We start from the raw sequence: 135990 nt of genomic DNA, 5'->3' as shown, positions 1-135990 counted from the left end.
TGGGAATACCTTCGTTGGTGGGCTTGTTTGGTTGATATAGCTGGGATTGGAGGCTGGAAAGGTTGGTTGGATGGGGAAGAGAAAAAGTAGAAGAAGGGTGGAAGAAATCCGGGTAGGAGGGTAGGAGGGTAGGGAATTCAGTGTGTCCCTTCGTCCATAATAGGTCAACCGAGGGCGGTCAGAATATTTCTGGTATTTCACAACTGATCCTGAGGAAGCAGCGACTCATCAATATAAAGAGGGCTCTTTCCGCGAGGGCTTTCTCCGATAATCGACAGGATCATTGTTCCGGTGAGCAAAGTTCAACACCCCGAGAGCACCACAGGTTCTGCGCTCTGGAAACAAGTCAAATAGACGAACCGTTTTACTGGACGATTCGCCTGATCCTCATGTTTGGAATTGTGTTCCGCCGTTGTTTGGTCCTACCTTACCAACACCAAAAGATGAAGAATTCCAGTCTTAAGATCTGGCCCAGACATTCGTCGGTGTATGAGGTGACTGGCATCGTCAAATCTAGAGACAACAACCGGAAGAGAGCATATAAAGACCGCACACATAACTGCAGTGATATAGAGAATTCTCGTCATTTCGGAAACTCGGAGGACATCAACTGCAACATCGGGAGTCTGTCGTCGACAATTCGAGATTACGCGGGGCCGGAGCGAGGTGAATTACGGCCCCACTACGGGAAGCCAAGAACGGCGCTAAATCTTAGCGACGGGTGCCCCAGGGCACAGGGGTAGGTACCTTTCACCTGGCACCTAGAAACTTCTCTTCACATGGAAGCTCCTTCCCAAGCTCCCTTCGGACCTTTGCTGTCGGGTCCGTGGGAGCAAGTCAAACATTGACTGCGTGCGAGCCTCGTCACAATTCTCTCTCGCAAACTTGGCGTCACCGAAACAGAGCCGCAAACGTCATTCTCTGGACCATCCCGATGGACCAGACGTCGCAGCAGGACAGCCCTCTGTCCATCGCGGCCAATGTCGCCGGAATCCTCACATTTGTTGTTGCTATTGTCGCAGCAGTGTACGTTAGAATCACATATCTGCGCAACAGCGACGACGAGTATTTCCGGGTCAAGGCCTCGCTTTCATGGTTCAAAACGGAATCCACGTGGCTATCAGATCTTGTTCGCACAGCCGGTGAAAGATCGGGAGGTCCCCATTCTCGCCAACCTGAATATCAGATGTACGCCTTTGTGATGGACGATTTGATTAAGCTGGAGAAACGGATCCTGGAACTGCTAGCCGAGGCCGAGACTAAGGCTGCGGGCCAAGACGCAGAGAACCAGGGTAAATGGACTCTCGTGCCCAAGAGTTGGAGCTTCACGACCAATGTTGCCATGGCTTGGCTGCCGGTCCGGACCAAAACGTTGGAGCTGGTCCGCCAGAGAGAAGCATTGACGGCAAGAGTGCAGTTCACGCAAATGAGCATGATTTCTTCGTAAGATACTTTTGCTGACGAGTTGTTGGTCGCTATTACTGATCATTTGTCGCAGTCGGATTCGAGATTTGGAATCGAGGACGACGTGGACGGAAGCCAAGGCTGAAGAGAGCTTTATTCGTATGGAGAATCAAATATCTGAGCAGAGAGCCCAGATCCATCAGCTGGAGGACCTCGTCTATCGTCTGCTGCATCGGAGTCGACTCAGCCACGGTCCAGATTCACCGTTGGCCGATCCCGTTAGGTCGCGCCGATTATCCAGTCCCTCGCAACAGCTTCCAAGCGAGTTGACGAATCGAGGACACCACCGGCGGGCCAGTTCGCAGTCTACCCAGCGGTCGAGGTCCAAATAACGAGTCGTGAACCGCCTATTTAATGGAATACCCTCCTTGCAGCAAATAAGCACCTGCCACCGCCAGGCTGGCGACCGCCACGGGAAGGTCAAGCTCCAAGACCGACCAAATCCATACACATCCCAGAGTTGGCGCCTGTTTCATGATATACAGATAACTGAACTTGTTGGTGATGTAAATCAGATGGCATCCAGCCCACACACCGGCCACGAAGAAGATGGCCTGTCGAATGGCATGCTGGTAACGAGCCGGCAGTCCCGGGATAAGGTTTGGGCTGGATGGGAAAGCATGGAGATTATAGAAAAGAAAGAAGAGCACTACCGCCCACCGTCGTCATCAGCAAAGGAGCAGAATGAAGGGGGCCGACTTGAAACTCACCCATCAACGCAATGAGGGTACGGCTGAAGACATTGGGCCATTCGATCTCCTTGGCATACTGATTCTGGACGAGTACGTCGAGGGTGCCGTGTACCATGGCAAGACTTACAGTCCAGAGCAGTGTGTCCATGATGCGCTCCATCAAGGGAGACAACAAGGCCTCTTCGTCGTCCTCATCATCGTCACTATCCTCGCTACCCGGCCTGTCAATTCGGACAGCACCCTTGGGTAAATTCTTATTCCGCGGGTCCTTGTCGGCCTGCTTGAAAAGACCACGGTCTTGAGCCATCTGCAGCAAAGTGGCTTCGCTGGGAGCTGACCGATCAGGCTGGGCAAGGGGGATGCCTTTAGGATCCTTCACCCTCTTTTCCTTGGTCCCCTTTTTGGCCATGTTTGAGGTTGCGAGTGAACACTCGATGAGCCGTGGTTGAGACTTTTCCCTCGCCGTCCTTTGCCAATCCGCTCAGAACACCTCAAGCTTCGGCGATGCCAATACAGAGGTCTCTCCGTCTGTGAGATGCAGCCAAGTGGCAGCTGCAAGGTATGTTGTCGTCGGATGTCTTCGTCTGGTCGCGTGCTGAGCTGCTTAGGTTGGCTGACAAAGACAAAGTTTACAGTTTGACAGTTCCTTGTCCCGCCGTCAGCCCATAAGGTATAGTAGCTGGAGCTCACCAGCTGTCAGGGAAGTCCTGCACCTGGAAAATAAAAGGTAGAAAGCTCCCCTGGCCCCTGCTGCAGGACATCGGTCCAGTGACCAAACGAACCCATGCGGCCATGCCCTGTCGCCTGACACATTGCTCCGGAGGGCCAATTGCCAGGCGTCGCTCGCCCCTCAGGGCGGATTTAGTGTTGTCAGGGCCCCGTTCCGCGAGGATCTGTCACCGCCTGCATTTTCGGGAAGGGAACGGGTGCGACCACACACCGACGGCGCAGATGGCGCGCCAGTTGCGACAGAATGACCGAACTGAGGTGGTGACGGGAGGCAGCGTGAGTGAGCGAGGCACCGAATCGTCCGGGCCCCAGCTCATCCAATTTCCCAGCCGATCGTCTCCCGCTATTTGCGACCACCCACACCACCATTGACAGCCACCACCACCACCACCACCCGTTGTCGCTAAGAAGCTCCTCCGAGATTAGACCAGGGTCCCCCAAAATCGCAAGGTGGCATCTCACGCTTCAGCTCTTCTTTCCCGCGCGATGCTGCTTGCCTCGTGACCTCCATCGCGTATCTAGTGCTGCTTTGCGACTCTCTTGGGTTTCTCTGAGAACTCTTCCTTCTCAGCATACACCTTTTGCGACCTCTTCGGACCCGTCATCTTTCTGCGCGAGGCTGCGACTCGCCGACACACGCCACACCGCATCCTCGAAATACTCCTCCCGAAAATAACCCCACCTTGGGGAACTCGAAACCTCCTCACCGACGAAACGATATCGTATACCAGAGCGGCCCGGTGTTGGAATTTGCGACAATTGTAGTTGACAATGGGCTGGATAATGCTCCTCGGCGCCTTGCTGGTGGCTGTTGCGCCTGCATTGTATATATACCTGGTCCCGCTGATCACGCCGAGACTCCCAACCCTGGAGAACAAACGCATCTGTCTCTTGATTGCACACCCGGATGATGAAGCCATGTTCTTTGCGCCAACAGTTTTGGCCCTCACCAAACCGGATACAGGCAATCACGTCAAGATTCTGTGTTTGAGTTCAGGTCAGCAAACTTCTTGGGGATATTGTTGCAGGGGCAAAAGGACGCCATGGCTGACAAGAGGGGCAACTGTATAGGCAACGCCGACGGCTTGGGCGAGACTCGCAAGAAGGAGCTGATCAAGAGCGGCATGAAGCTCGGTCTGCAGCAAGAACACGACGTCTTCGTCATTGACAGCCCGTGAGCAATTCCCCCTCCTAACCCACTGCCCCTCAACTCCACTCCAGACCCTGGACGAGCTAATCTGACCGCCTCCCGGCACCTCCAGCGACTTTCAAGACTCCATGACAAACGTTTGGGACAAGACCAAGATCTCTACCCTCCTCGGCCGCGCCTTTGCGCCGCAGCTCGCCCGCCAGCGAGCCGCTGGCGAGGAACCCGACGCCAACATTGACGTCCTCATCACCTTTGACTCGACCGGCGTCTCTTCCCACCCGAACCACATCTCACTATACCACGGTGCCCGCGCCTTTATCGCTGCCCTTTCTACCAACCCGCGCTGGCCCTCCCCCGTCGATCTCTACACCCTGACCTCGGTCCCCTTTGCGCGCAAGTACACCAACTTCCTCGACGCCATCCCCACGCTCTTCTCCTGGGCAACCACGGCCGGCAGCAACCCCCCGAAACCGCCCAAGAAGCCAAAGAAGGAGGACGACGAAAGCGATGACGAGGACGAGGAAGACGACAACTACCACCCGACGGCGCTCGTGTTCCTCAGCGAGCTGGGCGCAAAGGGCGGTTGGGCCACGGCGTGGAGCGCAATGACCACGGCGCACAAGAGCCAGATGGTCTGGTTCCGCTATGGATGGATCTCATTGAGCAGGTACATGGTCCTCAACGACTTGCGGCTGGAAAAGGTCGAGGCCGAAGAGGAGACCAAGGCGTAAGTAAGCTGCGCAAAAGTATGGGATATCTTAGTCACGAGAGTGAGAAGAAAAAAGAGGGGGAGGAGCAAAGAGAAGTTGATGGTAAAGCATGGATTGAAAAAGAAAACAAGGCATATCCTATCCTACCTAGCATCTCATATTCCCCCATCCACCACCCCCTTGATCATGAGCAGGCGTTTTTGCATGGACTCCACGTGTTTTGGGTAGATACCAACGTATATCGCCAGAGGTACAAAAATCATCAGCGTTGCAGTTACAGAATGAAGACGAGGTACACCAGATGATGGGAACAGATTACATCTCCAATTAGTCATCGGTATCCAATTGATAGAAGTATTGCAGTAGCAACGCATCAGAACACAAATCTTTTCCATGACATTGGAATTCAATTCATTGAATCATCTATCGGAGTCCATCTACCAGACAGGGTCCTCTCGACATGTCTTCCAGATTCCTCTTGCCAAATGGATCGCCTTCTGCCATCTACCACACCAAGGCCTTTAAGACCTCCTTTCGGAACAGGGGACCGGTCTGTGGTAACCGTTGCGAATTCAGAGCTTCAACCGTGCTAATCGCCTCACCTTCATTCACAACCCCCCGACTTGCCGACTTACCAAGCTCAAATCGTAGACGATTCTCTTGCTCTCCAAATCTGACCTCCCTTCGTTGGCGGACCATCCTTCGAGTTGATCGTCTGAGGGTAATCGTCATGCTCTCATACACTGGGTCGCCCGCCTCGGTGACAATGGGTATAGCTTCCGCATCCTCTGCAGCCCCGTCTTGTTTAGAAACCTTTGGCCGGCTTGGATCGGGAGCCAGTCTCCGAGTTGGCTCAGAGCGAACAATCTGCTTTACCCATTTGGTTTTGGGTGCGGCGATGTCTTGGTTCAGGATCCTAACAGTGCCTCCATACGTCGAGTACGTAATCGGATCAGGGAGAAAACGGCGAAAATCGTTGACAAAGTCAGGGATAATCTGGGATCCCAGCGCGGGCTCGCGGCGTAAGCGTACGCTGGCCTGTCGCAACCATTGCTGGCACGAGCGTTGGATGGAGTACCATGACATGTGTTGCTGTGCTTTTAGTCGATGGTGACGAGATATTGAAGCTGGCGGTGGCGATGGGAAAAGGGTCTCAAACAGAGCTGCCTCTACATCCTTGCAAAGTGAGTCGTACTCGGCGCATGTATGTCTGATGGAGTCCCAAGCCTCATCCAGCTTACCAGAAGCAACCAGCGACCTAGTGTAAATGTCAAGGTCACGGAAGCCGGGCTTTCCCAGATGGGGATTGGCCGTCATGGCGTCCCATACAGCCAACACGTCGTTGGACCGAACGACCCTGTTTTTGTCGCTCATAGTCTTGTACTCTCGGGTGACCGGTTTAGAAGATACTAGGTAGGTCCACTCCAGGAGCGACGACCAGGTATCTGGCGGTATAGAGATGCCCCATTCTGCAGAGATATACTCGATTAATTTTCTGGCTAGAATGACGTGACCAGTGCAACCGAAAGACTGCATGATGGCGTTGATCAGAGGCTGTGTTGGCGTCGGTGTTCGCCTGTTACTGTCCGCCCTGTTGGCCTTGACAATCGTTGCTGCTCGATGATCTCTGTCGGTGATGAGGATGCCCCATACTTTATAAAGAATTCGAGTCATCTCCCTGACCGAGCCAGCGCGTGCGCAGGCTACTAGGTACGCGCAGTAGTACTCTTCGTCCACCACTTTGTGCTTTTTGCGGATGAATGCATTCAGTCGTCCGATAGGGGCGGGCAAGCTGAGGAGGCGATGTAAGTCGTGAGTCGGTTCCCAACTAGCACGGCCGTAGGTGAACCTCCTGTTGGCAACAAGGCTAAGTCTCAGTCTCTCGAGGGGCCACAAGATCCGGGTGTCTTTAATGTTCTTCCTACGGCCATGTAAATCACGGAGTCGCACTCGCAGCCTGGCCTTATCGTTGTGCGAGTAGGCTGGGTCTGTGAGAAATCGAGTCTTGAAGTATTCGGTATAGTCCTGGCCATTCCTATGGTGGCTATCTTCCTCCCCCTTCGTCACATCCCAAATTTCCTTGGCAGCCTGGACATCGGATGCGGCACCGGCGCATCTTAAGAGAACGACGTAGTCGAGTCGAGAAGGCTCGCTGCCATGGTAGGATCGTAGACCGAATAGCGTACGCAATGACTGAAAGGTGCTTTTGTAGATTTTGGGAACACCGAACCGATCAGCGACCGAGGCAAGAGAGCTGTACTGGCCAAGTCCATTCTCGATACGCAAATCGTGGGTTGCATTGCTGCGAGGGCCGACGCGAGAGGGGTCTAGGGAGCGCACGATTTCCGAAAATGTAGTCGGCGGCAGCCTTTGCAACGCGTCTGCCGCCTCAATGGCTCGTGGGTGACATGCTAGGCCTTTGACGCTCTTCACTATTTGGGTTGTATCCTGTGATTGAACCGCTCGTAGCAAATCTGCGAGATGCGCGTCGGCAGATTGATCTGAGCGCGACTCGATCGCAGGGGCCGAGGTGTCGAAGCTGAGCTTATGCGACTGGGACATGCATCTCGTGGATATGTCCAGGCCGTTTCGTGGAAATATGATTCTGGCGGGAGCTGTTGATATGGGAAAAGGGGGCAGATGCCCGTAGCATCTTCGTAATCGGGTAGCCAAGATTTTCGAGGGCGTGCCGCGAGGGGGACCTTGATGCCGCAGCAGCTGTCGAAGGCCTTTGGCCTCAATAGTTGGTATCATAATGGAAGGCTGCGAGGTCTGTATCGAATCATGTCTTATGCTTCGAAGCCAATGGCACGGCCAAACGGAAGTTGTGTTTGTTCAAAGATGTGGCTGAACGACCGTTTTGCTCGCGTGAGGGGAGGTTGCCGAGTGAAAAGGACAAACAAAAAGCTGTCCCCTCACTGCGAAGGGGGACGTACCGTACCACATCGGCAAGCCATGGAGGAAGGCACAGCTCCCCCAAGCACAGCTTACGCAGGTCGATGCGTTTTCCCCGAAAGCCCAGCTTCCCCAACTTTGCTTCTTCCGCTGCCGCCGCCGCCGTTGCTTGCCGCCGCCTCCTCCTCCTCATCCATCGGCCATCCTCCTTGTCTTTGTGGCCCGCCAGTGCCTGTTTACCCGCTCAAAGTTGCAATAGAAGTGCTGCAAGTGCCTGCTTTAGTGCCCTGCTCCCTTCCCCTCTAACCGTGCCATCCCGGACAAGGGACGGGAAGCTCCACGCAGACCTGGGGCAAGACCCATTCCTGGCCCACCTTCCGGTGTGCCGTGGCACGGTTCAATCTCATTGTGGGCTGAGCAGCCGGACTATCTCTCTGCCGACTCCGAGAGGGCTTGACCAATGATGTGCAGCTAAGCTTTGCCCGCGCAAAATGCACAATTCCTCCTGTACCCGGCCCCACCCATCGTCTCTCGGCCATCCCAGTTGAATCGCTGTGTCTTCATATCAAGGAACCGCACCGATCCATCTCATCACAGAGCCCCCTGCTCCCTTCTCTTCGACCCGAACTTCACTCTTCAAATCACCATGGCGGACGCCGGCGAAGACACCACGCACGTCCAGGAGCCTCTTGACCTCGTCAAGCTCCTGCTCGACGAAATGGTTTTCGTCAAGCTGAGAGGTGACCGTGAGCTTAAGGGCAGACTTCATGTGAGTTGGGATGCGTGTCTTGGAGCTGTATGAGGCATACTAACTCGTATCGAAGGCATACGACAGTCATTGCAACCTTGTTCTGGGTGAGGTCGAGGAGACCATCTATGTGGTGGATGAGGATGAAGAAGATGAGGAAGTGAAGGTGAGAAGGCTCTATGAGTTTGATGTCTCTTCAAATGCTGACAGCATACCGCAGACCATCAGCAGAAAGTCGGAAATGCTCTTTGTTCGTGGTAAGTTGCAGCACATCCTCGGAACTAGTCAAAAGTCTAACAAGTTCGCAGGTGATAGCGTGGTTCTCATCTCGCCTCAAACGTCCTCATAACCATTGGGGGATCACGCATCAACCATCGCCGCGAAGGGGCTTTGGTTTTGAGTCAACACCAAGTACACCCGAGCCGACGACAACATCTCACCGCTCACAACGCGTTTTGACGTCTCTTGTCGCGACACCGGAGAGGAAAAGATGTAACTCTTCATACGAATATCATCAATGCGGTCTCTCTCCATATACCCTCATCCCGAGACCACATTAGCACCCCTGGGCCTGTTGCAGAATCTACTCCACTACAGCCTGGGACAACTTGCGTATTGGTACGATGGTGCAGCCAGGGCCACTAGGACGCTTCATTATCATGGCTGAGGAACAGCTGGGCAGACTTACCCATTATAACCATACACTCAATCTCGTCGTTTGCAGTTCAAATAGACATTCCTAGCAATGGAGCACGCTTTAGCGCACCCTGCTTTATGTTTCTCTATTCCATTCAATTGGATCTTCGAAAGCTCTACTATTCCGAACACTTTGATGACTCTTTCTTGCTCCTGGTTGGCAGCAGTTGATCAGGTCCGGCAAGAGGCGCAGCAAACAGGGTACAGCCGCAAATCAACTCACAGGCAAGCAATTAAGTGCCTGAGTCACACAAACTTCCACTTCCGTTTGCCGCGACCTTTGTGGTGAGTGTATCCAGCCATGCGGGTCGCCATGGCTGAAGATTGATAGAACCGCCATTCTGTGCTTAGGTATCTTACGGATACTTCAGTCAAGACACAATCCGGGGCTCCGCATTCTGCAATGACCTTACCTTAGTAGGTAAATCCACCACCATCCAGGCGTCACCACAGCATAAGGTAGGAAGGTTGGTGTTGGCCCGTGCCAAAGCTCTTATCGATAAGCCCCGCCGAGTTACTCATGAGGTCAACGCTGCTTTAGACTCACCCATCTCTGAATTCCAACCACGCCTACCATGCCTTAATGCTCTATGTATCTGTAAAAGTCTGGGTATGATAATGTATTTTGGGCGAGGCCAAACCAAGTGATTCAGCTCAATTCTCAGCAGGTCAGAACTTGTCCTGATTCGGGATCCTCGTACGAAAGGCGCTAGTTGCGAGGGCTGTTGCATATAACATAGATACATTTCAGGAAACCGGCAGGGGATAATTGGCCCCAGAATAAGCGGCCTAAAAGTAAAGCAGCGGGGCATTCTGTCACCCGGGCGTGGTGTGGAGGTGGAAGTGGCCTCGACTGTCACTGCGGCACTGCCTGCCGTTAGACTTCGCCGCTCCGAGTCAATCGATGACTCCTTTCACTGTCCCGTCGCGACGCCAACTTTGTCGGAACTAAAATTCGCCCCTCCCTCTATATAGCCTTGACACGCTGCATTGCACTCCCGTCGATCAATTCCATCAGATATCTTTCACAACCCCATCGTACTGCTTTTGACACGTATCAATGATCCTTAGGATACGGATATAGCTGCTCCCATCACCCCACCATGACGAGCAAGAACATAAAGTCATTACCGCATGAGAAGCGTAAGGGCGAAGCTGTATGGAGATCTCAAAGAGTTCGAATCCCTCTTCGCCCTGATCGTCGCTGACCACTCTACTCTAGGCTCTTAGCGACTTTGCCGAGTACGTCGAGAAGCAGCAGGCGTTACGATACCCAAGCGCCAAATCAACCGACACTTCCAAGGTTACTGAAGTCCCTGAACATCAGCATGCCGAACTCGACGAGCTCTTTGACAACCTCGACCTAGCCGAGCCTACTCCTAGTGCCCGGCTGAAAGACCTCCTTCTGGGCACCGATGACGACACACTTCAGAAGTTGGAGGGAGTGCTCCAGGAAAGGATAGCTGAGGGCCACGGGGAGGCCGTGTTCGAGCTTGGTTTCGAGAACAACGGCGAGTCGATGGCATTGTCAATAGAGCAATGGAACGCTGCATACACCAGATTAAAGGAGGCGGCCAAGAGGATACGAGCCGACTGCCAGACGCTCATCACCAAGAACGTCGGTGGCGATGTCGAGGCCCCGAGCGCTCAGTCTGGCAAAGACAGCCATTGCAGCGGCAAAATCATGATTCGCCAGACGCCAGCAACAGTAGAGGATGTTATTGAGACCCGAATAGCCGTGGTTGGCAACGGTATGTGCCCTCTGCGTCTGCCCATGATCTACTTGGTGGGCGAGCTGGTCTCTTCGCAGCATCAAAACAGCAGTGAAAACAGGCTAACACGCACACCATAGTCGACGCTGGAAAGAGTTCTCTTCTGGGAGTCCTGGTCAAGGGTGACCTCGACGATGGCAGAGGACGCGCACGAGTGAACCTCTTCCGCCATAAGCACGAGATTGAGACGGGCAGAACCAGCTCCGTCGGCATGGAGATCCTAGGCTTCGACACTGTTGGAGAGGTTGTTGTCTCTGATACTCCTGGGAGTAGGCACCTCTCTATCTTCTGTCGTCAGAATGACTCACTAACGATCACCAGGAAAACTGTCGTGGGAAGAGATTGGAAAACGCAGCGCCAAGGTCATTACCTTCACTGACTTGGCAGGTCACGAAAAGTACTTGCGAACGACCGTGTTTGGTCTGTTGTCGAGCAGCCCCAACTACTGCTTGCTGATGGTTGCGGCCAACAACGGCCTGGTTGGCATGAGCAAAGAGCACTTGGGCATTGCTCTGGCACTCAACGTCCCGGTGATGGTCGTAATTACCAAGATTGATATTTGCCCACCTCAGATTCTCGAGCAGACCATCAGCCAGATTACCAAGATTCTGAAGAGTCCAGGAGCGCGAAAGATTCCCATCTTCATCAAGGACCGCGAGGAGTGCATAAACACGGCCACCCAGTTCATCAGCCAGAGGATATGCCCCGTCTTCCAGGTTTCCAATGTCACGGGTGAGAACCTCGACTTGGTCCGAACATTCCTCAACATCTTGCCGCATCACGGACGCTATGATTCCGAGGCGCCCTTTGAATTCCACATCAACGACACATTTTCGGTTCCATTCGTCGGCACAGTTGTCTCCGGAATCATCAAGGCCGGTGTGATCCACGCCGGTGACAACGTGCTCATCGGTCCCGACTCCTTAGGGCAGTTCACGTCCACCAGTATTCGTTCCATCGAACGCAAGCGATTGGGGGTTCCAGCTGCTTCTGCGGGGCAGTCGGCGTCTTTCGCCTTGAAGAAAGTCCGGCGTAAGGATGTCAGGAAAGGCATGGTTGTTTTGCCCAAGCTCGAGGGACAGCCAGCTCCCAAGGTTCACAGAGAATTCATAGCAGAAGGTGAGTCACATCGAACAAGTATACAATCCGGTGCTCAAGCTGATATGTCTTTAGTCTTGATTCTCTCTCACGCGACCACCATCAAGACAAAGTATCAGGCCATGCTCCATGTTGGACCAGTCTCGCAGACGTGCGCGATAATTGATGTTGACCGCCCGTACATTCGAACTGGCGACAGAGCAACGGTGGCGTTCCGGTTCGTCCAGCGACCCGAGTACCTCGCCCCTGGTGATCGGTTATTGTTCCGAGAGGGCAGGACCAAAGGCTTGGGGATAGTCAAGTCTGTTGGCTACGACCCCAGCAAGCCGCTATATCCGCACGGCGACTCTGCTGCGGGCGAAGATGGCGCAGCGAAAGCCAAAGATGAGGAGAACGGCGAGAAGACCGCTAACAGCCAGGAAGTCAAGGTCGGCGCGTAAGGAACTTGCACTTGGTATTTGTGTAATTGGGCGTTGAGCGGCGATATGATTTTTCTGGTCAATTAGCATTGGGTTTGAGCGATACCAAGATGTACACTTCCCAGGAGGCACGCTTTTGCGCGTGTCTTGTTCATTCATTCAATCATCATTTATATTTACTTGTCCAACCAGCCTCAACTCTCAGTGTTTCCAAGTTTTAGTTCACCGCTCTAGTGAAATGACCATCCTCACTCATCTCAACTCACAGCCCAAGATGCTTCACCAACATGACGGGACATCACAACAACCCGCACTGATCCGCCATCATCCTCGGAAAGGCAACAAGCCTCACCTCCCACCTCCCCCGCCATCTCGCCTCCAAATACTCGCAAATTGCCCTCGTCTCCAGCACGGCGCGCTTCCACATCCACCAGTGCTTTCGATCACACACCCGCGCGAACCAGTACGCCAGCAGCAGCATCGCCCGCTCGTCTTTCTCCTCGAGCAGCCGCCGGAACCGCGGGTCCAGCTTGCTGATGAAGCCCATGAAAGGCTTGATCAGCTCGATCGAGTCCGGGTCCGCTGTCACCGCCGGGGGCACGCGCCAGCAGGCGACGAGGGAGGCGGCGGCCGTGAAGTACGGGTTCGCGTGGGTTGGGTCCTGGATGAGGTCGAAGAGGTCTGCGAAACCTTCTGGGAGGGGAGGACTCCATGCATCCGTCGTCTTCCCTTTTTCCTCGGGTCCACCGTTGACGCTGCGACACGGTGCCTCGACGGGCTTCATCAAGTGAGCATACAACTCGCTCGCCGCATCCGCAAACACACCCCTCGGCGCGCGTATCGTATCTGTCATCTTCCACACCTGCTTCTTCCCGTCGCCCAGCTTGAGCCAGTCAAGGTCCGAGGGGCACCCCTGCCTCAGCGGCCAGGCGTCGCGGGGCGCGGCGAGGGAGGCGACGTTTGCAAAGGCGGCGACGCTGATGAAGGCCGCCGCGAGCCAGAGGGCGTCGCGCTCGCTGGGAAGGATGGGGTTGGAGAGCTTGCGGTGGAGGAGGGAGACGCCGCGGTACCAGTGGTAGGCTAGGGCTGTTTGGGTTGCCTGGGAGGGCGGGGTGTTGGAGGGGGTGAGGAGCGTTAGGTCGTGGAGGTGGGTCATTGCTATTACTGTGTGCATTACGACGGGGTGCTTGGGTGTTTGTTAGTCTACGATGTATTCGGAAGAGTGTTGGGTGAAGGGAGGGTCCAAGGGCTTACGCAGAATGCGATGGGGAGGGTCTTTTTCTCATAGATTGTTCTACTCTTTGCCGAGCCGAGACTCAGGACCGTCCTCTTCTGGAAGCGTTCGAGAAGGCGGACGTCTGTGGGGGTCAACAGGTACGCCGCGTCTGGGCTTTCCATGGATCCGGTTTGTGGTAACGGCGGAGGGACGTAACGGGGCGGGAAGGGGGCCTGAGCAGGCGGAGCGGCTCCCATCGATGGAGGAGCGGGACCAGCTCTCGTTTGAGGAGGTGTGGGAGTAGTTGAAGCAGACGAGAGATCAACACTAAACGCCACTTCCACAGAGAGGGCCGTCGCCGCGGACGCGGGGGCGTAGGAGCATATCACGCCGTACGAGACGCATTTCACGCATCGGGGTTTAGTCTCGTCGCACTATGTCTATTGTTAGACACTATAAACCGGAAACAGAAAGCCAAAGATGGATAGTCATCCCAGTTAGAGTCCCTTGTAAAGACCTATCTCCAGGGTCCCTATGAGGGGTGGTTGCACGAATAATGATAGGGGTAGACTCGCTGACATGAACAGGAGTGCGCAAGATGAATGCTCAAGATGGACTCAATCCTTAGATATGATACGTACTTTCACCCGCCGCAACTTGCAGTTTCCGCACCCCTTTCTGGACTTCTTATGAGCCCTGCGCTTGCGCACGTCATCGCCCGGAGATGTTTCCGAGGCAGACATATCGATAGCCCGGCAAGCCTAGCTGAGGTGACTTGTAATGATCTGATCCTGTACACGGATTGGACTGGCTCGATCGGCGCCCTGCAGGTCCACGATACTCAAGGGACCGGACACGGCTTAGATGGTCTAAAGAGGTCGAGGCAGGTTCACCATGGAGATAGGCGGCGATGCTCGGCTGACAGCAGATACGAAAGGAGGAAACAGAGCCGCAGGGACGAAAACAAAACATGCGTCAGCAAGAGCGCGCCCTTTTTGATCCTCCCGGAGTTTACGAGGCCCACTCCTCCGGAAACCCCCTCCGGCCATGAGGCGCTCATTCAACCCGCGATCGACGTCGAGCTACCCCGGTCGCCTCCGGACAGGATCCATAGGCTTATGCTGTCTTGAGTGTATCTGATTGGATAATCTCCGACACAGGTGGGTTCCAAGAATGAGTCTAACCTCTGCTCGTATTTGGGGAACACTGCGCTAACCTCGCGTCGTATCAAGAGAAGTCCCCGCATCAGGAGGATGATGGACGTGGAAGTCGGAACAGAGAGTAGTTATTGAAAAGTATACAACTTGATGTTTAACTTAAGTGGCTCAGTATCACAGAGCCTGAGTCCAGCTATCGTTCAAGGTATGTTTGACTGGATCGAAATCCGCGAAAAGGGAGAGTGCTCGCGGAGGCAGGGTGATGATGATGGAATGCGTTGCTTCGAGCTTGGTGTTCATCGTTGGGAAGTCTTCGACAACTCTGAATCTCAAGATATTGCCATTAATTGAAGTGGTTTGATGGATCCAATTCGTTTCATTATAGGGGTGGTCAAAGTGTTATACGATCGATTATCATTTCGTTCATTGCTTCATAGAGCACGGGTATATATGTTCGAAGACAAATCCGCTTCCTTGCATCCATCCACGGATGAGAATCATGATCACGCCTTCTCCTCCTCAACATCAATTCCGAACCTATCAACACCTCCATCCCGCCACCACCCAATCCCAAACCTCATAGCACCACCAAACACCCCAGCCCGACCGAGCTCCCCGTCGCCCCTCCACTCCGCCCCCTCCGGAACGACCCTCCTCGTCGCCATCTCGCTCCCGGCAAGCATCGTCCCCGTCCCAGCGATCGAGCATGGATCGTGAGGCAGCACCCCGTTGACGTCGATCAGCAACCTCGACACGACGATACACAGCGCCATGACGCCCAGCATCGCCTGTAGAGCAATCTTGGGCCCGGCGTTCTGGTGCAGTCGTCGCGCGCTCTGAGATACCAGGAGGCCTTGGTACGTGGGCAGCCGGTTTGATCCCGTGCTGCTCGTCGCGTTGCGCATGTTGGCCGCGATGGCTTGCGCAATGTACGTCTTGTATAGGCCGTTCGAGGCCTCGATCAGATTTTGCGAGTTCTTCTCGCCGGCTAGCTCCTCGATTGGCCGCCCGTTCCTACCCGTGACGAGCGCTCGCGTGAAAGGATCGATGAGAGACTCGAAACCAGTCATGTTGTTGCCGTTTGGTCCTTGAATCGTCACGTTCCGGGCCGAGGTCGAAAAGTCCAGAAAGAATTTGTTGAGGGAGAACTCAAAGGACGTCGTGTCTGACTTTGGGGCACGTAGGAGCTCAATCGTTGACTCGTCTACCACCGGCGGCGACGTCCTGCTGAGTGTCATATCCGGAGCGTTGAACGTGACGTTGGCTTCGATCTCCTGAATATTCTGATGGCACACGATTGTCGCCAGGTCGCTCTCAACGTCAAAGTTGGTCCTCGTTGTGTTCCTATACTTTTCCTTCCGGGGGGTGGCCCTCGCGGTGCCAAATGTGACGGCTACCGTAGGACAGCCCATACCTCCGATATCATAGTCTGTCGTCGGCCAGCCATTTCCAGCTGATGGGCTCGTATCAATTGCACCGTCACCATAGACGAGACTCGAGTTTCCCAAACTCCAAATCATGATGGAAGTTTTTCCAAGATATACCGGAGACCCCGAGCTTGGGATCTGAAAGTATTGCATCCACGTCTTCGAGGTCGTGTTTGATGGCCTGCGTCCGCACATCCAGGGAAGGGTGGTATTTATGGCAAGTAGGGCAGTCTGATTGTTGACGCTCACCGAACTCGCCATGCCGCCGAGACGAACCTCCATGGTACTTCTGTCGAACAGTACCGGCTGAACTTCGCGTTGCTCGGCAGGTATGACGGAGCAATTCAAGTTGCCGCGGATTCCCGTCATCTTGGCCGACAGCGGAACCTGGCCATTGGCGATGGCCTGATTGCTAAGACCCATGGGTTTGATCTCGTTGAAAACCAAATCACCAGACGTCCATTTTGGATCTGGCAGGTTGACGTACTCTATCAACGATGTGATTGCGGTCGCTTGGTTATCTTCGGCCCAGAGAGTAGTCTGGTCAAGCCGGAATGCGTCCATCTGCTGCAGGGCAACACCTTCAACCTGCTGCACGGCCAAGACGCTGTAAAGACCCGAAACAACAATGGTGAGGAATCCAGCCATGATGTTAGCCATAAGAATGACAGTGACGCCGAAATGCCGTGAGCGAATAGAGTCCCATATGGCGTGAGGAGCCATCCTGCCGACGAGATTCATAAATACGGAGCGGCTGGCAATGGCGTTCCGCTTCTTGAGCGCGGCAAATGGCGCAAATATGGCAGCCATAGCCTCGAAGCTCGAGTACATACCAGCCAAGGAGATGGCCACGGCGGCAGGTATGTATGTCGCCAAGACGGTCGAAGTCTTCGTGCCCACCTCCATGAACCCATCTCGGTTGTCTGAAATGCGCTGTATGATTTCCAACGCTGCAATAGCCGCCAGAGGTAAAAAGACACTGACTACCGGGAACCACGGAGCACCAGCCAAAGGGCGCCACCAAGAAATCGACTGGTGTTCCCTCGGCACTGCGCTACGCGAGGGTTCCATTTGACCATGGCTAGGCTCAATGGTGTATGTGGTCTCTGGCCCAGGTCGGAGAGACCCTTTGAACAGAAACCCAGATAGCGTTTCTCGGATGAGACTTCTGCGTGATGAACCCAGGCCAGTTAACAGCTTGTTCAAGTCCGGACTCGCCGCCAGTATTGTGACACTCGCCGCGATCGATCCTGGCTCTCTCGGTGCGACGTTTTGAGGCCGGAGGAAGATCATAGCAATGCTTATGAGAGTCAGAACTCCCAAAAAGGAACACATCAAGGCTGTCGAAAGGCCCTTGACATGCAGGCGGTTCTCCAGGTATGTGATGGAACCCTGCGTCGTCGTATTGGAAGGCTTTAGGGACGTCTGAGACAAAACCTGAGCGCCTATTCCCTTGAAGACCTCAGATGCCGTGGAAATTAGAAGGTCCGTGTCCATGAAAGATCCTATCGTGGACAAACCACGCTTCATTTTCATCATGAGGAAGAAGGTCGGGACGGATGTCGATAAGACAAAGTCCACGCCTCCATCGCCAATCTTGGTCTGTTCCGCAGAATTACTGACAGCGAGACCCAAATACCCGTTCGGGAAGCCAGCGATACTGCCATTGACATTCGTGTTTTGAATGGCGCTCTGCAGAGCAACCTCTGACTTGGCTCCGGCAAGGGTAGTCGATTTGACTTCGTAGTTGCTCATGGTGTAATCATACTTGCACATGACTGCCACAATCTTTTCCATGTAGATGTACGCGGGGCCGTTCCGCCTCGTGTCCATGGGAGAAAACCTCATGTCCGCTACGGTAAAAAGCATGCGATGCGGAAGGCTGGTATTGGTTAGCTGTTCGGTGGTGTACTTGGTCAGAGGAGGGTTCAGCGGTGCGCTCCAGTCCACACCGTTATTGCAAGTGTAGTCCTGGTACCATGCTTGGTAGTTCTGCGTGGCGTTTCGCTTTGCGTAGATGTTATGGTCCGGGCCGGCGGCAACGATGGCGCGGGTAATGTTGCACTCCGGCGTGGTGATGTTGGCGACCCAGAAGGCCCCGTTGATGCTGAACCAAGGCAGCGAGGTCTTGGTCGCGTTCTGTATGGGCAGCGTCTCGCAGCTGAACCCAATCTTGGCACCTGGTGTTGTGGCGGTAAAGTTGGCATCGGGACGACCAGTCCCCATCGCATTGAGCTGGGGAATGACCATATCTTCCGATGTACCGGACGGGTAAGGCAAATTTTGGAAGTTGATGGCGTAGTACACCTGTGCAGGACCCGGCCCCATGTCTAGAATATCGAATCCACCAGCGTCGAAGCTGGTCGTCATCACAATATCGACGTTATCGCTTGTAACTTCCGTTGGCTCGAGAATGAGTAGACCGGTGGAGAAGACGGTCTATTAGCGTTAGTTCTCGCCCTTGCGTCTTTCCCGTTGTCTCCAGTTGGCTTCTTACAGTGAGGAGGATCAGGGCCCAGCCAGCGATGCTGCCAACGACAGCCCAATGGCGATTCTTGATTGCTTTCCAGAAACTGGTCGTCACCAGTGGTGAGACGTAGTCTAGAAGAAGTGTCTTATGCACATCAGAAGGACCACTACGTAGTTCCTTCCACGGCATCAGGATCTTGTTGGCGTAATCTACCTGTCGCCACAAAGCAGCCACGATGACGAGAACTTGGCAACGATGTCATGTCAGTGTTTGATGCAACTTGGTTGTCTTTAGACCTCAATACTAACCAGCTGTAGGTCCATACTTCCAGCCATAATGATTGACTTCTTGCTGTGTGCTCAATCCATGATTCTGTACGGAGAAGTGGTAGAGTAGAGCCGTCGTGAGAAGCATGGCGACAAAACACACCGCAAACGTGATGAGAACCGTCTTTCTCAGCCACAGAGGGTTCCACATGCGAGGCCGGGACTCCTCGGACCATTGCGATGGCGTTGGGCTCTTGCTATAGCCAAACTCGGATACGTGAGGGCTGTTTTTGTTCTGCGAAATCACAGACGCCAGACCATGTTCCGGAGATAAGTAGTGATCGCCATCGTGCCTGTGGTGATTGCTGAAATCGACAGGCTCATCCAAAAACGCTCTGTTCTCGTCCAAGGCCGGGTGTTCGCGGTGTCGCACACTGTTATCGTGACCCCGGAGCCCTCTGTCCTGCTCATCATCATCATCCTGCACCCCAACAACTTCGTACTGCGCCGAAGCAACGGGTTTTCGGTGGATGCTCCTCGGCTGGGCTACAAAGAGGTCGCGGGTCGACGCGATGGGGCCAGGCATGATGGGCGACGACGCTGGCCAGCGTTCAAAGGCATGGTAGCTTCAAGAACGGTGAAATACGTGAGTCCACAGAAGGAGGAGGCATGTAGTCTGACTTATTGAATTAAGGTAGTGTAGGGTAGGAATAGGAGGCTGACAGCAACTCCAGGATCAAGGATGTCGGGCTCGGGTAGGCAACGAGATCCAACTCAAAAAACCATCAATCAGAGTTGGATTGGTCCAACGGTGGCGGTCGAGGAGTGCCAGGGCTGCTGCTTGGGCTAGCGCCATTCCCGTCGAGAGCTCGACAAGCCATGTCCACAGGGGGATTGCTTATGTGGCACCGAACCAATGGCAGCTCGCGCCAGTGTGATCATTGCAGGTCGAGGTCGATCTAATTAAAGGCAGCTCGTCTTACTTTTCTATTTGAGCCCGTTAGATTTGGCGATAAAGCACTAGTACACTGTTTAACTCTATCGTTTTGCATTACTAGAGGATTGCTATAGTATATATAAACGCTACCCTGCCCTCGAATTCCGTACTATTTAACTTTAACCCTTTTTATAAGTTACCTATCCTTTTCTCTATTTTACCCTCTCTCTCGTTAAGAAATCGTTAGAATTATAATTTTAATAGCTTATTAATAAGCTAGTATTATTATTTAGAAATAGGTAATTTATTTTTATATATAAGCGCCGGGAGTTTTATTATTATAGAAATAGTAATAAATATATTAAAATATTTAAAAGAGCTTTTTAATAGATTTTTAATACTATTTAAAGCGATTATCCTTAAGTTATAAAAAGAAACCGAGGCGCTATATTAATACGGCCCTATTTATTTTATTAATATTAATAATACCTTTTTTAGTATAGGATATATTAATAATACTCTATAGTTACGTTACTACGTTTTATAAATTATACTTAATATTAGTAAAGATTTTAGCGTTATTTACTAAGTATTTTATTAAGGTCGTTATTATAGGTATTACGGCTAGCTAGTCATAGTAAGTATATTAACAAAAGTTAAGGCTACGAGTACTAAGTAAATAGTATCGTAATTATAAATAGCTTCTCTAAAACTATATTTATAAGTCGTAAAGTAAGTAAAGCTTTAGTAATTAATCGTAGTCTTATTAAAAAGGATTCTTAGTAAAAATAGCTAAAAGCAATTATAAAATCTAATATTAAATTAATTACTAAAAAAGCTATAAGAAGTCTATCCTTAAGCTTAGCTTAAGTTTATACTATATATAAGTCTACCTATAAACATATCCTTTATTAATAATTACTCTTATTTATTAAATAATCGCTTAGTAAATACTAATAAGCGATTATTTAAAGTAATTATAATAATTACTTTATTATATAATTACTACTTCTTATCTATATATAACTTATCTATAGTTCTTTTATTCTATAAGAGTCGCCCTATATTCCTATATTCTTATATATATAATATACCGTAGCCGCTATAAGCCTGCGGGGCGGGCCCTAGTCTTAGTTATATATATTAAGTTATAATATTAAGTCTCTTTTTTAAAAGTCTTATTTTTATAAACCTATAAGTAAGTCGTTATAGCCTAGGTTAGGGCTCGTTAAGTAATTCTTTTAAAAATACTAAGATATCCGCTAAATCTTTAATATATTATTAACTAAAGCTTACCCTTAAAATTAAAAAGCGAGGATTTGAAATCGTAATACCTTACTTATTTTATCGTTCGTCGGGGTAAAAATATAAAATACTAAAAAGTAAATTAAAGTATTATAAATATATATATCGTAATCGTTCTTATAATATAACTACTAGTACTATATACAATCATAAATTTCTTTCTTTTTATATTAGTTTTTTTTATATTAATTATATTTATAATAAATCGTCTTTTATCTAAAACTAATAGGCTAAAACGTAAAAAAAAAATAGAGGAGCTTTTTTTTTAAAAACGGGTAGAGGCCTTGCGTCGTACGTAAGTTAAAATAGATTAATTTTTATTAAAATTAGATCGTTTTTAAAAAAAAAAAAGGATAGTATTTAAAAAAGGAAAGGTAATTCCTAATCCTCCTAATATTATTAATAAAGATAAGTCGGCCGCTACGCGAGAGGCGTAGTTTAATAATACTTTTAGAATAATTAACTAAGATACTATAATAACTAAAAGTTCTAGTTTTAATTTTAACTTTAATATTCTAAAAAGGATTCCTAAGAGTTCTAGAAGTTCGTAATAAGTTCCTATATATTTTTTTCGTATTTATAGTTTTTTTATTTAATTAGAAATTCCTATATTCTATTCCTAATTCTATAGTTAATAATTCGTTCAACTTCGTACTCTAGTTAGTTTAGTTTAACAATAATATAATCTTCCGTATATAAACCTCTTAATATAAGTTTAAATAATAAGATATAAAAAACGGAATAGCATCGTATCGTATCTAGTAACCTTAATTCGTAATTAACTAGTAAGACTTTTTTAATAATTTTAAAAGGTCTAAGCTTTTTATAGTCTAATTTATTACTTAATCTTTTCGTTTTAATATTACGGTAAAGAAAATAGGCACAATCCCCTTTTTCTAAAAATAGTCCTCCAATCCTTAATCTATCCGCATTCTTTTTTATACGTTATTGTATAAACTCGAAGTTTAATAAGGCTTACTTATAGATTTCCTTAAGCTTACTTACGTCTACTATAGCTTTTACAGCTTATAATCCTTATCGTATTTCTCTATATACTATTAACTAAAATCCGTAATTAAAATAAAACGGAGATTTTTTCGTACTTTTATTAATTATATTATTATATACGAACTAAGCTATTAATAAAAGTACTACTTAATTATCCTAGTCGTAATTTATATAATAACGGAGGTATATTTTAAAGATCTAGTTAATCCTTTTTATCTATCTATCGGTTTATAAATAAAATAATATTAATAGTTTATAATCTATACTAAGTTATAAAATTAGAGATTTCTAAAACTTTAAAATAAATAGCTTATTTCTATTAAAAATAATTTCCTTTAGTAAGCCGTAGTTCGAGAGTATAACCTTAGTAAATATATATACTAGGTCTTTTATTATACTTAATTTTTTATAAAGAATAAAGTGCGCAAACTTAGTAAGTCGATTGATTACGACTAAAATACTATCGTACTATACTTTAATAAATAGTTTTTTAAATTTTAATAGTTTAATAATAAAGTCCTATATAATTAATTACTATACTTCTATTAGTAATTATAATAATTATAGTTTGTTATAAAGCTTATATAGGCTATTTTTATTTTTTTTATAAATTACGTAGTCCTTAATTACTTCTATAATTTTAGTATATATAGCGGATTTATTATAATATTAGTAAATCCGTTTTTACGTTTTAATAATTCCTTAATAACTATATACTAATATACTATAAATTTCTATAATAAGCTTAGGGGTTATTTTTCTAATTAAGCTAGTATTAATCCTTCTAATTATTATAAAAAGCTTTGTAATTAGTATAAAGTTACCGTCTTTTTCTTATTTAAAAATAACTTATATTTCTTTAGAGACCGTAACTTCGTAATTAGGTTTTTTACTAAGAGCGTTTATTTTACTATTTTTTAAACTTTTTTAATAAATAATTTAGAAGTTATACTTAGATAAGAATTCGCTCTATTTAACTTATCGTTTATTTAGATTCTTATTTATTATAAAGTTTACGAAGTTTTTATAATCTATATAAACTATAACTTCGTACTTAGTTTTAGATAACTATAATCTCTATTCTTAAAACGCTTTAATAATTACTATTAGTTCCTTATTATAAATTTACTAATTTAATTCTACTCCGTAAAATACTTTAGAAAAGAAGTAATATAAGTAAAGCTTTCTTTACTCGTCTCGTTATCCTAGAACTACTCCTATAGTAAAGTCTAAAGTATTGGTCTCGATTTTAAAAGGTTTTTAAAAGTCCGGGATCATAGTAACTAGTTTAGAAACGACTATATTCTTAACTTTAATAAATACTTTTTTATACTTAGGGTCTTAAATAAATAGGGTATCCTTTTATATTAAATTATTAAGAGGTCTAATTATACTAGTATAATCCTTAAAGAATCGTTAATAAAAGTTAATAAATCCTAAAAATCCTTATACATCCTTAACGTTTTATAATATAGGCTAGTCCCTAACTACTTCTACTTTTAATACTTATATATAGATTTATCCTAGCGTAATAATATATCTTAAAAAATCTACTTTCTATACGTAAAACTCGTACTTAGAGGGTTTAGTATATAGCTTAGTATTTTAAAGTTTTTAAAATACTATATAAATATACTTCTTATATATTTCGAGGTTAGGGGAGAAAATAAGGATATTATTAATATAAATAATAATAAAAATATTAACATACTCCTAGAGTACGTAGTTAACTATTATTTAAAAAGTTATTAAAATATTAATAAGTCTAAAGGGTATAACGAGGTACTTAAAAAGTCCTCTACGAGTTTAAAATACTATCTTCTACTTATCTCCTTCTTTAATTTAAATTTAGTTAAATACTTTCTTAAGATTTATAGTAGTAAACTAGTTAGCTTTATAAAATAAATCTCTAAGCTTAGTAATAAGTAATAAGGGATAGCAATTCTTCTTCGTAATTTTGTTAAGTCTCTTATAATTAATAATAAGTCTTAATTTTCTACCCTTCTTTAGTATAAAAAATAAGGGGAATCCTATAAGAGAATTCGATAGTTAAATATATCCCTTCTTAAGCTTTTTATTAATATACTCGTTAAAATATTCTTATTTTTTTTAATTTATTAAGTATATTAAGTAGAACCTAGGTTATGCTCCTTCTTTAAGTTCGATTTCTATATCCTAGCTACTATATTTTAGTAATTCTATTTCTTTGGGTTTTATAAAGAGTTTCGTATATATCTAGTACTCTTCGGGTATAGTCTAAAGTCGTTACGATCCTCGATCGTTAATACTAGTTACGAACTTCTTAAAGCTTTTTACTATCTTAATAAAAGCTATATATCGTATTTATTCTTATTTTTTAAAAGTTATTAAAAATCCGTTTAAACCCTATTTCTTTTTAAATCGTTTAGTAACTAGATTTTCCTAGAAGACCTAGCTAATAACCCAATTTATCTATAAGTTATATTTTCGTAATTACGAGATTCTTAAGATAATATTAATATTTCTAATTTCCGTAATATCGTATTATAGTTATTCTTATTAATTATTAATATATATTAAAAGGTATACGGTCTCTTAATTAATATATCCGTAATTATAATTAACTCGTTCTTTTTCTACTGTTTATAATTAATATAAATTATCTTTTTATACTTATAATAAGTTAAGTTTATTTACTATTTTTAATAAAATATAAGTTTCTTATGCGCCGCTATTAATAATAGTATTTAGTCCTCGTTCGTAAATATTAAAATTAACTTGTAAATATGCGTCGTTATATTATCTAGTTATAAATAAGAACTTTTTTTCTATTCTCGCCTCTTGTCGTTCTTTTATAATTAGCTTTTTTAGTTTTTTAATATATACTTTTTTTATTAAATACTTTATTTATACAGTTCTTATTATTCTCTTTATACCTTAGCCTTTTTAATATAGTAAACTTAATATTAATTATATTTACAATCTTCCTATTCTATATACTCGCTATTAAAATACTTTATAAAAAGGCTAGGGTCTAGGCTAAATATTACCTTATTATTATTATCGAAGTTTAGTAATGTCTAACTAAGTAATTAGTTTTTTATATAAATATCTTTAATAAGTTTACTATCGTATTTTCGTAAATAAAAACGGCTATTTTATTTATACGTAAAGTACTAAAAATATTTATTATCTAAGTACTCTATTTAAAATAATTCCTTATAGAAGGGATTTTTAGGGTTAAGTAGAGAGTAATCTTTATTTATATAGGGGGTTATTATAACCTTTTTACGTTTTTTAGTTTTATAAAACTAAACGGTTTAGTTATTTTTAAATAGATAAATATATTTATATTATAGTTTATTATCGTCCTTTTTAAAACTAGTATTGTTAATACTAAGTAGTACTTTATAATCGATTTTTATTTAAGTACGTCGTTAAGTAACGTTACGAGGCTCGTCTAAATTGTAGGGTAATTTTATTTCGTTAAAATAAAAAGAACTAGTTCTTATTTTAATATTTTCTTTTTCCCTAAGTTTAAAATTAATTTTTCTTTCTTTCGTAACTCCGAAATTAAGAATCGGTCTTTTAATTATTTCGATCTTATTTTTATATAAGAGTTTTTTAAGTTATTCTTTAACCTTATAAATAAATTTTTTATTACTATTTACCTTTCGTATTATATAAATAAATTTAATTAGGATTTCGTCCGAATCGAATTCCTTCCTAAACTCAATAGGTTATTTTTAGTTTATATAGTTTCGTTATACTATATAAACGAGACTACTTATAATTTCTATTATATCGGGTCCTTTTTTTTTAAACTTAAGGAGTTACTCCCTTATATTAGCTAGGAATTTTTACTTAATCCGTTCTTTAAAAAAGTAAAGTATATCCTTTATAATAAGGTCTATCTTAGCCTTCTCTTCTATATTTTTATAAATCTAAAAAAGTATAGTAATATATTCGATATTATTTTCTTTGAGAGTATAGGGTCGGTAAGTAAGTATTTCTTCTCCCTTTATTATTACCGCTAGGGTTCTAATAAATAATATAATATCGTACTTAAATCGTCCTATATTCTTAAGTTACTTAGGGTACTATCCTATTTATTCCTTACTATTTTAATAAGTAAAATAGTTATTATCGTAGTAAGCCGTTTATAAGAGTTATTTATAAAAAATTTCCTTATTAGTAATATTAGCTCGTTTTTCTAAAATAGGTTAGTATTAAATACGCTTAGGTTATTAGTAGTCTCTAACTATATATCCTAGTTTATCGTAATTATAGTATTTAAAGTCCTTCTTTTACTATAGTTCTTTACGTTTAGTAATACTAAGGTCTATAGGTCCTCTGTATTATCTATAAGACGTACTTTATTATTACTAATTTCTTAAGTTATTTTAATAATTACTTAGTAATTTATTATAGTTCTAATATTTTTTACCGGAGTTAGCTTAAGGGCGTCGTACCTCTCTTTTTTTTTTACGTTATTTATATAATTAAGTATCGATCTTAATAACGAGCTCGATATATTATAAAAATTCTATTAGTATTTTTATTTTACTAAGTTCGTCCTTAACTTTATTTTTTAGTCCTTAGTAAAATAAAAAAATACGGGTTTCCTTAGTAAAATCGAGTCGTATTATAAGTTTTCTAAACTTAGTAACGTAGTACGAGGTAGACTTAGTTTATTAAAAGTTAGCTAAGTTTTTTTTGGCTTATTACTTTTTATTAAAGTCCTAGAATAGGGATTTGAGGGCGCTTTAAAATCTTACTATATTACTAAAAATATTTATAGTTTCTTTTTTATAGTATAGTAAATAACCGTTATTACTAAGGAATTCTTTTTAAAAGGGTTCGAACTATTCTAAGGCCCGTTTTCTAAAAAAGGTTATTACGTAAATAACTTGTTTAGTTTTATTACAGAAGTTAGTAATATAAAACGTTTAATAAGTTCTAATCTAAATTAAGAATCTTTTAAAATATTTAGTAGTTCTATTAAAAATAATAAGTATATTAAACTTAAGTTTCTCTTATCTATCTGTAAGAGTTTTAATAATATTAATAGCGGCTTAGAGGGTTCTAACTTCTTATTCTAAATTATCTACTTCTCTCTTTTTAATTTTTAAATTAATTATAGCTTCGTTAACTATATTCTAAAAAGTAGTAATATTTTCGTTATTCTTAGTTAGAGTTATAGCTATCTAAGTAGAGTTATTATTAAAGAGCTCCGCGAGTTCTTTATTCCGCTTATTACTTTTCTTAACGGTACGTCGTATTTTTTTATAATCTACCTTTTTAAAAACTATATTGCTATCGGAGTTATAAGTAATATTAAGTATTTTATTATCCTTAACTTTAGCTAGCTCGCTAGCTAAGTTAATAAGTTACTTAGAGTTAAATAAAGGGGTACTTAGGGTTTTAAAAAATATCGTCGTTCGTTTTATTATTTAGTAAGTCTTGTAAAGTTAACTTATTAAATAGGAGTAATTAAAGTATTATAGCTAGCTAGTTATAATAAGTATATTAATAAAAGTTAAGGCTACGAGTACTAAGTAAATAGTATTATAATTATAAATAGCTTCCCTAAAGCTATATTTATAAGTTATAAAATAAATAAAGCTTCGGTAATTAATCGTAGTTTTATTAAAAGGGATTCTTAGTAAAGATAGCTAAAAACGATTATAAAATCTAATACTAAGTTAATTATTAAAGAAGCTATAGGAAGTTTATCCTTAAGCCTAGCTTAAGTTTATACTATATATAAGTCTATTTATAAATATATCCTTTATTAATAATTACTCTTATTCGTTAAGTAATCGCTTAGTAAATATTAATAAGTAATTACTTAGAATAATTATAGTAATTACCTTATTACGTAATTACTATTTCTTATTTATATATAACTTATCTATAGTTCTTCCGTTCCGTAAAAGTCGCCCTATATTCTCGTATTCTTATATATATAGTATACTATAGCCGCTATAAGCCTGCGGGGCGAGTCCTAGTCTTAGTTATATATATTAGGTCGTAATAATAGGGTTAGTTTAGTTATTAGTATTTTAATAAGTATTTTAACTTAATTTAGAAGCTCTTATAGCTCTTAATTAGAGGTTTTTAAAGGACTTATAATTAGACTTTTTGCTTATTATAAGCAAAGCTATTATAATTAAAACTATAGCGCTACTTATAGACTTTAATAATAAGTAGTTAGTAATATAGTTATTTTTTTTTATAGTAAGTTTAAAAAAGTATTTTAATTTAAGTACTAAGTAGGTATTATATTATTTTATTAAAACTATATTCTTATACTTATAACTTAGAAAGAATTAACTTTCTTTGATAATAAGGTACTTAGATAAAGTACTAGTATACGTTGGTGTCTCGTTCCTGTGGCTCTGTGATGCGGCATGGCTGAACTAGGCGGGTACCAGGGTATCACCCACCACCCCGCTCGAGACAGAATGCTGCTGCCTAAGCCTCTTGCATGACGCGATGAAGCCTCATCGTAAATGCCTAGGGAATCCCAATCTCTCAATATCATAGGCCTCTCGCCTTCCGGGGCTGGCGACACGAAAAATGAAATGATGAGGTGGTGGCGCGCTGCGGTAACGATAAGGTTGAGGCACGGTAACTTAAGGTATAACCAAGGAAGTAGATGTGGCCGCGATGTGCATCAATGCGCTCTCCACGATGCCCAGTTCCCCGGGTTTGCTACCTAATCTCAACCGAATGAGCCACGAGTGGCGCAGCATGGGGCGTCTAATCTCATTATTTATGATTGTGAGGTCTCATCAAGAGCGACATACAAGGTTTTCCTGTAAGTTTGTCTTTGTTCCTACTCACAGATGAGTCGAGAGGAAGACGTATTTCCCTAGTTGCGACATCTCACTCGCTACGTGGTGCCGTTAGATCAGTGTGTGCTCTGACCAAAGCTAGAGAATAAGCGGCGTCGTATCATTTCGTTCATCTGAAGCAGTTGGAGGAGACAGTACATGAGGAGCATCATGCGAGCCGGGAGAGCATGAGAATTATAAGTATGAAGTCGAAGTAGGGAGGGCTTTATCAGCATTTAAACGTGGCTGGAAGCCATTTGTTTCTTGCTTCGATGCTCCCAGTACTATTTTAAGAGGTATCCGTTGTGGGGGAAGCCGTGAAGGGCTTCCGTTACGTGGTCGCGTGTCGGAATAAGTATTGGTCCACCTGCGTAAATGAATTCAGTCGTCAGCAAGACTTGCGGTCCGTACTAGCGAAGACGCGATATTGCTCTAGACTTCTAGAGGTCTTGTTGATGACGAAGAAGTCATCAATGAGAAACGCAGTGAAAGGCAGCTTTCGGACGAACATGTTTGCAGATGAGTGAGTATGGATTGAGGATGAGTCTTTTTGAGTGAGCTGCGACTGTTCCTGGTCGGCCTCTCGAATCACAGCTCTCACTGGTAGTATATCAACCAAGTAGCCAACCAATGAACATCAGGTCATCTCAGAGTTCATGAGACCGACGTCGGACAGAGTTCGTGAGGTCCCCGTAGGCAGGAAAAGCTTACAGTGACTGGATGAACGAGGAGCAGCGAGTGAGTGAGCGCAGAGTGAGAAAATGGTTGGCCGGGAACACCCCAGACTTCCTTCTCAGCTGTGAGCCAGTGACTTTTGTTGGACGAATCACAGGCGCCAATGGCTTCCCCCAAGTTGCCCCCGGGCGGGCACAACCGACGAGTCTGTGGCTCTTCCTCCACTGTGAGGTACGGTGTACTGTGTACCTGGCCACAAACGGCCCTGTGCGCTTTGGGTGGGCAGGCGGCAGGCCACAGCTGGAAGGGCCTCCCCCAGGTGCAACACAGGCCAATCACAGACCCACAAGGGGCTAGCTGCACCTTGACTTCAAACGCCAAAAGTGTTTCGTTCTTCTCCCTCCCGCCAACAATCCACCACTCCTTCACCACTTACTCATCATAACTGCAGACTGACTGGTTCACAGACTTCAAGGATTCATCAAGGAGCCCCTGCTTCTTTGCAAGACTTTGCAGCCTCTGCAGCCTCCGTTGACGTCCCAAATGCTGCAACCTGTCAGATGTCGCCCTGGCGTTTGTGCCTTTGCACGGAACTGCGGCTGCGCAGGGGTTGCCCCGTTCACCACATACCTTACCTACGGAGAACTCCCATGATCCATCCAGAGACATGCCATCAGTCCAGCTCGTTGGCTGCAAATCAACAAGTATGACGGACATTTTTCTTGACGTCTTTCCTGAAGGAGGGAAGACTGCAAGAAAGACAAGGGTCTTCTTGACGAATAGAGCCATAAGGACGCAGTCGACTAGTGTCTTCCCGTTCCCTCAACTACTCTCCGACCTCGTCACTCGCCGTCCTCATATCTGAGCGAGCTGCTCATCTGTTCGTCCAGTCTTCTTCAACCTGTTGTCTACAGATTACTTATCTTGTTGCGCCCACTTCTCCATCAAGGCCACCTGCATTCCTTGCGTCCCCGAACACTCGGCTCCGCGTCTCTCTTCTGTCTGACCTGGGAACTCAAAGTCCAGAGCCACAGCAGCGTGTTTGGGTGTCATTGAGCAGCGGACGGCAGCAACTCTGTTTCACAAAACCTCGGATCGCCCAACCTCAAGATCAGCAGTGTTTGATCGCACCTCCTTGCCCTCACCCTTCACCTTCACCCTCACCCTCACCCTCCTGCGGATACTCTCCCTTCCTCTGTTCGCCCCGTCCCTTCTCCCTACCTTAAGGTACCTTACCTTGCCGTATTCCCAGTCCTAGCCGGACCGACGCCGACACAGACGCAACTGCCCGTCGCCCGGTGTCACTTACGCCCAAGTGGCTTCATCAACCAACTCCTTGACTTACAGCTTCCGCCCTTCCAATCAGCGACGTCTTCACATTCGGACAAACACCATCCGTCCGGACTGCATGCCACTTTGAAGGCGAGAAAACGGATAGACAGGCCAACGAAGCTTCACCCTCCAACAGCGCAAAGGCAGCTCCTGAACCTTTTTGCCTCTTTATTTCCTCTCATCTTGCCCGACTTGGTCCGACCTAAAGTCTGCTCGTCTGCTAGTCTGCTAGTGCAACCCTTCTTCGCTACGGTGAATCACGATCGGCAACCTCGCCGTCAATAATCCCACCGACCAGTCATCCCTTTGGATCTCTTCTCTTCAATCGGTCCATTTCTCCGCCCATCCTCTACCCATGTGGTAGAAAAGAGAGGCTCCCCTAAACCCTGTCTGACCAGCGCATGGTCCATGCCGGCTAAGACAAGAAACACACTTCATCACCAACGACTCTCTTAGTCTCAAGCCGCCCCAATCACCAGATCTCGAATATACACCAAAGCGGCCTGCTGGCATTGACGAGCTCGCCCAAAAGAGAGCGCACTCCCGCGACCTTCACACCATCGTCATCTGTAAGCACTTCCTCAGCAGCAGCTTCACAGCCAGACAACACCAAAACCTTCAAATCAACGCCCCAGGATACCCAACCGTTTGGTCGTCTAAGCTCTGGACCCTGCCGGCCCTGCGACCCGCATTGACGTGGTTCTCCCAGCCGATTGTGCCGTCATCCCCAGCAGCCTCTGTCTGACACGCAAGACGTTTCGACCCTCTGGCCTTCACTGCCCGCCGCCCGAACTGCCACGCTTCTGTCATTCCATCCCCAAAAGTCAAGTGCCTCCCAGCCAAATCCTGGTCTGTCAAGTTCAGTTGGCCACCGTCTTTCTGGCCGCTTCGTCACTGTCCTGTCGACGACGACTCGACCATCTGCCACGAAACATTTACAACCAATATACGAATAGAATCTCACAATCAACAACGCCCGAGTGGGAAAATCATCTCAAACACCTCCAACGGCGGCTACGCCACGCCAGAACGCGATCTCATTCACAGCCGACGGACGAAAACACCCGAAATGAGGAGGCCGATATTCGAATGCCCTCAGCGGCGCTTGGTCGAGCTCTTAGTTTTGGCGTCAGCAGCAACAGCAGCAACAATCAGCGTCGGAAGCACATCACTCAGCCTGTCTAATTTCCAGCTGATTACAGAGCTCTCCGTTCCGCTGGGTTGCCTTTTGTCATATAACAACCCCATCGAAGGATGCGAAGCCACCGACTTTGGTAGCACGGGAACGTGCTCCCAGAAATGCAGAAATGGCCTGACTCGCATGCAAAGTAATCTCCAGGACGTTTGTCAGTCTGTTCAAGTACAGGTCAACACGATACTTGGCCAAGCTCTGTCCGGAAACCTGGTAAACTTGCTCTGCGGCGCACTCAACCAACAGACGTCATCGGCAGTGCAGACGATATCTACCACAACGATAATCATTCTGCCTTCAACAACCGCCATTGCTCCTCCTCCACCCCCGCCTCCGCCGGCTACGACGTCTGTCGCTCCACCGCCGCCGCCACCAACAACATCATTATCAACATCAACGCCTATTATACTGCCGCCGTCGAGCCAGGCGCCTCTGCCTCCGGCAACCACAGCGATACCGCCAGTATCTAGTCAGGCGCCCCCTATTATACCTCCCACCACTATTGTCACTTCAACGACAACGACTGAGAACCAGGCCTCACCGCAAAGCACCTCTTCAGCCCCGGTGAACCCTCTCGATGCTTTGCTCATGAACGGCGGTATGGCCAGCAAACCAAGAGGTCGTATCGCGTGGGGTCTACCAGTCCTTGCCGTTGTCATGCATGGAATTATTTGAGTGTTGGGTTCGAAGTATCTGGATTTCGAATGCTGAAGCGAAACGACTGAAGAGACCAACTACTAATGTGTAAGATTATTATTTCTTTTGTCGGAAGATTACAGCTAGGAAAAGTAAGGAAGGAGACAGCCCGACGCATCAAAGTGCCCCCAGAAAGTGGCTGGAGTTGCGGAAAGAGGGCGAAGAACGCCAAGTATGACGATTGCGTGGATTATGACCTTTCACGGCGCATCAAGATACCTTCATTAAGATACGGACATTGTAACACTAGATACCACATAGCATGGCTTGAGCAGATAGAGATAGCTAAGCCTGGAGACGAAATTGGAGAAGCAAGATGAATTGCCTACAACTGAGCGTCAGAGCCCTCTGGTTCTGCAGGAATCTGGATTGTGCCTATAGTGACTGTTGGATGGCCGACAGACGCCGCATCCGCAATCATATTGTCTTTTCTCCCCCGCCTCTTTGAGCCTCCATTACGCAGCTGTCATGCAAGGCCCCCCGACGCAAGGATCTTCCCCCAATGCACTCCCCCGGTCCGGGGCGCCGCGCAGCCGGCTGGGACCCCAGCGGGCTCACCCCGGTCTGCCACGCATGAACCAAGCTTCTTCGGATACGGCCGCTCGAGTCTCGCGACCAGTCACCTCTCGCGCCGCTACAGAGAAGTTCATGCGGCGGGGTTTCGACGGTACCAAAGACTGGGTGTAGGCCTTTCGAGCTGGGTTGTTTGTCAAGTCTGGGAAGGGTGAGGGGGGCTAGAACGTGTTAAGGCTGATGATTGATTGATTGATGACGGAGGAGGGGTTCAATCAAGGTCCGGCCTTGGTGGTTGTGAGGCTCAGGGATCCTGGTTTAGTCTTTGGCGGCGAAGGGGTTCTGGTTGATCCGGCTTAGAACCATGGAGGAAGGAGCCAGGCAGTGTGGGTTGTCAACCGCACCTGCCTTACAAATATTCATCTGATGATTCTTACCCGACACCTTGGTGAGTGTATACACGCAGGAAGGAAGCCCATATAGACCCCCTCAAGTCCATTCCCGTCACCAACGGCAGCAGGCGCCTCACGGGCTTGCGAGGTCAGGTCAAAGCTGCCGTTTGGCGGGATGGTTACGGGCGAGCTTCCTGTTCAGCTGGCTTAGCCTACACCAGGAGGGTCAAGGTTCGAGTCCCACCATGTGCACCAAGAGATGTAGCCCCCGTTCGCCACCGGGGGGGTGAACTCTTTTGCTTTTTTTTTTGGTTTACTTCTGGGGATTGGTTGTGGGGAGCTTTTGGATGTGTTCTTGCGTGGGATTGTCATATGCGATATTTGGCGGGTAAGTTTGTTTTGTGGTTGGAAGTCGGGCGGAGGGTATGGTCTGGAAGGATGCCGTTGGTCGGCGGGCTTGAGATCGGAGCGGAGTGGGGTCGTATCCGGGAGTCGCGGACGACTGCCGGCTCTGAGGCCGGATATCACGGGGACGGTCACTATTGTAACTGGGGTCTGATTTGAGGTTTCGGTTTGTATTGAAATGGAAGCAAATTCAAGTAAGTCTATCATCGCAAACATAAAAAGAAAAGGAAGGAGTGGATAAGCACCAGAGTTCCTATGCTGTGAAAACAGGCCTGCCTATACCCTCAAACTCTGATCTTTCTTCGCCTTCCAAAGCGTCCTCGCTATCCATATCTTGGCTGTCCTCGTCTGTGTTGTCCCCATCTCGCCTGTTCATTTCTTCGCGACCCAAGTTTTCATCACCCACGGTCTCCTTACTGCCCACGAATTTGAAGTCATCATCGTCCATAACCATAACCCCAACAGTAAAGTGTACCGTTCAATCCGACTCCCTCCGAAACCATCCCATACGAAAGCGTATAGATGAAAGCCTGTTCGACAACTTATACGAATCTTCAGGGTTATGCTTCGCAAAGTCCGAGGAATCCAGAAGAGCGGCCATCATTGCAATGCTGCTAAACCCACTAGTTGCCAGCCCTTGAACATCCATATCGAGCAATCCCTTTCGCCACCTCGTGAATCGTCGTAAAGCCGACGAGAAGAGCATGAAGATATGTATTATGCCAACAAAGCTTAGAATTCCTACGAGAAGGTAGGTCGTCGTTGGGTTTTGGACGAGTCGCTTGGCGTTGTTGTTCATCAGGACTGCGCTCAGTGGCTCTAGTTCCTCGTTTTGCATTTCTTCTACTCTCAGTCGATTCTCAATATTGAGAATCTGTGCACTGAGAAGAGCGCAATTGTATTTCAGGGCCTCGAGAATCTTCCAGCTCTGTTGCGGATCACCAAAGGCTTCGAGTGGGACCTGCCCGTAAGGCGCGATCAGGATGTTGGAAGCGTTGAAATACGATACCAGGCCCTGCGTCCGAGCCACCTCCGGAAAAGCGCTACCACAACTTTCCGCTTCCAATCCATCGGTTTGAGGATCGAGAAAAGGCACTGGGATGTGGTCCTTCCACGGAGTTGATGTCGAGCGATCGGGGCGTGGAGGGTTGGTGTTGTCCAGGACAAGCTTGCCGTTGGCGGAGACCATCTCGACAGACACCATGATCCTCTCCCACGAGGAGTATCGGCACTTCCAGGCTTGCAATGACTCGACATCGGTTGTCGAATAATCAGAACCTCCCCATAAGTAGACGTTAGATACTGAAGGCGCAGATACCAAGACGCTACGGTTGTGGAAAGCCTGCATGGCACAAACCGAGCTGTTAATGTTTTGGGAACTCCACATGGATTTCTCGAATCCCCAGATTTTTGTATAGGCACTTGGCCACTTTTTCGAATCTTCAGTAGGTACACTGGGACGAAGAATGGAAGCACTCATTGCATCAGACGTCTCATCAGCGCAGGTAACTGGTATCTGAATGTTATAGTACCAGACACCGTCGCCATCTGTTGTGTTACTAATGTTGAACGCTTGCCTCTCACAACGCGCTGCCAACGTTGCCGCCGGTAGGGATAGTTCGACTGGGGTGCCGTCAGCTACCTTGGCAACTGAAGGTGGCAGATCGCCAATGCTAGGAAAAGCTAGATCACGAAAGGTGTTATCCGGGTACGTCAGGTTCTCTCCTTCGTGCAACACCAGAATCTCGACAAATGCTCGATTATTCTAGTAGTACTGATCATAAGGCCAGGCTGGAAAACAGTATTGGGAACGTTAACAAATGGCGGTACCGGTAGGTTTTTCAGACAGTGGCACGCGGCACAAGGCTGTGTTGTTGCCCTCGAATCTTGTCTACTAATGCTGTAGGTTTCACCTGCGCCATTTCAGGAGAGAAGGAAACAGCGGTACTCGAGCATGGCTCTTTCCCCTTAAACACAAGTTGATCGACATGTGCTTCGCGGCAGCCTACTTCGTGTCCTAGCAGCGCGATGATGATTACTGACGTGAGGACCAATTGGTTTGGTCATTCAAGCTAGAAGAAATCTTTGCGTATTCTCTCCATGAGCATAGCACTACACTAATTGGCCGATTCTGATATGGTTTTCCTGCTGTTTATCGAGGACTGGCAAGAAGTAATAAGATTTTCAAAGGTGTAATTCAACTGCCTTGCCAGCAGTCTGCCAAGTCCTTGGCAAGTGTGAACGAGGGCCCTAATTGAAAGATGTTGGATCCTCGCTATGGGAAATCAAGTAAGTAGTGCGGCACATCCCGCCATGGCATCCGACGAACTTCGTGGTGAACATTGGGAAAGTAGAGAGGCGCAATGGTAGGTTGGAACCTGTTCCATCCCCAAGCGCGTGGGGCCTTATCCATGGGTAAACAAGGTACCCGCGCAAAACTCCACTTGTAAGCTAGTGGTGGGTTCGTACTCCATACGACCTTACTCGCAGACCCAACGTGAGATGCCCGCAAACGTTGTTTCTCCGGGATGATGAAGAGCTTATTGAAGAAGGATGTGGTTGCAGAGTTTAACCAATTGATATTTTGATATTAGTGAACAGATTACCGCAAGGTCTAGTGCCAAAATTGACCTATTACACCATCGTCAATGGCATCCATGTCGCTTCGGACCATTTGGCCGAGCGCGACAGGATCACAGTTTGAACCGCCAGTTGATGGGATTTTGAAGCCGACACGCTGCCGCTGAACATTTTCCATGGTGATGGAGGCCGATAGTTCCAGAGACTCAGCACCTAAGAATATCACGAATCGCCAACCTCACGGACCATGTCGCTATGCCTCCAACCTCTAGCCCCTGAGGAAATCTAGGCTGACTTGCCGCTTCCGACTCACCGAACTGTCAGCAACGGGAAGGATCAATGGCCCGCAAAGAGTTCGGCTTGGCCCACAGTAAGCCGAATATTGACACCCGTGCCCCATCGTGTTGCGGTACTCCTCAACCCCACGGGTCCCGTCGAGGTCTTCGTATATCTGACAGTTTTGTCCCAAATCAGGACCCTTTTCGCATAGTGACGGCCGGATTCCCCAGCAAAGCGCCTTCTGTAGCCTTTTTATCCCGTTCTTCGTCGGGGACAGCTGCCTCTTTTGGATACAACCCTGAACACCTCTTGGGACCATGGGTTCAGGGTCTCGAAGTAATGCCAGTCGATAAGAATATCAGATTTCAGATACAAGGATGCTCAGAACCTAGACCGTCAGCCTCACCGCTTGGGAACTCTTCACACTCGCTCAAGTTGACAACTCGTGACTTCCCAAGATGAAGCTCCCGGGCCGGGCTCTGCCGAGTGTTTGAGTCCACTCTATCTCGCAGTGGATCAAATCAGCTTACAGCCCAGAGTAACAGTCGAGAGCTCTCGTGATGATTATGCCTGCTTCTTCCCTTGTCTTCATCGCCGTTGCAGGGTTGTCGTGAGACCCGTTCTAGGCAGCTTCCTTGAGCTTGATGGACGGCGCACTGAGAGACGACGCAGCTCGTAGCGACCTCGGAAATCGAAAAACTCTGACTGATATAAGTCTCATGAACCGCCACTTAGTAGGTGGCCTCGTCTCATCACCACCACCACCACTCATCTAACACACAGTTCACTACAGAGCTTCAATATATTCACCCCTAAAACATCTATACGATCTCTCTCCTTCTTAATCATCAGATTACTCCTACAAGACCACCACAAAATGAAGTTCACGACCTCGACCGCCGTCCTCGCCCTAGCCACCATCGCTCCTCTAGCCTCAGCCGCCACCTGCAGCCACTCACAAAACCGCTGGTCCATCACCGCCAGCGGTGTCGACGACGTCCCCGGAAAGTGCGGCGGCCTCTGGGATAACCTCAAGCGCTTCGGCGCCTGTGCCGTCAGCAGTCCCAGCTGCGGCGGCAGCAACGGCAACCTCGCTTGGAGTTTCACCACCGGTGTTGGATGTAATGCCGGCATGGTTGAGTCTAGCTGGTGGCAAGCCACAAAGAACCAGTTCGGTAGCATTTCTTGCCCTTAGAACGACATTTATGGACGGGTGGGTTGGGAGATGCTAGGATGTCTCGAGGGGTTGGAGGAGGATTCAATTTTCGAGTACATGACTGGCTGGAAGAAATTTATGGTGAAGATCTGGCTCTTACTACATGGTTGCTATGTGCGTGAGGGATCCGAGGTTGTGATTTTTGGTACTTGACAGATAATTCGACTTATTTTCTTCAACTTCTCATGGTGAATTCTGCCGATTGATAAGTTGTCTCACAAACGCTCCGAGATGTGAATCATGCGGTTAATATTAAAGAGTATTGGAGTTTCTTCAGACCAACTACTAACTTCAAACTACTTGCTAACTTCAGACTACGTTCTATCTCTGAGGTACCGAATGAGTACTCCACTACTCAAGTGCCTGAGACTCAGACTTATTCAACCTACGGACTGCCTGTCACTGGCAACCCCTAGAGATTATTCTATTATAGCCGTCGTCGTCGCCGTCGATGACGCAGACGGCTATAGTAGCATATCACTCCTCATCCCAAGAGGTTCACCGGCTCCCATGCCGAGCAGAAACTACAAGGCCCCCAATGTGGACCGTCTCCTCCAGGACAATCCGCTTTCCGGCATTGTGTCAAGGTGCGGCCCTCTTCAAATTCGTTCCTGGTACCGCACTTGCAACAAGTCCACCAGCACCGTCTTTTCAGATTCCACGGGCGGTTACTGTTCCAAAAGACTGGCATCCTGATCTTCTGGAGTTTCGCCATGGTGGCAGTTCGAGATGTTTAGTGTTCAAGATGTTAAGTCGCTCTTACGTTTTAAATTACCTGATGATATCAGAGGAGGTTCGCTGTGTAAGTGAGAAAGATACCATGTGAGAGGGATCCAAATACTGAAAGTCAGGATCCGGATCAGTATTTATCTCATTTTCAAGCCAACCAAAAGGAGATGATGTTGACATGAGGGTGTAGAAAGGCAGTGATTCAGAGGCATTTTATCCTAGCATATTGCGTTCTGGTGAATGAGCTTCGGCCACCAGGTTGCAACGTGGTGTTGGTCCCAAGCAAATAAGACATCAGACGATGAGTTCATGAGGTGGAGGAGGCTTAGACGACAAGGGGAGGCAACCAACAGTCAGAGTCTCGCTTCTCATCACTGCCCTTCTGGGTTTTCTTCCTGATTACTTGGGGAATGTTGAACGTGATCACACAAGTAGATGTAGCAGCACCTACGAGAGCGCACGACAACTGGCGACGAAGCGGTCATTCTATCACATGTTATCGGTTGGTGAACCTGAGACTACCTAGGCTTTGATGGAGTATTTGCAGTATGGACACCGGTGGTGGAGGCGGGTTTCCTCAAATGATACTCAGTCGATGATCGGCTAAGCCAATCTCATTCCATTGTCAAGATGACTGTGTTCATATGACTATACTATCAGATGCGGGATTTTCTCTGTCATAACCCTCTCTACTGTACGGGTCTTAAACCTTGTAACCGCAAGACGTCCTCTCCCATCCTCACCACATCCTGACCTCATCAATCTCAACCGCCCTCATACAAGCCAACAAGAGTAACCTAGGCATCCAAACCACGCACCACTGACACGGCCCAACATGGATACCGTGTCGCCCATAGCCACGAGAGCAGGGCCGGCCGCCGTCATTTCGACAGACCTGGGTCGCGGGCTCGGCCGGCATACGGTTGCCGTCCGTGAAGCACCGGCAGCATGTCCAGAAGCAGTATTCCCGGAAGACTTCGGGCGGCTCTAGAGATGCAAATTCTTGTAGAGTTAGAGGGACCATACGGAGAGACATTTTAGTGAATGGGAAAGCGAGATATTACTCAGGGTGTGTGTTGTGGCTGAGCAATGGTTTGAGCTGGGATTCGCGTAGGCGGAAGACTGAGACGTTGGACATGGAGTTCCCGGGCTGTTATTTCGGGGCTTATGGGTTTATCCTCGCAATATTTGTAGTTCGTCTTTTGAGAAGACATCAGTGTGATTCATGAAGATCCTTTAGCCGTTGACATCTTCCACGTTTCCCCCAAAACTCAGAGGTTCGTGTCGCAAGTACTTCCCACTCATCGCGCGTCACAACCAAGCACTCATAACAACGACTGTTCTTCTAAGACATACACCAGAAGAGCTCGCGGAAGCATCAACTATCCATCAAAAATCACTCGATCAACGTCTGGTACATGTGCAACGCCTCACTTGCATCCAGACGTCGAGAGGCTCAGGCGGAGCAACTCACCTACGAGGTTTGGCGGTGGATTCTAGCTCAATCAGAACTTCATCGGCCAAATCTCATTGAGGACAGGCGTGAGCATGTCAACACTAATAATCTCTGTATTTACGCAAGCGTAGGTGTACTTTGCAACTTGGCTATGAGCTAGGATGATAGCAGATGCTCACATGCTCTTAGACATAGGTCGGTACATGTTGCACCTTGAAACTAAGCGAACTCACAGCCCTTCAAGAAAGAGTGTGTTCAAAATAGGGTATCAAACTAACTACTACCTAGGCTACCGTAACTCTATCATAGCTCCAAGCACTGCCAATATCATCAATCTCCCCTCGCCCCCATCATCGCCTCCTCACTACGAAACCTCAAATCCAAGACATCCATCGGCGTCCAAGCCCCCTCGGGCCCAACAATCGCACAACACGAAGCAGGTCCAGCGTGCACCTGCAAAGTCCCCGGGTTCACCACGCACCCCTCAGGGTTCCGGCAGTGCATCAGCCTCAACCCGCGTGCGGGCATCGCATTGTAATAGCCGCAGGTGCAGCACTTCCACCTGGCATCCTCGAGAAGCCTCGCGCCGCCGTCGCTCTGGCTGGCCGCGTGGGCTTGGAGTACCGCGTAGGAGAAGGGCCAGACGAGCTGGTGTGGGCCGGGGACGCCGCTGTCTTCGTTGGTGCCGCCGATGCTGCCTTGGCTTTGCTGGCTTGAGCTTGGGGCGGCGTCATAGTATTCGTGCTGTTCTTCTTCAATCTCCCTTTTCAATTCGACGCGACGTCTGCTCTTGAAAATTTTGCCTTTGGCCATTGTGGAGGTTGTTTCTTGCTTGACTTCCTGATTTTGGTTGTCTTTGTGATGATGTTGTGTCTGTCTGTTGTCTGTTACGTCTTGCTTCGATGATGAGAGTCCTACTGGTTCTAACCGAGTTCCGTGTTCATACTTATATACCTTGCTTCAGAATTACTTGAGGCATTGCCGCAGCATTACAAGAGAGTCAAACAAACTCATTCCTAGAGGAGGCTGCGATAAAGATGGTAATAGAGATTTGCGTGAGTCTCTCTTCATGACTTACAACCACTCTGACCCAAACATGTTATGAATGATTCAGTCAGAGAGCCTACTCTTATGTCTGTAGAAGGTGGAAACCCTCATCAACTCACTGCCTTCACTGGAGAAGTCACCAATGTGTTGCAAACATTTCTGCAAAGGCATTGGCAACTGAAGTAAGCTCATGCAAGTCAGACGAAGTACACAGATACAATGATAGAGCTCTATCAGCAGTGAATGAGATATTTCCTTGAGCAAAAGGCTTCTGAACATCATGCAAAAGCAAAAGGTTGCGTCGAGGGGGAATCGAACCCCCGGCTCCCCGACGCTGCTTCATGGCAACGGAGAATTTTACCACTAAACCATCGACGCTTAGATGATGAACTCTGACTCGAAGTGAGTTGCTGGTTTGCAGCGAAATCTGGGATTCTATTGCGACGATTTGAGGGTTGTGGGTTAGTTGTGGGGATGAGTGAGGGCTGAATGAGATCTCCAAGCCTCAGCGGGTCCGAGTCCCCGAAGCGGGGTCCCATCATCGGGCCGATGAAGGCGGAAAATGTTCAGGAAAGGCAGTGGAACGTAAGAAATGCACAGCTGAGTCTGGTCCGAAAGTCAGACTTGTTGCAGGGAGAGTTGAGAGTTGAGAGAGAGATCCGGTATAACTTCAGTTGATGGGACTGGGTATGGTTGCTGCACGAAACGCAAAAGGCCGAGATCGACAATGCCTCTACGGTCAACGGCCGAACGGCGGCACCGGAACGGCCATGCAGGGCTGATCAGTTGGCCCAAACGGCGCCATCCGTGTGCCGAGACTGGTTCAGCTTGTGGAGAATCAGTCATCCGCGGTGACACAACCCAAGCAAAATGCACGTTACAAAAGAAGGATGAGCAAACATCAAAGCGTAAACAGACAAAACAGAGAGTTCCGTCAACCGATGTGTGCGGGCATGAGGAAACGATGGGTGGAAACAGCTCTTCGACTCGTATTGCGTCAACACCAAGCATTGCTGTGTTCTTTGCCTGCACCCAAGCAATCCGTAGTACGGTCAAACAGGAAGGTGAAGTGTAGTGCGCTATTCGCGCAAGCTTTTGGCAGCGAGTCTGGGGTTCTTCAGGTCTAGTGCAAATAGAGTGATGGAGAGAGGCAAGGGTGTTTGTCGACTAGTATGAGTGGGAAAACGGGGCAGAAGGAGTTCGTCAGGGAAAAGATTGGCATGTCAAGACTCAGAAGACGCATCGTAGACCGAATATGCGGAGTGACGAGTAGATCGCGGGTGGTCGTTGACTTAGACTCTTGGCTTGCTGAATCATGGGCGAATGAAGGTAAAGGGATTGGTGACGTCGCGGCGCATGTGAGCGAATTGGAGGGGTGGGAAGGGGAGAGAAAGAGAGAGGAGGGGTTACAGCAGGGCAGTCTTCTGAGGGTTGGATGGGCATGCAGTAGTTGAGTAGGTCAAGCCATGATTGGTGCGGGCTCCTTGCGATTGAATACGTGCTTGTCCTGGGGAACAATAGACATTACCAAGAAGATGAGTTGGGAGGGCGAGGATGGGATGTTCGGACCAAACGATGCGAAGCGAGGCTGTTGGCTAATGTGAGACGGCGTGGCTAGAGATGAAGAGACGAAAAGGCTATTGGCGGGTACGGGGGAAAAGGAGGACGGGCCTGGGGGATGGAGTGCCGCGAAAGTCTGGCGGACCGCGGAGGAGGAGGGCGGAGGGTGGTGGGAGAGTGAGAAATCGAGGCGGAACGTGGCATGCCCACCTCCCAAAGTACCTACTAACACAGCAAGGCAGCTTGAAGAGAGCGCGAGTGAGCAATCGATTGAGTGCAGGCCACTCCGAGAGAGGCCCGGCAGCCCCGGCGAGTGCGACGTCTCACTGGAATTGTTGATGTTATGTATTTGAATTTGGCACAAATTGTTGAGAGATCCTAGGCCAGCCGCAGCTGATGTGCTGTATTCAGGTTGATTGTCGCTAGTCAGGAGATAAGGTATTCTTGGAGTGCCGTCAGGGAGTAGAGTTTTCGTTTTCCTGGACCGGATACCAGCAGTTGTTATTGTCATGGATAGCGAGAGCGACTGCAATAACACGGGCGTTGATTGTCACCTTGTCATTCTCCGGCGGAGCAAGGGACGGGCAGAAAAAAAAAGAAAGGAAGAAAAACATTGCGACGAGACCAGGGTCCAAATCTTCCTAGTGTCAGTGGGAAGGAACCTGAAGGAAAAAACAATACTGTGGATTGGCTGGCTGAGGACTTGGAGACTGGAGTGGAAGTGTGGAATGGCAGTCGCAGTGGGAACCGTGCGGAAGTATCCCGGAAGTATTTTCAGTCTTGTGCCGACTGCACTTTCCTCACACAGAAACTTAGAAAGACGAGGGAAGGAACGGGACGAATGTGGAGGAACTTCGGCATCCTTCCATTAATTCTTGCCTCGCCTCACCTCACCTCACCTCAGATGTCACTACGTACCATTCTTCAACCTCACCAAGAAAGCACCACACTATCATCACCACACTTGACGACCAGACGCTTCGAGAAATTACGATTACATTTGACGTTATAGCAGTACTGTGTGCAGGATCCAAGCTGCCGACAGATACAACCAACATATCAACAACACAGTCATGACTCGAGCCAGCCTCTCCACGACAACCCGAAAAAAAAGTGGGCGGTGACGCCGCCTCCTCTGGGCGCCGAGCCTCCAAATGGAGTTGGCGATCTCGCGAACTGGCTTGGCCAGCAACCTCGCGGCACAAAATCACGCCGCCAATGCTTGGAGCCTTGGGAGACCCAATCCAAGTCGCACAAACTCACCAAGAACTGTCAAAATGGCACCAAAAAGACACCGGTCAAGCTTTTGCCAACGGTTCGTCAAGAGACTCCAAGAAGGACAAGACTCTGTAGGATTGACACAAGTAATGGACCCTTACAGATAGTCCATGGCAAATCGGTGCATACACCAGATCCGAAATCTGGGGTTTTCAACGACATGCGTTGCGAATGAGGGGTTACTGCAAGACGTATCGGTGAACTGATAGCAAGTCAATCAACAAGCGACACCGTCCGTCGCTCAACCCGGCAGAAAGAGGCTCAAGTTTTCGACTCCGCTCAACGGCGCTTTATCTCATGTCATCCTAGCCCTGTCTCTCCGTATGCGACTTTTTTCTGTGCGACAAAAGAGATTAACCGCCTCCCGGGGGTGATTACGACACCACGCGGCCAGTCATGGCAACAAGTCGGTCACTTTGGGTACATCCTTGTTTTGAGCCGCTTGGCATACATGGGCCATTCACCGTCTGGAACCGAGCACCGCTGACACTACACTATCATCTGTACCCTCGTCATTGGGCTCCTTTGTTATCTTTTCGGAGTTTCGAACTTCCTCTCAGTTGCCCCCAGCGCATCATGGCGCTGCAATGTGTGAGAAGTATGCGTGTCGCATTCCCATCGGTCCCGAGTGCCGGTCACCAAAACAATGGAAGACGCGGATTTCAGAACAAGGTGCTTTGCACACAGAGAAGGATCTGGCCCGTTGCAGTGGAACGTGGCTCTGGGCAGCATGTCTCACACGACGTGCTCCCTAGTCCCTATCGTATCGCATCGCATCCGAGGGCGTGTGCGTGCTACTTGAAAAGCTGGGACAAGACTAGCCCGTAATCAGGCATGGTTCATCCGCAGGGCGTCTAGTGTAGATGAGCAGACATCCAGAACCTACGTAGTACGCAACCTGATCAACCCTGCCAGACGAACCCAAATCTGAGGCGCGATATCGGTAGAGCCAGTGAGCCACCACCGAGACAACCTTATTCCGCGGATTCGCATCCCCTACAAGCTGATGAATGTCTGTCTTTGAACTTTATAGACGTAGCAAGTCAAGTGCGGGCAGAATACAGCCGGAAGACGGCACCGGCACCGTTCGAGTGATGGATTGGCAAGGTTTACTCTGTACGGCAAGCCGCAATGGAAGGACGACGACTATCCCGTCGGTACTTTCGAGGTACCAGACAACAGACACCAACGTAAGCAAACCCCCCCCCCCCCCCCAAGCCATGCCGCCATCCGCCTCCCACCGACGGCGGACAGCAAGAACCACTGGGAACGCAGCCCGGGAAAAAAGAGCAGAAAATGGTTCTTTCTCTCCCACTTGCGGCTTGCCTTCCAGGTACCTAGGTATTGCCCCCCAGGCTTGCCAGGTCCACGCCCCAGTGGTACCCCCCACCAACTGGCGCTAAGCGGGGCCTGGCTTTTTTTCTTGCATGGATCATCCTCTGCTATCAGTACGCCAACATCTTGGCTGTCTTTTCCCTGCGACATACTTAGGTTCCATGAACCCCGAAGCTTTTCCTAGTTTCTGTCGCTCTTTTTGTTCATGTAAACCCTCGAGGTCTATCGATACTGACCCGAGATTTCGTCGACATTGTTACCAGGACGTCCATTGTCGCGACATCTTCGCCCAGAAGTCGCAATCCCGAACGAGGCGCACAAGAAGCCGATCAACGCGCACCAAGAGGCAACACCCGCTTGGTGACCTCATAGCTCCTAGACTTTTTATCCGCTTCTCTCACTTTCCTCGACTCGACTCGATTCGACACCACCCGATCCTTTCCTTACCTTAGGCCCATCTGCCTCTTGGCACGCCGACTTTTCCCTCGAATGCATCGAGCCATCCTCGCTCTCGGGACGCAATCCATTGACTGGGGAGTTTCGCGCCCTTCGCCAGGCCCAGCTTACATTCCCTTTGCTGCCGGCGGTTGAGCGACCCCAAGTAACACGGCTTGCGACGAATTCCTAGTATTCCACCAACGCCAACCGAATAAACACCCACACATAGAGATAACCTCCCAATTCCGCCACCATGGCGTGGGATCACCTCTCAATCACGAAGCCGCACTTGGTGTACATCATCTTGGGCGGCTTCACCACGCTTTTCATGCTGTGCTCCTCTATCATCAAGGAGAAGATGTACATTGGTGAAGCTACCGTTGCCACCATCTGTGGTATTATCTTTGGCCCCCACGCCGCCAATCTGATCGACCCGAAAAGTTGGGGAAATGTCGACTTGGTTACCATCGAATTCTCCCGCATTGTTCTCGTCGTCCAATGTTTCGCCGTCGGTGTCGAATTGCCAAAGTTCTACATGGAGAAGCACTGGAGATCCGTCACTCTTCTGCTGATCCCCGTCATGATGTTTGGCTGGCTCATTGTCAGTCTCTTCATCTGGTGGCTCATTGACCCGTTATCTTGGCTCGAGAGTTTGGTCATTGCCGCCTGTGTCACTGCTACCGATCCTGTCTTGGCCTCTTCCGTCGTCGGTAAGGGCAAATTCGCCAAGCGAGTTCCCAAGCATTTGCGAGATCTTTTGTCGGCAGAGTCCGGCTGCAACGACGGCATGGCCTTCCCTTTCGTCTACCTCGGAATCTACCTGATCCAGGAGCACATGGATGCCCGGAAAACGACATTTCACTGGATTGTCTACACGATTCTCTATGAGTGCATCTTTGGCGCCATTTTCGGCTTCCTCGTTGGCTACATCGCACGTCACGGCATCAAGTTTGCAGAGGAGCGCGATCTGATTGATCGGGAGAGTTTCCTGGTCTTCTACTTCGTGCTCGCTTTGTTCTGTGCCGGCGCTGGTAGTCTGCTCGGTATGGACGATCTACTAGTCGGCTTCGCTGCCGGTGTAGGTTTCTCAAACGACGGTTGGTTCTCCTCAAAGACGGAAGAATCTCACGTGTCCAACGTCATCGATTTATTGATCAATTTGGCATATTTCGTCTTCCTCGGAACCATCATCCCCTGGGAACAGTACAACAACGTCGCTGAGGGCATCACCCCCTGGCGCTTGGTTGTAATCGCCATTTTCGTCATCTTGTTCCGACGCATTCCCGCCATGCTTATCTTGAAGCCATTCATACCGGACATCAAAACTTGGCGTGAGGCAGTTTTCGCTGGTCACTTTGGTCCCATCGGCGTCGGTGCCATTTTCGTCGCCATTCTAGCTCGCGCTGAGTTGCAGTGGGAGACGCCCGTGCCGCTTTCCGACACCCCGCCGGAAGATATCGAACACAGAACACTCGTTGCGGTCATCTGGCCCATCGTGACATTCCTAGTCATTTCGTCCATCATTGTTCATGGCTCATCCGTGGCCGTGTTTACTCTCGGCAAGCGCATCAACACGTTGACAATCACCATGTCCTACACCACCGCCCCCGAAGATGGCCCTACCTGGATGAACCGCCTCCCGAGAATCTCGTCGCAATCTCGATCGCAAGCCCGAACCATGTCCGACACCGAAGGAGAAGAGCTCAAGATGCCCGAGTTCCCGCCCGGCACTCTACCCCCAGTAGGCTTCCCTGGCGCTTTCTTGAGACGTCAAAAAGACGAAGACGGAACGAAGTCTCGCGCTCGATCAACCTCAAGGAAACGCAGCAGCAAGAAGAACAAGTGGGACGATGGCATCGGGCCCGGCGGACCTGTTTCCCAATCCGCCATCTTCCCCACTAAACGCGAGCCGCTCCTCAACGAGAAGGACCCTCAATCACCCGACGCCGAAGGCACTACGACCCCTAGGCGCGATTCTGAAAGAGGTCGCGCGAGAGACCCGGAGAAGGACGACGACGAGATCACACCATCCCCCGATGAGGGATCTAGCAGAACGCAAACGCCACCCAAGATTTCCATCTACGAGGAAGGAGACAACTTGGTGGTCGAGAATGAGGATGGAGACGTGCTGACTGTCGAGCGCTCTGAAAGTAGAGCAGAGGCAGTTGCGGAGGCTGAAGCTCATCATCGCGTACCAGTCGAAACCGACATGTCGGCTATTGCGGCTGCCCATTCAAAGCAAGGTGAAAAGTTCAACTGGACCCTGGATTCGTTCAAAAAGAAGGTCGGGGATGTGTACACGTCAGAAGTGGAGAAGCGCAAGGAGAAGAGCAAAGCCGATAGACGGCATGAGCCAGCTCGAGCCTTCCAGTTCGGCAATACCGTGAGTTTCTCCAGATTGGTGATGTACGAGAAAAGAAACTAACAAGTACATAGATTATTGTCGAAGATGAGGATGGAGAAGTTATCAAGACTTACGAATTGCCATCATCAAAGGCTCCCAAGGAACCTGGAACAGGCCTTACCCAGCAAAGTCTGAAGTACCTTGGCATGGGAGGTCTTCTAAAAGCATCGGAGAAGCCTGCGGCTGAAGACGAAAACAACGGAGAGTCAAGCGCCGACGGCACAGCGAAGACACCTGCAAAGTCAGGATGGCAGAAATACCTGGGCGGAGGTGCCGGCAACGCGAAGAACGCTGCAGAAGGTCAAAAGGAGGATGACCGACACATCAGATTTACGATTGGTGGAGTTGGCCAGCGCATGACAAAGGAGGACTTCATTCGTGAAGTTCAAAAGCTTGACGACAAGACCCGGCGACAGGTTGTGGACCAGTCCACTGCTTCTCAGCGCGTAAAGTCAATTGCAAAGGGAGATATTCCTTCGCCGGCTGACAGACATGCCAACATTCCGACCATCAAGATTGGAAGCGATTCCAACGAGAAACGTTCTGGGTCTTTCACGCCTCAGCGGGTGAACACGGCGCCAGCCTTGCCACCGGCACCCGCGCAACAAGCAGACGCCGAGGGTGACGAGGAGACGGCTGCTGAGAAGAAGCGCAGACTGGCGGTTCTGTCGAACCAGAGCGAGGAGGATTTGGACAGCGGAGAGACGCCTGCTGAGAGACGCCGTAGGGAGGCTGCGCTCGGCTCAAATCAGGATGATGATTCAGATGACGAAGGTGGAGAGAGAGTCCCCCCGACGAGGAGAGGCATCCGATTTGCAGAGAGCACGGTGCCGAGAGGACGCAAGTAGACGAGAGAGTGATGAGGACGGCATAGACTGTGAAAGCAGCATAGCATTGCATTGGGTGTGGTTATATGCATCATGACACCGATACCTGCATGGGTTTTGATGCTCGGACGGAAACGAGCAAAAGAGACGTCTTACTGAACGGCCGAGGTTTGTGGTAATTGTATTGTCTATTCTGTGCACATACTTGAGGGGAATGAATATGGCCTTTCTGTAGATTTCAATTTTATCTCTAGATGAACATTGTATGCTTGATAAGTGAATGATGAGCAAGAAGCGATTACAGGTGACGAGGTGGGGCTTATAGGTATAGAAGCGGTATTTGGTGACAAACGCACAACATTGCGGACACATCGGCTGATACTTCAGCCGGAAACTCCATGGCATTTTTTCTTACGAGACTGCGATGAACCCAGCCCGACGTTTGGCCAGAGCCCGAGAGCGCAAAATCCGAAGAGTAGACGCTGACGTCATGTTCCCGGAGTAAGGACCGAAAATTTCCCTCGTCTCGGGGGGCCGTGGTCGTCTGCCGATGTGGGGCGGAGGCGCAGCCGGGGTGTGGCGGGGTTGGTGGGGCCCGAGGCGGTCGCTCCGTGGCGGGGGTGGGGTGGACGGGAAGGGGGAAGCTCTCAGTATTTGAATCCGTGGTTTCGTGAGGTTCGGTGCTGGCACAAAGTCCTGCATGACGAACAGCTCGGGTTCGCTCTCGTCGTCGGCGGGATCAGGATTCATCGGGGCCATTGGGGCGTTCGGCATTGGAAGTGTAGAGATTGAGGTGGTAGAGGATGTGCTAGCTAGGGGTGAGTTCGTTGGGTTGGTTTGCTTTTGATTGTCCTGAGTTACTATGGGACGAATACGTGACAGAGGAACGAGAATGAGAATCGGTCTATAGTAGTCCGCTACTTTAAAGAATTATTATAAATTGCTATTATAACGAATACGCTACGAACAAATAAGAAAAAGAACGAGAAGGAGAATAGGAAGGAGCCTGGGAAGAACAATGATAAGAGAATGGGAAAGAGACTAGGAAAGGGAACAAAGGCCAGTCTATAGTACTCGATTCCTTTTCATAATCGAGAATTGTTATTGGAACGAATACGTAATGAACGAACGAGAATGAGCAACGGTCTATAGCGTATACAATCTATACCTTCGTTGGGCTTTTCTTAGTTTCTCTGAGCGGGCAATGTGAGGCCAGGGAGATGTGCTCCTCGGTGAATTTTCACAAAGAAGGAAGCCCCGCACAGAAACCTTCACCGCCTCCATCGGGGTTCTCTGTCCTGTTGGTTTAGCTATCCATTTCGAACTGATTCGAGCTCTATGTATACGAGCTCTATGTAGTTGGGTTCGGTACAATGATGCTGAGCCTCACTCATCAGATATCAAGGAACATATCAGGCCAAAGAACAACGTTTGGGTAGGAGCTGATGGTTGTACGGTCGATGCTACAGAGGAGAATAAGTTTCGCTTGCATCTTAGCTAACATTATTTCTCGAATTGAAACCTCATAACTTCACCAGCATCTGGTACAAGCTTGGAATGGATGTCCGGTTGCTTCGATGCCGATGAACTTGGCGATGATCCCTAGGCTTTCCTCCCAAACAATAGCAGCATGATGACTAACTGTAGGATGCAAACACTCTCCAAACCTGGGTTCCTGACAGTATACTTAACGCCTGACGATACGGCAAACCAAGGCAGTCTCAGGTGGACGTGACACCAGCAACCAAACTTCCGAGCCCCCGACCGAAACGATGAATCAATCTTCTGGCATACCGTAGTTATATCCTAATCACTACGAAGTCTTGCTTGTTAAAGCGCGTTGTTACATGGGAGTCCTACTTTGTTGTGAATCACTGGCTATTGATTTCCTGAGATATCATGATACAAAAGAGGATCTTTAGCCTACCTACCTAATGATTATGCCTCCGTAAATCAAGCACTATAGTTCTGACTGATTCCCGAGATACTGAACGAGACCGAATTCTCTACACGCCTCCGTCAAACCGGCCAAACAGAGGCACGATGTATACCCCCCGCCGCAACCGTCACCCTCAACTCTCGTCTCCGGCCCGCAGTCCATTCCCACCGTCGCAGGGCTCACCCTTCTTTGGCAACATACCTCATCCTTCAAACTCCCACTATGAGGAACAAGAGACGTTCGAAGATCCTCGATGCGATTACCTGGGCTACGCAGCGCCAAGATATGACAGAGACAACAGCGATGACGAGCACAGTCACAGCACGCAGTCGTACATCCACTGGCCTCCCGGCCCCTCGTACTGGGAGACCACACAACGCGCTCGTCTCCCAGCCCATTATCTACCCTCTCCATGGAGAGACGCCCATAGGTCCAGACTACGCCCCGAGAGAGAAGAACCAACAGAGACGTCATTCGATATCATTCCAAGCATCGAGAACGACGAGCAGCCCTCGCCAGTCTTCCCCGAAACCCAGTGGGTAAGTGACTCGTCCTGGACGTCCCTACCGACTCCCGCATCCGAAACATTCACATCACAATCCCCTTCCTTCAGCGACGACTCCATAACCCCGGAACTCCATCACCACCGCCACCCCCGGAACCACGTCCCCGACTACGTCCGCTCAACACCCGGATCATCCCCCCTCACCTCTCCATTCCTATCCTCGTCTTCAGAGGACATGAACGACCGCAGCGCAACAGCTCGACCCCCGACGCCACCCCGGCGCCGACAACACGCTCCGTCTCCGTCACCACCTCCGCCCTCAGTACACGCTCATCTGCCCGCCTTGCCGTTCCGCCTCAGTCGTCAGGCGGGCAACCCGCACCTTCGGGCCAGGATACTGACCCCTCCCGCTTTACAGGCCTCGCGGGTTGATACGTGTGATACCCCGTGGCAGCCTCAGCGGTGTCGTTGCGGGGAGTGTTTCTGTAGGAACCTGTTGGATCGGAATGGCGGGGTGGTGGTGGTTGATGCGGGGAGGTTTTGTGCATTTTGTCGCGAGAACCACTGCTGGGTTTGAGGTCGTGGAATGGATCCGATACGGTGCGATCGATGCTAGTTGCTATAGACTGCAGAGCAAAATGATTTAGGAATTGAGGGAAGTTAAGTTGATTGTAGTCCAGGAGGATGATGTTGGATAGGGAGGTGAAGCAAGTTTTCTACTGCGTTTGGAGAGAAGAGCCAAAAGTCATGCTGTTTCAACTTATTCAGTTCACGTTCCTTTATCCAGTCTCTCTCGCCGGTTCATTTAACCTATGGCAAGTTAGTACACGGGGGAGTTGTTAATCATCAGCAATGCAATGCTCAGCGAAAGGGTGGCCGACCTCAAGTCATTTCGCCTTTTACCAAACACTTCCATACTATTGGCATTTGAAACGTTTGAATGATCACTATAAGAGTGCGGCGGTGATATCATGTGATTAATTCCATATTAAGGCATATTATACAATGCCGTCGTCTTTCCTATTACCGCCCGCTGAGAACGTAGATCGCATGCTTTCTCGATAGCTCTTACTCCTCGTTGCTTTTGGCCTCTCAACTCCGTTCACCTCGACCGTAAAGTATGCGTCTCGGCCTTCGATATTGCTGTCTGTACTCGATGTATCTTTCTCACTAGCCCTTTTCGATTCCTTGATATGTATCTCCACATTCTTGCTGATGCCTCCCGGCAAAGGTGGCGACTTATTCAGGTGCTCCTCGCTCCCGGACATCGTAAACTCTGTAATCGGATACTGCGTGTATGGCGGCCGGTTCTTCTTCTTATTACTGCTGCCTTCCGTCACGCTTCCAAGCATGATGCTCCCGGGTGCCGGTAGGTCGGAACGGTTAGGCTTGTCGTACTTGTTGTTGGTGCCACCTCGTGATAGGGTACTCGAGATGGAGCCGAAGATGGGTGTGAGCCAGCGTCGAAGTAGGGGAAAGATCATCGGGATGTTGGTGGTGACGATTGCGACAAAGGTCTCGCGGACGGCCCACGAACCTGCCTGCTGCGCTCCTGTGACAGGGTTCTGCGATGCGCACAAGTCAGCTATCGAGCCTCGTATGTATGGCATGGGGATCAGCCTACCGTGATGATGAGCACGCAGCGTAGGATACCGGCCATAGTTACAAAGATACCTCCCGAGAACAGGACAATGAGGCCGAGTTTCTGTCTCAGGGGTAGCCTGGCGCTCCACAGCATCGGTATCGGTATGCTTAGCAGGTAGAAATCCGTGATGACATTGAGACAGACGGTGACGATGATGTTGACTTTTGAAATGGCCGGCTGGCAAAAGTCTGGCTGCCCTTTAGTCATTGACATATGAGAGAGTTATGCGGGACTTACTGCCAGGGTCTGGGTAGATTTGCCAATTTTTGCTTATCGGAAAGCAGCTGAAGGTGATGGAAAACAATACTGCCAGCCATGTTATCGCGATCAGAACGAAACCCGCGATGATCCGCTTGCGAAAGTTATGCAATCCCTCCTGAGCGACTCGTCAGCTTTAAAGCGCATGATTGATTTCTTATGGGCTCCATACTGTTAGGCGCAGGTAAAACGTGCACATTGCAGCCTTTGCAGGCCAGAGGACGAGGCAGCTGTAAGTAATCCATCCCGCGATTTGTGTCTTCGATCCGTTGACCCTGCGAGTATGATGTTAGACCATTGCCTCAAAACATAGCATTATTCATCGCCCTACCTTGTCGAATATTCTTCGCTGTTTGGGTCCAAAGTTCTCCGCTCCTCATCCGTCATGCCATTGTTGGCGAGTCCCTTCCAATGCGCTCCGACGCTGTACGCCAAAGCAGTCTCGGCGGAGTACGTGAACTATGCATTCCAGTCAGTATCTCGTACTCATACCGGTCAACAGCTATCGAGAGACTTACAATGATAAATAGCATGAGATAGTCATCTGCCTGCAGACGCTTGAAGCCAACAGCGGCAATTCGCGCATAGGTCCTCAAGAAGATGACGGCGATGGCTACGCCAAGAAGCGCGAAAGCTTCTGTCGAGAATTCGGACATGTCGTTGGGATCATGTCAACCGGATACCCCGCGTGGTGCAGGAAGTCGACGAGTCTAATAGCATGGAGTAGAGAAGAAGGGGAAAAGTCGTCTTCAAGAGTAATGCCAGGTGGAGTACTCCGTAGAGCAGGCAAGGTATATAGCAGTGAAACCCAGATAAGACTTTTGGGGAATAGGTCGTCGAGGGCCCTGCCTTTCAGCTATGCAGATCGCAGCTACTACAGAACGAACCCAGCAAGGGCAAGGGACCGGGGTCCCGGAATTGGATGGGAGGCGTACGCATGTCGATACTTATGTCGCATTCCCCCGTCACCGCGGAGACTTTGACTTGGACACAAGCGGCATGGGCGGCTCGTGGGAAGTGCTGGGAAAGGGTGCGCTTACGTGCATATCCGTTCCCCTCGCTGAAACACAAACCACATGCCCTAGCAAACCCAAAGTACGTGCGAATAGCTAGTGGGTGGTTTGGTTACACACGGCTGACGGAACCGGTGATGATGATGAAGGTGATGATTGAGACGAACAAGCGCGAGGAGTTCGGACGATAAGAAGCCCGGGCCAGCGACTTGGAATCCCCGGCCAATTTCAGAGTAGATTTTGCGCCGGTCAATTGTCTGCTGTACGGATACATAATTGTACAGAGTACATAGGTAATCAACCAGCTGTCAGGCAGAGAGGCTGAGACAGCAAGTGGACTATTCCATATTACGATAAGTTGCCGAAATGGGCTCGCCACTATGTTCAGGAGAAAGCACTAACGGCGGTTGCAAGTCCCGCTCGCCGCTTGCTTGGTGAAGCACCCCCTTCTACGGATACGGATATGTTATCTTGATGGCATTTGATCGAAAGCTAACAGACTTCTGGCCGACATCGATGCGGCTCGTCGAAGGTCCAGACTACCGATATGGTCAAGCGTCGGCCTTTGCCACCATAATGATGCCCAATACGACCAATCCCAATGCTAATGCACGTAGACAATGTCGGCAGATCATTAGCTCAGCGTGATGGCAAGGCAAACACGACCCTCTTGAAAGCACATCCATGCTTATGCTTCAGCGCTGGAGCTATCCTGCGCGACCATCGCCTTAGAACCAGGCTTTAACTTGTCTGTGACGTCTCAGTTACTTTACCCCTTTCCCTTTTCCAGGCCTGAATACTGGTCATATTTTCGTGATCTTTTGCTAGATATCTTGACATGAGTCTTGTGTCCCAGAAGAGTGACCATTTACACCATATCTGATATTACGGAAGTTCCGAACATCAACTAGCAGCCCTGTCGAATTGTTAGTCTGTCGTTGGCTAGAAGTGTTATGGGCCAGGGGCACGGCCTTGACTCGCGAGGGTTACATGGCCGTGGGCCAACACCTGGGGTCAGAAAGCGCGGCGCCGGGGATAGGACCCTTGCGAGCCGTGTCAACGACTGTGGATATCTTCAGAATGACGAGTGGTACCTGCGTTGAAGAAGTCTCCAATAGAAGAGCGACAGTCGGACAGAGATGCTTTAGTGGTCGTGCTTGTATCCCGAAAATGGATGACTTGTTACACTTCACCGTCCCATAGGTTTAAACCGTCTTGAGGTTGTTAAACTACGTACCACCGCGACGGTACCCCAAGGGGTTCATCCTGGAGAAACATTGTTTCGGCACGAGCATCTGACTTCAGCAAACTTCATTATCTTGCAGTCAAAAAGCATCCTTACTCACCTCTATGCTGTTCATTACCACAAACCTCCCAAACCGACGCAGTTCGATCTGCCATAGACAGCCTCCTTGTCAAATTGTCAGTGTTGCGCAACCGGCGAATTAGACGTGACAGGCAGTCCTCCTCCGCCACGAGTCCACCACGAGTCAACGGCCCTGCTGCCATCCCATCTAGTTCAGTGGGTCTTTATCTTTGTGCTAACAGTAACTTGTCATCCGGGGAACGCCTCCGGCTGGGTCTAGACGTCAGGGCATCCTTGACTCCGCCTGAGCGCAGTTCCCATCAAGATCCTTCATAGGTACGGGATTCTTTGAGGCTTGAGCCTTGATCACTATTTGTGCCGCTATTTTTCAGCTAGCAGGATGCTCATACTCGGACAATGCTGCTCCACTGCAAGTCGCCGGCCGGCAAATTGATGGACAACTTCTTGAAGAATTGATAAATGCCGTGGGAGATGGAAACAGCAAGGGGGGCATGCAGAATTCCCGACCATTGACGAATCAGCACTCAATGTTGGCCATTCGGATATGGAACCCAAATCCACGAAGGATGCAGATGCCAGAAGACCAACCAACGCCAAATCAATCATTAATGCAGCTGGCCAAGAAAGACCCAATATTCCCATATTCGTCTGCAGGCCAGGGGTTCTGACAGAATTCTAGTGCTTATTCGCAATTCAGAATGCGAGGAAGGCATGCCCAACCCTTTTCCCGCACTGGTAGGATCTTCGCCTCGAAATAAACGCCTCGAAAAAATATTTGTTCAATTGTCTCAGAAGCATCGACCTCGGGGGCTCGGAACCGATCCCGCTCTACACAATGGAGACTCTCGACTTCGTCGTTATCGGAGCCGGTGAGTAACATCCCCCTAAACCACCAACGAAGGTCACAATCTGAAGCCGAGTCTACAGGATGGTTCGGTCTAGCGGCGGCCAAGACTCACCACCAGCTCCATCCCCAACACTCGCTGGCACTCTTCGAGCAAGCCTCGACCGCCGGCGGAGTATGGGCCGAGCACCGTCTCTACCCGGGGCTGAAGAGCAACAACATGCTCGGAACCTACGAGTACCCCGACTTCCCCATGGATCCGGAGACCTTCGGGATCTTGCCCGGAGATCACATTCCCGGCCAAGTGCTGCATGACTATCTGTTAAAGTACGCCGAGACCTTTGGCATATTTGACAAGATCCGCTTCAAGCATCAGCTTCTCTCGGCGGAGCATCAAGAGAGCGGCGGCTGGGTCCTGACTCTTGTGAACGGCGAGGACGGTGGCGAGGTTCAGGTCCTCGCAAAGAAGCTAGTTGTTGCAACTGGTCTCACTTCAGAAGCCTTCCTCCCCGATTTCAAAGGCCAAGAGACGTTTGGTGCCCCTATTTTCCACAGCAAAGACTTTCTTCAGCACGCAGACACTCTGGAATCAGCAAAATCCGTGACGGTATTTGGTGGTACCAAATCAGCTTGGGATCTCGTATACGCCTACGCGATCAAGGGCATCAATGTGAATTGGGTGATTAGAGGTATCTCGAGATGACCACCGCAAAATCATTACAACCAATGCTAATAGAATGTAGAATCCGGACATGGTCCAGTATGGATGGCTCCCCCATATGTCACGCCCTTGAAGAAGTGGCTAGAAAAGCTCGTTCATACACGCGCCCTTACATGGTTCAGCCCCTGTTCTTGGGGCGACGCCGATGGATACGTCAAGACGAGGAACTTTTATCACGGCACGGCGATCGGCCGCGGCATCACCAATAACTTCTGGAGCGTCCTCGGCAACGATGTCATTACCCTGAACAGGTTTGATTCGGACCCGGAGCTGAAGAAGCTGAAACCGTGGAGCGAGGCCATGTTTACGGCTTCCAGCTTCTCTATCCTGAACTACGAGACGGATTTCTTCGATCTCATCCGCAACGGGACAGTAAAGGTGCATATTGCCGACCTGATGAAGCTATCGCCAGGCACCGTCCACCTTTCCGACGGCTCTTCCCTGGCATCAGACGTTCTTTGTTGCGCAACCGGGTGGAAGCAATTCCAGCCTATAAAATTCCTGCCCGAAGGCATCGACAAGGAGCTCGGTCTCCCGCACAAGCCTTCTGCAGAAAGTTTCCCGCCCGCCGAGATGATTGAGACTATCGACAAGGAAATTTTCGAGAAATGGCCGCGTCTCAAGGATCAGCCTGTTCAGAACAAGAAGCTTAAGGCACTCGTCGAGGATGAAGGCATCTCGACAAAAGACGCCGTCAACCCGTATACACCCCTCACGCCGTACGTGCTCCATCGCTTCATGGTACCGCCGTCTGCCAAGCTGCTGGCACACCGCGACATTGCGTTCGCGGGCGTGTTGATGAATTTCACCGTGGCGATGATCTCCCACGTACAATCACTATGGATCGACGCCTACTTCCATGACCAGATGCCCTCAGTGACCGAGGCCATAATAAGTGCTGAGACGATGGAAAAGCTGCGGTACGAGACTGCGCTTCACAGTCGGTTCTGCAAATGGAGGTACCCTGCCGGGCACGGGGACAAGTTCCCAGACTTTGTTTTTGATGCTGTGCCGTATATCGACCAGCTGGTGGGCGATCTGGGGTTAAAGGTGTACAGGAAGAATGGCGTGATTGCTGAGGCATCTGAACCATACGGCCCAGAGGACTACAAGAATCTTATTAGCGAATGGACAGAGAAGCAGGTTGATGGCTAATAAAATACCAACCACGCTCTCGATCCGCAAAACAAACCAATAATGTTTGATATCTACTTTGACTTCACTTTCGGATCTAAGTGCCGTTGAGGCTAGCCAATCACGGTAAAATTAGGCAGCAGCCTCACCGCCCTCGAAATGTCCAAATCCTGCGGCCCAATGCCTTATCGAATTAATACTTCAGCATCGACTCGGTGTTATCCTCCGGTGATTCTTTACAGTTGATTGATATCATTACTGAACCCCCTCCCCGGCATTGTGATAATGGAGGAAACACGGAGACCCGCAGTCTCAACCAGGAGGAAGAGACAAACAGCGAGATTGGACGAAGCAGCGGCCGCCTCTTCGGGACTATCCCAAACTACAAACAACAATCTTAACTCTATCATCATGGAACCTGAATACAGTACGACAGGCTTGTCGGTGGAAGGCCTGCATATTCTTCCAGAAGTCCTCCACGCCGGCCTCAAACTCAAAGACTTAGGGAAGAAAAGCATTCAGCTGCTCTTAAAGAAGCGTCAATTACTAAGAGACACACCACTTGATATCCCAGAAGACATGGAAAGAAAAGGACTAGCCTCATCAGTCATGGCAACTCTGGTCTTTGCCCAGGAAGAAGCAGGCACAGCAGTCTGTATCTCACCCAACGGCATTCTCCTCACTTGCTCCCACTGCATCGCCGAGACCGTTGACGATTTTGACGATTCCAAAAGCCACTGGCTTCTCTTTGCTTCAGGCCAAGTAGTCGAAGCCAAAGCACTAGCATGGGATGACAAGAGAGACCTGGCCCTGTTGAAAATCACCTCAGCACAACAATCTCCGCCACCTTCGGGACCGACATCATCATCATCATCACCACCGCACTCAGGGAGTTTCCCCTTTGTGACCCTCTCCCCCTCACCGCCCGCCTTGAAGGCCCGACTCATCTGCGTCGGCCACCCGGGCAGCGAGGACTTCGAGGCGGCTGTCCCGGGAACAAAGACGGACTACAACGTCCTCCACCTCAGCACCGGCACGTTCAGGGGCTGCGCCGAGGGCCAGGACCCGCAGGATAATTCGGAGATCGGGGCGCTAATGCATTCTTGCTGGACGTACTGGGGTCACAGCGGCGCACCGCTGGTCGACAGGAAGACGGGGACGCTCGTTGGGCTTCATTCATCATGGGATGATGAGACGGGGATGCGGAGGGGGGTTGCTTGGGAGGCTATATCCGGGTTTCTGGGGGAGAATAAGCGTTATTTGTGATCTTTGGGTACCAAGTGTTCTGGCCATGTAGGTGCTTCTCTTCTCATGGGGTATGGTGTATATTTCTACACAGATATATCGTACATCAGCTGGGTGCTCCATTCTTCGTAGATACGCAATACAACATGAGGGTAAAGGTAGGAAGGTCGTTCTTGCCTCTTTACCTTATAGCGTACCTGCCTCCCTTTTCCGGTTCTTCCATTGTTGACTCCTTCGTCATCTGAAGGCTGCTTTCTTCCATCACATACATATCCTTTCCTCACAGTTGAGTACCCAAAAAACCTCGAGCCTTTATACTCTTCCACCCAGATGTTGTTCTTTTCATGGTCACCAAAACCCACCCACACGCTCACATCCGTCCATCGATTGCATGCGAGGCTTCTAGCTTCAACAAACCCATATAATCCATTCGAATACTCTCGAACACTCTGCTTAAACACCAATAATCGAATCCCTCTCCTCCTGTGTTTGCTCAAAGAATCAGAGTTCTTCTCATCAAAAGCTGTGAGTTCTTGTGCTAGTCCTCCCAGTTAATCACACCGATCCTCTAACATATATCTCTAGACAATACCCTTGGTTCCAACGCATTCAATGTACGGTACCCACGTCCGCGCTTCCCATTGATAACTTCGATACCATCGGGCAGCACCGTCTCTGCGCTCACGATTCTCACGATTCTCACGATTCTCGCGATTTCGAAGTTCAACCTCAGGTTCCTCCCGCCTTCCACTGCTCGAATTACCGGCTGCCCGTCCGCCTCCCACCCTCTGCTCCAACGATGCCTAACCTCTGGCAGGGCGAAGGCCCTTACCTTCCCTCCTTCAACACTCCCACAACGACTACAATCTCAACTCCAACAAGCCTCTTCTCATCGTCAACAACATCCATCGCAACCGCAGCAATGCCTACCACCACCGAGGAAGTCGAAGCTCTCCGCGCTTGGGTCCTCTCCACATCGGGCAACTGGCTGTTGAACATCGCCAAGGCCCTCGCTCTCTCCATCCCCCTGGGAATCCTCATCTCCGCCATGTGCTGCTGCTGGATCCCTTGCCTTTGGTACACCGACCACCTCACCGACGACTTCCTCGACATCAGTGTCTGGACCGGTCGCCTCCTCCGCGGCGAGTACGGCCCCCGCGGTGGCTGGATCCCCCTCATCCGCCGCCGCGTCAGAATGTTCTTCATGGGTCGCGAGGAGCGCGCCGAGGCCCAGCGCCGCGAGGCGCAGGAGGCCATTGATCGCGTCGTCGGAGAGCTTCGCGGCCGCGACGGCCATGTCGTTCGTGTCGGATACCAGCAGGAGCCTGCCATGACGACTGGCCTCCCCCCTCAGAACCGCAACATGCGTCGCCAGATGGCGCGTCAGCAGGCTCGTGCGAACCGTACGGCCAATAATAACAACTAAGCAATGCTCAAATCCCTCCTGGTTGAACTTCACGAGTGACCGTTTCGAATCCTGTTCCAAACGTCCAGCACTTGCGGGGAAAAAAATCAAATCTGGTAAGACAGCCGTTCCTTTCTCTTCCTTCCTTCTCGCCAATCTCACGATGAGACCAAAAAACGCTTGACTAATATCGAGCGTAGGTAGCCACTGCTCCTCCTGGAACGACCACGAACAAGAGGCATACAAAGTTGTATTCCGCGACACGGAAACTGGAGGGTATCTGACTAGGAGGACAGAGCGATGCTGGGTGCGCTTGGTTAAGTGCATACGCGCATAGGCTGGAAACGATACGATTGGCGACGAGCCAGGCTGCTGCCACATCCTATCCGAGAGAGTGTGGAAGGAGAGAATAGGGGCAGACAGGTTCCTGATATGACTGGGGATCGTTGGAGATCTGGAAGCATGCCCATTACTGAGACGTGCGAGCGAGATGAGTGGACCATTGGCATTCCGAGCGATAGTTACGACCTCCAAAAGACCCGTTCTTGCATTGATCAATTTGTACCCTGCTTGTGACTTTGACTAGTTTTCAACTCTGTCGTGTCCCCTTTCTGTGCCACAAGGTTAGCCAGCCGATGCAAGCCCAAAGCACTCGTTCATTTAGCCTACCTTGAAACTGAGTGTTGTCAAAACAAGACCGAAACACCACACCTTCACTGTCAAACTATAACGAAGAAGGAGCACCAGGGTGAAGTCAGATATCTGCATCTCATTTTGACGCCTCCGCAGAGAACCGGCCAAGTCTATCTCAAGATAAAACCTTCCAGCTGTTCTTCGCCGAGATGGTGGGTAGTATGTACAGTCCAGAAGTTTTCCTACACACAGGAGGCGTCAAACGCGCCAGCCGACTCAAAGATTGGATCCTGCAAAAGAAAAGCGATCCTCTTCTTCGACTTTTTCTCTTCCGTCTCTCCGGGGCCGGTCGTTGAGTGAGTTCTCTTTCAAGCACACGCCGGCCCTTCCTCCAAAAATGACGCGTCTCCAAACTGAACAATCCCCGGTTGAGGGGTGGTATCATTTCCTGACTGAAGCGAAGTGCAAAAATTAAGAAATCACAAGTGTGTGTGTGTGTAAATGGCGTTTGGCCATGAAATTATTGCCTGTTGATAATAGAAGGCGTGAGGGTACGTGTGAAGTGGGTAGCGAATGAGTTACTTCCGTTTCGGACGCTCATTGCTCTCGCTTGGTATTGGGTGTATGTTGTTATGTTGGAGCTGTGAAGGCAGGCAATGAACCATGCGAGCGAGTTGAGGTCGATGGTAAGAAGGTATGTTGACAAAAAGGAAAGGCGGTTGGCGTGTTGGTAATGGGTACTTGAGAAGAGTCAAAAAGAGTTTGGGGTATAATAGAAAAGGGTGGGCAAAAGTATGTCCCAAGGTTTGATAAAGTAATGTAGGTGGGTATCGCCATTGTGTTTACTGCCCGAAGGAACTGTGGCTTTGATGCGCGTCTCGAAGAACTAAATATCTATTAGCATGAATGTGGAAAATCTGGCGACCATGCCTTGACTTACTGTGCAGCACATTCATCTGGCCGGCGCGATCTTCGCACGCAACCTGCAAGCCGGAGCCTTCGACCAAGTCAAGGCAAATGCTGTTAGGCAGCTCCTGAATTTCCATGTCGGGGATGTAGGGCACCCGGAAGTCCGAGAGATGGTATCTCTTGACACCGGCACCTGTAGGCTGCTTGTTCTTGGCGGCGTTGCCAGCGGCGACGGCGCTCAAGATCAAGAACCCTTGGGAGTCCAGGCACATGCTGCGACGCTTCCATAGCAAGTTATCTGGAAATTGGACATTGACATCTCCCATGAAAGCTTCGATGGTAGGCTGCTGGAGGCGGGCCACCTCTGATGCGTCCTCCTCCTGAACTGTAGGAGAGATGGCAGTCGGGGTCATGGTCTTACCACGCCCAGCACTGCTCAGGGATGACGAGAGGCGACGCATGAACCGACCCGCGCGACCCTTCTTCTTGTCGCTAGCAGTGGATTTGCTATCGTCGCCAGAGCCGCTGCCCTCAGTAAACATGGACGGAGACATGGCACCGCTCAAATCGTTCTCCTTGCTAATGGAAGATCGACGACTGCTGATCGATAGACGGCGGCTGTGACCACCAGAATTCGCGTGAGTAGAAGGGGGTCTTGAGGGAGACTTTGAGCCAGGAGACATGGGGAGAGGAGCGGTCAACGCCTCTGTGGAGGGAGAAGTGAGTGACTTGCGGCGGTCCTTGATGAAGTCCTTCATGATGCTGAGAGACGAGCGCCTCGGAGCTTCTTCGACATCATCCTTTGGGTCAATGGACTGAGAGCGGCGCTTCTCCTTTGACAGTCTTCGCTCTTGGATAGTCTCCTTGAAGGGCTCCACTGTGGCCAGATTGGCTGGCGGGAGCGGGAGCTCAGCCTTCTGATGATCGACAACTAAAGGCGACACCTTAAGGTCGAGTCGTTCGAACTCGGAAGGGTTTTTGGGCGGCTCCGGCGCCTTACCAGCCTGGCTGGGGTCGCGAATGATTCGCGCCGTAACGGAGATGGATTCTGGGCGGCCCCTGGGCGGATTGCTGCCAGGCATCTCAAACATTGAGAGCCTGTTTGCCATGGACCCCGATCTACCCCGGCCTGCAGTCTCCGGAGATGACTCTACAGACTCGGCCATAATAGGGGGGACAGGACTGGCGCCACGTGTCGAAGGCCTCGTCCTGTCGACAACCGAAGGGGAACGAGATGGCGGATCCCGGACGCTTCCCCTCTTAACGGCGAAGAATGCTGAGGATGGCCTCGGAGCCTTCAGACTACTTGTGTCCGCTTCGACAACACCGGGTGCATGGGCAGACAGCTTTTCCAGAGCCTTGATACGTTGGGAGATGCTAGATCCAATCTTGTTAGGCTGGTTTGGCTTCAAGTGATTGTTGCCCTGTTGCTGCGTAATCTTGTGCAGAAAGGCTGCGCCAGATGAGATTGATCTCTGGCTTTGGGCTTGAGCCACATCTGCAGCCGTGAGCCCCCGCACTGGGTTCGAAATGGTGCGAACAACTCCGCGCGACGTCGGCCTGCTAGCGTTCTGAATCGTCGGGCTGGGAAACACTGGGGTAATGGGCGATTTGGATACAGTTATATGCTGTGCTTGCTCAACTGTAGCAGAATGCAGCTCATCTAACAAGTCCTCATCGTCAGAGATGTTGTCGTTTGCGCGCTTCTCGAGTACTTCCAGATCGGTCCGGATCGGTTCAACGAGCGATCTTCGCTTGGACGCCTCCGAGGCTACCGGAGTCTCCTCAGCAACACTGTCGTTTTCCTCTTCAGCAGTGGGCAGTGGCTCTGTGGGTGCCTGTTCTTCAGGCGACACGATGGTGGGAACTTCGACAGTTGCAGCCGACCTGAGATCCTGGGTCGAGAACTTGGACCGAGGAACTCTGAGTCCAGGCGAGCGAGGAGATAGCGGCGATTTGGGTGATACTTCCGCCGGCAAAGAAACGGTGTCGCTGACATCCAGCGGAGTCGGCTTCGTCGATTCGACGGGAGCCTTTGGCTGAGTTGGGCTCGTGGAAAACTTGGAGATTGGTAAGCTAAAGGTGGGCGATTTGGGTTGTTGAGCCTCGACTGCTACCTTCTCAGTCTCAATTTGTGGTTCTATGGGCTGGGCGAGTCCAGTGGTTTCCGCTTGCTCGACATCAAGTCCTTGTGGTATGACAGCGAGGGTTTCCTCCTTGTCCTCGATCGAGTTCTCGTCGGCAGGTAGAGCTTCCTTGGGTGCGGGAACATCGACTGGGTTGGTTTCGGTGGGGTCGGTGACTACGTCTTGAATCGTGGGGGTGGATTCAACCACCGGCTCGATATCGTCCTGTTTCTCACTGGTATCGGCCTTGGGCTCGTTCGATTCAGGGGCCGTAGCCTCTTCAATAACATGAGCTTGCTCAACCTCCGCCTCCCGCTCGACTTGCTCGTGTGCCTCAACCATATCCATATCAGCATCAAGATTCTCTTCCTCGAGCTCCTTTACTGTCTCTTCGGTGGATTCGGAAAGTGATGACGCCTTCGTCGACTGGTCGGGTTCGGAAGATGCTATGATGGGCGATGCAGGATGAGAGTCACTCTGAGTGAACTCAGAGGCCACGTCGGTGTGGACAGACACTGACGATGCGTCAACGACAATGCCTGAATCTGCCTTGGAGACCGAAAGTCGTCTCTTACGTTCGACGTCGTCATCTGCTTCGGCAGCCAGGGTCTCTTCGGTTATCTCCTCAATGTGTTCGACAGGCTGAGCCTTTTCCGAGGCGACCTCCTCAGCAGGGGCATCGATAACAGGGGCGGAGGCGGATTGTTGGTTCATTTTCTTCTTCTTCTCCCTCAGTTGCATGGCCTTCATTAGACGCGCCTTTTCAGGCGTCATGACCTGTTTGGCGGAAAGGGTGGTGAAGGACGGCATCGCGGATTTAATTGAAGCGCCCGAGCTCGTTGTGGGTCGTCCTGAGCTCGTGTGTGGCCTAACGGGTTCATCAACCTGGGAAATGGGATCCCCGTCGGGTAGGGGTATTGAAGTGGCGGCCAAGGAGATTTCGGTTGTTTCGTCGGGGTGGGCTGGTTCGGCAGGATCCAGAGTATTTTCCTTGGACTTTCCCTTTTTGGAACCCTTGGAAAATAGCTTGAAGCCAGAGGGCATCTGCGAAATTGGTCGGAAAGCAGCCCCCACAGCAGCAGTTCCGGTGCGAGCACGGCCGGCAACGTCGAGAGATGGTCGTGGGGCAAGTTTGACTCTGGGTTTGCCGTAGGTATAAGATGACGAAGAATAAAGCTCGGGTCGCAGGGACTGCGATGACATGCGACGTCCTTCGTCTACTGATTTCGAAGGTGAAGGTGGTCTGGCGCCAACAAATTCGGGCGGCTCCAATGATGTAGAAAACTTGCTCTCTTCTGGCGAATTGGCAAGGTCGGCGTTCAACGTCACGGGCGGACCGTCAATTGGCGATTTCGGGGTTTCTGTCAAATCCTCTGTCGCGTCTTCAACCAGATTATCACCGGTGGACTTCCGCTTGCTTGCTCTCTGTTCTTCTTCTTCCTCTTCCGCAATCTCCATCAACCGTCTCCGTCTCAAAGAGCTGGTCGAGGACGAGGTTGATCCAGATGCAGCGTGCAAGGAGCAGGCGGCAGACAGCTTGGTATCCTTGAGCTCCTTCGCGGAAGCTATCGAGAAATCGGTATTGTACGGCGCAAACCGCTCGCATACGGCATTGAAGTGGACAGTGACTCGCGCTACGATTGACAGACAGAAGGCCCAGTCAGCTTCATCTCCCTCTGGAATGGGGGAAAGACCACAATAGTGCGCCACAGCCTAGAGACAAACCCACCTTGGACAAGTCGAGAACAATCTTCGGGAAGATATTTGATGATTACGTTCCGGCGTCGGTACCTTAGAAAGCCAAATAAGGGCGAGTGGTCTTCGTTGTCATTTTCGAATTGAGCGATGTTGTTCCGGATCTCTACAATGCCACCATTCCCGCGACCCAATAGTTCAACGTCATCGCGACTGGCATACTTGAGGAGAAACCTATATTACGCAATGGTTCATGACGTCGGTCAGCCTACGTGAATCTAGCAGCGCCTCAAAGGCCAGCAAAGAGACAAGGGAAATTTGCATATTGAGATATAAGGGAAGCGGTGTACAGCCGGCGAGCTACTTCGAGCTGGCAAGCGGTGACGGGCACGGAGAAGAAGATGTTTCGGTCTTTCGCAGTGGGGATAAGAGGGAGGGATTCATACCATCCTCCTGGTTCAGCAACGGCAGCCTCATGGGCCTCCTTGACCTTGGGGTCGTCCAGGCCATTGAGCGACATCCTCCCTGTCGACTTGGCGAGCTACGAGGGTTTGCGGTCTTCGTTGTCGTTGTCCACGTCAGTGCTGGTGGTCGGCGGGCGTGGAGAGCGAGCGCGCGGCGACTGCGACTACGACTGCTACTGCGACTGCGACTGGGAGCCGGGAGCTGTACGGAGCTGTACGGAGGTAGCTGTTGGCGAGGCTGGTCTCCGGGGGGCCGCAGAGCGAAATCGGGTGGATTCAGACGGAGAACCAAAAAGTGGTTCGGAAGGGGGGTTTTTCGTCGCTTAGTATGCGCAGGCCGGACCGATGGCGATTGCGATTTTCAGGGGTAAGGCTGAAGAGTGCAGCGGCGACAGCAGCAGCGGCAAAGGCGGCGACATGTAGAACAGGCCAAGGGGCATGGGCGAGCTGCACATGGGCACCAAGAAGTGTCGTGAAGAAAGAGGGGCAGCACAAAAGAGACACAGGCAGAAGAAAGTGTGTCCGGCCCTTTGTTGTGTAGGTAGACGAGGGTTGAGGAGGGAGATTTGAATCGTCTATGGGAAATGCGACAGGAAAGAGAAAGCGGGAAAAGGTCGTGTTTGAGCCACGGACCTCGACGAGGGGAGCTTCTTGGTGGAGGCCGAGTGAGACGGAGGGGTGTCTTGGGCGTAGGGAGGTTCTGGATAGGTACGGATAATGATAGTCTGATCTGCCCAGGTCGCGTCTGCCGGCTCGGGGGGTGGGTGAAGTCGTATTGTTGCACCAGTTTGCTGCAGGTGAGGTGGTGGTCGACGCGTGGGATGAGAACGCAGTGCAGCAGACAGGGTTGACTACGCACCCAGTACCAAAGTAGGCGATGGAAGTAACGACTGAGAGACAGACAGGTAGGGACGAAAGGTCAAGGTACCTCTCGAAATGAGCGTGCAGCTACTGCTAAGGCAGCCAGATGAAATGAATGGAGAGAAGGTGTAATTACGGCTGGACCGTGGCAAGGGCAGTACGGATAGAGTACCGTGAAGAGAGGCGTAAATGAAGAATTGGATGGGACTAGTACGACTAAAGAGCTAAGGGTCTGAAGGGTCGAGGACAACAAGGGGCCCAAAAGAAAGTAAGGTAAGGTAGGGTGGGCACAGGAAGAGAGATAAGGATAAAGAAGAGAGAAGAAAAAAGTAGTTTAGGTGTAGAGATGTATCCAAGTCGCAAAGGTCGCAAGCTGAAGATACGCAGTATTGCGCTTGGAAGACACGCATAAGTTGACAGCAGAAAAAGTATTACGGAGCGGGAAGAAAAGGGGGGGCGGATAGGAGAGAAAGAGGCGACAGTCGGGAACTTCTTTTGCTTGTCATGGAAGTCTCGTCGAAATGGAAGGGAACCCCAACTTTGTGTCTCTGACTGGCAGGGGAGGGCCGATTGGGGTCTACTACGTACCGTCTACACAGTAAGGGAAGGTATCCGCAACGGGTCCATGCCTGCCTGAAAGACCGGGTTTGACAACGGAAGGCACCAAATCATAAATGGATTATTTTGGAAGGGACCAAACAGAAAGTGTCTCCTTCCTCGCCAACTCCAATTGGCTTAGTTAAGCATCAAAGGGATGACTTTTGACTTCTCCCCTCTGCTCATCGTCGCTGGACTTCATCTCGAACCCACCACTTCCAACCAACCACCATCTTTAAACCACCTATTCTCACCCGCACTGGTCCTGCAGATACAGCTTAAAGCTAAAGCACCTCGCGCCGGCTGCTCTCGGGCCCCCCCTGGATCTTCTCCCTTTTGGGGTCTCGTCTGCGGGCTTAGGGCGAGAATGGAATCGTTTTTTGGTCTACGCAGCAGACGTCCTTAATAAGGGGGAAAAGAACGGGAATTCTTTAGAACAAGACCAAGGGAGACGGACGACCACCAACCAAGTTCCAACAACCATGATGACAATCCCCTCAGCCAATCCTCTGCTTCCAATCGTCTGCAACGCACCCTGGAATCGCTGGGACTGCCGCTTGAGTAGTACAACACAGACCACCATCCATCCCGGTGGAGAGGCACGGAGGCAGAGCACGGGGCATCTGCGTCCTGCAGCAAATCGGTCCCTTCCAAGCCTTCTAATTCGGACTGATCGCTGGCCCAAAGAAACTCTGTTGATGTTGGCCTCTCCAACAGACACCCTTCTCTGCATCTCATTAGCCACGAACTGATGCCTACTAGGAACTAGAGCGGTGAAACTGAAAGGAAGGGGCTTCCAAGCTACGGTCACGATTTACCTAAGAATTCAACGAGAACCGTTTTGTCTTTTTTCTTCGCCGTTGAACGACCAAACAAAACACTCCATTCCAGTGCCCCCTAATCCTCCACCATCATGTTACGCCACCCTTTGCCGCTACTGGAAAGCTTGCTAAGGGGGAACAAAGCGACGCCATCTTGTCATTCGCCGTCAGCCCACGTAAGTTCCTCTCGACACTATTTTGGACGCGACAACCGTGCCGAGAAAGGTCAGAAAGAGTCAGGTCAAGACACCGGTCAAGGCACGAAGTGACAAGACACAAAAAGAGAGAGAGAAAGAAAGAAAGACACCAGCTAGGCGGGCGGGCAGAACGTGGCAGGTCCGGGGGAGCAAGGGCAATGAAACGTCCAATGCTGCCGCCGGAGTCCCGGAACCTGAGTAGGCTGCACTTGCACGCCACGCTGACTGGACATTGGCTACAGGATCGACTCTCGACGAATCGGAGAACTCAATATACACGGGATATTGAAACTGCTTCAACATGTCTGCGTCGCAAGTTGGACGACATGCGACGAATAGGTTCCGGGGGATGCTGTTGTTTTGAACCATCCATTCACTCAAGTCAAACAAGTGGTTAGTGTCATATTTTGGGACTCGACATACGCAACGTTCACATTCCTCCAACCTCAACGGCCAAAGGAACAATAATGACGAACGACCACTTACACCCGCCACGACTCAGGTTCAAGAATAGCACCATGGGGGGGATGAGCAGAGTTCGTCCCGTCGGAATGATCTCCGTATCCCGCCACCACATGATCGACCCTAGCTTTCTGACTTTAGCAAAACTCTGAGCCAAATTCCCACGGCTTGACGTGAACACTGAATGATGCCACCCTGGCTGATTCCCGACTCCATGGGCTGCCAAGTGGAGGTGGCAGAAAGGCTCTCCGAGTCTTGCTCCAACGACATCTGGTTCAACCACTCTCACGTGCGCGAATTACTGACCATCAACAATGGCCATCGCCAGTGCCAGCAAGATCATTCTTCCGAAAGCCACAATGTTTGACGTTTCTCAGCACACGCATGGCGCAATGGGATAAGCAGTCAACGAATCTTAGTGTACACCGTAACTCCACCGGCGGTTCGGCCATGCGCTATGACCGTCGTCGAACCCACAACGGGCTGCTTGCCAAAGAAGCCCAGGTGCGGAAATGAGAGTCAAATCAAAAAAGTTCGCCGAATCACCACCATAGAGAGCCGTCCCCCCAAGCTTGAGAATAATCTCTCACCCCAATTTCTCGCTGCCGTTTCCTCCCACTACCCAGAGACTGGTCCCGTACCAGCCGTTCGAACGCGTGGGTCTCTCACCAAACGTCTCTTCTCGGACTCGTTTCCTACCTCTACTAAGTTCGCTATGCATTTTTCTAGAAGTTCCGTTGTTCAGCGAAAAAGAGGGGCAACGGTAGGGGTCCTCCTCTGCAAGTGCATGTTATCCGTCCTCAGTAGCATTTGTCATTGTTTCGGACGATGCAGCTCATATTAACCTCCGATCTCTCTCGTCCCATCACATCGCAAATCTGGCCAATGTACTCCGTATTGCGGACCTCAACACTCAGAGTCCCAGCTCCAGCGGCAGCACCGGGAAACTTTGCTACCGTTCTACGTAGTGTAAGGCCCAGACCTCTCAAACCTCAGATAAAGTGCCTGCAGCTCCTAGCGTGCAGTAGAAGGTAAGGTACGAAGTACATATCCGTAATGCAAGCGTGCAACATGCAGCGTGCATATTCCCCCGCCCTCTCATCCAAGTCCGGTAATGCTTAAACCCCCGATTTCATCACTTGAAAGCAGCGCGGTCAAAGCGGAGCGAGTCCTCGAGTTTCCCGGCATGCCGTCTTGGTTCATTGCAAGTTGGATGAACCTCGTCACATGAACGAGATTTCATTCTAAGTACCTTATTATTAAAAAAAGTTAATTCTTTTTAAGTTATAAGTATAAGAATATAGTTTTAATAAAATAGTATAATACTTATTTAGTATTTAAATTAAAATACTTTTTTAAGCTTATTATAAAAAAAAATAATTATATTACTAATTATTTATTATCGAGGTTTATAACGCTATAGTTTTAATTATAATAGTTTTATTTATAATAAATAAAAAGTCTAATTATAAGTTCTTTAAAAGCCTCTTTTTAAAAATTATAAAAGCCTCTAAGTTAAATTAAAATATTTATTAAAATATTAATAATTAAATTAATTTTATAATAATAGCCTTAATAAAAAAAACTAAGAAACGAATTGAAAAATAATATTAACATTCTTATTAACGTTAAGTACGATTTATAAAATATAATAATATAGCTATAAAATATTATTAATATATTTTATATTAAAAAGGGTATTATTAATATTAATAAAATAGATAAGGCTATATTAATGTAGTACTTTAGCTTTTTTTTATAATTTAAAGATTATTATTTTAAATAATATTAAAAATTTATTAAAAAGCTCTCTTAAGTATTTTAATATATTTATTATTATTTTTATAATAATAAGACTTTTAGTATTTATATATAAGTATAAGTTATTTATTTTTAAATAGTAATATTAGTTTATTAATAAGCTATTAAAACTACGATTTTAATAATTTTTTAATAAGAAAGAGGGTAGAATAAAAGAAAAAATAGGTAATTTATAAAAAGGGTTAAGGTTAAATAGTGCGGAATTCGAGAGTAGGGTAGCGTCTATATACTACGGCAATCCTCTAGTAATACAAAACGATAGAGTTAAACAGTGAACGAGATTTCATTCATGTGTCCGTAGGCGAACCCCTCAGTATCTCGTAAATCGAGGCGTTCATCTAAAATTTTCAATGGATCAACATGGGTACGGATAGCTGCGGAGACGTCATCCCAGCACCCAGAAGCTACAGATACCTGCAGGCTCCACCGCTGCTGTAGAATTTAATCTCAGATCTTCTTCGAAAGAACGTTATCCGCATTATGGGGTGAGGAAACATTGAGGGAATCTCTCTCTCAGGAGAACGGAATCCAATATGGCCCAATAACCCAACGGCCCAGCGGCACCCCGGCGCTAGCTGGCTCCGGTTCACAGCTCCGGGTATGAACGGTGCCTCGGCAGCGTTGAACGGCCCATACACTACGTAAGCAAGTGGAGGGAGTAGGGAGATTACATATCTTGTACGGAACACACCTCATGTTCTCCCCCGTGACACTTGACCTTGGACCGCGCAAAGGTTTGCCGCCGCCGCCGCCGCCGATCAGCCCGTCGATGCATATTCGGATTTGGGGCCCGAGCTGAAGCTGATATACACCATTCGGACTGGAGTTCCATCCTCCATACTGTAAGTGCTTGCATCTGATGAGCATTCTGCCATCGAAACTCAACTCCGGGTCTCTGAGAAACGTAGTCACGGTTTCAATAAGTGTATCGAGAATTAGGTTGTCTTTGCGTCTACGTACATGCCTATCGTGATGTGCTCTCAACAGCACACTTTTGTGAAAGGAAACGGAAAAAAAGTCCATGAGGGCAAAAGGGGGAGGGATATAAACTCAGGTATACATCGAGAGGGAAGGCCCAGTGTTCGAATCACCGGATAATTAAACGCCGTTTTTTCCATGCTATCGTAAGGTATAGTTTGTGCCACATTAAACAAGGAATTGAGATGGGTATTGTTCTTTTCTTGCTCTTGTCCTTTTCTTTCTTTCATTCTTTCTTTTCAGTGAAGGCCGGCACCGACGGCGCCCGGCGGCGGGGCATCCAGGTCGACGCCCTCGACGACGGTCCTCTGCTGCGCGCTGTTGCGGACGAGGTTGCCAAAGTACTTTAGCGCGACCTCGCTCTCCTGGCGGACCTTGAGCGTCTCCTCGCGGCGCTTGCCGAGGTCCTTGACGGACTGCTCGAGGCCGACGCGGAGGTTGTCAGCAGGGAAGCGGAGAACCTTGCGGACTGAGCCCGAGATGCGCGTCGAGTTGGTGTGCACGTAGTCGACTGCCTCCAGTTGAGCCGCAATCTTGGTGGAAAGCCGATGGGGTAGAGAGTTAGGGATCTGGTTGAGGATGTAGGCGGCGGCTGCGAATGCTGAAAGGGGTTTTGACGTTAGCTTCGTCTGCTACTAGCAAAGAACGAGATTCGAAAAACTTACAAGCTGCAACGATGGCGGGGACAATGAGGCGACGCAAGTTGTCGTTGCCCATAATCTTCGCTGCGCTCAACGCATGGTCCAACCAGCCGCTGGAACCCATCATGCGAGGAACGAGAGCTCCCGCAACGGTGAGAGCCATTCCCGTGCCTGCCACCTTCTCCTGCTTCTGGACGATGGTGTGCCAGTCGACAAAATCCCAGAGTTCAGTGGGGACGTCGACATTACGTGCCATGGAGTCGCGCTTTCTCTTGAACATGACGTCGGGCCGGAACACCAGGCTCTGGTAGTCGTCGCCAAGATGCATAATGCCGAGCTGCTTAATGGCGTTCACGCCACCGACCGTCTTGGTCTTTGCGTGTTCCTCGCAGGCAACAACTGACTCATGGATGTAGGACATCATGGCCTCCTTCAATTCCTCTGCGTACTCGAAGGCATTGAAGATGCCCCGGTAAGGAACGCCGTGGTTGTTGTCCCCAGCATGATCGATAGCCGTGCTGAGAGTGGTCCGCGTGTAGTCGTAGACCTCCTTGCATGTCCCTTCGGTGATCTTGTCAATCTCATCGCCAACCTGCGCCGTGGCCTTTCTGCTGGATTCGAGCTGGGGCTCGATCTCCTTGAGCTCCTTGACGACACGATCAAGTTCGGAGTTTGCAACCTCTGAGTTGACGTTGGCAAGAACGTGAACGTCGTTCAAAATGTTGAGCAGGTAAGTCTTTGCCGGTGCCAGCTTGGATCTGGCGCGCTTCTCGAGAACGAATCTCCGCAACGATTGCTCGAGGTTCTCAAAGTCTCGGATCTTCTCAACGTCCTTGCCTTTGCCCTTAGGATCGTCACCAGGGTCGTCACCACCGCCTCCGCCGCTGCCCCCACCAGACGGCCCGCCTGGTGGCGCAGGAGCTGTAGGAACGGCATTACTCGAGACGAAGTGAACCAGCTCATTTGATTCCTTGTGCGTTCTCGGGCTCAGCCCGTGGACCTGGTCGAGGATCATCTTCTGACACCTATTCTTGTCTCTGATGTTGTCATAACCGTTCACCACAATGAACAAGTAAGCCTTCTCAGCAGCTGCTGCCCAGATGAATTCCTTGGCCGTCATAGTGAAATGGTTGGCAGCTGATACCACGAAGACAACGACATCGATCTCCTCCTGTCGGGCGAAGACGGCCGTCGTTTTGGTTGTATCAGAGTTGAGACCCGGGGCATCGATCAAAGCGATATCAACCACACCATTGTTGAGCAGAGACTCGTCAATGGTTCGTACATCCTTGACGTAGACCTTGCATTGGGTGTATTTCTCGTTGTCCACTACGAGCTCCTCGAGCTGCGCCAGCTTGTAAACGTCGTATGTGGTCTCGTTATGGCGGTCATAGTCGGCGTCCTTGTGAACGGCATGCACCTCCTCGAGGCCTCCATTCTCCCTTGCATCCAGAACCTCGCAAAAGATTGCCGTGCAGGGTTGTTGATCCTCGGGAAGGACCTTTCTTCGAAGCAGAGCATTGCAGAAGGTCGATTTGCCGGCATTCAGATCACCAGTGATCAAGACTTTGCTGGAAGTATCTTCGATCCGTTCACGGAGGTTGAGCAGGTGTCGAACGCTGGAACTGATCTTGCCATCCAAAAGGGAGGCGATGGACCCCTTCTCCAAAGAGTGGACAAGCTCTGCCTGGTGAAGCGAGCCCAGCTTGAGATCCAGTTTGAGGACCGAGAAGTCCTGGGCAATTTGAGGTGTGACGAGTCGTGGCTCTTCTGGCGCCCGTCTTTCCTGTGCACGGCTCGACTCGGCACTCTCGCGCGCTTCTAGCGATGTGAAGGATCGTCGTAAGGATGGGGGAGCGGTCGGAGAAGACGGAACGGACGAGGCGGATGTCGACGCGGGGGCTTCGCCGATGGTCGAATATGAGTGTGAAGGGGCAGGGCGGGCTCCCTCGGCTCGCTGGACAGATGGATAGTGGGCTGGCCAGGACACGTTCATCTCTTGCAACTCCTTGAGGAGCTCAATGACCTTGTTGATGGAGCGACCCAGCGTCACCCTGTGGGCATTGTACCACAGCTGGTGGATAGCGCCGGCCTGACTGCGCCGGTCAGCTTCGGAGAGCTGGCCATTGACAGGAGTCGGAATGTGTCGGTCGCCGGAGGAAGTCATGGCGTCGCCGTCCGCGATACTGCCGCCGTAGCCAGAATCGTTTTCGAGTAGTGACTGGAGATGCGCTGCATGTGCAGAGGTGGAGCCGGATCCAACGGTCATGAATTGCGGTGGCCTGCTCGATGACGGCACTGGTTGGTAAGGCGCGTCGTTGTCGTCCTTCTCAATCTCCTGGTCCATGGGGGCCTTGCCCTTCTTTGAAAAATAATCTTGGCTCATTTTCGGTCGGTCGAGGGTTGAAGCAGCATGGTCGAGAAACAATCAGGTGGGTTAGAGGACGGGAAGAAAGGGGATTTGTTTGGGAGGCGACGAGGTTTTAGCGTAGCAAGTCGAGAATGTTTTTTAGGGAAGCTCGTCATGTACTCCGTACATGAATGGAACTCTCAGCGCATGATTTTGGGCGGAGCGGCAAATTTCCCACCACCCTTTGTCGCGGCGCTTCGCCCATTGGCTCAAAACTTCGAGTCGGAAAATGCCGCCGCCATCCGAGGCCGGGCTGCCACGCTTCCATTCCTTATCTAATCACTTCCCCCCAGGTGGGAAGTTGGAACCTGGTCGGACCTTTCAGCGGGTCAGCGCAACCGATCTGAGCAGCGCTCACCACTCACCTGTGGTTTCCTTGGAAGTTACCTGACGCTGTGCCAAGCTGTTGTACGTACCCTTGCCTGTTACGTGAGTGCCAGGCAACCCGAATATCAATCAACCTCCACTATCAACTCCTCTCCACGATAGCTACACAATCGCTACCATCGATCTCTTGAGTGCCTTCCTGTTGCCACTCTGATACACGACGCTTCATCCGCTCGGAAACGATTGTTCCCAGCCGCCACGATGAATGTATGCTGCGCGCACCTTTCCCCGCCGCGACTCGACCGACCACTAACCCTGTGGCCTAGATTCTGGAATGGGCGTTCGGCAAGCGAATGACGCCAGCGGAGCGTCTGCGCAAGAATCAGCGCATGCTTGATAAGGCGATTCGAGAATTGGATCAGGTCCGAACCAAGTTGGAGAAGCAGGAGAAGCAGTTGATTACCCAGATCAAGCAAAGTGCTCAGAAGGGACAGATGGGCGCCTGCAAGATCCAGGCCAAGGATTTGGTCCGGACAAGAAGGCAAGGAGTCACAAAGCCGATGGGTATACGGCGCACAAACCGGCTAACTGTCATTGCAGGTACATTGAAAAGTTCTACGGCATGCGCAGTCAACTGCAAAAGATCTCTCTCCGGCTTCAGGTATTACACAACCGGTCACTGGGGCTCGTAAACTTTAGCTGACACTTCATCTTACAGACATACCGCACCAACGAACAAATGATGACGGCCATGAAGGGCGCAACCCAAGCTCTTGGCACCATGAACCGATCGATGAACCTCCCCGCTCTTCAGCGCATCGCAATGGAGTTTGAGCGCGAGAACGACATTATGGACCAGAGACAAGAGATGATGGACGACGTTATGGATGATGCTATGGATGTTGGTGCCGAGGAGGAAGGCGAGGAAGTTGTCGAGCAAGTCCTGGAAGAGATTGGAGTTGACTTGACATCAGCGGTAAGTACCCCCATCCAGACATTGGCGGTTCAACAGCTAACGATAGACTGTGCAGCTGGGCGAAACACCGTCCGGGATGCAAACTGCAGCCGTCCCCGAAGGCAGAATTGCCCAAGCAGTTGGAGGTGGTGGAGGTGGAGGTGCGGATCCCGGCGACGACGACCTTCAGGCCCGCCTGGACAGTCTTCGGCGGTAATGACAACAATGGAGGGTCTGGTGGAGTGATGACGATATTTTGCGGACGACAGCGATGTATGAGGGAGGTAACGGAGCAGCCAGTTTGTTTTGTCACATGTGGAACGGCGTTCCAGGATAAGGGAAGGCGAACTTTTTCTCGGGCAAGGCTCTAAATATGCAATACGTCTACTTCACAATACGTCTACTTCAATGGGAGTCGCCGTGAACGAGCCGTGAAATGCTGTTTGGGAGGTGACATCGGAACATTGCGTTATTCGTCTGCACCCAGTGCCGGCCCCTCCTGTGTGCTGAAAATGGTCATCCCTCATGCTTGGGTGTCGCCTCCACGGTTCATCTGATGCACATAGGTTTATCCCGAGTATCTACTTAGCATGCAAGACAAATGAGAGTCGCTTGTCGTGGTGAAGGTGAGGATCCAGGCAAATCGTTGCATTAAAGCAACCACACGAATCTACCACTCGCAGAATGCCATGTCGGCGGCACTGATGACTCGAGTCAGCGATTCTGTTAGTGTAGTGCTGTGCAAGCACATGTGGGCCATCGGATATCTCCAAGGTAATCTACATTTTCCAGGCCAGCCCAACCCAGCGAAATGGGCCCCCAACGGACCCTGATTTCTCACAATAACAGGTTGTTTGTGAGCTTGTGCCTATGAGGTTCCATGGAGCAGGATATAGATGGGCGCTTGATCGATAGCTTAAGCGGGTACCCCTACACGCCCCGCTTGATCGGCAGGGTTCATATGCCAGTTGAGCTGTCACGCCAACACGTCGTGACCAGCAAAGGCACATCCGCCCTCGGTCCATAATGTCGAGGTGGACCACGCAATACTATCATATGCCGTCCTTGTCTGTGTTGTAAACAAGCTTGATCATGACTTTCTCTTGCCACAGCAACTTGCGTTTGGGGCAGCCAACATATTCTAGATTGGGTCGGGTTACGGAGTGGCTTAGCCGCACATATTGGCTTTCGGCCGAGGGTCGTCTTACACTCCAGCCAGCGTGCCATGTTCTGTTCAATACTATTCATCGTATCTCTGGCATGGCATATGCGCATTGAAAAACGCAATGGCAGTGTGTTTCTCATGTGTGGTATGAGTGAGAGCCTAGATTGAGCCTGTTCGTTTATGCGTCACATGGGTCGCCCAGCCATGCGAACCTAGATACATGATTATTGTTTCTACACCTGATAGACCGAAAGACGTTTGAAAAATGATGCGGTCGATGCTTACCTAGCAGGATGACGAGAACGCAAAGTGATTCGGTACTTTGGCGCTGGTGATCGGCGAGAGAAACGCCGATTTTGACCTAGCATTCCCATTGGGTGGGCGTTGGAGTGAGGTCAGTAGTCCACTTTGAGATCGAGACCACACTCGTCACTTTGGACAGAGATAGATGGAATAGGTAGGTAGTTGGAATCAGTGAGAAGAGTGTATTTCGCAGGGCGCATGAGACTAACTTAGTGCTCATATTGCTCTATTTCATCCCCTCTCTGTCCCTGCAGATACTCCGAAGCATATGCCCGTCGGTTTAGCCAAGGACTTACTATCCAAATATCAGACACATCTCACAAGAACAGTCGAAACTCCCGGCGTGCCCTTTGTTTCTTGGCTTGGGGAGGGATCCAGATTCAGATCCAGTTTCCCGTCGGACACTACACACACGGACACTCGCCTCGCTTCGTCTCGCCTCACCTCCCGACCTGACGCAGGTCATCACCGCCTCAAGTGAGACTTGACAACGCAGGCGGCAGTACACTACTGCGTACACTACGGCCCGAGTGGAGCTCGCCGCCCCCCAGTTGGTGTTGTTCATCACTGAGGTGCTGAGGTACACAACTTGCGTCGCCTGTGTGGTCACACAACTCTATACCTATTTTCCCCTCTTCAATGTTAAAGGCTGTGCCTGTCAACTTACCAAACTGCGCATCTGCCTCACCCTCGGTGAATATTTTAGGTGTTGGACAGCATTAAGTTTCAGACTATCTTCAGCTGCTGCGATACCTATATAGGGATTTGGGTGGTGAGAACAAGAGTGAGAAGCTCAGGCCAGGGAAGAAAGGCCCCCATAACGGAGAGCGGAGAACAGGTATTAAGCGCCGCTAAGAATGGAAGGACGGGACCCTGTGAATCGTTCCCGCCGCTTTCGCTTTTCACCTTCCCCCCTTCCCGGTCCCTCCAAACCGTCCAACTCTGGCCTCTGCCCTCCCCGTGCCCCTCCCATCCCCTCCCCCTCCTAGGTAGGCTGCTGCGGAGACACTTACCAGCACCAAGCGGGCAGCATTTCGCATCGCCTTTCCACAACCTCAACTCTCTTTCTCTCTGCCGCCCACCATCATTGCATTACCTTGTTCACGCAACACCAACAACCTGCCATCTCCTCCCCTCCTAGACGATATTGCAGCCTTTGCCATCACACCCGGCAATCTTCAAACTGCACCCTCGGCGTCTCTATCTCGCCATCAATATCAGCTTCAACCACGTCGTGCCGGCACTCCGAATCGCTGGGTACGTCACTCTGGTGAGTTACTGCTGCTTCTACCCTTCTGGTTTCCCCTCCACCATCATTCAGCCAGCCTACGTCACTTGTCACCCCAGGCCAACTGGACACACAAACATCATACATCCCGCTGTTGATATCTGCTTGTTCCCGTATCTTCATCAAACCCTTCTTTTGCGGGCTGCGCGCAGCACTTTTTGAGCATCTGGTTGCGCTACGAGTCTCGCAGAGCACATACCTACCTGCGCCATCTTGATATTAGACGTCAGTCACATAGCCGCTAGCTGGCGCACTTGGTCGCCATACCGCCTGCCGCTCAGAGACCAGCGTCTCTTCCTCTCTTGGCTCCTTTCGTCTTACCTATGCATCAATCCTCCTCAGCTCGGACCCGACCCTCTGCCTAGCCCCCGGTCGGCCTCGGACCATTCTGCCCCTCCATGGGCCCGACGACCGTTCTCTCCAACCTCTTCACCTAATACTGACGATACCTTTATCAGACATCCATCTTCGCGACAATCCTTCTCCGAAATCCAAAACGCATCCAACGAAGACAGCTTCACTGCGACCCCATCGAACTCGATTGACCCTGCGTGTGGACCGGTCCCTCTGACGTCTTTTCGAGGTTCTTTAAACTGGCAGGAAGCAAGCGTCGCAGCCTCTCCAACCAGGGGAGTGGTCTGCTGACTAGAATGTTCGGCGGCGGCTCTAACTCGGCTGCGTCCAAGGCGGAGAGCGACCCAAAAGAGGACCGCAAGTCGCCTTCGCCCGAATCCGACAAGGGCGCCTCAGCCTCCCTTAAGTCAAACGACCAGGCCGCCAGCGGCGACAAACGGAGCGGAAACAGCAGTCCCCCGGGACGGCAGCAAGATGGCGCTGCGGATAAGAAGCGCCGTGCCAGCGGTGTTCAAAGTAAGGCCGCGGGCCTGCTGGCTCATGCCAAGAACACCCTGAACTTTTCCCAGGTCGGCCGATCCAACTCGGATGTGAGCTCGCAGACCCCTCTCCAGAAGCTGGGTAAGCAGGATCCTGCTCTCGCTGTGCCTCAGGGCCAGCACAACAACTCAGCCGGCGACTCAATTCCCGGCCCGCGTTCCACTTTCCGCGTCGGTGTCTGGGAAGATAGGAACAAAAAGTGCCGCCGTACCATGGAGGACACCCATGCCTTCCTCTATAACTTTTTGCATACCCCAGCCCCTGCCATCGATGGTAAAAAGAGCGACTCTGTATCCGACGAGAAGGACGCCTCCTCGCAAGAGATGGTTGAAACGGACAATGGATACTTTGCCATCTTTGATGGTCACGCTGGCACCTTTGCTGCCGACTGGTGTGGCAAAAAACTTCATATCATACTGGAGGAAATAATCCGAAAGAATCCCAATGGCCCCATGCCCGAACTCCTCGATCAAACGTTTACTTCTGTTGACGCACAGTTGGAGAAGCTCCCTCTTAAGAATAGTGGATGCACAGCTGCCGTCGCCGTGCTGCGTTGGGAGGAACGGGTCCCGAGTGACCGCTCGGCAACCGGTTCTCAGGCTATTGCGCCAGCTACTGCGGCAGCCACGAAGGCTGCTAAGCTGACTTCAGAAGAGACTGCAGACGACAAGGCGGCATCAAGTGGTCCCGAGGCTACCCATGCCAAACTGAAGAGTGCAGCAAGCCGCCAGCGCGTTCTCTACACGGCTAACGTTGGCGATGCCCGTATTATACTCTGCCGCGGCGGTAAAGCGCTTCGTCTTTCGTATGACCACAAGGGCAGCGACGAGAACGAAGGAAAACGGATAGCGAACGCTGGCGGTTTGATACTCAACAACCGCGTTAATGGTGTTTTGGCCGTAACGAGAGCTCTGGGCGACACCTATATGAAGGATCTTGTCACTGGGCACCCGTATACCACCGAGACCGTCATTCAGCCCGAGAGTGACGAGTTTATGATTATTGCTTGCGATGGAGTAAGTCCTGTGCTACCCAAGCAGTGAAACATGGCTAATTTGTGTTCTAGCTTTGGGATGTCTGTTCCGATCAAGAGGCTGTCGACCTTGTTCGCAACATTGAGGACCCGGTCGAGGCATCGAAGCTTCTCGTTGATCATGCGCTGAACCGCTTCAGCACGGACAACCTGTCCTGCATGATTGTTCGTCTCGACAAGGAAGCTTTGTTAGAGAGCCAGAACGACAAGGAGAACGCCATTGGAATTGAGCGCCCTCCGCCCAATCCAGCCAAGGTCAGCGAGTCTGAAAAGATCATCCGGGAGACGAAGCAAAAGATTGCTGAGGGAGGTGCCCCGGCCATTGGCGTCTCGGCGAGCAACAGTGGACGTGGGCATGACCCCGCGTCAATTGATAATGGTGACTTCAAGCCGACGACGCTAGATGGGACCCTTGAAGAGGAGCCTGGACCGATTGATGATGGCGAATCCCCGGAAGTTGCCCCTGACACGACTCCGGCTATTCTCCCGGCCGAGGTCGAACAGACTGATGCCGCAGCACCCAAGAAGAGTTCTTAGAATTGGTTGAAAGGAGCATACTGAATCATGGAGTATCGTTGCAGTGGGATTTTGGGCGTTGGCTTCGGTATCCGTCGAAGAGCAATCATGACCGAAGCATGAGGTGTTACGTTACGGCAGCTGATACACAACCCGGCATTCCAAGATGTTCGATGGAAGAATCCACTATTGGCAAGTTGGTGTTAGAGCGGGGGTGCAAGTTGGCACAAGGCGATTGAGGCGGCCCATTGATGAAAAGGGGCACCTGTCGTAGGCTATATGTACACCTAGCTATCACATGGCTTTGACTCGCGATTCTCATTTTGTCTGCTGACTGTCTCTGAAACCTATGGACTTGTACATGTGTATCCAAGTGGACGGCCCGAACTCGTCAGATTACTCCTTAGGAGGGATCAATTCAACAAATACATCATTATTCGAGAGTATGTACGTGAGCCACTCCCATCCAGGGCACCCAAACAAAGTTGGAAATACAGTCAAGGACATACACAGGCATACAAATACAACACGCCGAGTGCGGCCAAGGAAGCTGGAGCTCTGGGCCAAAGTTTTGAGGCGGGACGTTCATTTATGTTGTAGACTCCCCCGTCCTAGTCCTGACTCCTGAGTCAAGTAGCTTCTCCGCGCATCAGCTTTTTTCGAGCCTTGAGCTACCCCGCGTACAGATACGCTGTCCCCGCCGCCCACCTCAGAGCAATGGCCAATATGTGGACGGGGATGATAAGATAGAGGGACGGAACCCACGCTCTATTTAGGCACTTAGGGAAAGGCATTGTGAGTGGTACCTGCGTAGAGTTTCATTCTCCCGGAGTCTTTGGCCGAAAGAGGGGGTCCCTTTTTCGGTTTTCGTTGATTAGGGGTTCTTGGCAGCGAATCTCAATTGTATAGCATGGGCAGAAATTACGGGTTTACTACGGATAAGCAAGTGAAGAGGTACAAGGTGAGGAGGATTGAACGGCCACGTAGTGCGCGATCACGGGGGTTGGTGAACGGACGGAGATGACGGGCATGAACCACGGACTCGGTGGACAGGAAAGAGAGCTCGGATGTGTTGGACGAATGTGAGAGGCGAGTTGGGCAAAACGTGACCTGGGTTTGCTGCGCCTCGAGGGGGGGGAACGTGACCACGAGGACGCGGGTGTGCTTTGTCGCGGGTGGTGGCGGTAGGCTGGGGGAGTTTTGGAGCTTGGAGTTTGGAGTTGGCGGCGGCCTAAGGTAGCTTGAAGGCAAGGTAGGCTGACGAGGAGAGTACGGGAGGTTGACGGTCCATGTCCTGCAGTGAGGCATGACGAACTGGTTTGTCCGTGATGGCATGCCTGCCTATTTGTACAGAATGTATGTAGGTATATGGTATTGACTCTTATGCGATTGGGTTGCAGGGATTTGCGGAGAAGAAGGGTCATCGAGTAGGAAGCTGAGCCGGGTGGTAAGGCGATGGTTTTGTCGTTACATCGCTACCGGTTGGTCCGAGTGAGTCCTCGAATGGGGAAGGACATTGGACATTGGAATTCCATCACATTAATGGTACCCCAGGTTCGGGTAGGTTCCCCAGACTTTTCTGCTTCAAGTCTCGACCCTCGGCGTGGGACGATGGGGTCACGGGATGCAACAAGTTGATCATTTTTCTCCTGCTTGCGTATGGATGGAATGGAAACGCGACACGCAACAGGAACCGCCGGCGTCCCCAGGTGACCTCACCTTGGCATTGCAGTGCAGTGCGTAAGAAGGACACCGAAGGCACCGAGGGTCGAGGATCCACGTTTTACTGTTTTTTCGCCTGCGTCTCTGGCGCGGTGTACCGTTGTTGCGCCCGCTTTGGCGGTCCTTTTGGGTATCCTTCTTGGAGGACCTGGAGAGGGGACACCAGGCAAAATCGGGAAGGCAGGAACTGTTGCTTAACTTCTACAGTATAGGAGTTTTTGCCTTCTTTTTCTTCTCTTACCTAAAGTTTATGGCTAGTTTGGGTTTATTATGTACTCGATTCAAACGGCCAGAGGTCGAAGTCGCGGTCGGGACAGCCCGTCTCGTGTTCGCTGTTCAATTGAGGGCAGATGAACGAACTGCCATGAGCGAATGAGAATCTCTATATTCTACTGCTAGATTTTCCCACTTCTCATCCCTTCATCTCAATTCGATCTCGTGACATGCTCAACATTCTTCTGATGATGGTCTCCGCGGACCGTAGTGTGTCCCTTCCATTGTTACACAATCTTTTTTTTTCCTCTTTCCAACGCCATTTCCATCCCGTATTGCACTTGCACACAAGGTAGCAATCGCGCCAATCATAGGCGGAACGCGAGACATACGCAACCCAGGGTACCTTGAGCCAATCCCCGTTGTCGATAAGGAAGAGAAGACGGGCTGTCCGTCCTTTCTTTCCTTCTTTGGAGATAATTTTGACCAAGACTTGCCTGGGTTGCCTAGCACGCCTGGTCGGCCTTGTCTGACTGAAGAGGTTCGCCAACTTACAAGTCTGGGTAGAGCAACAGCTAACAAGTACCCAAGGTACCTATTCTATAACCTCCCTACCTCCCCTCTGGCAATCATTGGCACCCGTCGGAAGCCAGAGCCGAGTGCGAAGCAGAGCAAAACGCACGAGTACCCATACGCCCTGTGTCTGAGGATTGTCTCTGGAAAATCCAGACGAAGGAATCGCAGCTTGAACTCCAGTTTGGTGAGGGACGCAGGCGCAACGCCCTTGCCCAGCCAAGAGAGGTACTTACCTCACGTACTGCGTAGAGACTTGGGTACGTATCTGCAGTTGGTCTGTTGCACCTGCCTACCTGAAGTGCCTTAGGTACAGTAAGTGAGGTGTACAAAGGTACCTTACGCAGAAGAGCTCCTTCTCACCTTATCCACGTCCCCCAACCCCGCACCAGGTGGGCACCAGAAAAAGGTAAGCTCCCTGCCCCAGCCCACCTCGAGGCAAGTGCCATCCAACCCCAATGGCCCCAAATGCAACTTGCAAGCCGCAGCGTTGCAAAAAAACGAAAAAAGATGCGAAGACAAAAAAGCACTGACCACCACCCCCCAAAAGGACCGCCCAGCTGTCCCAAAGGTCCCAGAGGTCCCAGACTCCCAGCACCCAACGTGGACCGACAAAAACCACCCACGCCCCGCCCGTGGTGGCTGTAAACCCGTCTTTTTCCCCTCCATAAACCCGTTGCAAACCGACCTGACCGATTCTATCCATCAAAGAAACGTCGACCGAGTCGAGCCATCCATCACCCCACGATTGCAGCGAGACTGCCCCCCTTCGCCGGCCCATCATGGCCCAATACCACAACACGGCTGCATCCAACCTGAGCCCGACGACCTCCAGCAATCCCTCCACTGCTACCGCGACTGCAAACGCTGCCGCCGCCGCCGCTGGCCAGGCTTCCACCCCCCAGCACAAACGCGTTTATCAAGCCTGCATCCCGTGCCGTCGGAGAAAGGTCCGTTGCGATCTGGGCAGCGTCGATAATCCCCACGATCCCCCCTGCGTACGATGCCGTCGCGAGAGCAAAGAATGTTATTTCAGCGCAACAAGGAGGAAGCGCAAGGCCGAGGACGGCGAGGATCCCGAGCCCGAGGATGTCGATGACTACACAATCCGCAATGGCCGTAAGCGCGTTCACGTCAGCGGCAGCCCGCCCGTCGCCATCGACAAACGCCTCTACAGCGAGGTGCCCTTGACTCCAGGAGGCTCCATGGGCAGGGCCCAACCTCTGCGCCGCCCTACAGACGGTGATACCCCGAGCACCACGAGCCAAGCCGACAGCCGTCAGCGGAGCGACTACGTCGTCGACGATGAGCCCAACGCCCAGCTCGAGAACCGCGAGGCTCAGGATCTCATGCGACCCGGTGTCTACGGACCCCACGATGCTTTGGATCTGCTGTACAAGGCGGCTACGGATAGGTCAGTCCAGCTCAGCCATACCCAAGACGCGGCTGCTTACCACCCCCCGGCTCACAGCCCTGTGACCAACAACCACAAGCGTCACGAAAGTGTCGCTTCCATACCCGCCATACCTCAGCAGCCCGTCATCGTCACGCCCGGCGCGACCATGAAGCCCGTGGGCAATGGCAACGGACGGCCCTCGGTTCCCGTCGCCCTTGAGCCGCAACCTATTGACCCGGCTCTGACGAGACGTGATCTCTCCGGTGAGCCCGGCTACCAGGACGCCATCAAAGCCTGGGGGAGATTCAGGTTTGTCAGAGCCGGCTGGTTCTCCGCACAAGAAGCCATTGACTACATTGACTAGTAAGCTTATCTGCAATTGACCAATTCTCAATGATCCTAGGCTAACATTTCCTAGCTACTACGAATACCTGTCACCACTTACACCAATTTCTCCACCGACCTTCCGCAATCCTGCATCTCACATCACCTTGCTCACGGAAGAGCCCATCCTCACCATCACACTTCTCACCATTTCCTCGAGGTATCGCAAGATTCCCGGCACAGGTGGCCAATGTCGGTCCAACGCCATCCACGAGCAGCTCTGGACATATCTCCGGGGCATGATTGAGAGGTGCCTGTGGGGCCAAGAGGCATTCGGGGGTGGGGTCGCAGCTATGGCCGGTGCCTCATCTGTTCCTGACGATCAAACAAGCAGCACAGCGCCCTGGCGTGGAATGCGGAAAGGCAGTCTGCGAACTCTGGGGACCATTGAGTCACTCATGATCCTCACAGAGTGGCACCCGAGGGCCCTCCATTTCCCGCCAGCTGAAGCCATTGACGAGCTCATGCTTCCGTCATACGAAGGCAGTGATCTGATCAGCACAGACGAGCACGGCAATCAGCGACCGTCCGCTAATATCGGCGGTAAGCGCCTCGACAGCTGGCTCGAACCAGCCTGGAGAAGTGACAGAATGTGCTGGATGCTTCTCAGCACCGCCATGGGTCTCGCATACGAGCTTGGTGTGTTTGACGACATTGATGAGCTGCTGCGCGACGGTGCCATCTCCCGCCCTGAGTACGAGGAGGAGGTGTACCGTCAACGGGCGTACCGCATCAAGCGTCTTCTGTTGATCTATCTGTCCCAGCTCGCCGGTCGTCTTGGTTGGACAAGCATGGTACCCGAGGCCTTGCGCAAGAGCGATCCGGCGGTAACCCGTCGCCGCCCAACATCCACAGAAGGCACAACACCTGGCACTAACCCGTCGTCCATGTCAAATGCCTTCAACTACATCCCGGACCTGGAGCTCGATGATCAAATAATACATTGCTGGGCTGGCATAAGCAATGCGATGCACATTGGCAACGAAAAGTTTTTCAAATCTCGCAAGCACACCACCGATATCATCCAGAGCGGGAAGTACACTGAGATGCTCAAAGACTTCCATCCGCTGCTCCAGGACTGGTGGAAGGAATTTGAGCGCTTCAGGTTACCACCTTATATCAGACATATTCTGACCATCGAGTACGAGTATGTACGCATCTATGTCAACTCACTTTCTCTGCAAGCTGTCGTTGAACGGTGTACCAATAACGCTGGTCACACGGCGCATGCGGGACACGGCACTCATGGCAACCATAACGCCGGGAGCGCGGCACAACTGTCTCCCCAGACGCAAAACTACTTTGGTAAGCTGCCTCTGGGACAGCTGGGTGGCTTCGGCGCCAGTGATCAGGAGTACATCAAAGAGGTCATCAGCGGCTGCCGCAACTTGCTTCGGACGGTTGTGGAAGGTCTCTTGCCGGGCGATTATCTCAAGCATGCCCCCGTGCGGACATATTTTCGCATCATCAGCGGTGCCATGTTCCTGCTCAAGACTTTTGCTCTTGGTGCCCCACGATCAGACGTCAAGCTCAGCATTGACTTGATGGACGAGACTGTCAAGGCACTCCGCAATTGCATCGTTGACGACGTTCACCTGGGAATTCGATTTGCAGATCTTCTCGACTCCCTGACAAGCCGGCTCCGTAACCGTTTCATTCAGGCTCCTGCTTTAGGACTCGGGTCTGCGGATGGAAGGAGCCCGGATCCCCACGGGATTATCAACGGCACCGCTGCCAACGGCCAAGCAATCGGCGGTCCCGATGGCCAATCATGGGCGAACCACGCCTCAAAGTTACGTGACGGGCTCAACGCGCATGGTAAGCTTCACCTCCCCTTGGTCATCCACCACCTACCGTAATACCAGAAACTAACAGTAAGAATCAGACGACCCCGCCAACATTTCTGCTACACCCTTCGACCTCAGCACTGGTACCTTTCCCTATCCGTCAGGCTCGGCCTCAGTCCTGGGCCCGTCCACGCCGGCACCAGCGCCTGAGAACGGCGGAGCCACAAACACAACCAACAACGCACCGTCATCTACAACAGGAGGCATGGAAGGCCTCTTTGACTCGACTGACTGGAACAACCCAGGCAACGAGATGTGGTACCTGCCGCCTGGGCCGGCATTTTTCCAAAATATGGACAACACGGCTGTCGCCATGACGGCCGAGGGCGTCAACGTCGGCGGTCTCGATCTCCTCGAGTACATGGCCATGGATACTGGCTTTCCCGTTCTCGATGGTCCTTCATCCTTTCCCTGAACCAGGCAGGAGCAAAACGCAGTGAAGGAGGACTCAACAAAAAGTACATTCTCAAAACCAAAGGGTGGGGATCTAAAGGAGACAAGAAAAGATAAAAGGGCATCCGCAAGGTGTGACTGTCATTTATACACAAAATTGGGAGCAATGGGGCGCGGGGAAACTGCAAAATGAGGAAAACGGGCGACAATACTGCCTTGAAAGAAAGATAATGGACTGGCTGGCCAATGTAGCGATTTTGTTCTTGATTTTCTCATTTCTTACCAATTACACACGACCCGGGCAAAGTGGCCAAGGTCACGCGGTTACGCAAGCAACGCCCATGAAATTTGAAGGCAAAGGCTGTTCTCCATTGCATTGCACCTGGATCACCTTTTTTTTTTTATCGAAATCGGCACGGCTTATGAGAATATGGTTTCAGATATACCCTTTTTTTTTTCGATACTTTGCCATCTTCAAGTCGGATGCTCATTGAGCAAAAGATAGTCTCCGATTCATAGTGCGGGCGGTAGTAGTTATACCAAAAATATCAAAGATGCGAATCATACAAACCTCTAGTCAGACATTGCGGCTCGGGACGTACACAGCCTCTTCTCGCATACCCACGTCACGTCGACATGGTAAAAAGCACGGTGAACAATATGATTACAACGAGGAGACTCAGAGCCGGTGTAACCTCGCAACGAAAGCCTCTAGTCTCTCTCTCTCTTCCCGTCTAGCCACTCCCGTCCAGTGTCGTTTCGTAGCTTCATTCCTGCCCAACACCCGCTCTACGACCCCCCCCCCCCCCCCAAGAGACGCACAACCTCCCATCACATGAATGCAGTATGTCCCATTTCCCTTCCCCGCGAGTGCTTTTTATTCAGGTAGCATACACAAAATAAGACACAATGCGCACAAGCACACAATACCACAGAAAGACGAGGGGCAGACCAGAAAAAGAAAATCCGTAACTAAAGCCAAGGAAAAGCAGGAAGCCGGTAACGCCTAGCCAGATGCCATTGGTAAAGCGAAGCAGAAATCCTTGAGCACACCCCATGCCCCGCGCCGCCCCTCACAAGAGAGTCCCTCATGTCGATTCGTCTGCCCGACTCGTGCTCGATTCGGTCGCGGGGAAAGCTGGCGTCGGGAGTGGTGCAGAGATAGGTGATCTTCCGCGAGCGGTAGGTAGGTAACCTAACTGACAAGGCCCTTCTTGCTCTTTTGTGAGGTCAGCGGCCGGTCATATATATCCAGCCCAGCCCATTTCCGAAGCCCATGCAGTCCCATAGATATTGCGCGCAAAGGCCAGTGCTTGTGGTTCAAAGATATTCAAGCCAAGGGCCTGCGGAACCTAAACCCGAACGTATTTTTGACTCACCAAGTAGTCCCACAGGAGCTTGGTCATCTGATCCGACATCGTATACAGATCAATGGAAAACTCTCCCGCTAGAAAAAGCTGTTAGCTAAAGCGCAACTCGGTGTTTGTAATTACCAATGTCGATCCCATGCATCCCCAACACAAGGAAAACTGACCGGCCAAGAGATCGACACCAGGGGAAGCAGGCGCAAGCTCACCATCGACATCACTCTTGATGTATGTCTCCGCTGTCTTGTTATCGTTGATGATCTGAATGACGCGGAGCAGGTCATCCTCATCCAGCTTCTCAAGCGCCTGGGCAATCTTTTCATAGTCGTACTTCTGGGCACCCTTCTTACCAGCGCCACCCTTCTTCTTGAGGCGGTCATCGTCTGATGGCAAGGGGCCGGTTTCGCGCAAAATTAGCTGCAGGGCCTGCGAGGGGTTCTTGAAGGAAACGGTATGCTCGGCCTCGTAGCGGTTCTTAGCGAAGTTGAGGTCGTGGCTGAGGGACTGCTTCGACTTTTCGGTAATGTAGCAATCGATCGTCATATCGAATTCACCCCATCCCTCGTTTTCACAACGGAAAGGAGGCTTGTTGAAGGCTAGAAGTGCCTGCGATCAGCGATCTGCAACAGGCAAGGTTGCAATCATAGGCAGAGTATACGAACTTTGGGTCGGGTTCTCAAAGGAAGGATGGAGGTTGTAGACGACCTTGAGGAAGCAGTCGGCCGGGTGCTCCTCACCATCCTCGCCGATGATGTAGACGTTGATCGACCATTTCCGCATGGGGAAATCCTCGACGGGGGACGGCTTGTCGCTAGAGATGAGGAGATAAAGATTAGGCGCTGGCGCTATGGTAGAAGGGGTGTTTACAAGTGAACTTACATGACATTCTGCTCGGTTACGAGCCTTACTTTCCTCTTGATCTCAAAGTTAGCATTGGAACGACGGGCCATGGTGTTTCGGGAAGGGGCCATGGTGGTAGTAACGTTGATGGACTACGGTGTAGCTGGGTCCCCGTTGAAGTTGGGGAGGAGGAAGGTGAACAAAGGGTATGGTATGCCAAGATCAGATCGATTGGGTGAAGAATACGCAGTGTTCATCCTCAGGCTGCCTAGGAAGCAATCATGCTGGGCTAGCCGACAGCGCAAACTGTCAACGAGCATGGCGTTTGGATAGGGCGAGCTGGTGATGGTGATGTCGCAAATCGACGCGACGAAGCGCGCTGGGAGGAGCGGAAGGATTGATCGCAGTATCTTACCTCGACAATCATGATGAGCTGCTGTATCAACGCAGGATAGGGGTCAAGCAGGGTGTCGGGTTCGGAGAGGGGGGAGGTCTGGATGTGCACTGAGCAAGTGTGTGAAGTTCACCAGTTGGGATTTGGAGGTTTGGGACTGGAAGGCTGAGGGTGACGCTCGGGCCATGCAGACACCCAGGGTGTGGCTGGAAAGCTTACCGCGTGCAAGCGTGTTGCGTGTTGCGGGGAAGGAAGCAAGGACTTTAATTGAATGGTTGTCCCTCCTGCCCCTATACATGCCTTTTGCTTGCTCGACGTAACAATGTGGCAGACAAAGCCTTAAGGAGGGCTTTCTTATCAGCAGAACGTCGTCTGTTAGGTTGGCCATAGCGATAGCGCTCATCAAATTTATACACGCATTTTTGCAACAAATTCACAGAAAGACAGGTCGGCTTTCAAGTGAGGGGGTATGATTCATCCGCGCGTCTATCTCTCCTACTGGAACATCTGATCAATATAGAAGGGACTTTATTCTTGTTGATTTGTGCTGTGTAGAGTGTCTTGCTCCTAAGCCTTGATGCTATCCATACGCGTATCAATGCTCAAAACAAACACCACTCGGTGCAAGTCTTTCTTGCACTCTTCAGCTTCTCCTCACCGAAGTGATCCAGCCTGCCTCGTATCGGGGGGTGTAAAAACAAGTTTGACAATGGTGCTAGTTTCGGTGTTGTTGCAGGGGAGTCGGGCCGTTTCGATGACAGCCCGGCGTGCTGGGCCTTCCATCTTCGTCTTCTCACGGAATCGGGAGGTTGTGGTAAATCTAAGACTCTTCGACAGCGGGGGCGGCGGGGGGCTCGCCCTCAGCGGCCTTGAAAAGCTCCTCGTTGTCCTTCTGGGCCTTCAGGAAAGAGTCCTTGAAGAGGTTTGCGTCTGTATCCTCGTTAGCCCACTGCCATGCGACTATTTTCAATACCGGCCATGGACTTACTTTCAGAGTTGGCGAAGCGGATGGCCAGGGTAACGGCCTCAGCCTCACCCTCGCTAACATCGGCGGCGGCGTTCCACACCCAGCTGCGGTCGGAACCGACGTTGGGGGACAGCTTCATCTCAGGAACGACTAGTCATTGTTAGAATATTGGTGGTGAAATGAAGTCTGACGCAACGTACTGTAGTGGTTGGCGCAGACCTTGAGGGTCTTGTCACGGCGCATGACGAGACGGGTCTTGCCGTTCTCCTTGTGCTTGAGCAAGCGGACATCACCAGTGCCGCGCTCCTTCCACTCAGTGGTCTCCTTGACGAACTTGAAAAGCTTGGCGCGCATCTTGAAAAGCTGCTCCTCGGCCTCCTCGTTGGTGGCGACGTCGACCTTCTCCGTCAGCTTGATGACGGGCTCGAAGTGGACATCTTCGGACTCGGGGGCTTCATCCTCCTGGAATTTCCAACGTTAGCACAAGATCGAACACGCAACTTACCCCTGCATCGAAACCAAGCGTGCGATATGACGTACCTCGCCGTCCTTCTTTGCGGCATCGCGCTGGGCCTTTGCGCTGCCAGAGTTGTCACCGCGGTCCTCGTCCTCCTTCTTCTCCTTCTTGGCACCACCTCCGAACATAGAGAAAACGGAAGAGGAGGTCACAGGCTTCTCAGCCTCGCCGGTAGTCTGTGGACGATACTGTCAGCCATCCGAACGTGGCAATATGGAGAATTGGATCGCGATGCGAGCGAGCAGAGAGTGCGCATGCCTCCCGCCCGTCACGGAGAGCCCGTGAGATGCGGTGAGCTTTAAATTATCTTCGTATGAGAACATGACGAGGGCGGGGGAGCGAGTGCGCGTGCGACAAAGGGGTGATCGTACCTCGACGGGCTTGGTCTCCTCGACCTTGGGCTCGGTAGCTTCGGCAGAAGACATATTGATGAGTTTTGCGAAGTAGTGGTTTTGGGGTGAAGTATGACGATGTTTAGATCTGCGGGTGGGAACGAGGAGAAAAAACGTTAGCTCGTGGACTTTGCATTACGACCAAATCTGCCCCTCATCGAGCGGACGGGCGCGACAGCATGCTCGTCATCAAGTCCGACAGGAAGCGGACTGCGGGGAGAAAGACTCAAGAAGAATGATACTTACCAGGGCTAGCAGTGGTATGTTCTGCAGTAAAGGGGGGGATCGGAGAGTGGAAAGCAAAAGATGATTATGTTTCTTCGCTCGAGGTGAAGTTGGGAGTGGGTTGGACAAAATGAGGAAACAGCCCCTCATTCAAAAGTCAACAACAGGAGGGCAGGAGGGGTGTCGGGCGGGCCTGGCCCTTGCTGTTAGGTGCCCAGGCAGTGGTCATCCTGCCATCAGCAAGTACCCCTCCACCCAAATAATGAGGAATTGTACATGCTGTCGCCGCTCCTGGCTCTGTGGGGATGCACCTAAGCCAAAGCCCAAGCTGGATTCGCGCAGCCAATCACCAAGCCTGCTGCCTTTGCCACTGGGGACCGGGAGTCCCTGATTTGGGGATGAGGATTTTGACGCTATCTTGGTCATTGCCCGGCCCTATCCGCACTATTGAACTGAATAATCTTACTAGATGATTAACTGCGACTCTTTTGCTCGCAAGCTCGAACTATGACCGGACTGACTTCACCATTGTAAGACCCTGTTGTGAGCTCTCAGACCGTCGTGCTTCTGTCAGTCAGACAGGTAGGAAGAAACTTTTCCAGAAACTACTCAACTTGGGACCAAGTTTGGACGACGGACACAAGCACACGGCATATCCAGGCACAACTTGTAGATGTAAAGTAGGGAGTTTTACGAGGCTGCTCGGAGAATCATTGCAGAAGCCTGCTCATAGTCTATCATTCCTGTCCATCCATTCATAAATACTGTAGCCGCCTCAAAGCGACTAGAAACTCGGGAACTCGGCGGAGCTTACCCTGACCTGCCTCACTTCGCCGTCGCAACTGCGAACAATATGTGGGAAGAGTGGGGAGAGCGATGTGAATAACTAAACATTGAAGGGCGAATGAAGCAAAAAAGATGAGACAGCCATTACGAAACCCATACCGATAACTCCAGTTCCTTCAGTCCTTGTCCCTAACCGGCCTCCAAGGTATCTCCATACTTGCGTGTAAAATCAGACTCATCCTTGCTGTCGGCACTGCTGCGTCCATCTAGAAAAGCCGGAGCCTGTTTGGCATCTAGCCGCCAGGCGCTCTCTCTTCCGACGAGCTCGCATCTCCTTCTTCTCCTTATCCAGGCGTTGGTTGTGGGCCTCCGTCGCTGTCAACCGCAGCTTTTCCATGTGCTTCTTGGCCTTGTCCAAGTAGATCTTATGCTCTTCCGTCTTTTGCAAGACCTTCAACGCCAGAAGCCGAGATTGAAGTTGGGCTTTCGTGAACACAATATTTGCTCGGTCTCTCAACTCTTGCAATCGCTGTGGATTTCTCAGGCTCTGCAGGTTCTCAGACAGCTCTGCAGATCCCTTGACGATGGCATTCGCAGCGTTCGCGGCCCTCGCGGTGATGCGGGTAGATAACCCTCTGGTATCCGCTACGATGGAGTCCAGGCTCAGGAGGTTGAGGCTTGAGAGGTCGAAGGCTCGCTCCTCTGCCTGATGTGCGACACTGTTTGCTGTATCAAGGACGTGGGAAGCCACCGCCTTGCCATATCCAAGACAACGCTCGAGGACGGTCTGTCCAAGGTCGACCACAAAGGTCTCATTGACCTTGGGCTTTCGAGTTGTATTGACCGCAATAGTGAGGATGCCATGCGCTTCCGACTTGGGGATTTCAATCAAGATTCCCTCGTCGGTCGAAGAGAATCTGGTCTTAATAGACCTCTCGCCCTTGAGGACATCGATAGTGATCGAATCTTTGGCAAGCCATGATGTTTTCGTGCCAGAGGGGATTTTGATCAGTATCTCATTGCGGCTGACCTTCTCCGCCGAGCATACGTAGGCTTTGTCAGGAAATTTGTCTGCAATGAAGTCGGCAAGCTCTGCGAAAGGTGCAACAGCCGTGTTGCTGATTGCAGACGCTTTTTGAGCCACCCGAATCGTTGTGGTGGATAGATTGATCGTCGAAGTCGAAGTCGACAGTACTGTCGGGGTCAAGGATGACAGTGTACTAGCTGTGGTAGAAGAGACTGTGGAAAGTGCTGGTGTGTTTGAAACTCCTGTCAAGAAGTAGTTGGAGAGCAGTGCTGTGGCGATGACGCTAAGGACAAGAAACGTGGTCTGGCCCACGACCCATAGGTCGATATCTTCCACGGTCTCGACAGCGCGGCGCCAAGTATGACGAACAGTCTTGCTCATGGTGTTAGAGTCGCACTTGCTCCTCTTCCAGTCTGCGTGATCGTAAAGGCCGGTAAGGTAGGCCAGGTTTCGATTCATCTGGCGAGCATCGATGTTGAGGAATGAGGTCAGGTCGATTGGGAGCTTGATAGAAGGCATGGCCCGGTCAGAAGACTCCACGCAGATGTGGATAGCGTGCTGGTTGATCATATCGTCCCATACTGCATTAGGTTGATGGTGGACCTCGTCGTTTGAAATGAAGATGCTAGGCACGGCGTGCCTTTGCATGAAGTTCCATGCAGCATTCCGGGTGCTTCTAGCAGCCTCATCGTCATTCTCCGTAACGTAGAAGATGGCGACATGAGGCAGCGTCCATGAAGGCTCAATGATAGATCCACTGGGCGCAAAAGCAGACTGGAAAGTCCGATCACCGTCCACAGTGATGTGATAGACAGTCTCACCCAGGAAACGCTCGCCTTGGTAGACAACCTCCTTCGCTGCCGTGCAATTTTCGACCTTGATTTGGTATTGTGAAGTCTTCATCAACTCAACTTCGGGGACCTTGGGGGATCCCAGAGATGATATAGGCACAACGTTATAGATACCAGCATCTTCGCTGATGCCGCATCCATCTGCGGATGCAGATGCTGTGAAGGCCGAGGAAATCTTGTATATAATATCATGCCTGGCTGCATGGCTGCCCGTGTACATGATCCGGAGAGGTTCCTTCGTCGCCAGACAGTGTGACGCCATTGTTTGACGGACTGCTGCGATGAGACGCTTGTTCTGGTCTGGGAAGTGGAGTGTCTTGGCGATGGAGGTCGACTGCTCCTCGGTAAAGGTGTGGATGGTATGTTTGACTGACACCTGCTTGAAGTAGACTGGGTCTTGCGTCTCGTCAAATTCGATGGACTGTACCAGCGGGGTTTGCTGGCTGATGTCCATGGAGCTATCGATGCCCAAAGGCGGCGTCGGGACGCGGGAGGACGGATTGAGGAGGCTCTGCTCAGCGTATTGAATGGACGAGGCTCGAGACCTGTCTTGCGCGGCGTCCTCTGAGTCTTGCGAGTCCGTATCGGACTGGTTGGTCATATCCTCTGTATGTTCAGTGCCAGCGAGGCTGTGGACGTCGTCGGGGCGGGCATAGTCAAAAGAGCTCAACGACTCAGCTTCGGTGCCACGGCCGTCCTGGCTCTCGTCGTCAGTGTTGATAAATTCGTATGTGCTCTCGGACAGTGCCACGACATCTTCGGGTGCTTCTGATGGAGTCATGATGTCGGGTTCGCTGGATGAAATCCAGCTAGCCAGTTGTCGGTTTCCTTGTGGTCGGGGGAACCTCAAAGTCAGCTCGGAAGATGACAAGGTTGTCGACGCTGCCGGGCTGTGGGTAGATGTGTCGACGTCCGTGGTAGAATCGGCGCTGTGCTGCTCTTCCATACCGAGATAACAAGGGTTAGCCTTTTGTGTTATCCCGTCATGCCTCGGGAAGTCTGGGAGCTGGAAGAAATGGGATATGCTCGACAGTCGGCGGCTGTATGTGGTGGAAGGAATTAACGGAGTGGTTGAGGTGGTTGTGGCGGTGGTGGGAGGATGGAGGGGTAAAGCGGGATATGAAGCAGGTCACGCTCGTGAGCTGACACAACGGACGGCGGTTGAGGGGCGTGGAGGGGTTGCTTTTTCTTCGGGACAAACGACCTGATCCAAGAAGTTGAACATCTAGGTAGCAAAGACGATTCGGGGATGTAGAGAGAGAAAAAAGAGATTCAACTAACTCTGGCCGGGCCTTTGGGATGTGTAGGAGGATTGTGAGGTGGTGGCGGGAGGTGAAGTAAGGTAGATGGGTACTCAGGTAAAGGTAGGTAAGGTAGGGTGCGTCGTCAAGGTCGGTCGGCGGCAGGTGTTGCCTGTACGGTGTACCTGCCTGTCTGCCTGGCCTGCCTTGCCCAGCTTACCGAGAAGGTGCTCGCTGCTGCGTGCTTGCCAGCTGGTATTGCCTTGCGGAACGAAATGGCCGACGCGGGGTGGGGAAATGGCAAGGGACTGGAAGGGACAGGATGAGATGGGACGAGAAGGCGGTCGGTTTATCGGAGGTGACTACCTTACCTTGGGTATGACTTGGGGATGTCACGCGGCTGCCGCTATCGAGAAGTTGCGACAAAGATAAGGAACAAGGGTACAGTCTGCTAACCTGATGGCGTTGCTCACGTTTGGTCCTAGCCGTCAAAGCGTCAGCAGGCCAGGGTTTGGATTTGGGGGTTTCGTTCCGATATTGGTCGTTCCGGAAGGGAAGTTGAGTGCCCTGCGAAGAATACTGAATAGAAGACGATGGGAAGTGAAGGAAGGAGAGATGTGGTGGAGGAATATGACAGTTTGTATCGGGATGGATGGATGGATGGATGGATGGATGCACCTCAAGGGTGGTGGGTGGTGCGGAGAGGAGAGAGACATTCAGGTCGGGCGCACCATCAAAAAGGCAGAAAGGCAGCTGAAAAGGCAACGGGACGGCAGTCGAGACACGACCAGGCGGTCCAGAAGGTACCTACCTACCTTCCTTCCTTCCTTCCTTTACCGGACCTCATATCCTGCCTCACCATCCGCAGTTTTGGAGCAGGCAGGTGGCACCAAGTCAGAATAGCACGAAATAGCAAGAACTGTCAAGCGCCAAAGCTGAGATAAGTGCACAATTCCATACCTAAGGCACCTTACCTACTTAGTACTCGTGCAAAGTACCCTAGCAGTCATATCATCTTAACAGCCGTCGGCCAGACGCATCTCATGTGCTCTTTGGAGGTGGGGGCGGGGTCCATTTCGCGACCGAGTAAAGGCGCAACATATGGCGTTCATTTCACCTTGAAGGGCCACATCTGGCATTTTCAAAGCCGAGTATGCGTCACTCGCTCCGGGGCCTGGATACCTCGCGTTCAAATGGAATGTCACTGGCAACTGCCCCCCGCCCACTTTGATTGCAGCTCGTCACAGCCTGGGTAAGCAGATACGCATCATTGTACCTCTTATCGATAACAAGCCGGGGGAAATCGGTGCCAGCTGCAACTTGCACCACGCACCCCGCACCGCTGCGACCTGCCATGGTGGGGTTCCTTATCCACTAGCCCACCATCACCCCGCCTGTGAACCGCTGTTGGTGCCAACAGCCTTGGGTTAGCTCCAACCCCTACGGGCCTCGAGTGGCATCTCGACGGAGGAAGATCCGCTCACTCCCAACATCACCTCTTAGCTTCCTTTTCAACTTGGATCGGGTTCCATTTGGGCTTCACTTGGGCCGAACTCCTTCATTCTTCTATGGGAATATTCACCCGTCATCTTCAAGACCTTCCCAGGGCACTTGTTGTAGGCACATCTTCCAGGCTGCCGCTTCAGGCGCAAAGTCTGGAAGTGAACCACTCATCGTCCCCTCGCACAGGCTGAAGCAAGGTACCAACCTAAATGTCCAAGTCATCCAATGTGGAAAGCTCAAGTGACTACCGCCCGCTTGCGGCATAGGAAAAGACCAACAGGTTCGCCACGCACCACGATCACGACGCCTCCCCATGAATTTCACAAAAGACTGCGCAAGTATATCCAACCATGGCTCAGCGCGGGAGGGAAGAAAGGTACAATTTCGACCCTAGGTTGTGTGAGGCCCGCATGTCTTCCGAATGTTTCACCTTTTTGCCGTCTTTCCTGTCTCTGAGAATCCCATGTTTTAGCCGAAGAAAAGGGTGTGTGGCTTCAATACCATTTGATTGTGGCTCATGTGTCAAGTGGCGGTGCAACTTCCATTCTCAGCTCACCTCAGCTGGACTGACACCTCTTCCATGTTAACAAACAGCCAAGATATCGTTGGAACATCTTCATGCGATAATGCAAGAGATTTCTGTTTATGGAATGTACCCATCGAAAAATTACACAATTGAGCCAAGATACATTCGAAGATAGGTTACTTGTTGGAGTTGGCATTCAGTAGGGCAATATACCTTGATAGCGAGAAAGGTTATGTGCTTTCGACTTCATCGTCATTTTGACCAACACCGTATCGTAGAGACAGGCCTTACCCAGAGAACCTCGCTTATTTCAGTTCTCTTACAATTCTAAAACTTCATCCCTCGTTATGACGGCTCAATATTGCAGCGTCTCTCGTGGACATTCGAACCCCCGTTGTGAAAATAAGCTTGCAATCATTGCATCACTCAAGCCTGTCCTTCGCCGGCACACCAACGTCTACACCTCGCATTGAGGAATAGATAATGCGCTCCTTTTCAAGTCGATGGACTTGGGAGAGCTCTGGGTTGGAGATTGCTGTACCAGAGGCTTTGCGCTATCTCTAGCCAAGTGGTCTGGCATTTCAAGAATGCCATTCCGGAGTTCGCGATAGACAAAACACAGACGTGACGTTGCAGATACCCAATTTGACGACACTTCAGCGCCAGACAGGAAATCGTATCAAATCACCTCAAGAAAGCCAGTCCCAACCCGGCCAACCACGCAAGGGAATTTATACACCCACCCGATTGCACACATCTATACACGGTCGGTAGGTGCTCGAAATACGTTCCTCAACTCAAGGGTGTGAAAAATGTCAAAAGGCAAGATGCAAAGAATGCAAAAAGAAGCAAGCAGTTTTGAACTCGAAACTTGTACAACCCGAAAATACTCTTCACCTGAAGCAAAAAAGAGCAAACAGGGCCTCTCTCTCGGAACAGAAAACCAGCCACTCCAACAACCCCAGCCCCAGCTCCAGCCCCAGCCCACCCCTTTCCCCGGGCCGGAACACGTTGCCGGAATTTTCGTTCCCTGGGCTCAGTGGTTTCTGGTTCCTATGAAACAACAGAGCTGGACAGGGGGCGGTCAACCATCAACGGGAGAAGACGGCACAAGAAGGAGGCAGAGAACTGAGACTTTAGAGAATCGAGAATTTGTTACTATCCCTATTGTAGCCCCAGGATTAGTAACAAATTGCAACCTCACTCCTATTCTTCCTTGTCTTTACCCCCTGCTTTTGCTGGAGACCACGCAAGACACACAGACGACGGGAACCGCAGAGGCGAGAGAAAAACAAAAGGCTGCATTTCTTGGTTTCCTTTGCTGACGAAATCTTAGAAACGCTCTGTTTGGACCCATGTCTCTGTATCCGTATCCGGTACTGGATCCAAATCCTCCCGCAATCTGCCTCGAAATCTCGCAAAGTCCCGAAGCAGAAAATCCACCGAGAGCCTTGTCCTTGTACTTGTCACCCCCTCCTCCAGCCCTAGGAGGCTGTTATCATTGAATTCGTTACCTTCATTGACGGTTTGGTGTCGAGGGGTACTACGTGTATCCAAGGGTAAGGCAACCGCAACCCTTAAAACGACATATATGCAATGTAACCTCTCATTTACCGACATCAATGCAATCATGAGCAGTACGTCCACATTGTTTGTGTAAAATCGTTGGACAGAGTCCGCGTGGACCTGTGAATTCTACAGGGAATCGGTAAAAGTTGGGAACCCAGCCTACAATCCTTAGATGCTTTTGCAGCGTAATTTTGCATTTTCATCTTCCCAAACCCGCAGCCGGTACGTTTCTTGCATAGCAACCGACATCTCGGGCATGAACCTCCCCTCATCATTACAGAAACAAGAAAACCCCGAAGAAAAGACCAATGGTGTATCAACGTCTTCCCCCAAAGTGACGACAATATCCCAGAGAAAACTCCGCTCCACAACCCAAAAGTCCTGGTGAGATAGGAGAACCGAATGCGCAATGAAAATGGTGTAGAAAAAAAGGGAACCGTTATGCTCGCGGAAGAGAACGCGCTGCAAAATGGGGGTATCGTAACAGAGGAGATGAGGTTGTTTTTTTGCGCATGTTGAGTGCTATTTGTGACCGTGTTTGCATCATAGGATGTCGTGCTTCTGGAAAAGCCGTGCCAGCGTGTCGGTACCAAACATTTCGTCGTCCGGGATCATTTCAATGATGCCTGTGAGGTTGGCAATCATGTCACCCTGGTTGCGGTACGCCAAAATCGCAGGCACAGCGGCGTTGTCGAACTCAATGTCAAGATAGTGTACCTTGACAAAGTGTATTGTTGAGTGCTGCGATACAAGAGGCATCATGGCATGCTCTATTGTCGCAGAAACGTCACACTAGAAATCTCGTTAGGACTCAAAACTTGGGAATGATAGTCTCGACGGAGCTCACCTCTGGGTCATAGACGAAGACGACAACAACAGTGTCCCGCGCAACCTTCTCGATGGCATCGAGGTAGCCCAAGGCATCAACCTCATCCAGACGTCCGTAAATTCGCACACTAGGACTTGTTCTCCGGTTCCGAATAACCTTGTTGGAGTCGCTCTCGAGTTCTCTTCGGCGGCTCTCGCGCCATTGCTGCATGAAACTGTCGTCAGAGTCGCTGCCGTTGCCCTCATCCGTCTCGCTTTCGCTCTTGTTTGATGGTGGCGGCTGGGAGTTGATGTTGTCGAGGCCGAAGATGGAGCGCCTCACTGTAGTGCGCGCGCGGCTCATGAAAGAAGTCTTGCGAGCGTTCTCGTAGTTGCGAGCATCGGCGATGACGCCCTTAACACCAGTGGTACGACCGGCATCGAAGCTAGCTGGAGGCAGCTTCAGGTCGGAGCCGGTCTGACCAAGAGATGGCATACGCATGGCGGCGTCGATTTGGGAGTTGCGATATCTCTCTTCCTCGTCGAGGTCAAGGCTGTCCTGTTCGCGACGGTCGTGGTCTCGGTCTTCGGGATGTACTTTGCTGGTGTCACGGGAGTTTGCTGCTAGCAGAGCATTGAATTCTTCCTGGGCTGGTGTAGGGTTCGACATCTTGAAGGTCGTGTGGCGCGGTCGGGGAGGGGGAGCTTGGTTTATGTATAGGACAAGGAGCGGAGGAGCGGGTGGGCGTGTGGTCAGAGAAGGAGGTTGTCGTCCAGGGTGTTGTTAAGACGGAGTAAACAAGCAGGTTGTGAAGAGTTGGCAATCGTGCGACGTTGAGCTTGGAAGGGTGTGCCCGGTTGTTCTGTCAGGGCGTCTACTTGGTAGTCGAGCAAGCAAAGTGACTTGTTCGGACAAGGACAGGATGGGTAGCGCAAATGGTGGTGGTGGGAGAGTCTGGAGAGGAGAGGACGGGCGGACGGTGGGAGGCGAAGCAGAGACGACTGGGAGTTGGATGGAAAGGATGGAGGCCCTTCGATGGGATTTTCTCGAAGCAGTGGAGTCGAAGCCAGGGGTCAACCCTTGCGTGGACCACGATGCGGTGAAAGCCGGGCCCCAGTGGTGTACGGAGTAGTGGATAGTCGAGAGTCAACAGACTGGCGCGATGCGTGAGTGGTGCGAGATGTGCGCAAAAGGGCAAAAGGGGGGGCTCGAGGGTCGAGGATCGAGGGTCGAGGTGGAAGCCCCTGGGGTGCGTCAGGCTGTTTCAGAAGCGGCGGAGGCGCGTGGTTGCGAACAGGGGAGACTGGACGGCAAAGTGTGGATGAATGGCAGAAGGTGAGGCCTTTGGCTACTGGCATTCGTGGGTTGTTAACTTGTTCGGGGGTATAGGGGGTTTAGTGACGGGTCCAGGTGAGATCTGGTTGCGGTAAGAGGCATGTAGTCCGCGATGTTAAGACGAGGATGCGGGAGTTGATGATCGTTTGCGGGCGCAAAGACGCTGGAACGCTGGCACGGCAAGACCGGACAATTTCTTTCCAGCCCTGTAACTTGTGCTTGATTGAGCTGCCCACCCCCGTCCAGTCCCCGATTTCCGATGTCGATGATTGTGGGCGAGTCAACTTTTTGCAAGGACACGAATGCCGAACTGGGACGTGCAGATGACGGAACAGAGAGGCCAGCCACGATGGTGTCGTCACGCATGAGGATACCGGCGACGTGGAGGGAAGGGGGCAGAAAGGAAAAGTGGAGAATGTGTGTGTACATTTAACAGTACCTTACGGATACCTACGCAGGAGTACTTCGTAACACAGTAAATTGTATGGAGGAAGGTGCCAGTCAGTCACCAATTGCCAGTGCAGGGCAGGCAGGACAGGCAGGACAGGCAGGGCAAGGAAAGAAGGGAGGCGGCTGTGAAAGAGAACCAAGCACACAAGGTACGAATGCAACCTTCCTTAAGGTACTCCGCAAATGAAAATAAATGCAAGTACCTGATCCAAATGCAACTGCAGCGGCGACTCTTCCTGTCTGTCTGGCGTCTGCATATCTCTTCCAATGAAAAATAAAGTTAGGGTAGTCTAGAATGGAAAGTTGGGCAAATTACCTCCATTTCCCTTTTCACAAACCAACGGTCAACGCGCAAACCTTCAGTGCAGCCCAAAATAAAAGATAAGAAAAAAAAAACATTCCTTTTTCCGCCGTCTCTAACTAACCGTCAATCAGGCTACTTTGCTTACCTTACCCCAAGGTACGGACCTGTTACCGTCGAAAAGGGGCCGGATCGATCAGACTACTTACTACGTACTACCTAAGGTGCTCCGTACACAGCATTATTACGGAGCAGAGAGAGAAGGGGTCAAGAACCGCAACATCCGTTCTCCATCGCAGCACCACACCATCTTGCTTTTCCTCTGCCCGCGTGGCTTTGCTGGGATCATGGTGCTTGTCAGCATCATTCGACCCATCCACTCCATCTCTGCCCATTTTCTCTCCTTTTTGCAACGTCGTCACTTCACGCTTGTCCAATCAATGCAAACCACTACGAGAGGTGGGGGACAATTCGGGACCTTGCAGATAGGATGCACGCTGCACGTCGATGAGTTGGCTGAGCCGCTTTCTACTATAATCTTTCTTCATTTGTTATTGCTGTGAATTACACCCGCTCCCCGCCGGCCCGTTGGAGACATCACGCAGTTGACCTTTTGCTCCGACTCTCGAGCAATAGACCGGCCGGTGGCGAGGAACTTAGAAAAGGCGCCGAAGCCACGCCAAGACTTCCAAAGTTGGCGATCGCGATGAAGAAAACAAACACGGCTACCTATTATGTCTCGTATGTCTCGTGTTGGGCCGTCTGTGGGTTGACTGGTTGGCCCCAAATTTGGCTCACCGCACGCTACGTGCCAGCCGTGATTGGGAAGACGCTTCGCAATTGACTTCTCTCCAGTGTTCTCGAAATGGCGAGGACCTCGTACCACCTCGCAAATCATTATACAAGTCCTCCAGAAGGCTGCCTCGACTTAGGACCATTGGCCACCAGCTTCCGCTTCTTCAGGGTCCTCGGAACAGTCTCTTTCGCTTTCCTCTCTCCACCTTACTCAAGGCGCTTCAATTTGCAACTACGCCTGTGCTCGCATTTCTAACCCTCCTGCCTCAGACATCATGTCTCATTCCGGCTAGTACGAGTCGTTGCGCCTTACCGGCCAGTGCGGGAGGACCCTGCATCGGAGATGGTGCTGCAACTGGCAATTATTTGTGGTAGAGAAGGGGATTGATACCGCAGGGCAGCGACGTTCCTTGCTCTGGTGCCTATTCGCGAGTGTCTCGCATCAAGTGCGTCTTCAAATTCCAGACACAATGTCTCACGCCCAACTTCTTCACCGCGGCTCCAAGACACCGACTCTATCCGTCGTCGGCCCAGCCGAATCGCAAACCCGCCGTCAAAGACCGAGCCCAGGCTTACTGCGTCAAAGAGACAATGGCAGTTCGCTGTGCGTTGCTGAGAGAGATACGCGGATAGTCTCAGCAGAAGACCTTGCCAGACTAGGCCCCTCCATTGGTTGCCTAATAGTTACACCATGATCCTCATCAAGCTCCCCATAGGAGGGTATAGATACACGCACATCTCCTTTAGCGCCTGAAGCAAACATGGACTGCTTGAGACGGTCAGAAACCACTTCACCGGGGAAGATGCCTAACTGACCCGGTAAAAGATCACGACGCCATCATCCCACTATGCGATGACATTGTTCACCCTTCATCATCCCCTTTGCCAAAACATAAGGACCCCGAAACAGCGCACAGCAGTCTCGCCATCAGCTCCAGAGATCTCTAACAATGACATGCGCTTATCGTCATATTTTGCCCAGTTTGGTCGTCCGAAAGTCCCCGTTTGCCTTCGTTCCCTGCCTGGTCTGCTTAGATCTTTGGTCGAGACTTGGCCACGGCGTCGTGTGACCGCACTTATCGGTGCTCCCCAGTCAATGCGGACGGAGGCTTGAGACGAGCGGACTTTTTTGTCCACTGCACATGATTATCGACTTCTCGATGACAGGTCTCTCACTCCACTTAGATCGGCACATTGGCCGATTCATCTCGACTTGAGCGTACGGATTAGCCATCATCCATGGTCTTTGATGGTCATGGACGGCGTTCTCTGTATCCTTTGCTATGTTCCCAGGACGTTCGGTTCATAGCACTACTATTACCAACGACGTGCTAACTCAAGTTGTCATGATCATTGACTAATCCGCAGCTGGCAACGTTCAGTCTCAAGTAACAACTATGGGTCTTCATGCCACGCATGGCATGACTTTCCAGATTCGCATGAAGAGGCATCACGACGTGTTCAAACATGAGTCACCTTCTCCGCCCCGGACACGCCGTTTCATGCCTTACGACAGACATTTTGTGGACACGATGTCGCGCGTGGTCGACCCAGAACCACGGCTCCCGATGCTGCTCGTGCGTTGCTGACTTATCATCCGATTCTATCTCCAAGAGACCAAGACTCCATTCATCCACCTCGGAACACGACTCAATGACGGCAGCTCACTCCGCAAGTCAAACTTTTTAGCGTACCATTCACCATTGGTAGTACACCTTAGCGGAAATCTATGCAAAACAATCACCGAAAGCGATTTCACTCGTCACAAGACCCGACAGGGGCTATGTGCATTCTGACGAGATGCATATTCGTTCTGGATACACGCGCGGGTTTCATGCGTTTGTTTCACAGAATACATCTATGTTCAATAATTAAAACATCCTGGGCTTGTAGCCAAGGAGATTCCTTGTCCAGGGCTGGTCTCGTCCACTTCAGTTCGTTGCCACAAACAAACATTGCTGGCAGTGCTGCATCGAAGCTGGGCGTTCTCACAACAAGTTATGCGATACTCATGTTGTCCATACATCAAGCGAAGCGTCTTGCAGCCGGTCCGTTTACTCGTGTCTTTCTCAATAACTCTCAGACTCCAAACTTGGCTTTTGCGCCTCGCCACACCGCCAGCTGCACGCTGCCGGCACTATGCCGCTGCACATGCTCTAGTCGTTATCCGATCACAGTGACCTGACATCTGCATATGCTCTGATCACGAGAAGGGCGGAAAACTCGAGGGATGAGCGTTGACTGTATCAGACTCTGCCAGCGACACGTATAGTTCTGTCAAACACGTTGCCTCCTCCTCCGCTCATGCGGTATGCATCCCACCGGGTTTAATGAAGATCGACCGAGGCACCGAAAGGTATCATCCAAAACACCAGTGCGGGCCGACGGTGGCCACTCGATACACACTACGGATACACAGTAGGCATCGAAGTGCTCTATCTACGCATACCTCGTGGCTACCAGGATCTCTGCATCCGCAAGCGCATCGAGATTTCCAAGTATAACTCAAACATAGGGCCTCAGCCACCAAATCCTTCTTCCTCGCCCTTCTCTTCCTCCCTTCCCCGGGTCCGTCCCTAGCTGCTCTTTTACTAACTGCTTTTGCAGTAGCCGGGAGCCGCTACAGATTGTAGCCTCAACGATCTTCAACGCCCGCAGCCGGACATATGCAACCCATCTAGGTGGTATATTTCCCACCGCATGCTTCTGCATTTTGGGCGTTTCTCCTGCGATCCTCATCGTCTGTGCTGGAAATGATCTCGGTTCCAAAGTTTCCAAAACCCATCGCCAGAGCTTCTCGAAGCTCCTGCAATGAACGCCACATGCATAGAAGGCAGCTCGCAGGCTTCCCTTCCCCCACGAGAACAAGAGAAACCAGCAACGGTTCCCATCGTTCTCCCCCACCATCTAACGAGCTACCACGTTCCCCCAATACCGCCCGGCAAGAACGCCCGCTCACATTTGAAGAGGTCAAATTCCAACGCGGGAAGCTGACTCGGGCAATCCCGTCGTCTCGTCTGAGAGCCTCTGGCATCTTTTCACCCCATTCGCCGACTAAAAAAGCTAGGTAAAATCAGCGAGCGATTGGGTTATCGAACCGTACGGCAGTACGGCAAACGGCAGAGCCAAACTCCGACTGGCTTGTCCTTCACGTGGCAACGAGATGGGGGAGGGGATAGCCATCAACAGACGAACCTCACGCCCTGGTCCGTCCGCCCTCCTTTTTTCCTTCCCCTCCATCCGGATAACTCAAAATCATTGTATCAGGAGGGGAAAGGTTCAGTATTCGTACTGATTATGCTACCGAGTGGCTTCCACATGCAGTCTTTCTTCCTTGCCTACTGCGCAAAGTGTGAGTGTCCTTCAGCCTTTCATCAGCTTCCGAGATAGCCCCACCACGTCGGAACCGAGTGTCGCCGGGATTTCTGGGGTCCCGTTCTCCACTTCCCGCCGCTTCCATGGGTCACGCCGCCGGCCCTCCTTTCAAATTATCTCCGGATGCTCCGAGGAGAACCGTACGGCAAGCGTTCGGCCTCTGCGTTCCCCAGAGACCCAGCTCACCACCGGGCTTCGTTGATCCGAATCGTTCTTCCTTTTGGGGCCCTCCTGTCCCCCTTTTCCATGAAAGACAGACCCACACCGGACCTGCGCTGCTTCATCACCTCTAGTCGCATCCCTCTTTTTCCGTCTCTCTCCTCTTCGCCGCCCGACGAATCTCCAAAGCCTCAGCTCTGGACACATCGAAGAAATCATATGCGCGCCCCCCCCCCCCCCCCCCCCCCCCCCCCCCCCCCCCCCCCCTCCCCCCGCCCCCCCCCCCCCTTTTCCCCCCCCCCCCCCCTCCCCCCCCCCAAACCCTCCACCACCCCCCCCTTCCACACCAAAAAAAATCATCCCCCCCCCCCCCCCCCCCCCCCGCCAATGTCATCTTCCACGCGAGCGAGGGCTTTGACGTCGGAACTTCCGAGAAACTGGTTCGGAACCGTCCCATGTTCTTTGTGATCATGGAAAAAAGTTAACATCTCCCACCAACGTCCTTGACCCGTCATTCATCATTCGTTTGCCTAACTGACCGTGACCAAAGCCAAGGCTTCTACTCCGTGCGCCGTGCCACTGTCGATGTGATGTCGTAGTGTCCCTTGGGATGAAGCTGAACATTTCGAAATCCTCGTCCTTTCCTGTAGTCAATAATTAGTACAGAGTCGGACGCGCTGAACTTGCAACTGCGCTTTGGCCATCTCGCTGTCGTCTGTGAACCTCGTCTAATGCTGTGCAAGGGAGCCACTTGCCTACTGACATCGTATGAAGCAGCAGCTCCTGGTTAGCATAGTCAAGACATGCATATTACTCACTTGCCAAGGCAATCGGCACTTGAACAGAGGATGAACGAGCATTGAGCGCGAGCTATAGTACAGGCAACAAGTAGGTATAGGAGGAAAGGAAGGCTTCAGGCAGGCGGCCACGCAAGGAAGAAAAAACAAATCTTCATCACTTCCACCCACGCCCATGCACACATGTCTTCGTTCTGTAGGCGGCTTCTGTCGCACCCTGATTTCCCGTTGGGCTTCAACCCAAACCCTCCCCCGTGTCATCCAAATAAACACAACCCTCCCGGGAAAACTAGGGTTCGACCACTGTTGCCGTATGCCATCAACTCGCCGCCCCCTTTGTATACGGAAATGACAACTCGCCGCCTACAACAAACCGACCTCCCGATCGACTAGCCCTGTTTCTTTCCGCCTTCCTACGAGGCAATCCGTTTTTGTCTCTACTATACTTCGGCTTCGCATCGCCTCGGACGACATGGCGGGGCGACATGCGGTGCTTTCGTCTACCGAACCGACCCCCACGGGTGGATTCGAGGAAATAAGGAAATGCGGGATCGAACGATGCGGCGCGTTTTTTTTTTTCAACGGACAACTAAGCGACAAGGGGATTATCGGACGACGACGGAAAAACTCTTTTCGATGGTATAGAAAACTCCTTGTTGAGAATTGCAGCACTTTCCCCTCCCGAGCCGCGAGAGTTTGGTCGATGTCGGAATCGCGTGCTTTGCTTGTCTATGCGTTTGTAGGGTTGGATTTCGTTGGGGTATCAAAATGCCTCGATTCCGTTCCCTCCTTGGCGGTCCTGTCGTATCCGGATCCGGTGGCAGACGTTGCAGGAGATGTGAAGCAGACATGACTCGGGAAAGGCCACATGTGGAAAACCCACCCATGTGTTACAAACCGCCTAATCTAACAACCAGGTGCTAGAATGAGGCCCAAAAAAAAAGAGTACTATGGTGCAAAAGAATCGTTTTGACGATGAGGATGATTGGTGGTGGCTGGCGTAACAAGAGAGAAAAGGGGACCCTGTTTAGTTCCTACAGCCGCCCGTGCCGGCGAAAGGGCGGCTCCAGCTGGAGTGGTAGACGATGAGAAAAGTGAGCTTTGGTATGAGCAGGTATGTCGTGACTTCGTCCTGTGTGTGCCAGTACTCGCGGATTAGAAAAGGGCAGCACCAGGGTTTCGAAAATTAAGTTGGCCAAATAACCACTCGACAGAAGATTAAAATGGTTTCGCGCGTACTGGAACCAGTATATCCAGACAGGACTTCGTCGTTATCGGGGTCGGGGTGGTGGTTTAGTATGCCCAGATTTTCAGCTGTTACCATCGGTCAGTATGGGGGATTCCAGGAATATTGGGTGGAGGCATTTGCGTACAAGTGAATCCCATGATCCTGTGCACAAGCTGATGCCGTCGTTGCTAACGCCCAAGCAGCTAACTCTGTTCTCGTGGCCGACGAGAGAGCCGACCTTTTCTCCGCGAGTCACATCCCAGACCTGAAAGAAGGGTTAGTAATCAGTTCACCCCCATTAGGCTATCGAGATTCCCAACATACCTTGCATTCAAAGTCGTCATAGCCAGCAAACAATAAGCGTCCAGAGACTGAGGTCGCTACGGAGGTGATGCCGCAGAGAATAGATTCGGACTGGATCAGAGAGCAAGTTAGCGATCAGGGGTCCAATGATTTCCCTCAAAGGTCGCGCCAGCCGACTTACGCCGTAAAGGTTCAATTCGCGGTCAGCACGAATATCAAAGAGGCGGCAGGTAGCGTCATCGGAGCCGGTGACGAAGGAGTGGCCGTCGGGGAAGAATTGGATGGCGTTGATGTCGGACTCATGGCCGGCAAACGTCTGAACGGCCTTTCCGGCACGGATATCCCACAGCTTGGCGAAAGCGTCGCAGGCACCCGAGATGAATGTGTTGGAGTTGGTGGGGTTGAGACTGATGCTCATCACATCGCCCAAGTGGTCGGCGAACTCGATAACCTTTTGGCCTGTCTCGATATCCCACTTCATACATGTCATGTCACCAGAAGAGGTGAGGATGCTGCGGTCGTTGATGAAGCGACAGCATGAGAGATAACCGGCATGACCAGACAACTCCCTTGCGACGCGGGTGGGACCCTCTCTCTGCTGGTTGAGGTTGTAAATGGAGCAAATATTGTCGAGACCACCGCAAGCGACGTAGTTACCGCTTGGGGCGTAGGCACAGGTCATGACCCAGGATGATCTGAGGGGAATGGCGTGGACCTTGTTCGTCGTGTAGGCATCCCAAATGATGAGCTTGCCATCCTGCGAGGCGGAGACAAGATGTCTTCTATCGGTAGACCAATGCATGGCGTAAATCTTGGCCAAGTGACCCTTGAGCGTGCGCTTAGCCTTCATCAGCTGGTTCTTTGGGATCGGCTCGTGGGCCTGCTGGGCGACGGTGCGGACTGATGATCGAACATGTGTGGTTAGCGTGACGAGGAGAGATGGGGGAATTCAATTGAGAGAGAGGCGGTGGCAATCGACGATGAATTGACGATGGAAAAACTCACGAGTAGTATCGGCGAGCTCATCCTTCTTCCGCTTGATCCTGTCCTTGAGTGTCTCAGCCTCGCGTCGCGCCTGCTGGATGCGCGCCTGCATCGCCTCGGGCGACACATCGTTCTGGCCTTGAGAGTTCATCGTCGTGGACTGTCGTTTCGGCCTCGATCAATGGGGTGGCGGAGCGAAAGAGGCGGCAGCTGATGAAAAGAGGCGGCAGCGATAGAAACGGCGATGATGGGGTGGGTGGTGGTGGTGGAAGCGGGCGAGGAGGTCGGATCGGGAGGAGGTGGTCGTCGGTCGTTGGATGAGGGTTGAGGGTTGGAATTGAAATTGAGCGGGAGTCGGTGGAGAGGGAGGAAAGAGAGGTGTGGTGGTTGTCCAGTTCCAGATGGAAGGGGAATGCAAGCTCCAGGGGGGGGTTGCTTTGCGCGGACCAGTAAAACAGCAGGGTGGAAAGGAAATGATGGTCGGCCTGGGGGGGTGGTTGAATTACTAGAGAGGAAGCGCAGGTACCTGCCTTGACTGCGATTCGTCGGTCTGTTTAGCGGTACCTGCCGGGGGGGAGGGGGCCACTGCCAACTGGGGGGAAGTCTTATGCAGAAAACCCAGTAGTCGGGTGGACAGGAGCCGGAGCAGGAGCAGCAAGAGCAAGAGCAGGAACAGGCAGGAACAGGGCAGGAGCAGGAACAGGAGAGGGAGAGAGAGTGAGAGATGAGCGGGTGCGGGAGAGGAGAGGCAAGGTATGGAGCACAATGCCACAAAATGCTAAGTGGATTGGGATGGCTGGCTGGCAGTGGACGGAGGAAGAGATGGGAGAAAAAAAAAGAGGAGAGGACTGGACGGGGAACAGGACGAGAAGGGACTGGTGACTGGACGGAGGGGGGCAAACACTGAGATGGTGAGTGAGGTGAAGGGGAGCGAGAGGAGGATCAAGGGCCGGGGCCGTCGCCGTGTAAGGTACCTACTGCGTAAGGTAGGTACGGAGTAGAGGTACCTTGGACTCTGCGCAGTAGGTACATAGAGCGAGGTGAAGTGGGTCCTCCTCTTTCGCCTCTCTTTTTTTCTTCTCTTCCTCTTCCGATGCTCTCTCTGTCTCTCTCCAGACTTCAGCTGTTTGTTTCTTTCTTTCTCACGCACACTCTCTCTTTCTGTTTTCTCCAGCCTGCTTGTTGATTTCCCTATCCGTACAGAGTACCCACGCACCTACGCTATGCATACAGCTCCCGCAATTGTCGCTGATGGCCCGTACGGATACCGCTGCACGTCTTCTCTGCTGCGCTGCGCTGCTGCCGCCGCGGAACCTAGGGCCTGAACCTGGACCAAGCTAGGATTCGGGGCTGGCAGTGGCCAGGGGTATTTCGTATGTGCAGGTCACTAGGGACAATGAAAAGTGGTCGACCGTCCGTCTGGTGGGGGCCTGGGACAGTGAATCGGTCGACCCTCTCAACCTTGAAGCAGGTACAAAGCAAGAGAGAGGGTACCTACCACTACCAAGTGCTGGCCGTCTAGGAGGCCTACTGCGTACTAGTTGGAAGTACCGGAAGCTAAGTCCTTGCGTCAAGGTCAGATGAAGTTGCCGCAGCCTGCATATTAGCAGAGTAGATGGAAATCATGTGTGCAACTACTACTGCTACTCCCAAATTCAAGACCAGAGAAGCCATGTAAGATACAGCGGGAAAAGATGGAATTGGTCAAAGGAAAGAAGAGGTAGACACATCAGCTAACGATGGCTGGTGAACATTTACACACCGCGCTCGGCTACAAAAAAACGCCGACGGTAATTACTTCCCGGGCAGAAAAGTGTACAGAGTACGAAATGAGGGCGCGACGGGAGCATGATGCGAGGGAGCGAATGTCAAGATGGCGCCAGACTGCACCACCTCTAGAACCATGGACAGTAGGCCAAATCTTCCATAGGAGCAGCAGAGCTGCCCAAGACAGCGACACTGACAGTGACACTGATAGCGGCACCTCAATGAGGCCCTAGGAAGGCTGGTGTTATGGACTGGGGTTTTCCAATCGAAATTGAGACTGTACACATACACTGACCTGGACAAGAACGCGCCACGGCAGATGACAGCAAGGGCTAAGTCCTTTGTCCCTACTACGTGACAAGAACATGGCCAAGGTACGGCAAGAAGACCGGGGAAACAACGCGAAAGGAGGCGGAAAGGCCGCTGGATGACTTACGCAGTACTACTACTCTGGAGTGAGAGAGAGAGGGAGAGGGTGAAGAGCAGTTGTCCAAATTCTGAAAGACACGAGAATCTGGGCCAGTCTCGCCAGTCTCCAGTCTCGAGAAGCTGTCTTCGTCCTTTATTCGTTTCTCGCCTTCTTGGGTCGAACCCTCTCTGACAGGGTCGGGATTGTCGAGCTTATCGCAATGGTGTAGGTATTCGTGCAGACACTGCAGAGAGACTGGGAAACTAGCCACCAGGCAGACTGGGCCGCATTGGGCTGGACTAGACTGGTATGGAGGCGGCGGTGGTATTGCATCGACTTCTGAAAGAAGAAGAAGAAGAAGGTGAGCCGAATCGGACTTTTATCGGCCGGGTGACACTCGTGGTCCGTTACAATGGCAGGAGGGGGCCAGCAACACCGTCCACAGGGTCGGCAGAGAAGAACAGACAACCTAAGCAAGCAGGCAACCAGGGTTCCCCGTAACGCAAGGCAGTGTGGTAGGCCCGACTGGAGCAGGAATAGAGTGGAAGTCACAGCCGCAGACAGTTAGATCGGGTCGTTTACGGTACACTGTAGCCGTAGGGGACCAAGGAAGGTACTCCGTACTCTGAACTTGAAAAAGTTGTGAGCCAAGGTGGCTGAGATGCTAGGTACTGAAAGGCGATACTCCGACAGCCAAGTCGAGTTAGGCCAGAGAAGCGCGTGGCTGAAGAGCTGGCAGAGAGAATACAGAGTGTGCGTGAGGTATCCGGGAAATGGTCGGAAAACAGGTTGTCAGTGGAATCGGCTGGTGAGCAGATACTCGGTCGATACTAATTCGTAGTGGATTCGGCTTAGGCCACCGAGGTCACCTCTGCTGTGTACCGGTATCCGTGTGTGGGTGTGTGTCAGGTACCGGGAATGCAGCGATGAAGGGCGTAGCGGGAAGACAGGATGGATCGGTGGGGACGGCTCGCGGGTAGAGAAGAAGTCCAGACCCAGTGTTGATCTGTGTGGTGTCCGTAAGAGGCAGTCTCAGGTCTGGGAGAGGTGCGGGAAACTGGGAATACCAGTGATGGATTGGATGGGGACGTGGCAGTCGTTCGTCTTCTCCGTCTCTCTCTGGTGCAAGTGTCTCTCGGTGTGTTCAACAAGCCCCTCTGCCCCTGCCCTGCGTCCAGAAGGACAATCCGAGAGGGTCGAGACACGGGGGAGTCGTTGATCGGATGCGTCGAAGCTAGGTCCAGTGACTCTCTGGTGCACCAATCACAATGTTGCTAGTCGGGCTGATCCGATGTGTCCAAGGTGGTGCGATGAGAACAATGTCCAGGTGCAGGTGCAGGCGCAATCGAGTGACCATACATAGATGGCTGGCTGTTGACTGTCCGGAGACAGCAAATTGTGAGAGGCCCGAGAATTAATAGTTGATGGTTGACGGTTGATGGTTCATGGTTGTTGACGCATCCAACAGAGGTGGGGTACGAACTTGTGTTATTTTATTTCTTCCCCCTTGGGGCCCTAGACAGGTGGGACGTACTCCGTAAGGTTCCTTGCTCCGTCCGCTACGGATACCTAGGTAGGTACGTAGACTCTGATCCCGCAGACGAATGGAAATGGCCCAAGGACAAGTGGGATTCTGGAACCAGACGAGCGTGCAGATGTGGGTTGGGGAAGGAAGGGCCCAAGGGAAAGCAAGCACGACAAGCGGAAGGCAAGAAACACCCCGGTGCAGGTGCCAACCAAACAGGCCCTTTCCTCCAAAGCCCACCTCAACCTGAGCTCTTGCCGTCAATCTCGAAATCGTGTACCATTGCAGCAGGCACGCTCGTGATCAACCAACGGTCCAGTCCCTTCCCTCCATGTCCGCACATCTGATCGGGTACCTATTGCAGGTACCTACCTTACCTTATGACTGACTTCCTCCGTTGAAGGATAAATTGATTCTTGACTCTTCAACTCTAGAGTTTAAGAGTTTGACAACCGAAGACAGACGGTTGAAGACTTTGCCCTCCACGATATACTCTCTTCGGGGTTTGCCAATCCTGCCCGCCCAGGACCGAATCCGAACAGCAGCGTTGACGAAATACTTTAATGACTTAGACTCCCGTCGTCCGTCTCATCCCGTCTCGTCCTGTGGTCCTCAACCACACCATTTAGCCGTGCATCCCGGACCGCCACTCGACTGCTGTGTAAAGGAGGGATTTGGGAAGCAAAAATGGCTTGCCTTTGAGATATGCGCAACAACATTTGTCCAGTCGAAGGTAGGGTGTAGTCTCTACCTACCGTTTTCAGGGCATTTCAGAATAAATCTACCTGGCCGGAAAGAAGCGTGAGAAGTGTTGCACCCGGTGCGAAGGGAGAAGTATGAATATACTGTGTCCGTAGTCCGAGAAAAAACCTCTTGTCCGCTTTTCCTCCGCCGGCTCCATACAATGCGGATGCGCGATGCGATCGATGCCATACATACCGTACTTACTGGTTAAGCCTCATATGGCATGCCGGCCTGTTGTTGGATATGCCCTAGTAGTTCCGTGTGCTGCCGCCTGCGGCTTGCGTGCATGGGCGACCCAAGACTAAGACACCCAGGTCCCGATCGAGCAAGCAGAAGAAGCAGGGTTCAGTGCGGTAGCTTAAGGCATCTAGAGTTGTAGATTTGGGGTCCCTACCTGAACTCATGACACCTGCGTTACAGGACCCGTCAACCTTTTCGCCATCGCCATCATCTACTTACACACAACAATGACAACCTGAAGGGACGGATCACGGATCTACGTTCAGTTGTTGTGCTCTCTTGGAATCCCAATCTCCCACACCGAATGGTCAGACCGGCACAGCGTAAGGTGGGTAGACTGATACTTCCCGCCTCACTTTTCGCTTTCAACTTTTCTTGGGCAAATGATTATGCCTGGATTTCAGGTATTCACTCACGCAGTCGACAGGCAACGCAAAAGGCCAAACAAAGGTGCGGATAATACTATTGGACGTTTTCTTCCCGCCTTGAATGGCGCACGGGCACCTCGGTCAAGATTTTGACTTTTGCAGTGTTCCCTATCGCGCCATCCAATCCTTTACCTCGTCTTTTGATGCAACATCATACCTCTGGCAAGTATCCGTACCGCCTTGCCATTGATGTTATTACCTGAGAATACCTATGCAACCGTATGAATACATACATGGGTTCTTCCCAAAAAGCATCTCTCCTGATGAAAGTATATCCTATTCAGACAGAAGAAGTAAGAAAAGGCAACAATTGCTTCCCGGGCAAAAGATTGGCTGCGGAAGCAGGAAAAGGCGTATCGGCTCCTGCCATCTGAGTGACATTGAAAAGAAGAAAAGCACAGTGCACCTTCATTTACTCATTTAACCCCTGTCGGGAGTGTTTCCAGATGGGAAGCTGCGGCAGACTGGGATTGTCATTGGTCAGTCATCCCACGGTACGTACCGCCCCTCCCGCGTCAGAAAGTGGAGAAGGAGCCGCCGCACCGGCTGCGCACCCTCCCTCCCAAGGCTTCTCCTCCTCCAACCTTTCTTGGCGACATGCAACCACGACGCTTGACGCCTGGATGCTCGACGCCTTTGGTCTACTTTTGTTTCTCTCCTGCCCTGAGCAGCCAACCTTGCATCTGAACGGCAAAGCAAAACGGGATTTGCCCAAATCACCCTCATATCATTCTTTCGCAGCCGCAGAATGCACAGAGGCGGTGATTGCCTACGCCATCTCGATTACGCACAAGGGTAGGTCGGTCGGTCTCTATACTTTTGCTTGGTGCTGTATCAACGCTGATATGCTACAGAATTCATACTCGTCTTGCCTTTCTGGCAACGTTGTGCTCGATCAATGGAGACAATCATGAACTACGACCAGATATTCGGCAGTCTCATCTCCTTTGGGGAACACTGCGGCTCGATACACCCATGTATTATTTGACAGAAGAATTTGATCCTCCGGTATTACGCATTCGCACAAACATCCCCCCCCCCCCCTTTCGCTTTCCAAGTGCAAGCTGCGGACATTGCGCTTGCGCTTCTCGGCTACCTTAACCGCACGGTATCCAGTTCGGACACAAAGAATCAGCAGACGACCAGCCAACCCGAAAGCCAGCGATCCCATCAGTAAGCGAAGTCGTACTATCTATCGCAAGAGTCACAGACCACTCAGATGACCCGTTGTTTCTCTCACAGTGAGCTGCACTTCACCTGTAGGGTGCCTTGCAATGTGGGTCGCTCTAGCTAAGATGCATTGCATAAAAAGTAGATTGGATACAGACACTAGGCCGTATCTAGAGTCTCAGGTACCGACTTCCCATCTAATTCTGTGCAGCACTGCAGCATGCAGTCGGGTCCAGTTATGTTGGCACATCCCTGATAGGCTGCTGATCGAGCAACTAACTATCCGTACGAAGCAGACGTACGAATATCTACCTACACTACCACCACTCTTTGCACCGGCTGTTCCGCGACCTGTGCACCACGTTTCCCAACCCACGTCCACATCACCTCACCAAGCAGACGAATATTCGTAAATCGCCGCTACCCTACGGAGTCCTGCAGTTCTGATCTGAACTCAGTCGCTGTGGTTAGGGTAATTTTGGACGCTGACATATTTATTGCTCCCGAGAGCGTCTTCTCTTGACGCACTCTTTATCCTTTTCTTTCAGCGGACCACATACGACCAGGACACAGCCAATGCCAGGATACAGCCTCTGGGAGGCGGGGATACGCAAGCCGCACCGGCAGCGCTCGCCAAATAGAACCATTCCGACTACGAACATCTACCCCTCGCCTCTCGTCGCTAGTAGCTGAACCGTATTGCTCTTTTGTTTGAACCTGACAGATACCATCCACGATGCTTGCTCGAAAGGCTTAGGCCTCGCTCTGGAAGCGATCAGCGGTTGCCAGCTCAACGTAGCCAGAAATGCCCAGCAGCATTAGGGTTCAGCAAGGAAATCGATGGCAGAACTCGAAACCTAAATAGGACGGGCAACATGCGACTTGAGCACACCGAGTCTGCTGGACGTTGGCAAAGTTTTCGGCGAACCATCCGAAAACCTTATCCTCCAGAAAGGTAGCTACAGCCATCAACACAGTCTTCAACTCTTTACCGGTATACCTTTCCAGTTGGAGGGACTACCTAGGGCTGGAACGAGGATCAGGGCCAGAACAACGATGGTGACGAGCCCTTGGTCCAAGTGCAGATCTAACTCAAACGTTTGTTCGAGAAATCCCCAGATGTCAGGTGGCGACAATCACGAATTGGGCAAAAGGCATACCTAGACAAGAAGACCAATCACTTCCTTGCCGGGTCGCTGCGCGGGTGGGAGCCGTCATCGTCAGTCAACCGGGGCCCTCGGATGATTGGGTGAACCACCCATCTATTCCCCTTGTTACACAGCAGCCCAGCAAGCTAAGCTCGCTCCCTTCTGGCTGTTTTGCTTTTCCGACATCACCAGTTTTGCCGTCGTCCCAATCGCTCGATCTCATCTCAAGTCAGACCTTGTCGTAACCATTACAGATCACGGCCTGACGCTTCGGTAGATCTGTCGCCGCATCGCCGACCCCAGTGCCGCCTTGTATTGACAACGGCCCTTTCCTCTCGTTGTCGAAGCTTTGAGGATGTATCCGCAACGAAGCTTTCCCATCACCCGTCAGGGTCATCTTCCGGTGGTTCCAGTAGGGTGGGCGGCCCAAGCTCTCGCTCTCAAGCCAGCCGGTGCCATCACTAGCCCCAAGCTTCCGGCGTTGCTTCTTTTTGAGGTCAGAGGAAGAGAATGCCTCGCCTTTACTCACTGTATTGGTCCATGTCGATGATCGTATATGAGCGAAGCAAGCATGCCGATATCAAAACCATCAAACCGATGTCAGCATACACACTTCAAGCATGCCGCCCCCACTGCCACTTTTTTACTTTGCAGACGGAACACATGATTAGTAGATGATGCCGTTTGCACTTTAGTCGCGGCGACGGTATACGTACGATTCCAGACGGACACCCAACTCTGACTTCTTTTACCCTTGCGTCGTCTAACATCATTGCCGAATCCTGCGCCCCCATATCAGGCGCGGAATAGCCAACTGTCGGTACTTTTCGGGAAAGTACAGGCAGTGCCAAATCGCGTCTCATGTCTCCTCTGAAGAGCAAAAAGGCATCAAACCAAATCGATGAGCCTACATATATACTCGACACTCATACATCGTCGCTTGCTATGTAGAGAGCACGAAACCACGCATCTCCTTCTTTTTTCTTTTTTCTTTTTTTTTTGGTGTTCAACAGCTATCCCTTGAGACTTCTGTAAGTCGACGCTCCTATCCTTGTGTTTGGTATGGGCGCCCATCGCTGTTGGTACCCGTGTTCTGCTTCAACCTTGCGCCACCTCTCACTAGCCTAAGAGTAACCTTGTGGAATGTCGTGTTGTTTTTGTGCCACCTTAGGCGGTTTAGGCTTCAGCTATATATTTCCTTCATGTCGAGAGACTGGAGCCCGTCAGCCCCAGCATCTAAAGAGCCTCTTATAGTGCCACCGACAAATCGTCTGATTAGGCGAATTACGGCAGTGTCATATCCGCCGGCGATGTCATTTTGCCGCCCGGATACGCTCTCCTGGTGAACAGGACTGGCCAGGCGCATAACAGGTATGGCGTACCTAGCTTACACGCTAAATACAACTACATACCTCTGCTGACGCCAGACGATGTCGAATATCAGAAAGCAACCCTCAATCTCGCTCGCACTGTGCGGTACATCGGCAGTCCAAGTTCGACCCCATACCGAATTTGGGTTGGTAAGGCCTCCATCGAAGCACAATGGCGCATGATGGCAGCTCATCTGATTCGCGAAGCATGTTACAAGATGGATCGAAAGAGACTGGATCTGACAGCCAATTGTTCGATTTTGCCCAGGTCGAAGCTTTGACAGATGTGTCGCAGTCAACGTCACCGACAAGCAGATTCACTGCCTCGCTCCCGTTCCAGCTCGGCGAGGGCTCAATATAGATTCCGCAGGAATTCGTGTATCTCCGCAAACCTACTTGATGACGGACCAGTTGGTCATTCACACAAGATTATAGAACGGAGTACATTGCCCAGAGTCAGGACATGTCGTCGTAAGTATCCTTATCGGCACCTTTGATATCTTCGACGGCCGCCGATCAGTCTTCTCCGCTAGGCGGGAGACGCACGGGCTCCTATTCCACCCGAGATCACGGATAGAATCCGCTTGCTACACGCTTCTAGTCACTGCCATTCCCCCTTTGTCTCTTTCACACTTGCATTGAACGTTGGTACGGATCCTCGCCCCGTGATAACCCCAATGCTCTGAGCTACCTATCCGAAGGTCGCAGCCTTTTGAAAGATGCTTTCTTGTACTTCTGGCTCCATGTTTAGCCGTTTCACATTTCGACGCCGGGATCACCTTTCCTACGGGTGGCATGACGGATCTCGTCTGGCTCCCGTCGATGATCCAGGAAATCGACGAGGTCTGTGTGTCGTCTCAACGAAATGTTAAGACGAATAAAGATCGTGCCACGGTTTATTACTCACAATTCGCAAATCTGCCTCCGGAGTGTACTCCTGTAAGGCAGTCCGCGGAGTGCGCGGGCCCAGTACGACGATGTTGGACAACAAAATGCCACCCATACTTCTGCCACTCTCCATAGGGCCGAGGCAGTGAGGGCCAAAGTGTGGCACACTTGACAAGCAGGACCACCACCAAGCCTCGAGGCTGCAGCAGACGAGACATTTTGCCGTTTCTTAGCCCTACGACTTGGGCGGTATGCTTGCTTCCCTCTCCTCAACAGCACAGGGCGAGGAGGAGGACCCTCCTGGCAGCTTGGCACGTCCTTGCTGCTGGCAAACGCTCGTGCGGTCTAGCGGGAACCATCTAACAGATCTTGCTTCCCAAAGACAGCCTCCCACGCCTCCATGTTCAAGGGATGCCAACGTAGCTTGCACGCTTGGGCAATTATGTAAGACGCCGTCTCGACTTGGGCATTACATGCGTCTGCCTACTTGTAGCACCTACTTGCTGCACAGACCTGGTTATCAGTAATACAGTATCAACGATTCCGGACTCTGCCTTTAACACGATGGCAAACTACTGCATCGTGCTTCGAAAGCATTGACTCGGTAGAATTGGTAGACTTAACGGAAGCCACTGTTAGAGTTTCGTAAGGCTATTTGTAGAGTCATTCCTCAATTCAGCATAGCGTATCTCCTACCATCAAAAGCTTGTTGGGATAGCCAGCCGCATTCCTAGTACTGGTGAAGTGCAGTACGTTTCTAAAGGCGTTGAACGTCTGTTACGAAGCAGCAGACAATAGCACGATCGAAATCTCTCGCTAGAATCTTTCTTCTGGTCACAATGGGAGAATCACAAATCTGAATGAACGGAAGCCGGACCAACTCAGATTCAGGCTGGCCCAGGCCCGGTCCGGCCGGATTTCTCCGAGTATCAAAACGGGACCCCACGAACAGTGTTACTCGGTAAGTTGCAAGGTGCCGAAAGCAAAGCTAATCAAGACGGGCCTCCGTAGATTGCTGCTTTTGATGCGAATCGGCCACATCGATTCTAACTCATGGTGGGCAGTCGATTGGCCTGCCTACCCGGCCGCCCGCCCGTATGGCAGACAAAGTACTCGAGAGGGGGGTTGAGCCGAGGGAAACTTCATTAAACACAAGATCTACCTCTCTGCTATTGAGAAGCAACCAAGTCAACGCTTTGCCGAACTGCCCAATCATTCTCCATCTCACGGGGGAGCCTACGGGAAACTTCGTGCTCGTACACGGCAAGACGTTCAGGCAGGCATAGCGGGCAGCATTACGAAGGCTCTCGCTCGACCCCGATCCGGAAATTCGAAAGCGAACGTCCGGCCCTCGGGGTCTTGTACCGGTCCGGTGCAAGGACCGGTACAAAAACAAGTTGAATATGGGTATTCTAACAGACGCCGGGTTGGACCGAAATTTCCATCCCAGGAAATTGTTTGTTGACGAAGCTGTCGACAATCGCTATCTCGATATGGCCCTTTAACACGTCTGCAGGTCCCTTTGCTAGATCGTTTCTCGGTCTACCCGGTTCATCGACGCGATACGGCACTTGTTTATTGTTGAGCAGCAGCTACAGTAGTGGTGACGGCAGGTTTCCACATTACTTGCCGGAGACGTTCTTTCTCGGTCTCGTCTGCAAAGATGGTCTCTATGCCCCGTCGGGCGAGGGCGCAGATTTCGTCGCGGGAGAGCTTGAAGTGCTCCGCTACCAGCCTGTACTCGTTGGACAACGGGCTGCCGAAGACGCCAACGTCGTCGGTCTGGTTTGATTTTGAGAGTTAGCTAACATGCCTTGTCCTTTGAACAACAGATGAGCGTCGCGAAAAGGTTCTCAAAAACGGAGTTGGAGGCCTCAGAGGGAGGAAGAAGAACCATGAGAAAAAGGAACGTACGCCCAGAGATATCAAGCTCCCCTCCACACCCCACCACTCCCCGAAGTGATGGCCCTCGAACCCGCCCGTCACCATACCCGCGTGAACGTTGCAGCTGAGACACAGCTCGAGCCCGATGCCACGCTTGGCGATTTCCCGCTTCACGTCCTCGCCGAGATGGATCACGTGGCCCAGCCGGCGCGGCGACCACGACAGGATCTCGGCGAGCTCCGCCGGGTGGCCGGAGCACTCTGCCTCGCCAAAGTGGATCGTGATGCCGAGGCCGAGGGTCCGGGCTTCGGCGAAGGCGTGGCGGAAGATGGAGATGTTTTCAGAGTCATCGTCCTGGCCAGTGTGAACGCGGGCGGCCGGGTCGCCGCAGAGGTCCACGCCGACGACGCCCCTGTCGCGGAAGGAGGCTGCGAGGCGGACTGTTTCGTGGGCTTGGGATGGGGTGTGGCGGCGGTCGACGGAGAGGATGAGGCGGGTGCGCATGGCGTTTGGGTCATCCCTAGAAGAGGCCTCGAAAGCGTCTATTGCGGAGAGAATGATGGCGACGTAGACGGACGGCGGCTGGGGGGTAGGCGAGGGGAGGGAGCGCGGGGTGGTGCGGAGTTCGAGGTAGGTTACGCCGTCTGCTTGGAAGTCTTGCAGGACGGAGAGGGTTGCTTTGCGGAGGGTGTCGACGTCGGTGATGAGATTGTAGATGTAGGATGAGAAGAGGGGGAAGAAGCTGTGTGCCGAGTGTGTTTGTTAGTCATCCAAGCCAGGGAGCAGAGGTTCTTGAGAGGTAAAGGCGAGGTCAGGCTTTACGTGGTGAGGTCGTAGTCGTGTTTGCCGTCCGGCATCACGACGAGGGGGTCCTCGAGGTCCGTTGCTCCCGCCTCGTGCTTAACGACCCAGATGTCGTGGAGGGTGCGACGGCTTATGCTGCCCGTCAAGTGGGCGTGGAGCTGTGATGGTGTCAGATGAGGGTGTTCATAGCTATAGGTCTCATATCCGTAAGGGTTCTCTTGAAAATATACCTCGATTTTAGGAAGAGCTACAAAATCCATATCTATTGTTGGTTGGGAACCCATCTTGTCCCAATTGTTGCGTTTTGTTCTTGTTGAGGATATCTCGTGCTTGTAAGAAAGTTGTGAGTAGATGTTGGTTTGGTTTTCCCTCCTTATCAGCTGTCAAATGGGAATCGTCGATATCTCACCCCTCTTATTCCTGCCGTCTGTGCGGGTGGGCGAAATTGAACCGTCGGACCGGAAAAGAGGTGGTTGGGAAGAAGATCGCGGGGAAGTCTTCTGGGCGACGTTGAACTCAACTGATGTAGTTTCTAGAGAGGGGCGTGTGAGACAAGGCGACAACACTGCTGTGTCTGGGACAAAAAAAAGTGTGAGGTGTTTCGCGATTGGCAGTGTGCAGTGCAGGTTTCCCGACACGGTTCCGAGTCGGAGCGGGCCGACGATGCCGATCCCGGAGTGCAGGAGCCCCAAATTTTCTGGGATGCGTTTGCTTCTGGTGGAGTGAGACATTCCCGGCGCTGGCCGGCCTATTTGCTTTGTTCGGGTCCGGGTCATTTATGAAACTTTCCGTATGCCAGCTTTTCAATGCTGCGATTTTCTTTTCCTTCCCTTTGTTCCTATGTCTCTGCCGCTACTTTTTACACTTCAATTGACCTTAAGTTCTTATGATACCACCCCACTTGAATCGTTTATACTGCATTGCCAATATTCCTTTCAACGTGAATCATGCATCCTGGCCAACTGACAATTCTGAAATGTTTCTTTTGGCTGGACATGGATCCAAGGTGACATTGCACATCCAGAATCAAGCAGGCTTCAGTCAGCGCACGCAAATCCCAAGAAGATGAACTTTGGTTGTAGTGAACCGAATCAGGCAAACCACTCACATAAACCTCCTGTCTTGCAGTGCATTTTGATTAGTAGTTAAGTGTTTCTTACTATCCATTTGTAAAAACGCAAGCTGCCTTTCTAGTTCACCGTGTGATTCGTACTTGTTTATCGCGAAGTTAACCTGTCCAGCTCTGGTTTGCCATACGGCCCATGTTATAACCACTTCTTCTTCTTCTTGTTACGCCAATAAGGTCTCAAGTAATACCGCTCAAGCAGATTTAAATTCTATTCGATTTTTTGTTTTCCGTGGTATGAAGACCTTCAATCTCCAAATATGATGCAAAGTACATCTGGACATCCAAATTCCGAGGTAGACTTGAGTTGCAATGTTTCTTTCAGAAGGCCACACTTTGCGCATATACATACGATATACCTGGTCTCCTTTTCCACCTAATCTCTTCCCACTCCCCCTACTCCTGCTTATGTCCAATCCTCGGCAGACACAGCCACAACACGAGCATGATCCCCAAGAAGGCGAGGATGATCGGCTGCAAAACCTGCACACCCTTCGCCTGCGCCAGCGCGCCGACGGCAAATGGCAAGATCGCCGCCCCGCTACCGCCAAACGCCGCCGCAAAACCAATGGTGCTGACATGAAGATGCCTCGGCAGCAGCTTCGTCGCGGCGACGACAACGGCCGGGAAAAACGGACCCAAGAAGAACCCCTGAAGCGCGACCGCCACGGCAGAAACGTAAAAGTGCGGCACGAGCCAGAACACCAGCTCGAGCGCCATGGCGACGGGGATGTAGACCGACACGGCGAGCTTGACGCCCAGCCTGGGGGTCACGAAGCCGAGGACCGCGCGGCCGAGGGTGATGCCCAGCCAGAAGCCGACCGAGGTCATGCCCGAGTCGAAGTTGTTGGCTTTGCGGACTTGGATCATGAACTGCACGATCCAGCCGCCGAGGGAGACTTCGGTGCCGACGTAGGCGAGGAGGAAGAGGGCGCAGAGCCAGGTGACGCGGGCGTGGGGGCGTTTGAAGAGAGCGGTGCGGAGGCCGCCTCCGGCGTTGTCGCTGCGGGAGTGGCTTACCAGCTCGCGGTAGACTGCGCCGGTTTGCGTCCAGAAGGCTGCTGTGCACCAGACGAGCTCGATGGAGGCCAGGCCGAGCTGGGGAGGTTGTCGTAGAGTTAGAAAATGTGAAACACCCAGATACTCTCTTCGTTGCAGAGAATGGGTAGAGGGTGAGAGGTGTCTGGTACTCACCATGAAGTAGTAAAAGTTCCACCAACCCAAGTTCGCCTTGTTGATCATAGTCGTAGCAATCAACGGGGCAATCACGCCGCCGACGCCATAAAACGCGTGCAAGAAGCCGAGGACCTCGTTGGCCCTCGCCATGTTGCCAATGTACGCGTTCCACCCGGCGTCGCTCAGGCCGTTACCGAAGCCGGCGACGACGAAGGCGGCCACCAGCGCCGGGTAGGGCGGGTGCTGGGAGATGATGATGTAGGCGACGATGTGGCACGTGGAGGCGATGACGGCGATGCCGCGCTGGCCGAGCTTCAGGTGGACGTAGTTGTTAAGGGCGGCCGAGAGGACGTAGCCGACGAAGGGAGAGAGGAAGACGAGGGAGACGACGACGTAGGAGAGGCCGTAGTAGGTTTCGAGCTGGTCAGGGGTGTCAGTCAGCGTGAAACTGGGGATATCACAGTTAGCTTGGACGGGAGGAAACGCACGTAGGGAATCAGAGCCTGTTTCTGAGGTCAGTCGCTATACGTACGAGTCTTGGAGTTTCTGATGGGAGTGGTGAGAGAGACTTACACCGTAGGCGGCATCGTTCGCACCGGAGACGAGGAGACTGAAGAAGCAAGATAGGACTCTGAAGAGGTTCGACCTCGGGTGATTCCATCTCTGCACAACTTCGGCTGTTGTCGTCGGAGCCGGAAGACCCCCCGTCGCATCTGTATTCGATCCTAGAACATGACCTTCGGTATTTAGGAGGCTGCCTTCCTTCGAGGTCAATTCCTGGAGCGGAATCTCCTGGCCGACCGTCAACGTGGTCGACTCAGCAGACATGTTGTATCTGGTGGTAACAACTCAATGTCCTGTCCCAGACCCTTGAGCAGCTTGTCGACTCGAAGTTGATCAAAGCTTTCAATTAGAATTCTGTAATTGTATTTCAGCCGTAGTCCAGGTAGGCAAAATGTTAGGTGGGCTCGGGGTTTTATGGGAAGCAACTTCAAAGGAGTTTAAATTTGTTTGACAGCTAAGAATGACGAATGGGGATCCTAGTCTACCTTGGACGGAATATGTAATACGCCATTCCTTGCATGGGCGATGTGGGACGATCTCGAGCTCGAAGCGGGTTACTCCAGACTCACGGATACCTACCTTGCGTCACTAAGCTCTGTATCCTAATCAGGGCTGGCTCGGCAGCTACCGAGTACCTTTACTGGTAGTGGGATGGTAGGTCTTCCCGGAGAACATTTCGCAGCCAGAGTCAGGACTCAGTTAGTACGACTTTATGTGACTTTAGCAATGTTACGAAGCAAACACCAGCGCTGCCATGGTGAACAATCGCCAACCCCGGAAACTCGGACACTGCGAAACGGCGGGCGGCCCGAAGGCCCGGAGACTCGATGGGCCTGCGAGCAACGCACATCGGAGAGCTGATTGGCTAGCTGGGTAATGTTCGGTGAATCTGAGGGTGAAGGTGCCTAGAAGACCGGTAGCCGGCTAAATATTCTGTCCCCCACGAGACTCGTTCACCATGGTTAGACCCGAGGAGACGGCGGAGAGGAGCGGACATCAGGCCCCGGTTTATTGTCAGAAGTGGATTCAAGGATTTGAAGTGTTTCCTCATTGGGAAGGATTGTCAACCTGTAGCGGCGACACTCCGCGACGCCTATTTAGACTGCGTTGGAGGAATAAGTGCGTCACGGGGTGATGAGTAGTAGGATTCCATTGACTAATCTCATATGTGCCAGAGAGGTCTGAATATAAATTCCGCAATGTCATTAGCTTGAATGAGTCATCTTGCCGTGCTTACCCTTCCTCGTTCGGGTCAGCATGTTTCTTGTGTGACTTTCCCCGTCACTCTTTGAGGGGGTTACTAGAGAATCATGGAATTCCCAAATTAGTTCAGCGACGAAAAGAATATCCAGCATCCTGTTGTCTATAGCCACACCAAACGAGACAATTTCACCGCAGGAACTCGGGATATAGATGAATATCTCACTCGTTATCGTTCTTCATTACACGTCCGCCATTTTCGTTGCTTCGAGCGGACCTCCAACAACAGTAACGTAAACCCTGGCTGAGAAGCCAACTCTATCGGTCTTGAGATGAAGAAGTTCCAGCTCAAGAGTCTTCTTCCTCGGTAAAAAGACGAACGACAACACAGTTCATCCATGAGCAGATGAAAGGGTCGACACAGGAGAAGAAAGAACTCAACCGTCACAAGCCCTTCTCCATGCCCGCCGCAATCCCACATGCCAACCGATCTTCTTCCATCTGATCTCAAGTCGCTCACCTACCTAGTCCCGCAGCCTCGTGGACACCAGCTAACAAGGGATGTTCAAACTTGCCAGGTGTCACCGCATCTCAACCTTCGTATACGCCCAGCCAAGCCCTCATCCTCAATCAACGAGGTCCCTCCAAAACGTCACGACTATATGTTCAGAAGCAGAATTTCATTAAGCCTCGGCATCTCCCATCTAACAAAAAGGCCATACGTAGACGGCAGATGCCATCAGGGTGAAGCCCGAACAAGCTCGGTCATGCAGGTGAGATATGGAGTCTTGTGCCCCGTCTTCCGAGATCACCCGCAGGGCGATGCATTCGTTCCCAGCAATCCGGAAACTTTTTGCGCAGCTTCGGCTCGTCCCGCTGCCAGCCGCTTAGTCCAGCACAACATTACCCTATCCCACGAGTATCCGTACAGATATCCATCTGCCTACATCACATCACATGTCGCAAGCTAGGTGAACCATGCGTCCGTCATGTCATGTTGTATGTGTCTTAATCGTAACATTTCCTCATTATTCAACTCTCACGCGTTCGAGCGCAGGATAAGCCGAGGACCCTCGGTAGTTGTTTTTTGAACATTGTACAGGTGTTATTGGCAAAGAAAAGCAGCATCGGACAAATTCCTACAGGTGTAATGGTAGGTAGTCGTGTATGCGTTTGTTGGTTTTTCATTCCCCCCCTTCTCGAAGGAGGGACTTGAATCGGGTGTCCCAGTTTCTACCCAGTCTATCGTTTCCCCGCCCAGCCATTAAAAGCCGATCGATTCTATCGTTTCGCTCAAGACACCAATAAAACAAACAGAGGTCTGACGGAAGAAAAGGTTACAGGACACAAAAGAGAAACAGAAACACAAAGAAGTAGAATTATCCCAGCGCCAAAGGCAAGGAAAATGATTCATAAACGCCTAGAATAAAGCCACCCAAGCTTATTCTCTTGAGATGTCGCGACCAAAGACCTTGGACTTGAGCCAGTCATTGACGACGAGGAGACGGTTGCGAGCTAAAAGGTCAAGAGCGTTAGCATGTGACTACAGTAGGCAGAATTACGTCAGGGGGATATAGAACTTACTGCTGAAGCACATGGAAAGGTAGGCACTGCGCCAGAAGAAGTAGGTCATAGTACCACCACTGGCAATGTTTCCGTTCCACCAGGCAACATCGGCGACAGCCTTCTCGCTGCCAATGTAGGCCAAGCTGCCCTGGTGAGAGTAGTGGAAAGGCTTGATGTCTTTAATGCGGCGGAGCTGGCGCTCGTGAGCCTCGATCTCCTTGGCGACCTCGGCAGCGTTGCCGGGCTTGAGGTTCAGGTTGGCGCTGAGCTCCTGGACGCGTTCCTCGAGGGTCTCGGTTCTGGCCATGTTGTTGAAGAGTTTGGCAAGGAAGTTACCCTCCTGTGCGGCGACCTGAGCAGTCGGGGCGTATCCAGCGACAGCGCAGTCGCCAATGGCCCAGATGTCACGGGTGCCCTGAACAACGAGGTACTCGTTGACGGCCAGACCGCGGCGAGAGTCCTTCTGGGCGGGGATCTTGGTGATGAGGTCGCGGATGATGGGGCGGACAGCGTTACCGGTAGCCCAGACGAGAAGACCGTAGGGAATGGTGAGGGTCTGCTTCTTTCCGTCGGGGCCGGTACCCTCGGCCTGGACGTAGGTGTCGGTGACCTTCTTGACCATGGTCTTGGTCAAGATGTCAATCTTCTCCTCCTCAAAGGTCTTCTCGGTGTACTCAATCAGCTGCTTGGAGAAGGAGGGCAAGACGTTGGGGAGAGCCTCGATCAGGGTAACCTTGAAGCGGTCGGCAATCTCGGGGACCAGACGCTTGATGTCCTGCTCGAAGAAGTCCTGAAGCTCACCGGCGAACTCGACACCAGTGGGGCCACCACCGACGACAACCATGTGCATGAGACGGCTGACATCCTCGGCAGACTGATCCTTGAAGGCGGCGGTCTCGACGCAGTCCATGATCTTCTTGCGAATCGCCTGGGCGTCGTTAATCTCCTTCAAGAAGCACGAGTTCTCGCGCACGCCGGGAATGCCAAAGGTGGCATTCTCAGCTCCGACACCGACGACCAGCAGGTCGTAGGCGACCTCAGTCTCGGAGGTGGTGCCCTTGATCTCCGACGTATCCAGGATCTTGACAACCTTTCTCTCGGGGTCGACGGAGCTGGCCTCGGCTTCGTAGAACTTGACGGCGGCCTTCTTGTGACGGAGGATGGTTCGGATGGGCTCCATGATGGAGCGGTGCTCAATGGTACCGGTGGTGCAGGAAGGCAGAAGAGGGGTGAAGAGGAAGTAGTTTCTGGGCGAGATGACGACGACGTTGTAGTTCTCCGTGTCAAGCTTCTTCAAGAGAGAGACGGATCCCCAGCCAGTGCCTGTTACAAGTTGTCAGTATGCGCGATATGTGCAGTGGGTGTATGAATGCGGCGCAGGCCGTCGAGTGAGGAACTCACCGAGAATGACCAGCGTCTTCTTGGTAGGGTCCAGCTCTACCTGATCCTCGGGGTGCCTGTCATCGTAGACAACATATCCAATGTAGCCGAAGAGACCGAGGGCAGAGAGGTAGGTCAAGCGCCAGGCCCATCTGAAGGTCTTGCGGACCTTGCCAGCCTTCTTGGGAGCGACATCGGCGTAGTTTCTGGTAAGCTGGCGCGCAACGGTTCCGACCTGGGGAAGGGCGGCGGATCTCGGCCTCGCGGTGAGGGTTCTGAGAGATTGTCTGGAGGTGGTTGTGAGGGTTCTGCGACCGGCATTGGCAGCACGCGGAGCTTTCGGGAGCAGCTGGTGGGCTGCGCGAATGGAGCTCATGGCTCTGACGGAGGAAGCCATTGCTTCAATTGGTGATGGAGAGGAAGGTCCCCGGTAACCAAAGATGGTTCTTGATGGCGAGGCAAGAGGATGCGACACTTGGTTGAAGGGAGGGGAAGAGGGAAAAAGGAAAAAAAAAGTCACGAAGGAGTTCGGAGGAGGGAGGAAATTCGGAGACGATAAGGATGCGCGGGCAGCACAAGCTGGTAGGACAGGACAGGACAGGACAGGACAGAGGAACTGGGGGTGGGAATCGCAAAAGTGTGACGCAGCCAACGAAGAGAGATTTGCAGGCTGGCGGCTGGACCCTCCCGACCTGGCGGTATTTTTTGGCAGCTTGCAGAAAATTTCAGGTGCTACGGGGGTGAGGACGTGAGGTCAGAGATAGCGCGCTCCGCCCGCGGCGCCGCCAGCCCAAAAGATGAGGTGGAAGAATGGGAAGCTTGGACGGGAGAGACGGTGTGTGATTGGGTGGGCTGTTTGCGGCAATACAGTAAACCGACCGCGAGACTCCGACTCCAACTCCCAAGAGCAAGCAATGTGTTTGCTGCCGACATTGGATCCAAAAAATGTCTTGGCCGTCCCGGGACCCAGCTGCCTTAGGTCCCTTGCTGCGCTTGCTGTGTAGTGTTAGCTGCTTACCTGCTTACATGCTTACCTGGTGCTGGGCATACAGGGGATTCAACTAAACCCCGTATCGTGGTCCGCGCAGCCGCAGTCTGCTCCCAATGGAGCGCTTGTTTTTGCCCTATCAGTGTTTGGTCCTATTCCACCTCAGCTTTGGGGGTCACGAACATACGCAGTATGGGCCATTTCGAGGTGGGCGTAAGTGGGCCTCGGGGTGTCTCTTGCCCTTTTCCCCTGGTTGTCTCTGTATTTTTTTATTTTATTTTATTTTATTTTATTCCCTTGCCAATCTTGGTTGGCCTTGCTGTTTTTTTTTCCCCTTGCGCGGCGCCTTGTCCGCCGGCGGCCTTGGTCCAAAGAAGAAGCCCCGGCCACGCCCCGGCCGAATCCCGGCGTTTTGTCATTGAATTCTCCTTCCGCACCTGGGCACTTTCGGTCCGTCGCACCTTTACCAACTGCGCCTGGCTGATGTCGCGATAGCAACCCAGACCAGGATGACTCAGGAAATGTCTCCATATCGCGCTTTTTTTTTCGTGACTTTTTTACCCGCCGTCGAGCATCGTGCCCAATCATGCCTTTATCTTACACACATCCCTCACTAATATCTCGCAAAATCCAACTGGGCTTGACCCCCCAAACTCCACTTCCCCGTCCACCCTTACCAGCCTCCAGCCACCTCCAGGCTCCGCTGCGCCAGATCTCATCCACTACATAGTATGTAAATCTCCAACTTGTTTATAGCGGTAGTACCATATTGTGAAGCCTCTCGCGCACATGCTGTTCAATGGCATACCATCCTTTCACCCGAGAAATCCAAAGCTCGTGAGTGAGCTATCATGTTCCGTAAACTTACCTTAACCCCTCGGGATACCTCGACCCAAGGTAGTAGTACGCCCATGTCATCACCCCCGAAAAAATGACCATCGCACTAGTACCCGCAAGCGCCAAATGCCGTTTCTCCGAAGGGCCCCGAGCTAGAGCACGTCTTATCTCGGACTTGAGGAGTTCCTAGGTCTGCTTTTTAGCGTTGCTATGTGGCATGGAGTCGTTCTGCCCGAACTTGTTCCCCATACCCGACCACTTCCCGAGCCCCGAATCTGCACTCCATCCGGCCGAACGTCCCGGTCAATTCCTCCCCCTTTGCCCCCAATCCGGCAGTCCGGGCCCTCGTCTCGAGGTCAACGCCCACCGTCCCCCGGAACCATCAAGGTGCCCGTGCGGCCCGGTGTCTCCACTATTCTCCTTCTCTCCGAGGCCATCGCCGAAACCGTCGGACTTAGGAATTCTGGAGAATGGGACGGGACTGGCAGGGAGGCACGCGACGAAGGCCATCCAGTCTCCTTTCTTAAAAGCATCAATCCCCGAACATCTTCACGTGGGCGTATGCTCTCCGATGTTTTTCTTCCTTCCTCATCATCCCGTGAAGGCTGCCGGGAAATTCCGCCATCAACCTTCCTACATCAAAACATGTGGTGGCTGTTAACAAGTTGGATGCCACAAACGCCTCGGCCAATTACGGCCTTCTAGTTACCATCGCCTCGGCTCCTGTCAACCACTCCCCTTACTTCGTCCTGTCGCTCATCTGCTCTCCTGACCTTCCAATCTGGCACCTCCATACCGCACATGGCCCAAGACACACTCGTGCGTTGTTCCTCAAAGCACGTTGTGAGACTGAAAGTTCCCTCACACTACACAGCTAGCGTCGTCTCCACAGCTATCATCCAGAGATGGGATTGCACTCTCAGCACATGCTCGAAACTGATGGCCGAGGAGAAGAAGGGTCCCCAAGCGGCTCATCGGCAACATGTGCAGATTAGGAAAAGTTTCCTTTGCTGCCTCTGAGCCAAGCACACTCTGTACGAACCGCAGCCTTGGGGGGAAGGGGAGGGGACGGGGAGGAAATAGGATCGAGCGGGTAGGAAGCTAGTGTGTCGGCAGTTTTGTGGTTGCGCGCGCGCGGAAACGAAACGGGGTGTCCATTTCGGCACAGCGTATCTTCTCTCTCTCTCTTTCTCGATGCCCGGGCCCGAGATGCTGAAACGCCGCAAACCCAACCCGCCAACAGCAGGTGAAGAGGGAAGATAAAAAGAGGAGGCGCCGATGGGATGGTATGGGATGGGATGGGGGTGGTCACTGTGCCTTGTGGTGGATACTGAAGCCGACGGCCAAGATGAAACAGGGTTCGTGTCTGACTTACAAGCTCACACAGGAGAATGTGGGCCAGGACCTCCAGAGAGCCGAGACTGAGAGGAACTCGAATCCAGAGGCCTCGCAGACGGAGCACCACCATTGCACCAGCAACCGCCTGGTTTGACACAAAAACCGTGATCGGATTTTGATACGGGCGGCAAGGCTGTGGATGCAGTCGTGGTGCGGCTGCCAAAACCCCACGGTTTCCAACATCATGCAATTCCTCACACCGCGAGTGTTCGCTTGCGTGCCGTCTTATCCTCGCGAGCTTACGCAAACCGCGGGCCCCCTCGTCGTTTGATCACGAACAATGTCCGTCGGACAGCGTCATGACGCGAAAGCTCCCTCGCACTTCAGCTTGCTTCCATGAATCCAATCTGATAGGCGCTTAAGCGCATGACATGGACCCAGTCCGGCGGCAGCGAGCTGAACCCGCTGCGTTATGCCGGCAGATGTGGGAAAAAAGAGGGCGTCCATTGAGGATGGACCACAAGACACTCGCACCATCGAAAGGTCTCGACTGAGTCGACCGAGGACTCTCGACTCATATCTTGCAATCCACTTTCGTTCCGTCGATGGTGTAGCGAAGCTAGCTCGTCAAGTTGAAAGGTCAATGGGCTCCATCATCATCATCATCCACCTCCAAGCGAACAGGGTCGAAACGGCTGGTAGGTTGAGCAGTACATAGCCTCGCAACATACATGCCACACTTCCCTCGCCAATCTTGCATTGTGCCAGTGTGGTAAGAGACAGAGGGTGGAGAGGGGGAGAGAGGAAGGAAGCCAAGCTGAGAGCCTTGGGCGGGTGCCATCCATGCATCCATCGCAAGGCGCGGCGGCTGCACACCCGAGCTCTTGGTAAGAAGATCGTGAAGCTTGGCAGGCGAGACATCGTGGTAGCCAAGCCGCGGAGGATTTGTCAAGCGAACGTTGATCCCAGCAACTATGGCATGCCTTCTCACTACCCAGGAACGAAATCTGTTTGGATCCTCCAACAGATTCTCTGGGCAAAGAGTCGGCGTATATTAATTTCAATTTATTGTGAGGGAAGCCTTGAGAGCCTTGGTAGCCTTGGTTGAAGAAGGTTTCCCGCAGCTTTGGACTCGTGAGGCAGAGCACGGTTGTTAGATAATATGATTAGATCTCTGCCAAGCCTCCGCCTTGGGCTTCTCGTATGCATGCGGCGTAGGCCTTTCTGGCGAGCGGTGCCATCTTTTTCAGGTATACGAATTATGAGGCTCAAGCGCCTCGGGAACATCGTACAGCCTCTTTGTAGTAGAGTCACGCGAGCTAGCTTTTTGGATTATTGGAATACGTAGTTTATGGGTGAGGAGAAAAGAAGCCTCCTTTGATACAAGCCGAGAAGCTCGCGTAGAGCGGAACCTTCATCTTCGAAAATGACCAGCGGCTAATGAAGGCCAAGAAACCAGCACGATCAAGCTTCTCTTCGTTACCCTTCCTCCCTCCTCGTAAAGATCCAATCAGCAGGCTCAGCGAGGTAAAAGGCAGACGGAGGAGGTGTGGTTTTTTGGCTCAGATCCGCCCCCCCCCCATAGGGCACCACTCGCGGCCTCGCGGTCTCAAGGAACGTCAGCAGAGCCAGATTGTCCTGCAAGTTCCACACTTCCTCAACCTCCTTCCGAACCCTGGACTGTCGTGTGTCAATGTAAGGGATGTC

General features: G+C 51.2%; 37 protein-coding genes across 37 annotated transcripts; 15 read left to right on the top strand and 22 right to left on the bottom strand.

Moving 5' to 3' along the window:
* Positions 1-934: 934 nt before the first annotated feature.
* Positions 935-1796, top strand: CABS01_13455 (uncharacterized protein; the record flags this gene model as incomplete). The annotated part of the gene is made up of 2 exons (XM_060546798.1): positions 935-1443; positions 1499-1796. The coding sequence occupies 2 exons, from the start codon at positions 935-937 to the stop codon at positions 1794-1796; spliced, it is 807 nt and encodes a 268-aa protein (XP_060394858.1).
* A 295-nt stretch (positions 1797-2091) lies between these two features.
* CABS01_13454 (uncharacterized protein) lies at positions 2092-2565 on the bottom strand (the record flags this gene model as incomplete). Its single annotated transcript, XM_060546797.1, has 1 exon — positions 2092-2565. One exon carries the CDS (start codon positions 2563-2565, stop codon positions 2092-2094), a length of 474 nt encoding a protein of 157 aa, XP_060394857.1.
* Positions 2566-3656: 1091 nt separating this feature from the next.
* Positions 3657-4766, top strand: CABS01_13453 (GlcNAc-PI de-N-acetylase; the record flags this gene model as incomplete). The annotated part of the gene is made up of 3 exons (XM_060546796.1): positions 3657-3882; positions 3957-4059; positions 4148-4766. The coding sequence occupies 3 exons, from the start codon at positions 3657-3659 to the stop codon at positions 4764-4766; spliced, it is 948 nt and encodes a 315-aa protein (XP_060394856.1).
* Positions 4767-5249: 483 nt separating this feature from the next.
* Positions 5250-7499, bottom strand: CABS01_13452 (uncharacterized protein; the record flags this gene model as incomplete). Its single annotated transcript, XM_060546795.1, has 1 exon — positions 5250-7499. The coding sequence occupies one exon, from the start codon at positions 7497-7499 to the stop codon at positions 5250-5252; it is 2250 nt and encodes a 749-aa protein (XP_060394855.1).
* Positions 7500-8286: 787 nt separating this feature from the next.
* Positions 8287-8737, top strand: CABS01_13451 (LSM domain-containing protein; the record flags this gene model as incomplete). Its single annotated transcript, XM_060546794.1, has 2 exons — positions 8287-8409; positions 8465-8737. 2 exons carry the CDS (start codon positions 8287-8289, stop codon positions 8735-8737), a joined length of 396 nt encoding a protein of 131 aa, XP_060394854.1.
* A 1450-nt stretch (positions 8738-10187) lies between these two features.
* CABS01_13450 (elongation factor Tu GTP binding domain-containing protein) lies at positions 10188-12394 on the top strand (the record flags this gene model as incomplete). Its single annotated transcript, XM_060546793.1, has 5 exons — positions 10188-10241; positions 10307-10835; positions 10937-11125; positions 11178-11975; positions 12030-12394. 5 exons carry the CDS (start codon positions 10188-10190, stop codon positions 12392-12394), a joined length of 1935 nt encoding a protein of 644 aa, XP_060394853.1.
* A 277-nt stretch (positions 12395-12671) lies between these two features.
* CABS01_13449 (uncharacterized protein) lies at positions 12672-14332 on the bottom strand (the record flags this gene model as incomplete). The annotated part of the gene is made up of 3 exons (XM_060546792.1): positions 12672-13559; positions 13628-14023; positions 14231-14332. The coding sequence occupies 3 exons, from the start codon at positions 14330-14332 to the stop codon at positions 12672-12674; spliced, it is 1386 nt and encodes a 461-aa protein (XP_060394852.1).
* A 917-nt stretch (positions 14333-15249) lies between these two features.
* Positions 15250-19495, bottom strand: CABS01_13448 (uncharacterized protein; the record flags this gene model as incomplete). Its single annotated transcript, XM_060546791.1, has 3 exons — positions 15250-18612; positions 18671-18888; positions 18952-19495. 3 exons carry the CDS (start codon positions 19493-19495, stop codon positions 15250-15252), a joined length of 4125 nt encoding a protein of 1374 aa, XP_060394851.1.
* Positions 19496-29261: 9766 nt separating this feature from the next.
* CABS01_13447 (uncharacterized protein) lies at positions 29262-29488 on the bottom strand (the record flags this gene model as incomplete). The annotated part of the gene is made up of 2 exons (XM_060546790.1): positions 29262-29344; positions 29389-29488. The coding sequence occupies 2 exons, from the start codon at positions 29486-29488 to the stop codon at positions 29262-29264; spliced, it is 183 nt and encodes a 60-aa protein (XP_060394850.1).
* Positions 29489-32053: 2565 nt separating this feature from the next.
* Positions 32054-32851, top strand: CABS01_13446 (uncharacterized protein; the record flags this gene model as incomplete). The annotated part of the gene is made up of 1 exon (XM_060546789.1): positions 32054-32851. One exon carries the CDS (start codon positions 32054-32056, stop codon positions 32849-32851), a length of 798 nt encoding a protein of 265 aa, XP_060394849.1.
* A 1809-nt stretch (positions 32852-34660) lies between these two features.
* CABS01_13445 (uncharacterized protein) lies at positions 34661-35662 on the bottom strand (the record flags this gene model as incomplete). The annotated part of the gene is made up of 1 exon (XM_060546788.1): positions 34661-35662. One exon carries the CDS (start codon positions 35660-35662, stop codon positions 34661-34663), a length of 1002 nt encoding a protein of 333 aa, XP_060394848.1.
* A 2256-nt stretch (positions 35663-37918) lies between these two features.
* CABS01_13444 (uncharacterized protein) lies at positions 37919-38236 on the top strand (the record flags this gene model as incomplete). The annotated part of the gene is made up of 1 exon (XM_060546787.1): positions 37919-38236. The coding sequence occupies one exon, from the start codon at positions 37919-37921 to the stop codon at positions 38234-38236; it is 318 nt and encodes a 105-aa protein (XP_060394847.1).
* A 2536-nt stretch (positions 38237-40772) lies between these two features.
* CABS01_13443 (uncharacterized protein) lies at positions 40773-41255 on the bottom strand (the record flags this gene model as incomplete). Its single annotated transcript, XM_060546786.1, has 1 exon — positions 40773-41255. One exon carries the CDS (start codon positions 41253-41255, stop codon positions 40773-40775), a length of 483 nt encoding a protein of 160 aa, XP_060394846.1.
* Positions 41256-46353: 5098 nt separating this feature from the next.
* CABS01_13442 (sodium/hydrogen antiporter) lies at positions 46354-49352 on the top strand (the record flags this gene model as incomplete). The annotated part of the gene is made up of 2 exons (XM_060546785.1): positions 46354-48483; positions 48537-49352. The coding sequence occupies 2 exons, from the start codon at positions 46354-46356 to the stop codon at positions 49350-49352; spliced, it is 2946 nt and encodes a 981-aa protein (XP_060394845.1).
* Positions 49353-49742: 390 nt separating this feature from the next.
* Positions 49743-50105, bottom strand: CABS01_13441 (uncharacterized protein; the record flags this gene model as incomplete). Its single annotated transcript, XM_060546784.1, has 1 exon — positions 49743-50105. One exon carries the CDS (start codon positions 50103-50105, stop codon positions 49743-49745), a length of 363 nt encoding a protein of 120 aa, XP_060394844.1.
* Positions 50106-51374: 1269 nt separating this feature from the next.
* CABS01_13440 (uncharacterized protein) lies at positions 51375-52207 on the top strand (the record flags this gene model as incomplete). Its single annotated transcript, XM_060546783.1, has 2 exons — positions 51375-51809; positions 51884-52207. The coding sequence occupies 2 exons, from the start codon at positions 51375-51377 to the stop codon at positions 52205-52207; spliced, it is 759 nt and encodes a 252-aa protein (XP_060394843.1).
* Positions 52208-52773: 566 nt separating this feature from the next.
* Positions 52774-54334, bottom strand: CABS01_13439 (uncharacterized protein; the record flags this gene model as incomplete). Its single annotated transcript, XM_060546782.1, has 6 exons — positions 52774-53340; positions 53400-53608; positions 53658-53796; positions 53851-53953; positions 54010-54137; positions 54197-54334. 6 exons carry the CDS (start codon positions 54332-54334, stop codon positions 52774-52776), a joined length of 1284 nt encoding a protein of 427 aa, XP_060394842.1.
* Positions 54335-56378: 2044 nt separating this feature from the next.
* Positions 56379-56660, bottom strand: CABS01_13438 (uncharacterized protein; the record flags this gene model as incomplete). Its single annotated transcript, XM_060546781.1, has 1 exon — positions 56379-56660. The coding sequence occupies one exon, from the start codon at positions 56658-56660 to the stop codon at positions 56379-56381; it is 282 nt and encodes a 93-aa protein (XP_060394841.1).
* Positions 56661-56853: 193 nt separating this feature from the next.
* On the top strand, positions 56854-58738 carry CABS01_13437 (uncharacterized protein; the record flags this gene model as incomplete). Its single annotated transcript, XM_060546780.1, has 3 exons — positions 56854-56887; positions 56946-57551; positions 57606-58738. 3 exons carry the CDS (start codon positions 56854-56856, stop codon positions 58736-58738), a joined length of 1773 nt encoding a protein of 590 aa, XP_060394840.1.
* A 588-nt stretch (positions 58739-59326) lies between these two features.
* On the top strand, positions 59327-59983 carry CABS01_13436 (AT hook domain-containing protein family protein; the record flags this gene model as incomplete). The annotated part of the gene is made up of 1 exon (XM_060546779.1): positions 59327-59983. One exon carries the CDS (start codon positions 59327-59329, stop codon positions 59981-59983), a length of 657 nt encoding a protein of 218 aa, XP_060394839.1.
* A 778-nt stretch (positions 59984-60761) lies between these two features.
* On the top strand, positions 60762-61388 carry CABS01_13435 (uncharacterized protein; the record flags this gene model as incomplete). The annotated part of the gene is made up of 1 exon (XM_060546778.1): positions 60762-61388. The coding sequence occupies one exon, from the start codon at positions 60762-60764 to the stop codon at positions 61386-61388; it is 627 nt and encodes a 208-aa protein (XP_060394838.1).
* A 1454-nt stretch (positions 61389-62842) lies between these two features.
* CABS01_13434 (uncharacterized protein) lies at positions 62843-67250 on the bottom strand (the record flags this gene model as incomplete). The annotated part of the gene is made up of 4 exons (XM_060546777.1): positions 62843-62886; positions 62941-66669; positions 66765-66964; positions 67081-67250. 4 exons carry the CDS (start codon positions 67248-67250, stop codon positions 62843-62845), a joined length of 4143 nt encoding a protein of 1380 aa, XP_060394837.1.
* A 5920-nt stretch (positions 67251-73170) lies between these two features.
* CABS01_13433 (transmembrane GTPase fzo1) lies at positions 73171-75958 on the bottom strand (the record flags this gene model as incomplete). The annotated part of the gene is made up of 2 exons (XM_060546776.1): positions 73171-73532; positions 73597-75958. The coding sequence occupies 2 exons, from the start codon at positions 75956-75958 to the stop codon at positions 73171-73173; spliced, it is 2724 nt and encodes a 907-aa protein (XP_060394836.1).
* A 612-nt stretch (positions 75959-76570) lies between these two features.
* Positions 76571-77481, top strand: CABS01_13432 (uncharacterized protein; the record flags this gene model as incomplete). The annotated part of the gene is made up of 5 exons (XM_060546775.1): positions 76571-76576; positions 76636-76836; positions 76923-76970; positions 77028-77285; positions 77341-77481. 5 exons carry the CDS (start codon positions 76571-76573, stop codon positions 77479-77481), a joined length of 654 nt encoding a protein of 217 aa, XP_060394835.1.
* A 3090-nt stretch (positions 77482-80571) lies between these two features.
* Positions 80572-82484, top strand: CABS01_13431 (protein phosphatase 2C; the record flags this gene model as incomplete). Its single annotated transcript, XM_060546774.1, has 2 exons — positions 80572-81930; positions 81981-82484. Coding segments are annotated over 2 exons (1863 nt in total), but the record flags the coding sequence as incomplete, so codon positions are not given.
* A 3269-nt stretch (positions 82485-85753) lies between these two features.
* Positions 85754-89013, top strand: CABS01_13430 (uncharacterized protein; the record flags this gene model as incomplete). Its single annotated transcript, XM_060546773.1, has 3 exons — positions 85754-86730; positions 86786-88569; positions 88637-89013. 3 exons carry the CDS (start codon positions 85754-85756, stop codon positions 89011-89013), a joined length of 3138 nt encoding a protein of 1045 aa, XP_060394833.1.
* A 1173-nt stretch (positions 89014-90186) lies between these two features.
* CABS01_13429 (YEATS family protein) lies at positions 90187-91329 on the bottom strand (the record flags this gene model as incomplete). The annotated part of the gene is made up of 5 exons (XM_060546772.1): positions 90187-90210; positions 90371-90438; positions 90526-90954; positions 91021-91169; positions 91238-91329. 5 exons carry the CDS (start codon positions 91327-91329, stop codon positions 90187-90189), a joined length of 762 nt encoding a protein of 253 aa, XP_060394832.1.
* Positions 91330-92412: 1083 nt separating this feature from the next.
* CABS01_13428 (RanBP1 domain-containing protein) lies at positions 92413-93501 on the bottom strand (the record flags this gene model as incomplete). Its single annotated transcript, XM_060546771.1, has 5 exons — positions 92413-92522; positions 92581-92709; positions 92760-93021; positions 93100-93252; positions 93448-93501. 5 exons carry the CDS (start codon positions 93499-93501, stop codon positions 92413-92415), a joined length of 708 nt encoding a protein of 235 aa, XP_060394831.1.
* Positions 93502-94714: 1213 nt separating this feature from the next.
* On the bottom strand, positions 94715-97303 carry CABS01_13427 (uncharacterized protein; the record flags this gene model as incomplete). The annotated part of the gene is made up of 1 exon (XM_060546770.1): positions 94715-97303. One exon carries the CDS (start codon positions 97301-97303, stop codon positions 94715-94717), a length of 2589 nt encoding a protein of 862 aa, XP_060394830.1.
* A 4436-nt stretch (positions 97304-101739) lies between these two features.
* Positions 101740-102673, bottom strand: CABS01_13426 (phosducin; the record flags this gene model as incomplete). The annotated part of the gene is made up of 2 exons (XM_060546769.1): positions 101740-101988; positions 102044-102673. The coding sequence occupies 2 exons, from the start codon at positions 102671-102673 to the stop codon at positions 101740-101742; spliced, it is 879 nt and encodes a 292-aa protein (XP_060394829.1).
* Positions 102674-104955: 2282 nt separating this feature from the next.
* On the top strand, positions 104956-105141 carry CABS01_13425 (uncharacterized protein; the record flags this gene model as incomplete). The annotated part of the gene is made up of 1 exon (XM_060546768.1): positions 104956-105141. The coding sequence occupies one exon, from the start codon at positions 104956-104958 to the stop codon at positions 105139-105141; it is 186 nt and encodes a 61-aa protein (XP_060394828.1).
* A 5368-nt stretch (positions 105142-110509) lies between these two features.
* On the bottom strand, positions 110510-111882 carry CABS01_13424 (guanine nucleotide-binding protein subunit beta; the record flags this gene model as incomplete). Its single annotated transcript, XM_060546767.1, has 5 exons — positions 110510-110530; positions 110590-110709; positions 110769-110858; positions 110929-111647; positions 111753-111882. The coding sequence occupies 5 exons, from the start codon at positions 111880-111882 to the stop codon at positions 110510-110512; spliced, it is 1080 nt and encodes a 359-aa protein (XP_060394827.1).
* Positions 111883-119391: 7509 nt separating this feature from the next.
* CABS01_13423 (uncharacterized protein) lies at positions 119392-121535 on the bottom strand (the record flags this gene model as incomplete). Its single annotated transcript, XM_060546766.1, has 2 exons — positions 119392-119649; positions 121440-121535. The coding sequence occupies 2 exons, from the start codon at positions 121533-121535 to the stop codon at positions 119392-119394; spliced, it is 354 nt and encodes a 117-aa protein (XP_060394826.1).
* A 1460-nt stretch (positions 121536-122995) lies between these two features.
* On the bottom strand, positions 122996-124392 carry CABS01_13422 (adenosine deaminase; the record flags this gene model as incomplete). The annotated part of the gene is made up of 4 exons (XM_060546765.1): positions 122996-123202; positions 123335-124046; positions 124127-124266; positions 124339-124392. The coding sequence occupies 4 exons, from the start codon at positions 124390-124392 to the stop codon at positions 122996-122998; spliced, it is 1113 nt and encodes a 370-aa protein (XP_060394825.1).
* Positions 124393-125630: 1238 nt separating this feature from the next.
* Positions 125631-127238, bottom strand: CABS01_13421 (MFS transporter; the record flags this gene model as incomplete). Its single annotated transcript, XM_060546764.1, has 4 exons — positions 125631-126332; positions 126429-126830; positions 126899-126913; positions 126984-127238. The coding sequence occupies 4 exons, from the start codon at positions 127236-127238 to the stop codon at positions 125631-125633; spliced, it is 1374 nt and encodes a 457-aa protein (XP_060394824.1).
* Positions 127239-129615: 2377 nt separating this feature from the next.
* On the bottom strand, positions 129616-131517 carry CABS01_13420 (uncharacterized protein; the record flags this gene model as incomplete). Its single annotated transcript, XM_060546763.1, has 3 exons — positions 129616-129689; positions 129759-131063; positions 131142-131517. 3 exons carry the CDS (start codon positions 131515-131517, stop codon positions 129616-129618), a joined length of 1755 nt encoding a protein of 584 aa, XP_060394823.1.
* Positions 131518-133646: 2129 nt separating this feature from the next.
* Positions 133647-133929, bottom strand: CABS01_13419 (uncharacterized protein; the record flags this gene model as incomplete). Its single annotated transcript, XM_060546762.1, has 2 exons — positions 133647-133764; positions 133820-133929. 2 exons carry the CDS (start codon positions 133927-133929, stop codon positions 133647-133649), a joined length of 228 nt encoding a protein of 75 aa, XP_060394822.1.
* Positions 133930-135990: the final 2061 nt, after the last annotated feature.

Source organism: Colletotrichum abscissum (genome assembly GCF_030869225.1).
Source record: "Colletotrichum abscissum strain IMI 504890 chromosome Unknown Scaffold_45.1, whole genome shotgun sequence".
NCBI classification, from domain to species: Eukaryota; Fungi; Ascomycota; class Sordariomycetes; order Glomerellales; family Glomerellaceae; genus Colletotrichum; species Colletotrichum abscissum.
Note: the sequence above shows the minus strand (reverse complement) of the source record. Positions and strands in the feature narration are given on the sequence as shown.